Genomic DNA, 121,103 nt, shown 5'->3' on the forward strand with positions numbered 1-121,103 from the left:
TGAATGGAGGATAGGGTGTGTATGTGTGTGCATGGTGATGGTGGTGTTGAGGTGAAGCCAAAACAAAGATAGAAGGAGTGATCTGGGAGATAGAGAGAGATGACAAAGGGAAAAGATAGTGAGGAGGGTTTGTCTCATTTGCACTGGAGTCCTCCCCTCATCATGCAGCCAGCTGACAGGGGATATTTTTATCAGCCTGGCGCACAGTGCACAAAAGGAACAAATTCATTTGTAAAATCGCAGTCCCAGTCAAGGACAAGATCTCAGTGGGATACAATATAGCTGTCTTTCTGCGCTATCAGAACAGAAATCATTCATTCTTATTCATGCTCCTGTCTCAGCACCATCATGCAAAGGTGGCGTACAAGGCCTTGCCAGCTCTTTGTACAATGAAGCAAAAAGAAACAAAAATAAGTGTTCCCTCATGTCTGAACCCTTCCTGTGGTTTCTAAAGTTCAGGAGCTTCCTTTTGTAGACCTGCAAATAATGTATTCTTTGCATCTCGTTTTGTTGTTCTTTGTCTGACCATGTCTGTCTGTGTCTTTGTAGGGATTTCCCAGTAGTTTATCTAACTGTTGTTTACATAAGGTTGAGATATATAAATGTAAACAAGCACTGGACTGATGGGAGATACATCTGTTGATCTATAAGCCAAATTAGAGGTCAGTTGGATGACACAGCAGAGTGTGTGTGAGAGTGAGTGAGTGAGAAAGAGAGAAAGAAGGAGCATGAATAAACCATGGCCAAAAGTGGTGTCACTGGGCTGCTGTGTTGGCATGTCGGCATTGCTCAGGAAAAACATGGCTGTCTCTGGGGCTTTGTCTGTAATCCAGCATGTAAGAGCTGCTACTTGTCTCCTTTATGTGCGCAGTCCCAGAGTCTCAGACGCCATCTGATATTCATACAGTGGAGGAATAAATTATTATACAGCTGTATTTTTTTGTTTTAAGATGATTATGAATATTGTTCGAGCATGCTTATTTATTCTTACAAAGGGCTCATGGTTCCAATAAGCTTAAATGATGATACTTTTTTTCAAGGATGAGTGTTGAATGCACCTGACGTTTAAGCAGCAAATATAATTGTCTTTATCCTCAAATGCCCTGCTAATCCCGCATTTTGAACAGTTTTGTTTGCCATCTTGAAAGGATAGTCATGTCCAGAAAATACAGTTTTATTTTCTCAAAACAGCATGGTTTCGTCTCATTGTGACACAAATACCACAGTGTGCCAAGCTGACAGACAGACAGATGATCCATTGCAGACGTTGTAATTGAAAACACTGAGACGGGGTGTACAATTAATCTCTCTTTCTTCCCCTGCTTCATATTTCCATGGAGAAATAGCTCAAAATGCAGATAATAGATAAGAGTGTTATTGATTAAATGGGGTGGGAGGAGACGCTGGGAGGTGCAGAGGTTCTCCATCACTAATCTCTCAGGCTGTGACTGCATCTAAATAACCTGCAGAGAGGGATAAACAGGCGCATCCATCATGGGACGGCTGGTGCAGACAGTGATGGATGCCTCTGCCCTCCGCCACCCTCAGCTGCGCCTCTTCCTCCTGGTCAGGGATAGGAAGCGACACTCGCACTCATGAAAAATACCTGGGTTTAACTGGGCAGGAAAAAGCTGTCTTTAGCATTGCCGTGATGGAAAGATTCAGGGCAGGCTTTGTGTGTGCGTTGGTGTGAGTTTGTAGAATCGTCCCCGGTCCCCGGTCCTCTTGTCTCTTTAAGTTAGAAGGATTATCCATCTTGATAGATCCTGTTTGTTTTGTCAAAGAGGAAATTGGTTTTGTGGATTTGTGTGAGACTGCATTTGTGTGTGTGGTGTGTGTGTGTCCTTGTGTGTGTGTGTAAGAACTAACTCATCTATATGCCGCATGTGTTTGTATATAAATTGAATTATGTACATTCTCCATCTGCATGCACTGTAAGCCAAATCCCATGTGCTGCCTGGACCTACTGAGCAGTCGTGCCCATGCCAGCTCTCCCCAGAGGTGCCAGCCTGATAGATATGGTGTGTGTGCGCCAGGCTATGCCTTCCTTCCCCACCAGAGCGGCATTAAGATTGATCCCTCGTTCCCTCCCATTTCTTTCTCTCTAACTCCTCTGTGTGCCTCTGCCTTTATGAGACTGTGAATAGGTGAAGCTCACAAGCTCCAACAGATGGCCAGAGCTGCCCTGTCTCTCTCTCTCTCTCTCTCTCTCTCTCTCTCTCTCTCTCTCTCTCTCACTCTCACTCTCACTCTCACTCTCACTCTCTCTCTCCCACTCCCTCTCCCATTCCCTCACACACAAACACAAATTCAACTGCCACATGAATGTGAGCCTGTAGAGACAGAGAGGAGGAGGCACAGTTGCATTTGACAAGGAGAAAGAGAAGAAACAGGAAGCATCACAGGAGAAGAAACACAAGAACTTCAAGAAACAGTGAGGAGATGGTACTGTACATTTATGGAGGAAGATGGAAAAGGAGAGAGGAAGGTAACAGATGTAAAGAATATGCTCAGAGAAAAGAGTAGTGAGTGAGAGCGACGCTGCTGAAAAAGAGAGTGAGGACAAAATTGAATTGTAGATTGAAGGAGCCTCTCTCCTCCCTTTTACCCTCCCTCTTTTATTTATCTCATGTGAAACCACGCCTCCCTCCTTTCACTTGTCAGTGCATCTATAACAGTGAGCTGTCTGCACTTGGCTGCGTGGGGGGTGAGACAAGCTCCTCACTCAGCCAACACAGGGGGACCGTATCTGAACAGACCGGACGGGACTGGATGGTACTGGACTGCCCAAAACAGGTGTGTGAATATATGTTTATGCATGTGTGTGTGTGTGTGTATGTTATAGATGACAGAGAGAAGGATGCGTATCCCTCAGTGTGTGATCGCTTGTTCCTCCACAGGACTTGCTTGAGTAGCAAATCTAGAAGGTACAGTGCTGGAGATTTGCCCTAGTTTACACTTGAATGCTCTGATCTGTTCTGTTTGCCTCTGAGATTTATGCATGGAGTCGCTAACAGCGCTGCTCATCAGGGCAAGAAAGATAAAACCTCTGGTTCTTCGGGCGCACTGGACTCTTCAGAGTATAGCTTTGAATCAGAACAATGTGAAAACGAGCTGCTGTTTTTGTCTGGAGGAACAAGTTGGGAGTTATTGGAGCTGGACACTCTCAACATGTGCTTCTCAATTAGCTGTTTTCTAAGTGTCAGTCTGTAAAGTAATACAAAGCTGCTCTAGAATACTATCATTAAGTAGGAGGATTCCAATACAATTGTCTTCTTTGTGAAGTGACTTTATTGTGTGAAACAAGCCACTTAAGCTTTCATAATTCTTTGGTCTGTCTTGGTGTTTAGACCGATTTTTGTTTCTTTATTTTTCTGAATCACGGTTGATGGTGGTTTGAAAACAAACAAAAAAACCACGGTGTCTCAGCATCTCTTTGTGTTTCTCAGCCAGATGTAATCTTGACTCTTTCTGTTGGGGTTTACAATTCGAAAAAAAATATCCTAACCACAACAGGGAAATCATAGATTTTTTTGAAAGGTAGAACCAGCCTTAGTTTTATTTTTTTAATTACCTTTTCGGGAGATATGAAGCATGCAGCATTCATTTAAGAGTCGCCATTTCAGCAGATGCTTTCCGCTCCTATAGAAGACGCCTGCACAGCTTACGTCTTTGAGGCTGGTCCCAGTGAATGTACTCACTATCACTGTTTTGTCAATAGCTTTATGGGTCAAAAGGCTGTGTCATCACCAAGTGGTGGCAGTTAAGCGCAGCGGAGTGGAGGGGATGGGGGGGGCACTGACCTAGAGGCTGAAATATTTATGACAGAGACAGCTGAACGCCCTGTGCTGTTTGTAGCGATATGGGTGGACGGATGAATGGAAGGATGGAGGGGTTGAGGGAAAGTAAAGAAGCTTCAAAGATCTGTTCTTTTAAGCATTTATTATTTATCGCATCGCACTCTGCCATGGAAGCTCTAACCCCCACATCAACTGGCCTCTTTTCTCGCTGAGACGCCAGTGGACTGAAGGAGGATGCTTCTACTAAGTCTACCTGTCAGCCAGTCCCCTGGCATGTTAGGACTGCAGCCACATGCCACAGACTCTGCTCACACACACACACACATGCATACCCATGTAAACACAACATTGACTTTTGTTTTATATTTACACACTTTACACACTCCCAAATGTAAATAGGTTGTGTATAAGTAACACTCATATGCATGACATGTACCAAACATACAATAAGTCCACTCACACTTCACACATTTGTCCTCATGCTTATACAACACACACAGACACACGTCCACACATATATGCCCCCTTAACCATTTCATTCTTCTCAAGTCTTTCTCCTATTTCTGATGAGCTCACACAACTCTTTCTAAGTCTCATGAAAAACAGAAACAGACAAAGACATGCACACAATCAGTGGGAGTGACGACCTTGAGACCTGTTGATGTTGTTTGCTGCGACTGTGCAGTGAATACATAAGAGGCCATGTGGGACTCCTGGCTAAAAATGGGGCGCTTGACATGCCGTTTGTAAAAATGAGTGGAAAATGTGCAGGAGGGCTGGCGAAGCAGTTGAAGGGAGACTACGGCATGAATATGTATTGTATGCTAATGCTGCACTGAGACTCTTGACTCAAGCTGTTGATGAAAGCAGAGGACATATTCCCCCCATCCTCACTAAAGAGGCAGCGCCATCGACAAACCCATTGTCCACACAGCCACGTCTCTGGCCACAGGGGCGGCATGGTGACAGGTGGCAGAAATCAGTGACAGCAGCCAAGGTGACACTGCTTGACTGTCTCTGTGGGCCTGCGGGCGGCCTGGGCAGCACCAGTGTCTGCTCATTTTACCCGCACCTTAACCTTTTGTGGTTAGACACAGCAAGGTTACAAAACAATGGCCTTAAGCTAATGTCCCCAATTAGCTTTATTGGCTCATCCCAGGGGTACAGCATCCTCCTGCTGCTGTCTACCATTAATTATCACACCATGTTTCTATCTATCTGCTTTGCTCATTTAGTTTAATTTGCCCAATAGCCTAATTGATGGAATAAATTATAACTCAAATGTCAAAAGAGAAACAGCCTTAAAAGCTGAGTAGTGGGGGAAATGGCACACAGAAAAACAGATAAAATCAAATTGAATCAGGCTTTATCAACACATACACGTCAATGAATCTTTGTCTACTGTAGATAAGGAATCCTTTGTACCTCACACACCGCTACTAAAAGTCTCAAAACACAAAAAAGGATGAGTGATTCAGGGTGTACATGACTTAAACACTACTGGTTTATTAAGTGCCCTTTAAGATGAGAAGCTGCAATAAAAAATGTGATGACATATAAGACTATCAATACATCAACCCATCCATTATCTTTACTGCTTTTCCTCGTCAGGGTTCGCGGGGGGCCGCAGCCGCTCCCAGCTATATATCCCAACTATATCCGACTAACCAGTGCTCAATTAATTACTGAATCTTGCTGCTTGACTGGATATATTCCGACACCAGGTATATAGAAATATATTTCCTCTAAGTTTATGGACACAGTAACTAGCTTTTTATTTTGCTTAAGTTTACCTGAAAACTCTGAAACATAGCATATGTTACATTACTTTTCACCCACACACAAGGCTGCTTTGGAATACATTAAAAAAGTATCCTGGCAGTAAGAAGCACTCTCGTGTTTCCTCTCTGAGTCCCGGTTCATCTCTATGTATGAGCTGCTGTTAACAGGTCCTGAGACGAACCAGCATCGGGAGATCAGTGTGTAAAAACTCTGCGCTGCTGCTCGTCTCGGCTCTAATGATGGAGAGGCACGGAGGCGCTTTGACGATGATGCTCAAACGCTCCTTTCTCAACAGCAGCAGTCTGCGGCTGAGAGGAGCACATCAGGAGAAGCACATTGCATTGAGTTTATGAGTGCACGTGATGGTGTATATGTTTTTATATGTCATGTCGCTGTGTTTGTTTCTTGTGCCTTATCAGCTCAGTATGCACATGGTGTAAAACGTCTGATTCCTAGTGTTCACGTTTGAACAACTGTTATGTGCAAGTGCAATACGATTTCAATCTGATCCCTCTATGCTGCTGAGCTTGTGCAGTGGAGGTGCCCTACGGAGAAATGTAATTATATCCTACTGGCCACAGAGTACAGGCTTCACTGCCCTATCTGTCTCAGGAGAGACAGCGGCAATAGAGGCCCCTTCTCACTTGCAATATCCAGCGGCTGAGATACTATATCTCCAAAATTTGTACTAAATCCTTCCTCCAATCTCCTCCTCAAATCAGCATTCAGATCCTGGGGTTATCAGCGGCCTTATGCTACAGTTTTGTTACGGCCATGAATTATTTATGACCAAATTAACTGCGGTTGCTAAGAGCAGTGATTGGGAGATTTTGGATCATAGCCAAAATCTGACTCAGTTCAAAGCCAGCTTTCTCAAACACTTTTCTGTCTGATAAGCAAACTCTCATCACCCTGGATGTAATTAACACCGTAATTAATTTTGCCTATTAACAACCACCTGATTCTAAAGAGTTTTTACTGATCAGTCCGCTTCTTACGTCCTGCATCTCATCTATGTTTCTTTCTTTTCTGACCACACCTTCTACACTAACGCCTTTGGTTGTGCTCTCACTGAGGTGTGTGCTCGGATGGTGTCCATTAGTACATGAAAACAAACAGACACACACTACTCTCGTGGATTTAGGAAAACAATCAATGAGAGCACTCACATAACAGCAGTCTAAGTGGCCCATTGATGTTGTGATTAAATGAATACAGGATGCAGTGGTGATGACTTGACACTCAACCCCAACCATATAAAACACATCATTTTATATTTTGGAAATCTGTTTTTAAAATGAAAAATAAAACAAAACCTTCTCCCCAGGATAAACAGAACTATAACACAATTCAACACATCATGAAATAATGTAGCTTCCCACATGATAGTACATGATCGTATGATGGTAAACTATGAAAAATGCAGCCAGAACCCTTAATGCTACGTTGATCTTTGTTTCTGTGATTTTTAGCCCTTCTCTGTTCCTTCAGCCATGTTACAACTTCAGTTACCCACCTCCCTCTTGCTTCTCCCTCAGGGTGTAGCAGCCTTTGTGGAGCCTAATAAGGTTTATGGAATTACAGACATCTGAAATTGATTTTTTTTTTTTTATACTCCACCAAAGCAGTGGGATTACAGGTTTAAGAAATGGTGCAACACTGACCTGTTACTGAACTGCTTTTTTCCCACTGCACACTCAAGGAGGGCAGATCAGGAGACGGATGTGCCAACAGCTCTGTAGATAGACTGAGAGACAGGCAGATTACTTGTATCTGTGTATGTACCTGGCAATTAACTGAATATTGAGTCAGAGAGCTGTTTTGGCTGTTAAGTCTGGATCCCTCTCATGCCGACCACTCTCACACACTCCTCCTCCATCTGTCCTCACAACTTTTCACTGTGTTTGATCTAATTCTAATCTAATGAATCTTTTGATCTTCCTTGCCTGACACCCAGACACATTCTACGTTTCTACAGCCAGAGAAGCTCAATTAGTTCTAATCCTTAAAATCTGGCTGCTGGTGAGGCAAGTGATTCTCAGTGGTGTATAGAGATTTAGACTGTCTACCCCATGCTGATGTTTAATGAACTGTGAGATTCCTTCACTAACCTTGATCCCCCAGCCCCCCCAAAAAGCTACCATATCACAAATCCAGACTGATTCAACCCTTATTGTTCAGGTGTGACTGAGCATTAACTACGGCTCGATTGGAGGAGTAGCAGACGAAAGTGAGAAATGAGGTGAGAAAGCACTGGAGACAGGCAGAGCAGTGAATGCAACATTGAGATGTTGGAGGGAAGGGAGTATTCATTAGTAGTGGTCCATAGTGGCGACTTTGTTGAACTCTTAATTGGGGGAAGAGACAGGCCTGGGGATAGGGGATCAATAGGACCAGAGCCAGGTTCCAACCCACTGAAATCAATCAGCCTCAAGCCTCTCAAGGAGGGTGTTGCAAGTCAAAATAAATAAATAAATAAATCACACCTCCTCAGACTCCTGCTCATTTACCCTCTCGATCACACTTCATCAAGATCAACAGACAGACAGCTCATTCCTGCTCATCTCAGTCAGAGCAGGAGGGAGTGTCCTGACTGTTTTTATTTGTTAAAGGATCATTTGATCTTGCAGCTTGCATGCTTTGAAATGTCACAGTTTTAATGTGACTGAGAACAAGAGACCATTGTAGCTAATAAAACATGATTCATTAACACAGGAGAGCTTTATGGAAAAGAATATTAAATGAACCTCTTGCATATTTTTACACCACTTCTAAAAATAGTCACTTTCTCCTCTTCTTCCTCTTCCTCTTCTCTTGGGTAATAGCCATCTTTCTGCCCTGTCACTTTTTGATGCATCATCCTCGTATTCACATCAAGGACAAGGCCAGGTGTCGCATTTTCTCTAAGTTGCCGTGGCTTGTCTCACTGCCTTGTCACCCACAGCCTGTTCCGATCTCCTCCCTCTTCCTCCCCCTCTCTGCTTATTCATATTAAATCCGTCACCCCTTTATTTTAGCAAGACAAAAGGAAAGTATATCACTTTTGCCATTCGCAGCCTGTGGTGTTTGTTGAATGCTGCAAGTATGTGTGTATGTCATCTTTGGCTAAAGAAAAACCTGTCAAATGAAATGATATATATTCTGTTTAGTATTGTTGTCTCACAGCTGAAATTCCTCCTCCTCGTGTCCTTGGCTTCAAATATCTTTGTCAGTTTTGTGTTAGGCTATCCAGGAATATGCTTCACAATGCAGAGCAGCTTTGACTGAGTTATCAAACAGATTTGTACCGCTCCAGATGGACTAAGAGACGAACAGACAGACGGACAGACAGACAGACACAGGTGTACAGCTCCCACTCTCTTTGATGCCCATGAGTGGAGAGCAGCTGGGGTCAGAGACGTGCCTTGGCGGGGAGACACATGGGCTTATAAGGATCTCCAGTTTATTCTTAGCCTTGCTGCCCATAATTCCGTGCATGTGTTTGTGTTTATTCATCACCACATTGTTTGGTGCAAAGCATTTCACCAAAGTCTCAAATGAAATGTTAGTGGCTCCATCAGCTGGGAGAGATTAGGACAAAGATTTAACGGTTATGTGGTTATGGAGATGTCAGTAATGCTCATCTCAGCATGCTTGACACTGACACTTGACCAGTCAGAACAATAGATCAGACAGCTTGACTCCTTTCAACATGTCGAACAAGGCCTTGCTTGTGAAATCATAACTACAGGCTGCTGAAGATGGTGGGGGAAAATTAAGAAAAGAGCTCATTTACAAAAAAACAGTATTGTTTCTGTACCTCAGCTGCTAGTTTTAGTAGGGAAACGATATACTCCCCTTCCCTAATTGTTCTTGAACAATGCGTATAAAGCATTACAAACAGAAACTAATTATCATCGCAATCACTCAAAAAGGCCTTAAGGGTTGGAAGTAATTATGTTGGAAATTAGACCATTTTCACAGTATTACATCCAGTACAGGTAACTAATGGACCTCCTGAACCATTGCCTGCTCCCCAGGCATCACTGCAGGATTTTATCTTGTGTGATTTCATGAGGAGCAACTTAGCCAATAAGGTTGTTTATCTCCTAATCCTACAGCTTTTTGCAGTGTTTTCTTTAGAAGAGGATGTGTCACCATCCTTAGGGAATGTGTGTATGTGAGGGAGTAGTCGTGATATCACCTGGCTTCTGTTCTTGGCTTATGATGCATGTTAGAGAGGATAGAGCCTGTGAGGGGAGCAACAAGCAAGGATGACCCATAATGTGAACACGTCTCAAAAAGGACTTTTTAAAAAAAAAAAACATGCTAGATGATGCAAGGTAGTCTTTTGAGATCAAAAGTAAAAGTTGCATGTATGTTCCAAGGATTCATCCACTGTGGACTTTGTGTTTACCCACAGAACTTGACAGTGAGAGGCTGATTCCTGTGGGAGAGGAGAACATCAGAGACAGCTTGTTTAGAGAGGAAGGTAAGGCTGCTCACCTCTTACACAGTGCAAATAAAATCTCCTTCTGCTCTCTCTTCTCTCCTTCACACACAAATAAAGAAAGTTAAACTGTGTGTGTGGTTGCAGCGTATGTTTTGTCGCTATGTTTTCTGTAGGTGTCTGAATTTTATTTTGCTTTTTTTTTACACAGGTGTTTTGCTTAAGAGCAAGGCTGTGTATGTTTGTCATCTCGGAGTTGCCTATATATCTTTCACCTATCACTCCTCCACCACAGACACAGTCAGATGCTGATTATTTGTGTTACTGTTTCCATGGATTCTGCAGACCTTGGAGGAAACAAATTGTCAACACTCAGTTTACTGGAGTGGGTAGATTCATAACCTCCAGAGGCAACTCATGCATCACACAGATTCAGTCAGTATCAAAATCACATCATCTCATTTGATCTGCCTGCCAGTCATCAGCATTTCATCCGGCACCAATAGGAATAAGGAAGGAGGAGGGTTATTGTTGGCCCCACTGAGATGGTTTGATGATCAAAGAAATCTGGGGTTGTTGCAGTTGTGTTGTGGCCACAGCAGGCACCCTTTGTGACTGTCGGTCCAACTAGGTTATAATCAAGAGAAGAAAAATGAGAGTGAATTGAGAGATGAGGATAGCTGAGGTGAAGCTGAGGGGAAATAGTCCTGAGACCTCATTAGCTAGCTACACTGATCTGAATGATCAAATCAGTTACTGAGAAATCGCCTTTACCCCCTGTGGCCTTCAGCTGTAAACTAGCCTGTTTGAGGCACTGACTTAAAAATAATAATAATCAAAATGTTTTTGTGCAAATCCTGTTTACAAAGGCAATACATCTGCATGAGTTAGACACATCATCGCTAGTGTAACTGCTGTCACCGGTAACATCCTTGTGCTGCTGCTGTGATCACAGTCATCCTGTGCGAACAGTTGGCGAGCAGCAGAGGAAGCAGCTCTCAGCACATGTGGCCACATTATGTACACAGCTGTGCACAGCTGACTCATTATCACTTGCAAAAACATCAGTACGTGACTGAAATCAGCTCTCCTTTCAGATTAACAAACAACTCCCTACAAATGGCTCGTAATGTAGACATGGAAGTCAGGTAAAAAACATGCCTGGCTACATGACTTTTCAACTTTGATATTCTTCTTGTGTCTGTGAAACCACCAACAGCAGGCAGGTGAATGGTGTGCCTTTGGTAAGCTATTCTGTTTGAGGACTGATCTCCACTTCAAAACCCCAGCGTGAGGGCAGCATTCGTCTCTCTCTTTGTTCCTCCTCTTTCTTCAGCAGAGCTGGATAAAAACATAAAGCTCTCAAGAAAAACTCTTCAAAGTTGCAGTTCATATGCAGGGTGAAGACCTCATCAGTGTATTTCTCTTAAACCACTGTCCCTTCCATCCAGCTCGGCTTGTTTATGAACAGAGTTATGTGATATTTCCCCTGCTGTCTTTGCAGCTGGTTGCGTAAGGTGCCTTTGATATCTTATGAGAGACAAACGGATATTTTTCTCTTAACACTGTAGGATTAGCCTGTTGTTTGTGACAATTTCTCCTCAGTCTGCTTCCTCAAATCCTCCCTAGGATATGCAGTGCACATTGTGGGACTCTCTGAGTGTTTTCCTGACCCTCATTTTCCACATCAGCAACAAGGGACTGCCAGCTTGCTTCCATGCCCCAGCCTTCCTTCAGCCCAATGATTAAAAGTCAAATATTAAAGTGCTCTGTTGTGAGCTCGGCCTAATTGATTCTTTCCGCCGGGTGCACACAGAATGGGCTGACAGCAGGCGATACCAGGCTTTGTCAACATCGGGCATGCTGCCTGATGCTCAGGACTGCACCCCAATAAAGCCCCGTGTGAGTGTGCCAACCTGCGGCGCCACACACAGAGAGGCCACTCTGCACTCGAGCCAAACTTTATAGTAACAACACAGAAGCAGCTCATTCTTTTGCTGTGTGTCAGCTCACATCGGCGGGCTGGGAAGTCGTTTTTTCTCTGTGTAAGAAAGTGGCTGGCTGTGAAGACAGTGTGTGTTATGTGTGAATGTGTGAGTGCATCCACACTTGGAAAAAAAATCTCTTCTGCCCACTTGCGTAACCACTCAGCTAACTTAAGCTATATGGGGCGACGGTGCTGAAAGGAGGTTTCATCTGAATTCCACAAAAGACTCTCTTCTCCTCCTCCGATCCTCGGCTCTCCTGCCGTTAAGATAATTGCTTTAATAGCTTTTAATCTCAGCTGTGTTTAACAAGGAGCTTACCAAGCACAGAAAGACACCAAGTATGTCATCAGTGTTCACCCTGTAAAAAAGCAGGACATCTGGTGCACATCTTTCGATGAGATTGTTTTACCCTCCCTTAACTGCGATGTGGGGATGATTAATTGAATCTCTTCTGTAGTAAAAGCAGTCTCTCTATCCAGAGACAGATGCAGTGTACCCTGTCCCCTTCTTGTCTGCTTACACCATGAATTTACTAGTAAATTTATGAGTGTCCTAAATGGGCTGCACTCTCTATTTATTTTTAATGGGTTCCTACTTTACTGTTTGGAGAGTGCAATAGGGTTCTTGGTGCTACACAATGCTCATTAAGCGCAGACATTCTTCCACAACGCTTTTCTCATGAATCTGATTGACCTTTCTGGTCCTTGTGATCTACGGTAAAAAGGTTATTGGGGCCTATTTATCCTCCCCTGGTTGAAAAGCTTGGTATATGTCCTGTCCACTTTATGTCCCATCTGAGCTGATACGAAGGTTTGAAGGTGTGTGGGGGTGAGATGAGGTCAGAGAAATGGCTGATAGTGCAGTAATTACTCTTTAAGTGAAATGGGGCGATGATCTGGGCTCTGACACAGAACTAATTACAACACAAGGGTGATGAACTTGATCGAGGATGCTGCTAATTCATGTTGAACCGAAGAGAGAGGGAGAAAACTGAGAAGGAATAAGATGAAGAGGGTGAGAAAGTTAGCAAGTGGAAACATATTGTTAAAATATCTATTCACAACATGTCCCTTTTTCCAACCGTACACATCCTCTACATTCAGCACTTGAGTAATTCACATCACATTTCAGTATAACTGATCAGCAGCAAAGTAAGGGAATGACCTCCCAGCTGCTACAGTTGTAAAGGTCACAAAAAAGTAATCATAATGTCCTCACAAGAATCTAGTGGGGTTTAATGTCTACCTTTATCCTGTTATATCCATGCTGTAGATCCCAGGGGGGTCCAAAGACTGGTGAGGGTCATGATCGCAGCCACAGGAGGGCTGACAGCTGGCTGCCTGTCTGACAGGAGCCTTATCGAGGGCTGATAGGGAAGAGTAGGGGTGTGAACTCTCTTACTAGACAAAGATCTGATTTGATTCTCTAGAGCTTTGATCCAATACAGGAACCATTCATTAAAATACAGAATGATTCAGTGCAATTTGATTTAGTATGCTTTGATATGAACCCATTCAAATTGATAATTGTATCCGCAGTAAAAAAAGTATAGAATAAAATATAGCCTGTGTGTCATTTAAAATAACATGTTCTTATATTTATTACTTTCCCATGAAGAAAATAGGCCTACAAATATTCTGACATGAATAATGTAAAGTCTTTATCACACACACCTGCACAGGTGTCTCACTTTGACAGGTAGTTGGGGCAAGAAATACTTTTTATTTCTATTTACTTGTGTAAATCTCACTTTGTGGGCTTTATAAAGCCCGGCTTACACTTATCACAAAGTACTGCCTCTGATAACCAACATAAAGGAAAAAAAATGTCATCTTTTTGTTTGTCTGGCTTAGTGTGTCAGCTAAGTATGCATAGGTGTGTGCAAGCGTCAACATTTTTTTAAATATTGTTTTGATTTTTCTACAAATGTTTATTTTCCCAACTTTAGTTTTTTTTAATAGTGTTTTATATTTCAGCAGTTGTCTACGGAAAAAATGCTTTAAATATTAAAATTAAAATTCTCTTTTGGGAAATAATTAGTAAGATTACAGCAATTCTATTGTTTCAATAATTCATACAGCGGTAATTTCTTAACTGTCCAGTTGTTGCACACAGAGTCCAACACCATAGAGTAGACTTTCATGAAGCTTTAATGTGAGTCACAACTATCTGAAGTGTACTTTGTATATGCGATCATATTTGTGTGTTCGCATGTCTGACCATGTACTGTGGGCACAACTGTGTTTGTGTCCCTCCTCAGTCAGTGATACAGATCAAAGGGAGGTCATGTCTGCAGGGACAGCCAATGAGCATCGGCCACAGTAAAGGGAGAGCCACTACGCCTGATCAATCTGAGCTCTCATTAAAAGGCTGCCAAGCCCTTTGCAACCTGATACAATATCAATACTGTATCACCACAGGGAGAGATCGGGGGCTGTTAGGCAAGCTGCTGGCATGCTTAACTGTCATTACCGGGCGGGCAGCATGCCAGAGACCCCCTTCGTGTGCCACTTAGGCTCCCCCCATGGTCCCAAACACAGGTCAACGCAGACAGATGGGCCGTCTGGGCAGCTGTCCCGAGGACGAGCAGAGCGAGAGAGATGGATACTGAAATGTAGAAGAGGAGACAGCCTGAGCTCTCTCACAATAAGAACTGATGATGTGGGTTGTGTGTGTTGACTGCATCAGTTACACAAACACATTGCACTTACACTTGTGGTTTCACCTGAGGCTTGTTTGTTCATTTTTTTCAGCGTTGGTCTTTTTCAGCAGATGATATAAGGTCCATCCCACATGTTTGTGTTTAAAGTCTCCAAACTTTGTAAATATTTTTAGAAATTCAAAAAATTATACACTCCTGGTTTTTGAACAAAAAAAAAACAAAGATTCCTGCTGGGAACCACAGGCTCTGATTAGTGCTCTGTGGTCATTTCTGAGCAGAGCAAATGGGGGGAATTTAAGTGGACATACATAGAAGGCGCTGTAATTCATGTCATTGTGTGGAGGTCTCCCCTCTGTGCTCCAGTCTTAACCCCCTGTGTGGTTTTGATAGGGGAGGGAGGGATCAGGGTGTGCGTCTCTAAACCCCTAGTAATCCGTCAACAATAAGGCCAGGATGAAGCCAGAAAGGTGGAGAGGTGGTGGTGGTGGTGGTTGGGGGGAGGAGGGGGCGGGATGGAAGGACAAAGAATGGAGGGAGTGAAGAAGTAAAGACCTAGCTGTTGCCTCTCCAGCCCCCAAGGGTGTGCTTAACATCAGGGATGATGGTCCTCACTCTGCACCCACAGTCGTCAGTCTCTGGGTGTAGCATGAAGGCTATCAAGAGCCTCTTTCAGTATTCAAGAACCATTGTTTATCAGCTGAGTGAAAGAACTCCACTCCACAGAAGTGATCTTTCTACAGCAGCTGAACTGTAACTTCCAGAAAGCATATTGATTTATTCAGCGGCCAAACAACAGTTGTTGACTGAAAGTTGAAACCAATATTGTCTAAAATCATCATTAAGTCAGGCCATTAGAGGCAGTCCCTATTGCAGGTGCTAATTTGATGATGAGAGAAATGGCATGTAATTAAAACACAGCAAATTAATGTTTAAAACCTCTGAGTCCTCTGGAAGAAGATCGAATTTCACCAACATGAGTGCAGCTTATACACCAGAGACAGACAGCTTGCTAAGTGTGTGTAATTGCCTTATCCCGAGCACATAAATATCCATGTCCATCCATATAATGTTCCTCTCATCAAGATTCTTTTATGAAAGGCAGTTTTTAGCAGATCATATTTTCAGTGACTTTTGATTTCTCCTTTGTGCTGCAGTAATGTCATGCAGAAGTCAGTTGGCTGCACTGAGGTCTCAGTGAGGTGGTTAGGTTGGTGGAACAATTGGCCCCGACTGATTTGTCTGTAATCCATTTAGCTGAGATGTGCCACACTGTAGGGGGGCTTTGCCCCTGGTCAATAAGTGCCAATAAGAAACAGCCATCACTCAGCGGGCTGCCCTGTCCACCAGCTTGCTCACTTGTTTCAGCTGTCAACCCCTGTCTCAAAGGAGCTGGCAATTGTGTGGCTCTTTCTGACGCACCACAAATGGCTTTCTTATTCAAACCTCAATAAGACAGGAAAGGCAAGGACACCGGTAGACTGCAAAGCAGGCTCATTTCCCTCTGCCATCTGAAGAAACCCATCTGTAGTGAAAACAGCTACGTATTTACAAAACACCATTGACAGTTGCTCATTCTCTCAGTTTTAAACCCCTGGAGGTGGAGCTGTGGGGGTTGAACCCAAGTCAGGGACAATCGGGGCTCTGTTTGTGTTTTCTCTAACACCTCTGTTCTCTTTGGGCTCTCTTGGAGCGCACCAAAGGCTGCAGAGGAGGCGGGGGAAATGCCTTGACCCTACTGTGGACCCTGACTGAAGCTCCCCAAAAAACCTGCAGACCACCACGCTAGCCCAACATGCCATACGGTTGCTGCTGGAAACAGAGAGCAAGAGCAGAGTAGATGGAAGTGGATAAAAGGGAAACCTGCTTCTTAAGACATGAAGACTGACTTTAGTTACAAAATCATTCTTCTGCAGCTTGTTTGATGTTGTTATTTGTTGTGTCGCTGAAATGCAAGCTCGTTATGTGGAATATCTTCACGGAGTTAGTTTGTTAGACCTGGAGGAGACAAAAAGGCAGACTGTGTGATGTCCTGGTGCAGCTGGGACGAAACAGTTTGAGAACAATAGAAAAAGACGTTGCCATTGATTTCTTCCAGATTCAGGGATAATTAGCTTTACCGTTGTTTTCTTCTTTTATGTCTTCTTGTTGGTGAGAGGTTTGAAGTCTGAAACGCAGAGTGTGGGGGTGTTTGTGAGTCTGTCTGTCGCTATGCCTGCACGTATGTTTGCCGGTTTCTATGTGGTGTACATTAAAAGTCAAAAGAACAGACGCAAAGAGTCTGTCAGAAGTCTTTGTTATTCAGCAAACACACTTCATGGCTGGGCCTTTTGTCTGAACTGACACCACCCTGCAGTCTCTCTCTCTCTTTTTCTTCCTGTCTTTCTCTGTTCCTCGCCCCGTCATTTTTCCACCAAACTATTCATCCGGCATCCCATCACTCTCTCTCCTGATGAAACCTTTTTAGAGATAATGTGCCCTGTGAATTATGGAGTTTGAAAGATGGAGATATTCTTCCCCCCTCTGGTTGGGTGTGACCCAAGTTCTTACTTTGTGACTTCCAGAGTATGGCATGACTACCAGAGGATGACTTCAGAGGAGAGTGTGTGTTTGCATTCATAATGTAGTAAAAACATTTTATAACCCATTTAAATCCTTAAATACACCATGCATTATCTATGTGCACTAAATCCCAAACTTAAAAGAGTTTGTGTCATAGCAACAACCAAAAAGTTTGTGAACACTTCGATATTATAAATGAAAATGCTTGTCTGTGAAGGATTTACATAAGATTTAGCAGGAATGTGCTTCTGATCAGAGATGAACAAAAGCAGTGAGATCAGACATTGATGTTGGTTGATAAGCCAGCCTGAATGAACTTGGTTAAAATACATTTAAATAAAATCCACTCTTTCTGTTTTAAAATGAAATCTGTATAAATGGAATCTACAGTAAAAGATAAGTTGCATTGTGTGTGTGCGTATGCATGCATATGGCTGTCAGTTTGTGAGAGGTTTCCCAGCCAGCACACATCACAGTTTCACCCTTCTTTCCAGGGCAGCAGACTCGCTGCAGGATTAATGAAGTGTTAAGTGCTAAAATTACACTCATTCATATTTCACTCTCTGGGCAGCACATTCCACGTGTGATTAAAGGTTAGGGTAGAATCTAAACAAGAAAAGAAATACATCAAAGTAGAGGACAACAGTTAAAGGGTAACTGCAGACATAAATATTTTACACTCGGGTCTCCTCATCGGAGAAGGAATCTCATTTCCTCACTTCTGAAGTCTAACCGCTGCTCTTTGTGTCTGTGTATTCAAACAGAAAATTGCTGTGCAGGTTCTGACTGTCATCTTAAAATGTCTGCAGAGTGCTGAGCTTATCTAAACCTCAGGGAAATCTAAATTAAATCTTCCCGGTGAATGGGATCAGCCCACGCATTATCTCTTGTCATCCTCAACTATTAAAGTTGGTTATTAGGAAGTAAAGGCACATTTGTCAAAAGAATGTGAAAGCTCGGTTCTCAACCAAAAGGGCGCTGTGCAGACATTGAATATGGTTCAGGGTTATCATGTAGACACTTGACAGTTTGAGTTGACCATGACTACCTGTCAAAGGAGCCATCGTTTTAGATGTGATGAAATCATCAAGAATGATGACTATTAGTTCAGAGGTCACAGTGATTACAGCCTGCCTGCTTTGAGTTGTGAGAAGATTTCAGTCTCAAGAGGAAGGACAGAATATGTTGCTAGTTTAAACTGCATAAAATGTACTAATATTATCGCTAATATTATAGCTATAGTTATTATTCATACCAAAGGCAGGAATGTTTGCAAAGCACAGATGAGTATGGGGCTAGAAGTCAAGAGGTACAGGTGCAGAGATCATTTAGAACAGATGATTCCATGATGGCAGTCTTTACCTTAGCTTATTAAGTGCCATGAGGTCATTTTAATATTTTCAAACCTAAGCATTACTAAAGAACTTATTATTGATAACTTGTATGCCACAAAATAAGCTGCAACGGCTGCAGTCTTCTCCTTAGTGACAATATGCACAGATCGAAGTACATCCACTTAAAGGATGATTGTTGCCACCAAGGTTATCCATAGTGGAATTTTAATTTTCTAGGACATCAGAATCCTATTAGATTTAAGGTGCAATTTTTCCATGGGTGGGATTTGTTTCTCAGGTTAGACAACAGGTGATGATTCTAGAGATGGTTGGGGCCCTATAAGCAAAAATCCAAAGGTTACGGCCTATAGCGGCTCAACCAGATTGAGTGCTGTCAGAGTGGGCCCACTTAAGGACTTTTCCTACTGTCATTGCAAACTTTGCACATTTCGAGCCACTGCTGTGGTTTAGAGGTTGTATCCATACTGGCCAGGGGCCCCAAACAGTTGGCTGTTGTGGCCTGTTCACAAGAAATGCATTTGACAACAGGGATCTTTCTCTTGAACAAAAATGTTGTTTTCCCCTCCCAAGATGTTGTCATACATTCTTATAACACTCAAAGGTTGTCAATAGCAAACACACATACTCAGGAGGACACACTTTAATCAGGCAGAGTTATTTGCAGGAATTAATTTAAGCCAGTTTTGCAGCTAATGGCTGAATAAATCTTAATCTTAAAATCTCAATCCAATAGTTTATTTGTCATGAACAAAAAATCTTGTTACTAACTATGTAGCCATATTTGCCTAAACTTGATGTGGCTCTAATCAATATTTTTACAATTTGAACTTAGAATGATCAACAATGCCAACAATAATGTACTTTGTGATTTTATAGTGTAAGCTCATTGTTTTGGATATCTACCCATAAATGGTCTGTTTCTTTGTTCATTCTCACTCCCATCAGTGTGTTGTTTTCAGCTGCAGCTGTTTTCAGAAAAAGCTCTTTAAAAAAAAAAACTTGGTTCATTACCTGCTCAGCATCAAAAAGAAGACAGACACATACTGTAGCAACAAGCGAGTGAACACAGGGGAGAATTGAATAGCTAAAGAGCCAGGTATTACCCATTAGAGTTGATAAAGACCATACAATAAAGCTGAAAGAGAGGGATACTGGACTCCCAGTCACAGAAATACAACTCCAAATGAAAAATGATGTCGCTCTTTGAGCAACTGTTTATTTTAACAGCTTCTCTGTATAAACTTAAATGTGAAAATGTAAACTTAACAATTACGCAATATCACAAGAGCCTGAGGGATGTTGTACTGAAAAACAGCAAACTGTGATTCAGAGGCAGCAGACAGAGTGCCAGAGATAATCACACCATGCTGCTATCTTCAACAACAACTTGACCTCAAAGTGTGTTACTGCCTTTATTCAACACACAAGATGTACAAGCAACATATTATAGTCGTTCCTCTGATACTGTCTGAATACTTACATACCTTATAGGATCAAATGATGGCTCATATAGGGAATCACTGTAGAAGATCCATTCTCGTATTTAAGCTTTGATATTGATGAGCCTCATGTGGTTTTCTAGATTCTGATGATGGAGTGAAGATTTGCAACCCTTAAAATGAATAGATTAAGGTTAGCACCTATGGCCTCATATTATCATGAAAAAAGCATTCCATACTATATTGTGGATTTTACACCCCACCTTCCTTCAACACATACTCGCGCACATACACATGGACAAGGACAAACTTCCCTTAGAGAAAGTTGCTCTCACATAGATGCATGCCTTTGCACAATTTGCATCTGAATGTAAACTTTTGTTGGTAAATTCAAGGGTCCTTGGAGATTTTGCACATTCTGTTCAGAGGGAGGCAGGCCAATGGGAACAAAGTCACACATTAGCGAAGCCCTGCCAGCCTCAATTATGACCAAAGGGATTGGCTTGATAGTGTTGCAGCGAGCCACATTCAGAGCTGGATGTGTCTATTTAAACTTTCCTGGCCACTTACTTTGTGTTTTTCAGCACAGGAATACAGATGACGGCAAATTCCTGCATGGGGATTGATGCAGAAAGGAGGTTCTCTACTACCACATTCTGTTTTATTCTCATCTGTTCTATATGCCAGGCATGGTCTGTGAATCTAGTTTCCATGATTGGGAAAAAAAAAAATCCATCTGCAATGGAAGTGCTCGGGCTTTGTTCTCTCCACACTCTTGTGCCTAGAGGTTCTTTTCCTCTCTCACACTTTCTCTATCGTTCTTTCCTCTATCTCGCTCCGTCTCAGAACATCGGTGATGCAGAATCCAGAGGTCTAGCTTCAAGATTGTGTGCTCTCGCCTCCATATTTCACAGGCATTACGAGACACAGTTTGATTAAATTGCGAGTGTATGCCATGACTCGTCCTCCTTCAATATGTAATAAATGTCTTATTTTTCCCCTGCTTTTCTCATATTCTGTCTGTGTGTCGTGCCTTCTCTGGGCTCCAGATTGGATGAATCAGAGTTTATGCCTGTTTTAAAGTCCAAGGTGTTTTATTAATAGAGAAAAAAACACATTAATGCCTCTACAAAGTCTTTGTAAGATTTAGCAAGCACTTTCCCTTCTCTGCCTCACTCCAGCTGTAATACTTGAGGTACAGATGTGCTGTAGAGCAGTGTAACACATCTGTCTGTTTGTTCTGGTGTGTGTTTTCATCCCTGCACTCTTGCCACCGTCTTAACCATCCTGCCCATGCTGTGACATGGCTAGCTCTGTTGTCACTGCATTTATAATTCAGTCATATCAATAAAAGATGGACGACATTAAGTTTTTATCCGATGATGCAGTGCTGCTGTCTCTTGGAGCCTCTTTACAAGCGAATGAATGATGAGCAAAACTTTCCTTCTCTGTTCTGACTTCCAGGCATCACTTGGCATTAGAATAACCCGAGATGATCCTTGTTTCTCCAACATGCTTTTAGAATCTTATTCCCTATGATCTCATATTCTGCTAGCCTGCTCGCTAGCTCTTCCTCTCTAAGCCCCGAGCCTTTAATGAGTTTTGCTGAGAGTTATATTTACTCATGTTGTCTAGCGCTTCTGTCTAAATGGCAAAAAATTCTCTTTCATTCTGTGTTGTCAGGCTGACTCAGCAATGTCGTTTCACATCACACTTAGTGGAAAAATGCTGATGTTGGCAGAGCTCTGTCAGGAAAACAAGCTTTAAATCATCCCAGGTTACTGAAACAACATGGCATGCCTTATTTTATTGATGCATACAAACCATCACATTGGTCATGTTGTTCAGGCTGAGAATAATTTGGCTAAGAACTGTTGTTTTTTTCCACGGTTGTCTATCCCTGTTTATTCACACATTTTGAAAGAATAATGGCTTCTGTCTGTTTGGACGTTATGGTTTCCTGTGCCTTTTTTCTTTGCGGTTTCATGTAGCATCTGCCGCCCGGAAAGATAAACAATACGTGTAGATAAAAGAGAGCGGGAGGCAACAAACTGAAAAGAAAGGACTGTATGTGTCAGTTAGAGCTGATAAAAGCCTGAAAATCCAATTAGTCCTCAGCATCAGGAGAAAGGGGGAGGCCTCATGGGGGTTATGTCAGAAAATATCCACAGCAGCATGTCAATAACACAACATTTACATACTTGGCTATTGATATATCAGTGTGTAAAACTGAGCTGGCTTTTTTCCCGTTAATCAGGACTATATTTGGTACTCCTCCCTGACGGGTTTGCCTGCTTAAGCTACTCGAACAGATAAACAACTTTCGAAAAGGAAGAACTGTTCCTCCTTCCACACAAAACACTACTCTAAAACGCAGCCAATGGTGGAGGACCATCTTAATTTGAGCACATTGAGTCTATTCTTTAGACATCTACTTAATTCAAAGTAGATGTCCCAGAATCCATTTTAGTGACAGGCTATTCACTGCCGGTTGCAGACAGAGCAGTGTAAATGTGTCCTTCTTTCATCAGGTTTTTTTTTTTTTTATTTCTTGTGGATTTCCACATTGCTGATGTCTTTTTTACATCCCGTGCCATAAATGACGGCGGGATGCAGGCTGTGAAAGAGGACCAGGAGGCACAAAGACAATTTGAAATAACACAGTGCCCAGGGTCAGAGCTTATGTGCTCCTCATGGGAGAACCACACAACCCAGAGAGTACAACACCAGAGCAAACACAGCTGCTGCTTACTTCATTCCAGGCACTTCTATACAGGGATAAAGATGTAATCATCTCTTTCCTCAAACATTTGACATTTTTGCTTCTGTAACAACATATTGTCTGTGATTTGTGTTTGTCGTTGTGTAAGTTTGCATCCGGGCAAAGTTATGTGTGTGTGCCATCTGTTCATTTGTTCCTGCTTATTCCCATGTCAAGCAGTATTCCAGTCAGCATTGTTGTTAAGGAGCAGTTGCCGTCCCAGGAGTGAGAGAGAGGGTGCTGATGTGTTGTTGTTATTGTCTTCATCTTCAAATGGGGATTGCTCTGGCCACCTATACTCCTTATGCTGCACTGATGCTGCTGCTTGGAAACTATGTTAATGACTTTGATCACTGGTCTGTGCTGCTACTCTGATTATGTGTCTTTATGAAATAGGCAATAAAGTCCAGCTCTTTCCTTTGAGCCTCTGTTATCAGAATCTCAATAACAAAAAGGATGAGGAAGAAATCAAATATAATGTCATTGTTGAGTCCATCTCAAAATTGAAGAGTGAGTTTAACAATACATATCTAATATTTGAAATACATATTTCTAGAATAACACTCTCTCAGACTAATATTTTATTGTTGGGTTCAAATTTTATCTGCTGAGATTTCATATTTAGCAAACATGGATGAATAGTGTATCCTAATGACTAACAATGCTCTTAACTCTAATAGATGGATGACTGGGTATTGAACAATCACTACAGATAGTCAGGCACTGCAGTTAAATGTCTAATAAGATTTTAGTGCAATGTCGGCAAACAGCATGTTCAGATTAATTAAGAAAAAGCTTTGGTCACACACACTTGACCCTAATTGTGAAGTTTACCTTACATGATGACAGCAGAATGTGTTATTTTCTGCACATTTAGAGGCAGTTATCTTACTATTCATATCTCCTGCATTTATTTTTTACTGTGTTTTTAATCTGTTGCAAAGTGTGTGTTTACTGAGTGTAATTTGAAGTCAGTGTTTGATAATCTTAAAAAATGGAGTCTAGCTTCCTCTTAATGTTGCTACTTGCTTAGTGACCCCTGTTTTAATCCCCCCCTTATCTCTCTCTTCCTCTTTTCTTCTCTGTCTCCTTCACCTCTGGCCCTAAAACCACCCCCACCCCACATCCCTCATATTCACCCTAACCCTCTCAGGGGGTGGTGAGACCTGAGCTGGCCCTGAGCCCAGGCCCATTAGCCCCAGCCTGGCAGCCATGTGCTCATCACCAGAGATCATTACACCCAGCAATGACACCACTCTAATGCATCATTAATGATTGATTAACGAGCTGAGCTCAGCCCAAACGGGTGCATTTGTATGGAAGAGCCCCCTGTAATGGCTGAGCAAGGCTTACATATGCTATTTTTTACCGTGTTGTGTGTGCTTGTGTGTGTACTTTTTTCGCATCAGTCTCCCTCTGTGTCCCTTCTCTAAGGTTGAGTGAGAGAGCTGCAGACGCCAGTGTGTGTAACGAAGGACTGAAGGGGTGACCACAGGGTAGTGTGATGGCGGGGAAGGGGCTTTCCGCCCCTCTCCATCTTCTTCCTCTCCTACTCATCTTGGTGGGAATCCTTCCTGTGGCCCAGGGCTCTGGCTACCTTTCTGGATATCGCCAGAGGTCTCGTCTGCAGAGGGACCGCCACGCCCGCAACATCCGACCCAACATCATTCTCATCCTCACAGATGATCAGGACATAGAACTGGGTGAGACTTTCCTCCATTCATCCTTTCCTGTGTGTGTGTGTTTACTGTTTGTTTGTGCATCTGTCTCTCTCTGTTTGCTTTGTATCCATATCCCATGGGTATGGGTATTCACTCTGTGTTCATCCAACAGCATCAGCAAGGGAAAGTCAGCCTAATGCTTCCTCCTGGCACCATTACAACTGGCCCACTCGAAGTCATGTGCCCCCCTTGCCAACCTCTCCATTGCTGGCATGAAATGAGGGCGGCCTATGGCTTCCATTGTCTGAGTGCCAAACCCTGGCCATCTCCCTTCCAGCTTAAGTCCTTTAGCGGCGTATTGGACTGGAGTGGCTGCATAATGGCCTCTGTGACACCCTTTGTCCTCCTGTGATCGCTAGTGAGAGGACTCCCATTGAAAAGCAGGAATTTATGGTCAAGCATCTGTTTCCCCAAACAATCACCATCAGCCTGAAAAGCTTGGAGTACACAGGAAACCGAATGAGTCACACTTTACCAACAAGATTTGTTCCCTCGTTTATTTTTCCTTTTTCTTTTTATCCTCCATGTCTACAAGGGTTTCTACTCGTCCCCATCAAACCCTTATTTACATTTTCGCCCTACTAGTTACCTCAATATCACAATTCTTTTTTTTTCTTTTCCAACTGTTTCATGTCCATCTGTGGCCTTTTCATTTGCACTCTGTCCTTGGCCTTTGAATCTCCTCTAACCCCCCTAACCCTCTCTCACCCCTCTCTGCTCTGTTTTATCCCAGGCTCAATGCAGGCCATGAACAAAACCCGGCAAATCCTGGAGAAAGGCGGCACACATTTCTCCAATGCCTTCTCAACTACTCCCATGTGCTGCCCCTCCCGCTCCTCCATCCTGACAGGAAAATATGTGCACAACCACCACACCTACACCAACAACGAGAACTGCTCCTCACCCTCATGGCAGGCCCACCATGAGCCGCACACCTTTGCTGTACATCTCAACAATTCTGGCTACAGGACAGGTGAGCATTGCAAGTGCGATGTTCAAATGGGTTAACCGGCGCATTGATCTCTTGGACCAGAATTAACATACTGCGCCCCTGTCCTCTCTTCAGCCTTCTTTGGAAAGTATCTGAACGAGTACAACGGCTCCTATGTGCCCCCTGGCTGGAAGGAATGGGTAGCACTGGTTAAGAACTCTCGCTTCTACAACTACACCCTCTGCAGGAATGGAGTACGAGAGAAGCACAGCAGTGACTACGCAAAGGTATTTTTCACTCCATTAGAGAGGTGTCACATCTGCTTCCCCTGAATGACGGCCTGCATGGAAGTGAAACGGGATGTATAAAAAATTCAAAGAGTAATTTTATGTGATGAGAGGTCAATAGTTTGAATGCTCAGCTAATGTAAGCATCTTGTTACCTTCCAGTGATAATTGTTTTTTTTATCCTGTCTTAAATGCAACTTAAGTGTATTTTAGAACTTCTCAAGGTTCAAGGTAGTTAAACTGTCATACTCAGGAATATTTCGCATCTCCATCCAAGTCAGTCATGGCCCCTCAACCAGTAAAGTACTGACAGCTTTGACATCTGCTCTTTTGCTATGTCGCTCACTGAGCACCTGATGGACAATGTCTGCTGGCTCCACAGGACTACCTGACAGACATCATAACCAACGACAGCATCAACTACTTCCGTATGTCAAAGAAGATGTACCCTCACCGTCCTGTCATGATGGTCCTGAGCCATGTTGCTCCGCACGGTCCCGAGGACTCCGCCCCGCAGTACAGCTCTGCCTTCCCCAACGCATCACAGCACATGTAAGACTATGAGTGATTTCAGAGGCTTTGTGGTGACTCGTACAAGGAGCAGTCAGATTGTTACTGATTTTAGAATATTCTATGACAGCAGAGAGCTTGAACTGGGGTTTCCTTCCCCAATTAAAATAAACAGATTTAGTTCAAATGTTTCACAGCAGAGAGACACATGGGTTGAATTTATGCACTCTTATATCCACCTTTTTTTGCTCACTTATGAGTCATCAACACATTCACACTCCTTTTCATTCGACCCAGAATGACAAAAATTCTATAATCTTAGCTCGATCTTATCTTCCACAGCCTGCAGTGTGCTCTTGGCAGCTGAGCACTCTTGCGCACAGCCAGTGTTTCGCTCCAGTTTGTTTGGCTCATGTGTTGTTCACATTAGTGTTACCACTGTAATGAGTCATGCTCATTTGTACCGATTTGTCAGTCACGATCAAAGAGAGGCATAAATCACCTTTGTTTAATGCATAGGTAAAGATAAAGTATAGACAACTTCTCAGCCTTTGTCTTCCTATCCGCCATGCTCCTCACTGGCTAGAGCTGCTGGCTTATAGTAGACCTGCTATTGGCCTCAAGAGAATGATCCAAGGAAAGTAATGAGACTGCAGTTACTGACCCTCCCTCCAACCCCGTCACACCCTCCTCCTGCTCCATCGAATCCCCCCAGCATCATTAACCTGTGCCACGCAGACTTTATACATCAAATATTCTGAAAATTCAGCCCCAGTGTCTTTGTACAAACTTTTAATTGCTCTTTCTCCATATATTTGCTCTCCCTGAGGTGACGTTTTCTGAGAGCGCTTTTCTGGCTATTTTTCTCACTTCATCTCCCTCTGCCCTTATCAACCACATAAAGAGAGAGGGGCTGTAAAAGTCTTGCACTTCTATGGTGTTAAAACATCTTTTCACCTTGGCACCTTGCAGACACATCTTCACACTGCATTAGAGTTACCACAGGCTGTGAGACATAAACATTTTTTTAAAGTCAAATCGATTAGCTCTAAATGTTGTATATATTTTCTTCTTTGTTCCTATTAGCTGTGTAGCAGTGTTTATTCTCTAATAATTAAAGTTCCACATGCCTGGCAGTTAATTATTGATCACAATGTGCTCACTGCGTACAGGCCTATCGATTGCATTGCTTTGCATTTTCCAAGGTTTATTTAACCTCTAGTTTAGCAAAGTTTAAACACTTCTCTGGCTTTTTTTGCCAGTAAAGATGAATAGATATTAGCACACACAGGCAGAGAATGTACGATGTAACTGTTCACACATTGGCAATTTGCCATAACCCCTCTTATAGCTATAGAATATGAAAATGTAATAACTACAGATGGATAAAGCAGCTGGATAAAAACGTGACATATACTTGAATAAAATAAGCAGCAAAACAATAATTTACATTTCTCGTCCTCTTCTGTTTTCAGAACTCCCAGCTACAACTATGCCCCTAACCAAGACAAACACTGGATCCTACGCTACACAGGAGCTATGAAGCCCGTCCACATGCAGTTCACTAACGTGCTGCAGCGCCGGAGGATGCAGACCCTGCTGTCTGTGGATGACAGTGTGGAAAAGGTAGGCTGGTGGACATGTGCTTAAACAAAAAAAACTCACAAAATACACACACACACACACACACACACACACACACACACTTTTCATCTGACAGTCTCAAGTCCTGAGAGATCTGTGCTTGTTCTGACTGGGACTCCATAATGTATTCACTGACACACTTGGTGAATTGTTCAATTGCTTTTCCCTGAAACTGGCACAGGAGACTTGAGTTATCACACATAAAGTATAACTTTTATGCTGCGTGAGTGCTTAATGATTATATCCTCCTCTGTAGGTGTACAATATGTTGATGGAGACAGGGGAGCTAGACAACACCTACCTCATTTACACCTCAGACCATGGATACCACATCGGCCAGTTTGGTCTGGTCAAGGGCAAATCAATGCCTTATGAGTTTGATATTCGGGTTCCTTTCTATGTTAGAGGACCTAATGTGGAACAAGGTGTTACGTGAGTGACAATAATATGTTTCTGTCTTTTAAAAGACGCTGTGTTTTAGTATTATATGCTTTATGTGAGGTCACTATATCTAATTCTTTCTTTCTTCCCTGCAGTAATCCTCACATAGTGTTAAACGTAGACTTGGCACCAACTCTGCTGGACATGGCCGGTGTTGATATCCCTGCTGAAATGGATGGCAAGTCTATCCTTAAGCTGCTGGACACAGACAGGCCAGTCAATAGGTGAACACACATTTAAATTATTTTGCTCAGTGTCCTGTCATTCAACGGACGCTTCAAGAATCCGACTTTGAATGTTGTTATATTAGTGGCTACAGTATAACCCATAAAATATTTTTTATAGGACTTTATCATGCTATCATAAATTTATTTTCTTGGTGTCCTGGACATAATGAAACCTCAAGCCAAATACATCCCTAACATCCTTTTCTTCTTCATACAAAGATGACATTTAAAAGCAGGTACATGTTTGTTCAGTGTTTATATCACAGTGTAGTCTGATCGGCATTTTGTTTTTCTCATCTTCCAGGTTTCAGCTGACTAGGAAGACTAAGACTTGGAGAGATTCTTTTTTGTTAGAGAGAGGGTACGTTTTATTGATTGACCTTTTCCAGGAAATGTTCTCATTCCGCACATTTTCTTCTGGTGACATCCATCTCCTTGTCTTTGATTGGTTGAAAAAAAAATGCAATATGTTTTGGTGTTCTTTCAGGAAGCCTCTGCACAAGAGAGCTGATGGGAAGGAAATGGCCCAAGAGGAGAACTTCCTGCCAAAATACCAGCGAGTGAAGGACCTGTGCCAGAAAGCAGAGTACCAGACCTCATGCCAGCAGCCAGGACAGGTACCTGACCTGCAGGAGCCAAGAAAGATAGTCGTATAAGAATTCAAGATACCCACATGGAGTGAAGCCAAGCGAGTTGATAATTTAGTTTACGGTTGACGATTTACTTAGTATTGTACAATGTAATTGTACTCTTAGGGATCCTTTTGACGCCAGAATCTCTTTTTAAAACCATCTTAATGAAGCACTAATTGTGTAAAAAAAGGTTATCTGATTGATAAGACAATATGGATTACACATTTGTTTTGAATTATGTTTTGCAGTGTAAGGGTTCTCTACAGAGATATCTTCTGTGAAGCATTACTATATTTTATGTTTATCAAAATGATGTTATACAGTAGTAAATGAAAAAGATCCAGCATCATGAAATGTCCCTGTGCCTTGTTTCAGAAGTGGCAGTGTGTGGAGGACCCGACTGGCAAGCTGAGGCTGTATAAGTGCAAGGGCATGGCTAGTCTCTATGCCCCGCGTATGCAGGCTCTGATGGCCAGAGGTGCCTCTAATCTGGCTCCCACTTTGAACTCGGAAACCTGTAACTGCGCGGATGTGGGCTTCAAAACATCAGTGATGAAAAGGAAGAAGCTTCTCACAAAGAAGAGTGAGTTTCTTTTGTCACTCACACTTATCATTTTGTCACTCACACTTATCATTGTCTGCTAGTTATTAATAGAGCTGATTTTGTTCTGAAAGACACTTGGAAATGTCCTTGCAGTAGCCTACAAAGCCGTGAAAAACAGGGTCATTAATCTCAAACTAAAATAACCAGCTTTTGAAGAATTCATGAGATGTGGAGTATGTGTTTGTGCTGCCATCAAGTGGTGTATTAGGGTTAGCCAAGTGAACATTTCATTATAGAGCATTGAAAGAAAAAAATACAAATAATGATTAAATTATTCACAGAATATGACCAAATCATCAGACCTGGCAGAATAACATCACATTGTACCACTTTGATATACAATATCTTCACTTACAACTTACATACTTGAAAATAATACAGTAAGCAGACTTTTAATCAACGATCTGAGCATCTACCAGTTGAGGAAATCACAACATCTATAGAGCACAAAAAACATACAGGGGAGGTTTTCATTGATCTTAAAAAAAGCTTTAGACACAATTTATCTTAACATACTTATATATAAACTGGAATGGTATGGCATCAGGGGGGTGGTTTTAAAATCGGTACAATGCTATATAACTAAAAGGCAACAGTTTGTGAAGCTGGGAAATTCCTGTTCTTAATTTCTGGGCATTGCTTGTGGAATCCCCCAGGGGTCAGTGTTGGGGCCTAAACTGTTTATATTATATATTAATGATCTGTAAAGTGTCAAATGTTTTGAAATTGGTAATGTTTGCTGATGATACCAACGTTTTTTGTTCTGGAGAGAACTTATATAAATAATTGATGGAAATCACTTCAGAAATTAGTAAATTAAAGATCTGGTTTGATAGAAACGCATTATTATTACATTGAAACAAAACTAAAATTATGTTATTTGGTAACTGAAAAACTAATACTCAGGTTCAAATACAGATAGATGGGGTAAACATTGAAAGAGTTCAGGAAAATAAATATCATTTTAATAGATGAAAAAAATAATTGGAAATCACACATACAACATACAAGCCAAACTGTCTCAGAGCATTTCAGATTTGGGGGCCGCACATACCTATGTTCACTACATCCACTTTTCACACTTCAAAAAAGAGCTATAAGGATAATTTTCAATGTCAGATTTTGGGATCACACACACTCATTATTCATACAGTCAAAACTATTAAAGTTTGAAGAGCTTATAGAATTCAAAACAGCACAAATAATGTACAAAAGAAAATGTGCTATCACAAAACATTCAGACATTGTTCTATGATCGAGAAGGGGGAAACAATTTAAGGGATAAACTTATCTTAACCCTCCTACAACCCTAGGATTTGTGTTACACCTTTTGCCCTACGACGCAAAAAAAATGCTCCAATAAAGACTGCCATAGAAAAATGTTCTGTTAATGTATAATTCCATTTTTTTTAATGGTTACTATTATTAACTTCAGTCCTCACCATACATAGCAAATATTCATTGTGTTTCAATCATCCAATCCACTTAAATACACCAAACAAGAGTCAACAGCAGAATATGCTTTTTGGCATTGGCAGAGAAGATTTGTCACGTTTTTCATGGCCGCAAACCACATACTCAGCTCTGCTGCTCATCCCACAAATACATGTTCCTTACAAATGTGGCACCATTTAAAAGGGAAATAAACAGGCTTTCCAAGGGTATAAGATTGATTGCCAAGAAGCATTGTTACAACAAAGAAATAATCTACCAAACACAAATTTCCTTACATTTTGTGTAGTGTTTATAATAACCTTTGGCCCTGTTTCCCTGCAATATCACCTGTGTAAACAAAGACATACTAACAGGCTTTTGTTTTGGTTACCATGTCGGTAAAACAGTAAAAACTAAAATTCCAGTCCCTCACTATCATGGATCCATGAAAAAAAAAAAAAAAAAAATCATACCACAATGGCAGTGTATTTTTTAATTTTAATTTTTTTTTAACATAGTGTATTAAAGAGTTGAGAAATACATTTTCATGAAATTTTAAAATTCAACCCAAAATACACACCTGTGGCATAATTTATGCATCAACACAGCCAAAATTATCCACATTTATCTTTAAACGTCAAAAAATGCACTAGGACTACAGGAGGGTTAAAAACACTCAGTGTACGTACAACTTTAAAAGTTTTTGTGGAGTGAAGCTGTGGAACAGTCTAAATGTGGAACTCAAGCAATGTCCAGACATGAAACAGTTAAAAAAAATGGGTTATAAAAATATTATTTTCACGAGGTACAGGGATGAAGAAGGGCTTTGAAAATGTCTAATTTAATATTTAGGTTTCTTTTGTCTTTTTCCTTCTGTCTGCTTGCCTTTTTTTCCTTTTGCTTCTCTAATGAGAATGTGTTCACATATATATTTCTAGTTGTTTAAGGGTATGTGAGTGTTTTCACACATGCACGTGTGTGTATGTGTGTAGTTTCTTGTATGTGTATGTGTATGTATTTGTATAATTATACTGTATAGGAATTAGGTACAACCATATATTATACACTATATGTTTTATACATAAAAATATACATTTTTTATACTTAGATGAATATAAAATGTTTGAATGAATGGAGTGGGATTTAAATAAGTGTATGCTTCTTCCCACTCCTTTTCCAACGTGTATATTGATATAGAAAGTATTTGAGCTTCTTTTGTATGATGTCGTTCATTGCTTGTATATGTTACTTGTTTTTCACTTTTTTTCTGTCTCCTTTTTTAAAAAAGTTTTCTTCCCTCTTTTTGATTTTTCTTTTTTTTTACAAGTCCATGATAAACTTAACTAAACAGCACTCCATCTGAACACTGGTTCTTATTAAGATGTTTTAATTGCCACGTGTTGGTCTTCATTTCTCATCATTATAATAGACCTTCAGTATCAAAAATATATTACATTTTTCATCTCAGGTTCTTCTCTCTCTCTCGTTTTATCCAGAGATTAAATCCAGTAAGACTGTCTCTAGGAAGCGCTGGGCCCGCTCTGTGTCCTTTGAGCTGGACGGAGATCTGTATGCAGTAGACTTAGAGGAGGGCTACCGGCCTCTGGGCTCCACGAACAGCAGTTGGGCTAGGGACATGACTGGAACAGAGGGAAATGAGGAGGACAATGAAGAGTTCAGTGGCATGGGAGTCACAGCCAAACCCACAACCAGCAATAAACTCACAACACCTGCTGCGCTGAAAGTCACCTACAGGTGCTGCTCTGTTCATCTGTCTACTTTAATGTGCAGTGATTTTGTGATAAAAATACATTAATAAAAGGTCTGTTATTAATTTAAGACATATTACATATTTCAGATTTAATTTAATATATTATTATGTTAATATCCTACAGGTGTTCTATTCTCATGAATGACACAGTTAAATGTGACGGAGGCCTCTACAAGTCACTTCAAGCGTGGAAAGACCACAAACTGCACATTGAGCATGAGGTACGACATTCTCTTCCTTTTAAAAACAAACCATTAAACCCATTTCACAGGTTTGTAGTCACTTTTAAAGTATAATGAGTTATAGGGGACTTTATGGCTGTTTCCTCTATGCTTAGATCGAAACCTTGCAGACCAAAATCAAGAACCTGCGGGAAGTCAAAGGTCATCTGAAAAAGGTGCGGCCCGAGGAATGTCAGTGTGACACCCCCAGGTGAGAATGTGTTCTGACCACACTGTCACTGGCAGAAACATTACCAGTCAAAAGTTTGGACACACAACAGTACCAGTATTATCAATAATACAGTATACTATATTATTATAATATAGCTACGGTAAGCTGTATCAAGGACTAACCTACTAATAGAAGGGTTTTTCTACCTTTTTACTATTTTCTACATTTTAGTATAATACTAGATATTAAAACAATAAAAATAAAACATTATATTTTTGTTTTGGAAGAAATGCAGACATACGTAGGCATCGCCTTTAGATCAAAATGTCTTTAAGATAATAACATGCATTTCAATCAGGTGTGTCCAAACATTTGACTGGTAGTGTAGATGTCATGTGACAATTGTTTTTGTCTTAATAGTTATCTGTTGGAGAATAAGGACGATCTCAGGCTCAACACAGGGCGTGTACATTCACACAGGTAAACATTGAAATTGTTACTGAAAGAATTATAACATTTTTTTCACTCTTACAGTCTCATTGCATTGTTTGTAATATATTCTTATTAGAATGCCATCAAAGCAGAAGAGTCAGTGGTTGCAGAAGGAGCAGAAGCGCCGGAAAAAGTTACGTAAATTCCTCAAGAGGCTCCAGAACAATGACACCTGCAGCATGCCTGGCCTCACATGCTTCACCCATGACAACCACCACTGGCAGACACCCCCCTTCTGGACAAGTGAGGAATAACATGTTGCTTTATTTAGGGATTGGAAAAATATTATTAACTTTAAAACATTTTCCAAAGCAGGAAGGGTAAAAACACATTTTTGGATCAGAGTTGTGATATCCTTTGTTTTCCACTCTCACCCCTCCCTGCCTCACCCACTCCCATCCACAGTGGGACCATTCTGTGCATGCACCAGTGCCAACAATAACACTTATTGGTGCCTGAGGACCATCAATGACACACACAACTTCCTGTTCTGTGAATTTGCTACCGGTTTCCTGGAGTATTTTGACCTCAACACTGACCCATACCAGGTACTTCAAATGCACACACACATTGTACCACACAGCATAAATAACTCAGATAATACAGAAAATATAACCATACAATGATTCAGAGTACCTTCCTGTGAGCACAGGGTATACAGATTTTCAAATATTTTCCAGACTTTTTAAAGTATTCCTAGACTTTGCTAACATGTTGTTCTAATTGTTCCATAGCTGATAAATGCTGTCAGCACACTGGACCGCAATGCTCTGAATTCAATGCATCAACAACTCATGGACTTAAGGGGCTGCAAAGGACACAAGCAATGTAACCCAGAGAAGGGTCAGTAAAGGGTCTCTAAGGCAAACATGATTAATGAGAGTATATCCATCAATGCGACTAATGTTACCTCTACTTCCTTTCAGGAGGAAAAGAACGAAACTACTTCAGTGAATACAGGTATTTTCTTCTTCCCTTTACAGCACAGCTGATTACTTTTACAAACTCTACAGATGGAATTTGTGTTAGAGTTTGAACTCTGGGAGGTTACAGCCTCCCAAGGGTGTCTTTGGCTATGTTTCTTCTGACTGCAAGACATCTTGGGAGTCTAGAAAATAAAATACTGAGATGTTGTGATGAAATTGAACTACATCAAACAGTCTTGGTTCCCAAATCCTTACTGTTGTGCTCAAAGTCTTCTCATTATGGAGAAGCAGAAGCCAAAGAGGGCCAAACCACAAGCCTGCTTTAAAGCTTCTGTTCCCCTTTGTAATAAAGCCTAATAGCTTGTCTCTGCTGTGTCTGTGTGTGTGTGTGTGTGTGCGCCCATGTATGTGTGTGTTCTGTGTGGATGTATGTATGTTCTGTGTGTGTGTGTCTATATACCTGTTTGTCTCCATGCACGTGCATTTGCCCTGCACGTGTATACGTGCTGTGCATGCTTCAGGCCAGTTCACCGTCGAAAGAGGCCAAAAGTGAAGAAGCCTTCCTCCAAATCGCTGTGAGTTTGTCATAACCCATCTGTTCCCTTGTAGTCAGCCAAGCTCTTCTCCTTTCTCCATCCAGACTTTTTTAAGCTTGGTCAGATGACCAAGCAGCATGCTGCCTCTCTTCCATTTACTGTAACACTCTACCCTATTCTTACAGTAACTATCACTTACCTGCATTGCAAAGCTGCACCATGTTCCTTCTTATTCACTCTTGAGTCAATAAAGTCAATAAAGCAATGCAGGTGGAACATTGTCTCCACATGTTGTGTTTCATTCTTGTTACTGTCATTTCTTACTCTTCCTAGTAGGAACAGGCCCTAACTGGAGCCATGGTTTCCAGTGAATGCCTCAAGTGACACATTGAACTCTAATAAACTGTTTGTTTTCTTTACACAGAGGGCAGATATGGGAAGGGTGGGTAGGTTAACTACCTGCATCCCACAACCCACAACATTTGCCTCCTCCAGCAAAGAAAGGAGAAGGGGAAGTGAACACGTATGTGAGGACCTTGACCCCACTTGGATGGACCATAACATTACCTGGACATTACCTTACTGTAAACTAGGTTTTTTATTCCTGAGATCGCTGCTCTGTAACTCTGGTCCATATGGAGGTGATGCTAGGACTGAGAGGAAGCATCTCGTCTTCCATCAAGACTCTGTAGTTGTCACTTCAACCTTCAGACATATTTCCTCCTCATTAAAAACCTTTGTAACCAGAATCTGCCAGGACCATTAACACAAACAGGATGCTGTGAGTCAAAGGGGCCGTCTGGTGTCCACATGCCACTGTTTAACAATTTGCTTGTACATAGTATACATACCTGTTTTAATAAGATTTCTGTCATATCACATTGGACTTGGTGGAGACACGATCTGTTACAAGTCACCTCTGCTGCTACATAAAGACGTCATGGCCTAAAGATGTCTCTTTGGCACAAGCTGATTAGAATAACACAAGGCATTTTTTATTTCTCTGCACCATCGTGTCTGCACATGGAAGTGGTATGGACTTTAAAAAGCCAATGGTAACAAGCTCTTCACCATACTATTTTTTATTATAGTTGGTTTTAACGCTGATGAATGTCCTTCATGACGCATCATCTCCCTGAAAGCTGTGAGGTGTAAGTTGACCAGAGACTGCCTGCCTTGATCCAGTCCCCTCCACTGTCAGTCACACTTGCAAAGGACTACACTAACCATTATCTCAAAAACGATACAGTCGAAAACCTCCGGAATATTTGACCACCGTCAGAATGCGTCATCAGTGAATGCCATTTTACTCCTTTGTATTGTCGGTACCACTCTGTAGAATGATCAAATAGTTTGTTCAGCTTCCTATACATGGTGCTACAGGATAACAATACAGAAGTAAACTTTTGCTGTACAGTACAGTATGTATCTGAATGTATGTTGTGCAATTAATATAAATGTTTACAATATTTTTTATAATAGAGGACAGGAAGACCTCATTGTATGAAATGAGTTGAAAGAATGGATTTATAAGGAGACATGTAGCTTGAGAACTTGTATTGCCCGCAATTATACGTTTGTTCTTTACATCAGAAAAGCACTTAAAGGTTTCACTGTGAACATATGCGCCAAATTGAATGGATATATCGTTTACTCTGTGCCAGATGAACATCACAGCTGTGTAATGCTTAGGCCTATCAGTGTGAATTACAGCTACCTGCCTTTGTAAGCTTCTTTGATTTATTTTAGCAAGTATTTCCGTAGACTTGAGTGCTGATTGTAATTGTGAATAAAGTGTCGTTTGAACATGAATGTTGCCTGATGTTTATTCTGAATGTCCGTGGTTGTTTGTGTTCATGTCCAGCAGGGGTCTCTGTCTGCTTGTCCACAGGCTAACAGAGCTACATGTTCTTCTTTAGAGCCAACAGCAATACAAAGTGGACATGTAGCCCTTTGTCTTTATCACAGACATGGATGAGGTCTTAAATGCTCGCTGATTGGCTGAGTTAATTGGAAATGAGTTGAACTTAAAACGTTCCTAACATGGTATTCAGAAACCTCTCATCAAAAAGTAGTCTATTCTAAATGTATTTTACTAAGCAACCGCAGGGGTTTACTTTACTTTTCAAGATGTCAAGGGCTACATTTTCAAGCCAAAATAATAGCCAATATGTCTGACGTATTTAGACGCAAAAACCAGATATATGCATTTGTGTTATTGAAAACAAAAGTTCAAAGTAAGTTTATAATGTTGTTTATTTTGGTGTCTTTGAATGTAACTATATTTCTCAAACTAGCCTAGAGGAAAAGTTTGGCAAAACATTTAATTTCTAGGCTATGTGGTAGTCTATACTACATATTAGGCTACTATATATTTACTGAGCCCAGAAATGTTTTGGTTATGGTTTACTCTTTCCTGCCATCTATTTGAGCGGATCATGTGTGTGTGTGTGTGTGTGTGTGTGTGTGTGTGTGTGTGTGTGTGTGTGTGTGTGTGTGTGTGCGTGTGTGTGTGTGTGTGTGTTGTGGGGGGGGGGGGGGGGGGGGGGGGGGGTCAGACTGGGCGACCCTCTTCCCAACCTATGACTCACGTGCAGAGGCGGGGACTCCATATCGGATTCACCGCCGGAGGAGGACCGTCCCATACTCACTCTCCAAAGACCGCCGTGTCTGCTACGAACATTTACCTTTATACCGATACCAGTTAAATATCGTTTTGCTTTACTCCAAGCCTCCTTTACAATGTGAAGAAAATGGCCGGGACAAGGTAAGTGAACTTTACGTTGACTTTTTAAAGCCATGGAAACTGAAATGGGAAAAGTTTCGAGGCTGAACTCAAGTGCCAACTCCCTATCAGCTTTCTGTGTGCTGCCCACAGTTTACAACACCACGCTTCATAGTGGAAAGTTAGCCCAGCTCGTCTGAATGTTTCAGTTTTTATTTGTGGTTTTACAACTTAACTCAAAGTTAAACCTTTGTGAAAATACACGACGGGACTGAGACTGTACGGCAGTGTAAAGAGAGTATGTTAAAAGGTGTACTAAAAGGGTAATGCAGTTTGCTAGTAAGGTCACTGTTGCTATCTTATTTACAGCACGATATTTAAAAGATATTTAAAACTTCTGGACGCTATGAGAAGTTTAAAATTAGAGTTAACTGGGAGTAGTTACACACATTAAGATGCTTTCTCATAGTCCACTGCACAGCTCCTACATTGCACCTTTTGTACCTTTTGTGTTTTTTATCTTTATATCTTTACATTTTTAAATTCTATTTTATATATTGTAATATCTTCTTATATTGTATTATTTAAGTTGTTGCTAGTTCTGCTTTATTTCCTTGTTAATTGTTTAGCACCAACACACCAAGTCAAATCCTTGTATGTGTAAATGTACTTGGCAATAAACCCTGATTCTGATCTGAAATAGTGGGGGTGACAGAGCAAACTGTCTTCGTTTATCTATGATGACCAGCCCTACATTTGATTTTCCTTAGTCCGTAAATTGTCTGAGCTAATTTGTCTGAAGTCTTTTGGTGTGGTGAGGAAAGCAATAACCTAAACGGAAGGCAAATGTTCCAAAGCCCATTTGTTGCTGCACTTTTTACTGGGTTGTTGTAACTGGGGCTCTGAGGTTCAGCTATACTGGTTTGATCTCCCCCATAGATCTCCACATGTTGAATTTATTTAGCATCTGCTTCTAGTGCAGATGTGTGTTAAAATGTTGTTTCGTCGTTTCCTTGAGACAGATGGTTTGCTTTAGTATTCAGTCTAAAGCTACTGAGATCCAGTTATAGGATAAGTTATTTTGGTTCCCGTGAAATTATTCTTCAACTGTCTTGGCATGATAGCCTTTTATTCCCTCGCATGCTTTTTAGTGTCCTACTTTGACTTTATGAAGTACACACTTGATAGCTTTTAATGCCTAAAGAAGAAAGTTATGAGGACTTTTGATGCCTTGATATTTCACCTCCCTCTCCTATTTGTACCTCCTTTTGAATACTATGCCATGGATTCAGTTTGACAACCATGCTAACCAGTCAGATGTGATTTATACAGCCTGAAGCTGTTTGTTTTGTCACGCAATGCCAACCTGACTTCCTTGGTGTAGCAGTTTCACCACCTGCCAGCTGGTGCTCATCCATGACTGTTGGGTTTGTTTTTTTGGTGGACGTGTTAACCTCTCTATATGTCCTGGGCTATATCTTTACCTGTCAAGCAATACATGACAAATGGAGCGGGCGTCGTGGTGCAACAATTGGTGTTTCCTGCAGAAACTATAGTCAACTGGTCATAGGCTTATCAATGTGAAGGGGCACAAATGACAATGGGATGTTTGTCTTACTGTTGGTCCTCTCAACAATAACCACACACAAGGAAGCATAGAGTGTGTCCCTGTGACAAGATTAATCAAAATATTGGTCTTTTGCTAAGGACAAGGCAGGATATACAGAGGATTTGCCATTGGATTGGACAAATATGTTTGCCTGTTGAGAAAAGGTGATTTTTAAGCTTGTGCTCCTGTGATCACTGCTTGTTATGACATGCTAATAATATGATCACTGTGGATGATTTTTCTTTTTCAACATAAAGCATCAACTCATATTTTCCAGCTTTCACTCCTCACTTTCATGCTTTCTGTACTGTAATCCTATGCCAAACAGGTGTTTTATCAGACTTTAATTCTCAGTAGCCTGCCACAGTAACTCCATAATGAGGTTAAGGTGATTTGCCCAAACACATTTATCTGTACCTGTTCACCCTCCGCCATCTCTAGCCTTTCCTCTGTAAGGATTACAAACTGGGTTAAACTCCTGGCTCACACTAGATTGAACTTGATGCTAAGAGTGCTGATCATCACTCTCTAGCATTACATGGGATAATAACTTGTTGAACGATCATATGCTCAGATGGGCAGTAAGTAAGAACAAGTCTTCTGCTTTGAAGAGTTGAACAAGTCAGTATAATCATAGTAAGCTTTGGGAGTGAAGAGCTCCATACAGGAAGTATACAAGAACATAAAAAACAATCATAGCACACATGCCGAAAGTTTAGCAAAAACAAAATGTGTTGGCTGCTTAAATGCAGGATCACAGTTATATCCCTCAACAACAACAACCTCAAAAGCAGTTCTTATTATTAAGTATCTGTGCATTCTGTGCATCTCTAGACGTGACGGCCTCTTAAATCATAATCCACACAAATGTCCCTCTGGCCCAGACTGAACCAGCTTTAACATCTTCACCAGACTGCCCTGCTTTTGGAAGCCTGGAGGGCCTGTAGTCTGCACCTTCACTTCCTCTAGAGGACAATCAGGAGGTCTCTTTCCTGTGTGGTTCCTTGGCTAGCCACTGACCCCCCACTCACCCTAGCTCTGCCCTGGGATTAGACTCTGGCCTCGTTTGTCCTGTCAGCAGGGGAGGATTCAGAGGGACTGCTATGGTCCAGCTCAAATGAATTTACAAAGTGGGCAAACATGTCAGAATGCCGAATGTTTTTGGCAACACAAAGATTGCACAGTTTGAATATTTTCACTTGTATGAACCCCAATGACCTGAAAAGATAAAGTTTGAGCAATTTATTTGTTGGGTTATTAAGCACATTACATATCTAATAAGTTAATTCATTTCTCTTGTTTGGATAAGTGACCCCATTGTTCAATCTCCGACAGCTGGTGTACTGGACAGAAAGGCCGGCTTGTAAGTGGTAAACACCCTGATCCTGCCTCAGCCTCTCCTGCACATGTTCACTCTCGTCCAGAGTCTTATCTGACCTGAAAACCCCCCATGTGGTCTTCAACTAAGGAAAGGGGTGGATTTTGGGGAGGACAAGGACCTCTGTTTGGTCAGGCTTGCCCCTATAAAAGGCAGTTTATTGACCCTGTGGACGAGTAGTGTCTCAGACAAATAGTGACTGTTCAGCAAGGCGGTAAGGGGGCCGGAAGTTCCCAGCTTTTCTGCTGAAAGCTGCAGTATTTGTGGGAGAAGAGAGGATGGCAGACAAGACAATACTCTCCATACAGAAACAACAGAGCAGCGCTTCTCTGGAGTTCCTTTGTAGGCGGATTACAGCGAGTATATCTGAAGTTACATTGAAGAAGGCCAACACAAAAATGTTCTGCTGGATCTGGCTGCGAGGTAGGCACTATTATCTGAAATCTCATGAAGAATCAGTTTGTTGCAGTGAACAGGGAATTAATTCACTAAGACCATGTAAAATCGCAGATTGGAAAGCAGCATGGGAAAGACAGGCCTTGCTTAAAGTTGCTGAACGATCTTATGAGATCCAGTCTAATCTGGTGCCAATGGAAAGGGGAAACTGTCTCTGGTTCTGGATTAGGGCAGCTGTTGAAGGAGGTCACCCCAGACCTCGTATACATGTCCCAGGCTCCTCCCTGCCATGGCTCTGATTGGCTGGGCCCCCTGTGTAGAGGGAACAGAGTGGGCTCTCGTTGAATGAAGTCTGCCTGTTGATTTGACAATAGTCTGCATTGTCTGTACCATCACAGGCAGCAGAACCGGGCGCATTTCGCAGGCTTTGTAATGCATATGGCAGTGAGTCATCACAGGACATTCTTGACAACTAGGTAACCATTTTTTCTATTCACGGAGGGCCCAGAGACAGAAAATTAGCAAGAATCTTCATGTTTACTGCACCATTAAGGAAAAGGCTGTATTTATGCCTTTTTCTTAACCAGAACAGTGTTTTCATGTGTCTTTCACTGACAAAAATTCAACAAAGTCTTGAATTTATTTGGGTTGATGACATAGTAGAGATGATGAATATTTTTAAAGACCTCATGTCTAACAGTGGCACAAAACATTTAAGCCGAGCTTAGAGCATTTTGAAACTGAACCATCTGGTTCTTGCTGTTTTAACATGTGCAATCACCCTTTTGATCCAGAACTGCCAATCACACTGTTCTCAAACAACACAAATATCCACAAGTAAAAGGCGTATAGTAGTTATTATTTTTATCACTGACTTTGGCGGCTGAAACAAGTGCGTTTTTCCCCTGTGATGGACCAGCATAGCATATCTTCTACTGCAGCCAGAAACAAACTTTAATATCTTGTGCATTAAGAGACTGCACAGTAACCTTAGTATTTTTTTTAGATCAGAACTTGTCAAAGACAAGTGTTGCCTCTGTATTGACAGCTTGTTAGTGCCTTATCCGTGCAGGTCTTCTGGAGGTGTTTCAGGTGACTCAGGTGAGTCGGGTAATCTCCACCTCTGTTCATCTCTATCCTCACATCTTAGCCTTGTTGTCTCTGCCAGATATGTGGATGCCGAGCTGTTTGGTATCAAAGTTCGCTACCTCTCCTTGGAAACCTGCCTCCCTGGTTCCCACATGAGGCCAGCTCAATCATGCCTGACGTGTCTTTCAGTGAAAGACGACCCCCAAACTTGTTTGCCAATGTCAGCACACGATGAGTGAGGAATGGACACTGACAACTGTTTCTGAGGGGTGTAAGCTGAAGGGGAAGAAGGGAGGAGGGGTGAAGTAGGTAGTCGGTCGTCTCTCAACTGGAACGTCGGGGGTTTGCTCCCATGCTCCTGCAACATGTCCTTGGGGAGGACACTAAACCCCAAATTTCTCCTGCTGATATGTCAGTGGCGTCTGAATGTGAATGAATGGATTAGTTAATACTGATGGACACTTTACAAAGCGGCCTCTTTCATCATTTTGTCAATGTAGTTTGAATGGGTTAGTGGGACCTGCAGTGTAAAAAGCGCTTTGAGTAGTCAGAAGACTAGAAAAGTGATTGTTAGCTCAAGCCCATTTAGAAAACATTAAACTCTTTTTGAGGTCATATCCATGTTGTTATTGTGGTTCTGTTTTCAAACTCAACTGAAGCACTGGAAGAGAAGGGCTCCTGTAATCTGTTTCCACTCTTTCATGATAACTTGCTTTGTTTCAACCAATCCATCAAACAAGGTTTGTGTTGTTGTGCAGTTGTGTCTATTTAACCATTTCCTATTTTATTTCAGATTGTTTGACTACACAGAAAGAGAGCACTGTTGTGTTTTGCCGACTGAAAAACATACTGAAATTGTCAGTAAAGATAGTGGCGAGACACAGTCATTTAGATTCCTGCAAAGCTGGATCTTTTCAATCATTTCTGTAAACAGTGGCAAGACCACAACTATCTACAAACAAAAGGCTATTTCTCAAATAAAGTAAACTATTTCAAAGTTATTTAAAAACTTTTGTTGTGGAATAGGTGACATTGGTGTGGGATTTGAGAATGCAATTAGTTGGTTATGTGAGCCTTTGGTCATCCATACAAGGTCTCATTGTAATCCCAATTTCCAGTGCATGCAATAATCTAAATATTTTGCATCATTTGAATTCTTGGTGGCTGTACGTAAATTGAATATGCCTAACCCTTGGCTACAAGACAGAGAAACCCTGTTGTACAAATACACAGAAAAATATATAACAATGAGCAAGGTATTTTAGATGCTCTTTTGTAAAGTGTCTTGGGATAACATTTGTTATAAATTGGCACTATACAAATAGAGATTGATTAAAGATTGATTGATTTGATGAAAGAAGTTACCTGCAGAAGAAAACATTGAACATTGGCGTAACTGATTCAAGAGAATGAGCCAGTACAATTTCTGACATGGGACTAACAGAATGCTATCCATGTGGATCTGGTGTACAAAGATCACTGTTAAAGTCAGTGTACAAGACTAAATATTCAGCATCCTAACCAAAAATATAAAATCTTTTATGAGCGTTTCTGTGGGGGTTGAATGCAAAGCTGCCTCAGATGTCCCTTGCCCTTCCACAGACTCAGCAGTCTTTACAAGTATTTGATTATTAGTACATTGGAACACACACACAAACAGAGGCTCGATTGTGTCATGAGATCTACCGACCTCTAACCCTGGTGACAGGGCAGGAACGGGAGGTGTTAAACAAAAGGGCCAAAGAATGTGTGTATGACAGGTGCAGGGCTTTTTCTGTCATCTGAAACATGTGCACTCTCCCTCTGATGTTTAGGGACAGATGGGGGGAGTGCAACGAACAATACACATACATCTCTTCCCATATCTGTTTTAAGTGGAAACATTGGGTTTAATAAAGACTTCCAGAAAAGAAACAGAGGCCTGTGACAAGCTTGCAGTTGCATGTAATCTACAGTATATCCACATGAAGATACAAGCACACATACACACACTTAAACAGGTTTTGCCAAATTACCATTCACCTCTTATCCGATCTTCGTTAGACACAGCGGCTTTCTGTAGTCAGTGTGTGTCCCTGCTCCTGTTTTACAGTATTTAGATAATCAGGTTACCTAGCAGCCATGCTGAATAGACTTTGGACATTAATACCAAATCAAACAGACGTCTGCTTCTGGTTGATCACTCCCTCTATTATATTGAGTTACAAGCCTCTACTTGCTCTGTGTGTGCAATTTCTTATTGTTGCTACATTTTTACCTAGAGGGCTAAGTATGTTCTCCCTTCTCTCTACTTAGCAATGACTTATTTAAAATCAGGTATCTAAGATGTAAGAATGTTTTTGTCTCTTAATAATTTCCTGTAAATAAACAGGCCAGGGTGGACCTTGGTGCGTGTTGTGCTTGCTGAACTGAGTGCTAAGGTTTCCAGATGAATGGAGGAGATGTGGTAGAATTCAGCCTGCACAAGGACAGTCACAAAAAAAGCAGCTCAGAATAGTCTGTTTTTTGGATATGTTACAGGTTACCTTACAAAAGTCCTGAAATGTTAGCCGGCTCACTGGGTTTGTCTTGATTTTCTCAGCTAAACAAGTTAATTGATAAATGAATGTAGTTAAGTAGGGCCGAACAGACATGGTTTTTGGGGGGGCAGATACCAATACCGATTTGGGGAGGAAAAAAAATCTGAGACCGATATATCGGTCCATATCTTTCTTAGATCTATCTTCCATCTGTAGAGTTAGATAGTACACATTTATTGCATTGATTGATCAATCCAGTTATGGAACACTTGTGGAAAAGATAATGATGACAAGATGGTCACTCAACTGGAAAGTAACTGTACGTACTGGGCACGTACATGCATCACTGCTTGGCACTCTGGGGAGTGATAATACATGTTGTTATCCATATAGCACACTGCTGGTGAAAAAGAACTGCTAGTTTAATACAATGAAACTTCAAATAAATTGCTATTTCAATGGTAAATAAATCTTGTAAAATCGGCACATATATGCGATAAAATTAGCTAATAAGGATGTGTCACTTGATATGCTAATATCGGCCGGTATTATCGGCTGGCCGATTAATCGGTCAGTAGAATGTAGTTATACAGCCGATTGTTTCAGTTTCTGGCGGTATTTTGTCTGTCCATCAGAAATGACACAATGGAAGTGAATCATAAAGCTGCATTTCAGCCATTGTTATCTGATGAAACTGTGCTGCCTCTGTTTAGGCAAAACTTTATGCTACACAGAGAAAACAATCTTTTTCTCTCTGTGTCCTTTATCTTTTTGACAACATCCACAGCCACATTGGTATTCAAGTTTGTTTGAAATGCAAAGCAGGACAATTACACAGGGCTGCTTGTTGCCCTATTTATAGTGAATGTATTGTCCGGTCCTCTGTGTTTACTGCTGCTGGGAAAAGTGCCATTTACACTTTGGTGTTGGCTTGAAACAATGGGGCAGATTCCATGAGCTATATTCCGTGTTTCCCTGACTCTGGGAAACAGCTCTCAGTTCTAGTTATTTTTGGAGATGACTTTAAATTGTGGCTGATGGATGGAGCATTTCTTTTACAGAAGGAAACCTCTGGCACATTGGGACTGGAAGAATCAGGAGGTGTGCTCATGTGCATGTCTTTGAGAGGGGTCATATGTCAGATCTGGCCTCTTGGTCCAAGAGGCAGGCTCTGTTTGTAAATTATTTTATTTTTTTACAAATTCACAAACATATTTTTAGTTGATGTGGAATAACCGTAGGCTGCTAAAGTGTCTCAAGTGAGAGAAAAGGGATCTTGAGTACAATCGTAGAGCAGAGGGTTAGATTTTATACACGCATTTAAACGCTATCAGTCCTTTCAAAGGTGTCGGTATTTTTTTAGACGTAGAGTTGTGTAATATCAGTAGGCAAATGATTAACCCACTGATACATAGAATTATCTCAAATGAAGATTACTGTTGGGAAAGAAGAAAGGTTCCTTAAAAAATAAGATTACATTAAGAGTCTTGTGACTACTAACAGTTACTATTTTTATATTTCTGAAAGAATCTGTCAAATCCAACCACTCCTCAGCCTTCTATGTTTTCATGTGTTTACTGAGAGGTGTCAGGGCTGGTTAAGGACCACACAAACCTCTAACACGGCTCCCTAGTCATACAAGTCTGCTTTAATTAGATTGAGTTTCCTCTGATGTAAGTCAGGTGCTGTGTCCTTCAGTCACAGGACCATGTGTGTAAGTTAATTTTAGTTCAATATAAAACATTTTGGTTGGAGTTAAACTTCGCTGGGCCGCTGCAGACTGCATTCCAAACCATTTATGAACATTTGCAGCATGAGGCAGACTGCCTGGTTGTTAAGAGCCATGCTCTGCACTTTTATGTTGGCTTCTGTAGTAAGGAAATCTGGTCTGAGGTTAATTGTCATGGTGTTATATGTAGTTAAGTTTACCAGATATGCACAGCATCTAGGTTGTTGCGCTATCAAATTAAGTACGTCAAGTTTGAGCAGTGGAATCACTTTTTTATTTAATTAGAACTAGGGATATGTTTTTAATATAGAACGACAATCAATTTTCAATTTAAATGTGGATAAATCAAAGTGTGTTCACCCCAATCCTGGTAACTCCAGCTGAGAACATGTCCCTTTGTGGCAGAGCATCCCATGTAATGCACTAAACTCATGTTGCTTGACTACTCCCAAAAGTGATGTTCCAGGAATTTCCGAACCTGAACACTGGTCTGTCTTCCTGCTTATCTGGTTGTGTCAGCAGAGCCCCGCAGACTTGCTCTCAACTCTACTGCTGTTTATTTACCCAGAGGGAACAGTCCTTACACAACCACTACACCCCATGCTGCCACAGTTGACCCTCAAATCTGGGTTTCTGTTACGGGTTGTTCACAATCAAATTCTCTTTCAAACATTTAAAGGGAAAAAGAAAACAAGGGGGGAATTTTTTTTTTTTTTTTTTTTAAACAATAGCTGATCAGATAGTAGTTAGCTGATCAATGTCCAATACATTTATGGTAGAGTTATTTAGTGTATGAATTGCAACCAGGTCTTGTAAGATCATGTACCTGCATACAGTAGACAGATTTGTGCTTGCATGCATATAAATCTTAATTTATATTTAGTTCACATACACATCTGCAAATATCCATGCTTAAAGGGAAATTACTAACACTCTTAATACCTTAAAATTATTTAACCAGAGTATCATTAAAGGTGTCAGAAGTTGTGTTCCTCTCAGTTGTGTTTCAGTTTTGACTGCCATGCAAATCTGGGGTGCAGATATGCACAGAGAGAAACACGCAGCCTTGACTTGTTTTTGCCCGACTTCATAAGGGACTGATTTATTTTGATTCAGACACAAACACTGCACACAGAGTTTGATGACAAACACAGGGCTTAATAACAAGGAATGCGGCATGGAGAGATCAGTTTCTCAGTGTGGGAAGGCCTCTTTTGGAGGCTGGGTGCAGTAAAAGGATGAAGGCTCTGGTATGTGTGGGGTGGTGTTGACTGTTTGGCCTCAGCTTTGAATGCCCCATTATTTGCAAGGCTGCCCGTCCATGAAGTGTTGCAGATCTAATTAGTCTGAAAGTCATCATCTGATAGCTGGGACTTCTCTCTTTGTAACAAGTCGGTATGTCACACTACACTGAAGAAATGAACCCAAACCAGTTTTGATTTTTTTTTTTAGTCCTTGCTCCGTCTTTTTCTTGTAAATTCCGATGGGTTAAAAATATTCACAAAAAACACCTTTGTTGAGTCCAATATAGTTGGGACTCTTTGACTGGTGTGAGGGACCAGATGGCTTCCCAGCAAAGAGCATTGGACACATATGTGGACATTATGTAGACGGTTCCTATATTCTCTCCATATAGCCTTTCAATGATATCGAGCCATAAGAGCACATAAGAGATGTTGATACTTTAGTTTTCAGGAAGAGGTACGTCAAATACGGTACCCCAAGGCTTTGCGGTAAAAAAGAACAACAGCTGTTGTAGTCAACAGCGTGACATTGTAACCCAGGCAGATCTAGCGTGTACCAAACTGCTCTGTGTCTATTTCTGTGATCAGGGGTGCACACAGGGTGGACTTGGCAGGTACATGAGCAATGCTTGTGGGTATCTTATCCGGTCTGAGCTTTGTGCCCCTTCTGATCATCACAGGTAGCTTGAACAGCAGAAAAGTAACACAAACAACCGTGACAGCTGGGAAAAGATCCAATTTTGCGACTCAGAATCCTACCCATTGGCACCTTTCACTTAGAGACACTAGGCCAGAGTTGGATGGGATGCTGAAGAAGAGAAATGACCCAGGCTTGCCAGGACCCTGAAGTGGTCATTAAGAGACTCTAAAAAGGAGAGTTGTTTTTCCTCTGGCTCTGATGTACAGATCTAATGTGTCTGAGACTTGGGAAAGGAGTCTTACTGCCTGTTTGCATTGCTCCTGTTCCCACATGGATTTCCTGGAACAGTTAAGGCCTGCATTAGGGAACTAGATCAAAGGAGACATAACAGAGCCCACTAAAGGGTAGCATGACCTGGATATACACCAGCAATCGGCCGCCATTGCTTATTTCTCAGACATTAATTGTCCCTGATTTCATGTAGGTGGCTACAGTGTTATAGGGTGATATAATGCAGTTGTAACATGCAGCACACTCTTTTCAACACAGATGGAGTGTCCTATAAGTTCTCTGAAATTCAGTTCATGCTCTAATTGCATGTAATTAGTAGCCTCTCTTATCCATGCCTTGTGAGCGTATACTTTTCTGCAAACTGGGTTGTCTTGTACTCTGTTTCTCTTTCTGCTGTTATCTCTTTTTTTTGCACCTCCCCTCTCCACTGTCCCTTTTTGTTGCCTGTGTGTATTGTGCTGAGCTTGCTGTTGCAACTCTGTGATTGTAGTTAAGCTCATTGGTTTTTGCCATAGTAGCACTGAGAGCGTATGGTTCTGTTTGGGCCCTGCTGACTCAATGCCTGGTGTCTCGCTGAGTGTGTCCACCTGTCCCCTTATTCAGGAAACACACATGCACACCATCACCCCTGCTGCTCCATTTCTTACCAATGAGATGATATCATTGCGTACACACACACAAACAGATGGAAACATGTAGGACACACAAACAAGGACAGTCTTCCCATATGGCCAAATGGGCATTTTTTTGCCTCATAGTCTGTCAAACAGTGTGAGTTGTTTACTGGCTTGTTGAGTTGATTAGTACTCAGGCGTGACCATGGCCTCTAATGCTTCATCTTGTCCTGTTTGAGAATAATCTGTTGCTATTTTCAGCTAACACTATGACTTGTCTCTTCTTTTTCAGCTCTGATTGGGTAGAGATCCTGGAGCCACGCTCCCGTGAGCGCATGTATGTTAACCTGACCACTGGCGAGTGCGGCTGGGATCCCCCTCCAGGCGTTCCTGTGCGGCAATCAGACGGTAACCAGTGGTGGGAGCTGTTTGATCACCACAGTGGCCGCTTTTACTACTACAACTCTACTGGGCGACGCACAGTCTGGCATCGACCCCAAGGAGCAGATATTGTACCCCTGTCCCAGCTCCAGGCCATGAGGCGATGCAGTGAGGCCAAGCGGGCTGGAGGAGGTGTGGACAGGCAACACCATGGAACGACTGGAAGTATCAGCAGTGTAGGGAGCCAAGGGCCCTGCACTCCTCAGCCTGAGCAGGACGGAGACAGCCCTGTCCCCAGACCTCTGGAGACCAATGAAGAGGCTGCTAATGTCAAGCTGGACCCCTCAGTGGACAGCAGAGTGCAGGGAGATGGAAGCAGTAGCGAATACAGCTCAGAAGGCAGTAAAAACCCTCAGAGGTAAGCATGACCAAACCTTCCGTAGCTTGTGTACAATAAGTCTGGAAAGGGATTTGTGCTTAATCATTAGTGGATCATTTTACCTGGAGAGAAGTGGGGAAATGTGATAGTCATCGCAGCATGTGGCATAGTGAGTCATAATGACTTTCAAATGCTCCAGCTATGAGAACTTGCAGAATTATTTTGACTTTTGACCACTGAGACTGAGCTCAAACTCCTTTTTTATTTTCATTCTCACTTATCTGAACATTCCATATGGTCCATGTTTCCATACTTTTGCCTGTGAAGCATGCTCAGCCATTTCAGCAAATTGCTACCAAATGGGGAGAACGGTCAGTTATACTAGAGAGCAGGGCACCCCCCTCACGCTAGGGTTAGTGGTGCAGAACGGCCTTTAACAGTAAGTCATTCAGATCCCCATCACATGCTCTGCGTTGTGGCCTTGTCCAAACCACCGTCTCTTCCCTCAAAGCTAGATTCCAAACATGCCACTTCTGTTTCCCCTGGCACAGGGCCACTGAGGCCATCTCAGTGTCCTTCTGTGTGCACACCAGCACCACCCTGCTCCAATGTTCATTACATTTTCCTAAAACAAATCTAGGCCCCAGGCCTTCAAAGACTGTAATGCCTCTTATGGTTGAGAGCTTAAATGTGCATGCATGAGAGGCATGTGAGAGAGTGTTGTCTGTGGTTAATAACAAGCAGAACCGCTACATTCCAGCTGCCTATAAACAAGGCGGGCCCTGCTGGTTTTCAGAGGCTCTGCTGTGGCGACTCTCGCTCTCTGGTTCCTCCTGACCCTTCTTGTACCTAACCTTGGCCATTAGAAGGTGTCTCCTTTGACCTTCAGTTCCTTTGAGATTACTAAAATGTTGAGGGGAACCAATTGGTCAGACATAGCTGGGGGCCATGTTGTATTACCTCTGGTGGGTGCAGAGAGTGTTAAGAGTACCTTGAGGGGTAACGTAGTGGTTAGTGCAAACGCCACATGCATGGAGGCCGAGGTCTCCAAGCAGCTCTGGTTCCAATCCGACCTGTGGCTCCTATCCCCTTGTCATCCCCCACTCTCTCTCTCTTAGATTTCTGACTCTATCCACTGTCCTATCTCTAAAAAAAGTCCAACAATAAACCTTTAAAAAAAAATAACTGACCAGTGATTCAACCATAACTGTCTCTCTTCGAAACAATGGCCAGCTGTGTTCTTCAGAGGAAGCGGTGGACTCTCTGCTACACAGTCTTGATACCCTACTTAGCCATATGGTCCCTCACATGCTCACCAGCCTCCATCTCTAAGCATGTAATTAGAAACCACAAAATGCACAGAGGGGGTGGAATGTGACAGCTCAAAATGGATGAAAACAAACGGAGTCATGCTTGTCTTCAGTTAGAGGCCCACCTTATTGATTATGACAAGGATCAATGGTAAGGAGGAAGGGAGAAAGTTTAAATGGAGAGTTAGAAAGGTCATAGATGTTTGAGGGTTAGCAAATTGTTCTGTCCAATGCAAAGCAGTGGAGTTTTAGGGACTTTCATGAGAGCATAGTCTTCTTTCTTTTTTTACATGCATCTTTTGGTCTTAACTATTTTAGTTCCATACAGTAATGGGGTATTTCATAGTTCCTCAAACATCTGCATTAATATCATTATATATCTATTTTAGAAATGTCTTCACATATTTTCCCTTCCCCTTTCTCTCAGCAGAGATCAAATGTTATTAGCTTATGACCTTTTGAAAACAATGCTGTTCTTTGCGGAGATGGGACAATCACAGTTCTTCCAACACCAGTTTCCTTTTGTTTTGGGCTATTAATAAATCTCTTCAGTAGATAGAAGAGTTTCCAAATACCACACAACACACCCTTTGTGTTATTCTAAGCCCTGGTTGTTGGATACGGCTTCCTTTCGCTGTCTGTCTGGCCCTCTGTTTTTTAAAGCTCATATCTTTGTATTTTTCTATTCTTATAGGAAATGAAGGCTTTTGAGTGCGTCTGTCTTCATGCCAAATCTGTTACTCATTGGCCAAGTCTTATCACATGTCCTGGGAATTTCATGGTACTTTGAGCCTGTGGAGCTCATCAGGGAAGTACTGTAGTCTCCAAGGGTAAACATGTCAGTCACATGTGGTTGAGATGAGAACAGAAAAGCAAAGGGAACTGATCTCTTTCCCTGATGGAGGACCTAAAGGTGTAACAGATCAACTATCTTAGATCACCTGTATTGAGTTTTACCCCCCCCCCCCCCCCCCCCCCCCCCCCCCCCTTCAATACGTGTGTCTGTGCTGTTGTAGTGGATTTCACTTTATATTATGTGTGATCTGTGTGTATGCCCGTCATCACTGTGTGTGGGCTTCTTTCCTTTGAGCTTTCAGGTTACAGGAGACCTGCTGAGGTTGAGTAGATGTAAAAAGTCTGCTGAGGACACATGGCATCATGGTGTAACATAACCCAGAAGCGTCCAAAGGTGGTTCACATCAGGGTCACAGCACTGCTTTTGTCTTCTGGGTTAGCCTGAGGCATATAATGGACCACTAAAAGGAACAAAGGATCTCACTTAGACCCAGTTGTCCCTCAGGGTCAACTGATAGCTTTCTTCTAAGCAAGAAGTCTTAGTATGCTCATGCTGAATGAAGAAGAACAACTATATGTCCTTTTCACACTCCTTCCATTCGGCTGTAGAAACAGGGTCATGAACTGTAAGAAGGCTTGTTTTAAGAAAAGTTGTGTCCCTTCTGCATTGGTGGCACTTTATGAACTAGCTCAGTAACAACGATACAAAGATCCAGCCTCAACATTCATCCAACCACCCACCCATACCCTATATATTCTCTGTTTGTTATGCTGTTATATGCAATAGGCTGTGCCTCTCATTTAGCCCTGTAATGATATTGTTGCTAACTTACATTTCCTGATTAAGGATTCACTTTAGATTACTTCTCAGAAAGCTTTAACAGAGGTTGGTGTATATACATACCAAAATAAATATCTGTCAGAGTTGTTTCTATGTTAAACAAAGAAGCCCTTCCTCAAAAAAGTGGAGAGAAGGTAGCTGAATTTAATTAACTGCCCAACAAGTTTCCCAATTAATTTTCCTTTCCAGTATGATATATAGTAGAATTATTAAAGCATTCATGTAGAAAATTCTCCAAACGTGTTTGACGACACTGCCCATAACATTTTTTTTTTTAAAAAGGAAACATTTACTTTCTATTTCAGTTTCTTTTTGGGGGGATTTTTTTGGGGTAAATTATGTCATTAAAAAACGAAAGTATGTAAAAGCAAAACACAACAAGTTACCCTCACGTGCTTGTACTGTCTGGTTGTGATTCATGCTGGATAAATCACTAGTATGTTTTTATTTTAGGAGATGAAGGGGCTTAACATAGAGTAGATAACGTTCTAATGAGTCACACATTGTCTGGCTGTTAACTGGGAGAGCACAAACCTCTCGTTTCATCTCCTGCCACTCAGAGGGTTAGCCACAGCACTGGAAAGAGTTGTTTTATCTCTACACTGCTAGTGTGGTAAGTTTCCCATTCAGATGTTTTTATATAATGCCTGTAATAGCAAAGTAGTAATTTTTTGTTCAAGATTCAAAAACAACTTTGTCTATCACATAGTGACTGAAAATCACCTTTGGTAAGAGGCTTAAACAACATAAAACACCCAGAGGCCTCTGTGGCAGTGTGTGTTTCTTATGTGAAAACATTGTACTCTGAACTTTTAGTCTGGGTATATGCAAAATTGTTTGCTGAGACACTATCCTATTTTATTTCTTATTCCTGCCCTTTTTTCCACGCCCCACATTTCACTGGCTTTCTCATAAACTCAAAGTTTATGGCTTTCTCGAACTTGATTACAGAGACAATTAACGTGTCTCACTGAGGCCGTGTGTCAAAAGATATTATTGGGTTGTTTTTTTTTTTTTTAGATATCACTAAACACTGGTTGTAGTTGAATTGGCCATGGCACCACATGTGAACTGGCCTCAGGCATGATACTGTCACTGCCTCAGCTGACTTGCAGCATGCATACATGATATTTAGGGTTCCAAATATATTTCGAATGGGACGTAGTTATTTGTTACACTGTTTTTTATTTTTCTACCCTGTCTGTATATTCAATCATCTCTCTGAGGCTTGGGACTGATGGGAACAGTTTTTTGTGTCTGAAGAGGATTTTTAGTTGATCATGGGATCTGCCCTCACAAGAAGAGTTACAGATACACTTAAAGAGGCGGGTCTCTCTGGAATCCAGTTGGGTTTGGCCTCATCCTGTATCTTCAAAATGATCCTAGTGGCTGTTTTCTTGCCCAGCCCAGCACTACTCACAGGGTCAGGCTATGGGAGCCACAGACATGCACAACTGGTAGACATCTTGTCTCAGATGAGGGAGGTGTGTCCGTTCAGCTGTCATAGGACAGCTGTCTCTCTGGAGGTGTCTGACAGGAACTAGGGGTCTACCAACCTTGTGTGCCCAAATTGTCCTTTTATGCTTTTTCTTAAAGAGCCCATATTGTGCCCTTTTTGGGGTTCATATATTTAATCTATGAACCTACTTTTGTACGTTCACAATAGCTAAAGCCCGAAAAAAAGTGTCTGTTTTCATGTACTGCTCCTCCTTGCTCCCTCTACGCTCTGAGTCCGTCAGCTACACTCTGCTGAGCCCACACTGTTAGACCCCACGTGGGCCAAGTCTGCTCTGATTGGTCTGCCGATCCGCTCTGTCGTTATTGGTCAGTTGCTCAGCACGCGTCTCGGAAATTTCAACATGAGCTGCAGGGCTTGCCACAACGAGCCAATGGGCTTAGATCAGTGATCTCACACTGACAATGACGCACTGACAAATTTTTATCGAGGGGGGCTAGAACCGAGCCTAAACATGCACAGGACACATGGAAAACACACTAAAGGGCATATAAAATCAGAAAAAGCAGAATATTGGACCTTTAACATTTTTATAACAGATTGTTCAAATGGAAAAAAAGCATCCAGTGTTGGTGAGGTGGATACAACTCTTTGTCTTTTTAGCTTCCTTCCTCTATGTGGATCACAGTGATCAGATTGGTTTGTGCTCTGAGGTGTTTGCTTAGCAGAAGCTTGGCCTATGCGACCTCATTTCCTTTTCCTGTCCATGCAATGTTAATAATAACTCGTGTTTTTCAGACCCCACTACTCCCAGGGGGTATATTTAAGAACTTCCAAATCCATATCCCCATCCGCCAAAATGACTCAGCTGATGACTTTTCCAACAACAGTTATTCCAGGCAGGAAAGAAAGGAGAGACTCAACATCTGTTGACAGCAGAGTCTCCATCTTATATTTAGCTGGTTATTGAGACAACCTGACAACAGCAATATCCAGAACAGCAAGGACACCAGAGCCACTGAGACTAATTGAAATTTGCTGACCTTTAAGTTGATTTGATGCCCTGAGGGCCAATCAGATTACCCCGATGGTTTCCAAGAGGCCTCTAACTTCATTTTGTCTTACATTTCTCCATATTACTAAGGGTCCCTCAAGCTAGCTCCTGGCTCTGAATAAAGGGTTTGTGAGCGCATAAGTTGCCGTAGCCTGTTTGTGGGTTTCTAGTCATGTGCTTAAAAAATAATTATTAGAGATTATCTCTTTGGAAACAGTTGGACTTTAAAAAAAGTGATACTTTTCATGTGTCTCTAAAACTCTGTGATAAATAGCTGTACATAATCCCTACCTTAAACTACCATTCAATAAACACCTGACAGGCGGAGAACCAGCACGCAACACACCCTTTCTAAACAACCTTCAAAACGATAAGAATAAAGGTTTGGCCTGTTCAGTGTTATGTAAGAGCCTGTCTATTTCCCTGACTGTCCCTGGAGGGGAAAGATGGCTCATTCAGGTTCAGCAGTCCCCCCCACTCCCACCCCCCTGCTCCATTGCAGTCGTTTAGGGAGGCGTCTCCGTGACGATGGCACAGCCATGCATTGTGTGAAGCTCCACACACTGCCACAGAGGCCCCTGAAAGAGCCCTGAGGAATGCCATCCTTCCCGCTCATTCCCTTGCTGCACTCTCCCACGACTAATCCCCACTCCTTCTCATTTACACATGCTCACAGCCTCTCTCTTGTCTCTCCAGCTCTGTTCTTTTTCATCTTCCCTGCCTCTCCCATCACCAATCATCTCCCCATTCTAGCACTGTTTTTTATTTTCTCACCATTGTATCTTCATTGTCCCTCTTATGGTTCAGGGTTTGTAATTATACTTTATTTGGTTGACCTGGGGTTAACTGATATGCGAGTGTTGTTCTAGCTGTGTAATGGGATTACAGGCTTTGGATAGAGATCGAAGACACTGCAGAGTCTTACTGTTGGAGTTGGCTACTGGCCCCCATGTGACGGTGATGATCATCACACCAAACGCCCCACTGACATCCAGCATAATGTGCCAGAGATGGAAGGGGTGAACATGCTAGACCTTTTGCTAAGCCTGACTAGGACAATGGTGGGCAGACAACAGAGACAAAACCTGACTAAATCCCTCTCTGTCTAAATTCTGTGAGATGGCCTTAGCAGGATTCCCCTCACAGACTAGTAATTGTGTTTAATTTCAGTCCTTGAAAAATATTACAACACAACTGCATATTTCTCAGTAAACCTTTATTGATGTTGACGTTTAGGTAAGGCTCAAAGGGGCCTATGTTGATTCCCTGATATAAATTTCCCATGAATTAAGTTAAACATTTTAAAGCTATGTCTAAGCTCCCTATAATTGAGATTTAGCCCATACTTCTGCCATGGCCACAGTGTGTGAACAGTACATTAGGCATTTCCTGTTTGTGTTACATGTAGGGAAGTCCTCTCTCCAACCTTCCAGAGGACCTCCCCAGACAGGAAGTAGTGGCCACTACTATCTCAGGGTCACTGCTATAAAGTACGTCATCCACCCACCAACAGCATATTGGACAGATTCCTAGTTTTTACAGTGAGCCATCACATGAACCCTCAGAGATTATTTTATGTAGGTTTCATTTGTTTGTGCGTAATGAAAGTGGGATTTGATTATTGTGGTTTTATGTGTGAGGTCCGCTGTGTTCTGTTACCATCTCTAATTATTTAAAAAAGCCTTGTTGATTCATGTGTGAGCTTTTCCTGCCTTAGCAAACCGGTGCTAAACGATCAGCTGCTGATGTGGGAATGATTTTATAGCACTTGTATCACCTCCTCCTGCTTGACAAGACCAGAGTGAGAAAACATACACTGTTTCAAAGAGTACAAACAGTGGCTTCTCATGTTTACAGCTGTCACCTATCAACCCCCCTTTCCAACCTGTATAACCATACACACTCACACTTGCTTGTAACAACTAAACAGTGGCGGTTTGGGGTGAATCCAATCCCTCAGAGTTTCTTGTCTTCACACGTGCCTGTCTCTCTGTGTGTATTAAGTGTTGTCTAGGCTGTAAACTTCCCTGATTGGTCTCAGTGAGGTGGGAGCCTTGGAGCAATCCCAGCAATGGTGGTTGTGGCAGGCTGTCCTGCTGCTGTGCCAGGTGGCTGTGATCCAGCTGTTTATAGGCGCTCCCTGGATGGTGAATCTGTAAAACCGTTTGAAGATGAGAGACTGTTTACGTTCAAACTTCTGAGTTGGTGTGACTCACTGTATAGACGATGGGGGGTGGAGGCACCAGGTCCTGAAAGAGAGAGAAGGCTGAGCTGTAGCTAGGAGGACTAAAGGAAGTTTGCCGTTGGCCTGAGACCTCAGGGGAATTGTTTCAGCATTGTTCCAGAGAGATGTGGGGAGGAGAGGGGGGGTCACTCCGCCTCTTTCCCTCCTCCCTCTGCGTCCTCTTTACCACTGTTACAGCCTAATTCTCAACTGAGAGCATTTGGGAAAAGGAAGCATTTAAAGACTTGCTCAAACTCTACGCTGATCTGTGTTTATGTTTGGATTAACAAGAACAGAAGGTGATTGGCTTTAATCTAATTAATTATCTCACTGTATGTTCAGTAGAGATTGGAGTGAGGGAAGGTAAGTGTCCTTTTTTTGCTGTCAGAGTTACTTACCTGTATGACCTTAATCTAGACAGCAAGTCTATAGAGCTTGTGTATTCTGTACTGCGTCACATAAAACTTACTCAGGCCAGCAGCATCTTTGTTCGTGGATGTGCCGTAATGCCTGCATTAGACACACACTTTTGTTTAAGAGGGCAAGTTTTTGATCAGTTAAGGAACTTAAAGTCCTGATGGCTGGGGTAGATTATGAGGTGACAGCAGAGTCAAGGGCAGTAGACCAGAGCAGCATGACCAGATTGATAGCAGATTGTTTAACATTACTGGGATTAGAAGTGAGCCGCTGCGTTTGAAGAAAGCCCGGCCACTTAACCAAAAGGAGAAGAATTAACCTTTGTACCCAAGTGCAGATGTTCTCAGCTGTGAAATACTGCAGTTCTTCAACATATTTAAATGGGTTCTGCTTGTTTGCCATCCAAATGTTGATTAAATGTTTCAGATAACTTTTAATAATGACACTTACAATAGCTACTTAATAGAAATACAACCACCAATGTGTATTTCATACATTAAAGCGTTACTTTGAACCATTCTCCAGACATCTGCGTCCCAAGTTGAGGATTGATTTCTGTGAGATGTGTTGTGTTCAGTCACTCTTTATCTTTAGGAACTTGGTTTGCACTACACACTGGAGTTATTGTCTCATGGGTTTGACGAGGCTATTATGACTGCCAGTCTAAAAATGGAGTGAAGTCTTTGGAGGTCAGCAAAATGTTTAGAAGAATTTGATGATTTTCCCAGCCCTGTCATCTGTGGCTTTCTTGGAATGTTTAAAATATAGCAAATTGCTTCATGCCTGTGTACTATTGTATATAATGATGCTTTTATTTGACCATCTATAGACTTTTGGGGGGTTATATGAACTACAAATACAAAGTTGCCTTGAGCAAGAGCAAGTCTCATTCTTCTTATGCTTTCTCTTCTTCAGGGACACTTCTCAAAGATGGCAGCCTGCACCAGGATCTAAAGCAGCCATGTTGGTGAAGGTGAACAGCATGAGCCGTAACCAGCCAGGCCCAACCTTGCCACAGCAGCAGCACCTCCAGCACAGTGCACAAAGCAAAGCTAACACCATCACCCTGCACCCCTCTGGAAACAAGTCTCAAGGAGGACATATAAGCTCTACTCAGGGATATAAAACAGCACCTTCTGGCAAAATGGCAGCCGATACCCGTCAGGCCCATCACCTGAGAAAAGCCAGCAATGGCAGCTTCTGTTTGGTGACATCAGACAGTAGCCATCCCAGTCCACTCCTTCACAGGTCACAGACCAGCACACCTCGCCCAATCTCTCCGCAGTATGGTTGCACTGCCCCAATCTATGACGAGCCAGTTTCAGAGTGTCCCATATATGATGAACCCCCAATAGACATGGAGGTGGAGGGGGCACACCTGTACAACGGACAGCCTCTGTCTCGCCTGACACCTACTCATAGCCTCCAAAAGCCCAGACACCTCCAGCACCCTGGTCCTGCTCATCCAGGGTCCAGACATAGAAGAAACCCCTCAGCCTCTGACTATAGTCCAGCTGGTCTGGAGTGCATTAGGCACATGGTCAACGTGGATCCCAAACAGGGGCCCCCAACAGGATCTCCAGTGCCCACACGTGCCCCTTCCCCTACCTCCAGGCAGGATCCTATCTTGACCCAGCCTCAGCCACATCCACATCCACAGCATCAGGCACACTCTTTGCCCCAGACTCGAGGTCAGATTAGGGACAGAGAGCAAGGGCCACCCGGCCCAAGTACACTGGACAAGAAGCAAACCTGGAGGGTTCTTGAGGCCACTGTCCAGCGTGCCATGGAGGCCCGACACAGCAGGCAGAGCAGCCAGGCCTCACAAGACTTCCCCTCCTCGACCCCCCAGGCTACAGCAAACTACCAAGACTCTGGTTACTCAACTGGCCCCTCCCCAAGTCTGAGAAGGAAGAGCAGGAGAAGGGTTGGAGCTGGTAGCGGTGCAGGGGGCAGGCCAGGGTCAGTAGGCAGCAGCGGGGAGCTGTGTGCCCTAAATGAGAGACTGATGGCAGAGATGAGGGAGGTGGTTAGTCGCTCCAACACCATGAGGGAGGTAAGAGCAGGGCTGGACCCAGAGATGGGGGAGAGGGTTGCCGTACCAGGGACACGTTCCCCTGTGGACTCACTTAGGTGGTATGGAGGAGGGGGAGGTGGGTCAGCAGGCAGGTGTGCATCACGAGAGGACATCAGCGGGGCTTCCCGATCACTGAGTAGGGCCGGTACCCATGGCAACCCGGTGCTGACTCCTCTTGAGATACCTGGCAGACAGAAAAGGACCTATGAAAAGGTGGACACCTTGGAAATGAGTGTGAATAGCCAGGCCAGCCTGTCCTCACCAGAGACCCCAGGACCACCCTCACAGGTAACCCCAACCTTGATTATTGTGTTGGTGAATGTTTATGTTACTAAAACAGTTATAACATGATACTTTACTGTCCAGGGATGTAACGGTACCTCAAAAACGGATGAAATTCGTTACATGTAGGGAAGAAAGTTTCAAATCCATGCAATGAATCATGATTCAACTTTGTAAACAGTGAAGAAACGTCAATAAGCTCTCATATCTAAAGCTTGATACCGGTTTTCTAACACTCTAACAAAAATTGTGAAAAAAAATCCTATCATGAACCCCGCATTGCAAGTAGTATCATATTTGTTTGGTATGGACTCATCATAATACTTATTTCTCTCCAGATTCAATATCACACTAACTACTGGGGCTTTGGGTATGCTTTATGGTGTCTAGTTTAAAATCTAAATGTGGAAGAATGGATGGATTGTTTCAGTAAAAATATTCCTCTTGGCTATTAAGCAAAGAGCAGATTTTTAACCCTAGACATCACAAAATGCAACAAATGTTGTCACAAAAAGATGCACATGATCCAAGATGAAAAAACTATTTGACACTCCTGAAAAAAGTTACATAATAAGCAACATGCGGAGCCTTTTTCAATAACTACTTTTTCCACTCTCCCTCACACAGCAGAAGTTCTGCCTAGACCTCTATAAATTGAAGTGTTGTTTTCAGAAGAAGAATGTATATCTGCAAATTCATAACAAATGACTGATTTAAGAGGGAGCTCTGAGATGAAAACAGTGAGGCTAATCTATTACTTTGAAAGTAGAATTTGTGAGTATTGCCTCTCACATTCACTTTTTGAGTGCTTAAATGTCCCTAGGACGGTAAGCAGTGGGCAAGCTGGTCTCCACTGACTGTTATGGAAATGATCCAGCATTACCTGTCATCTTATTACCCACATCCATCTGCCAGGCACTGCAGGTTCTGTATACTCATATGCCAGCTCTGTGTTTGGGCATCTGGGGCCCATGCCAGACCAGAGAGATTCAGGACATGGCTTCCCCTGGTCAGGAAGGAAGACCACTGCAGGCCATATGGTATTTGGCAGAGAGAGGAGGAGGGAAAGGAGGAGGAAGCAAAGGCAAGCTGGTACCAAGGCTTATTGGTACCACTGTAGCTTTAGCATGTTAGACAACAGCCAAGAAGCACTGAGTGGGCCCCCTAAGTCTGTCCTGGAATGTTTTTCAGGCCTGCTGTTATATCACACACACGCGCACAGATACACACAGATTATGGCTTACTATGAGCAGCTCCACATTTCCACATTTGAGCTTTCTGCTCTGGTCAAAAGATCTTTGAACTAACTTATTCAAAGCATGTACTGAAGCTGACCATTTCTTTAAACTAAATTGATTATATTCTTTGAAGTGGTATGTTCTTTCCACTATTGTAATGTTGTGTCTACACCCATAGCATGACTAAATTACAGTTCTGTGTCCATGCATCTCTACATGTTCTGTACAACAGTATAATTATGTTAAAGCATACGTTTTACAGCATATGTCTCGATCCCTTGTTAAACATGTACATCTAAAGCAGAACTGAACCTCAAATCTTCTCTTTTCAATTTAGAAACCAAAATCTAAAGTCCAGCTTTTCTGGCACCCATCACCTCCGTATTGTCCATTCTTCCACATGTCAGAGTTTTATTTTCCATTTGTAAATTTAAGTTCTGATTCTGGTCGAGGTTTTGTGTTGTCCCTGGCTCTTTCTCAGTATTTATGTGGTTTGCTGATTGAGGGTAGGCCCTCATTTCAATCATAAACATAACCGTTGGGATCATTGGGGGGTCTTGTGTATAACATTGGTCTAGTCATGTAGAGTACAGATGGGTCTGGTGCAATAAAGGTGGCAGGGTATTTGGGCTGTTATGGAACTATCTGGTAACCTGCTCTTCAGATTAGGAGATTTATTTCCCGGTACAATTATTTTCTAGCATTTGGACTGCAAGCACTCCCCCTCAAGCACTAGCTCTGCAGAGCACAGTAGGCGGAGGGCAGCCCAGCTGCTAGTATGACACAGTGAGGTCTCTGCAGCTGCATACACACAGTTTGTAACTCTTTTGCCTCACCCCTCTGACCCCTTTTCACCTCCCTCCTCCTCTTCGATATAACTCGTTTTTAACTATCTAATGTTCCTCTTTTGTCCACCTGCAGACGGGCACCCTAGAGCTGCAGGTTCAGCTAGAAAGCAGGAAGAAAGGCATGGTGGATGGTCGGACTGCTTCCCTGGGCCCCCATCGTTCCGCCAGTCATGACAACAGTGAGGGAGGTGATGGGGCAGGAGACAGAGCACAAGGATCCTCCTACCAGCTCTCCTACGCCACTCTGCGGCAGCCCCCGCCTCCAGCAATGGGTATGGAGGACTGGGCCAGCAAGCACCTTAACATGCACACTCAAGGCCTGTTCCGTCGCCGCGTCTCCATTGCAAACATGCTGTCTTGGAACCGTGGATCCATCAAAAAGCCCATGCTGGTCACCAGCAACCGTGCTGTTAGGAAAGAGGCCTGCGAGATGTTCAAGCTGGTGCAGGCCTACATGGGAGACAGGCCTTCACGTCTGGACCGCCGTCACTCCGCCCTGCTCATTGTCACCAAGTGCTGGGACATGCCGGGGCTGCGGGACGAGCTGTACATACAGTTGGTAAGACAAACCACAGGCAACGCCAGCCCAAGAAGCTTGGCAGCAGGATGGGAGCTGATGGCTGTCAGCTTGGCCTTTTTTGCCCCCTCGCCTAAGTTCCGCTGCTACCTAGAGGGCTACATCCAGAGACACACGGAGCCTACCAGCGACAAGAAATGTGAGTCTCAGACTGAGCAACAGGGTGGGTCATCTTTCTTTCTTCTGCACCTCCCTTGTTGTCTGAATTGTGCTTCGTTTATGTTGGCCAGAGAGATTTTTAGTTGTTTCGAAATATTTACATTTTATTTTTTCCCTTTCCATTTGCCTGTTGAATCTGTGATTCAGTCCAGTCAGTTTGACTATGACAGAAAGCCCCAGACTGAGTTTGAGGGCCTGGTTATTGGCCTAATGTTTTTCAATCAACCATCAGAAATTTGACCTCAGCTATCTTTTGTTTCATAGTGAGTGAATTCATATTGGATCAGCAGGAACTAAAGCTGAAGAAGAATTCAAAGTCCAGAAAGAAACGGAAACAAAACACAGACGAGGAAGAAGGTAAATCTCTTTTTCATTTATTGCTCATTAGTCCAATATATTGCTCTCAGAACTCTGGATCCTCAGTATTTCCCATTTGTACTAGCTAATCTGTTTAACAGAGCACAGTAGGTCAGGGAGCAAGTTCTCAAGATGTTTTTCTACTTACTTCAAAACTCCATGTCTAGAGTTTCTAACCAACACAAGCCAGTAAAAATCTATCATATTGCTCCTTGAAGAGTGACTGTTCTGAGTGGGAAGGAAAGTTCAGAGTTGTGTTTTCCAGATGAGTGAACGCTGATGTCCTTACAGACATGATGAATGGGATTCACAGAAAGTTGAGCCGAAAAAAACATGTAGGTTGAGAATATCAGAATGTTCTGTTCAGGTACAATGGACCACACTGTGAATCATTATATGGTCTCCCACCACTTCCCATGTCACACAGACATTTTGGGGGACACTCACTGGCACGTGACCTCATTAGAGCAGCCCACACTGCCAGCTCAGATGATGATGTCACTGAAGAGTAACCCAAACATCTGACAGCAGACAACACAGCAGTGGCCTCACATTGTAGTTGAGTGACTCAGTTCTGTATGCTGTAAAACCTCTGACTAAGAGGCCATTGAGAGAGTCTATTGTAAATATCTGACTAACTCTAAAGGTCTTATGTGATTGGAATCTTGGTCAAAGCAATTAAGAAAGAAGTCTCACATGTACATAGATGGCATAAAGAGAGCTGCTGTTTGCTTTGATGGTTGGAAGAGCATGAACATGCATGGCACTTGCGTGACCAGAGCAATGAGCAGCAATAGGAGTCACATGGGGCAACTGGAGGCCTCTCGTCAGCCTATACCTGCCTGATCTGTGCTTGGAAATAGACTTCTTTAAGCATAAGTGATCACCTGCTTTAAACAGCACTTGGACTGTCACATAAACAATGACGAAGACGAGACTGAGGTAGTCTCCTTAACCTGCTTTGACGCGTCTGTGTTTTTGATGTCAAATTTAGCCTCAGCCTGTATGCAGACAGGTGTCATTATGTTCTCAGCCTGGTACAGTATAGTCAAGCTGCGGATGAGCTCAGATTTCTCCAGGGGTTTAGTTGCCTGGTTGTTTTTGTTTTCCTGCCAACTATCTTGATGTAAATATAGACCACCAGTCGTGTTAAAGCCCCTCTCCGTGCAGCACAGGGGCTCGGCACTCTTGCTTTAGTGCATAGTCGCAGTGTTGGGAGACTTGGGAAAAATAAACTGTCATTGCAACGATCAAAGGCAAATTATTGGTATGATCTCTCTAATTAGATATAATTATAGTCAAACTTGGTCGGATTAGCAGTTGTGTGAGCATCTATGAGAGTCACCTGTTTGCCATAAATCTGGGATCTTTGACTGTAGGAAATACACTGCAAAGTGTTTGTTGTTTTTCAATATCCCATGGTGGGTTTTACCATCTGGCAGTGGTTTGGGTAGCTGATAAAGTGGAGGATTCTGGGAACGGGAATAGACGAGAGGGGTGTGTTTGGAGTCAAGCCGTGTTACCACAGCATTTAAAGAAAGGGGTGATTTTCAGTTAGGATCAAGCATGAGGACCAAACACTTAAAGGTCGTTGATGGCCCCTTTATTTTTTTGAAGACCAAGAGGTGGACATAATTCTTCATCTTTAAGGGACAGAGGGATTGAGTTAACTTGTAAAATACATCTGAGCCCTACAATAACTAGTTAGAGCAGGTAGAAGACAGGAAGCCTCTTTGTTTTTCATTCCAGCCCTTCATGTCTGTGTACACGGATGAATCACCTGAAGTTTGGATGTGTAGGCTGAATCCTGTCTCTTAAGCTTTTGTTCAACAGCAGTAAATCTTCCCTCAGCCTGACAGTTGAGCTGGGCCTGCTCTAATCCCCATATGCCAAATTCACACCATCAACATGTCTCTCCAGTTACCACAGCCTGCTTTGCTTTACGCTATTTGACATCTGTGGGAAAAACAGCTCTTTTTTTTCTTACTTCACGGGAAGAAGAATTTAAATAATTTATCATTTGAGTGTTCAATGCTGGCTGATGCTTGAGGGTTTTTTCTAAGTTTGATAACAAGGATGTGATTTTGTCTCTTTTGGAGTTTGTTTTAATTGAACTAAGCTTACCTCTTCTGTTCACCCTCAGGTCTGCCTATAAGCACATATGCAAAGTTCTGCCATCGGAAACTGCTGAAGGTGGCGATCACAGGGGGCAAAAAGGTAAGCTGGAAGAGTGAAAGAACACAACACGAGTTGAGCTCTGTTGCATTCACTTGAAATCAAAAATATGTTGTTCTCACAGGATAAAAATGGGGCAGTTTGAAAGTCCCGATTCGCATTTGAGTCATCCTAGAGAGACATAATTACAGGCACATACACAGTCATAGTATCACAGCTGCAGACACAACTATGATTAGAATCATGACGTACCCAGGTTGTAAATCTTCCTCCTTTCCTTACCCCCCACCCCTGCAGGGTCTACGTAAGCCCACCTTGGAGGAGATCGACCACAGTAGGCGGGCCATCATCACCCCCTCCCTGTTTGGCAGTTCACTGGAAGAGGTGATGGAGAGGCAGAGTGAGCTGTTCCCAGACAGAAAACTGCCTTGGGTGCAGGTTCAACTTTCCCAGTATGTTCTTGCTCTGGGCGGGGCTCAGACAGAGGGCATCTTCAGGTAAGATAGTCTTCACTATACCACTTACATGCCACGACTTGAGCAGTGTGAGAGAGGTGGAGGGTAGGAAAATATAAGGGGATCTTATGTACTGTATGTGTGTGTATGCTTTATTGTATGAAGAGTGTGTATAAACAGATGTGTGTGGTCTCCTGTATCCCTGTATCCAACGCAGGCTTTCCCTGTGTTCAATACACACAACAGACAGCAGAACAAACACAGCCCTGCTTTACTCCTGAGACCAGCACTGTTTAATTTGGTGCTTCATAATATGTGTTTACATTACTGCTTAAGCTTACAAGCATGAGGGAGCTCATCAACTGTGTGTTTGGGTTGGGTTTTTGTCTTGAAACTTTAATTCTGTAGCATCTAGGTTTATTTAGAGAAGTGTCCTCTTGGTCAAGATTACTTTGTACGAAGCTCACTGAAAATTTCAGCTGTACTTGTGGACCTTCCTGAAGACAATCTTATAATAATCTTTTTGTTTTCATCCAAAGAGCATGGTACTTTCAGCCAACAGGCCACATTCAAAGTCAATAGGGTGTGCAGGAGTAATTAAAATGCCACAGGACATGGATAATATGTAATAGTAGAGTTAGGGTTCCATCTTGTGGCTACTGAGTGTAACTGAAGTGATTTCTTTTATTTCAGAGTGCCAGGAGACATCGATGAAGTGAACGCGTTGAAGCTCCAGGTAGACCAGTGGAGGATCCCAGAGAATCTCTCTGACCCCAACGTTCCTGGTGAGTAAAGAACTGTTTAATCCAAATAATCAGCTCTTTGTTTCTGTGTCTGCATGTATATGATGGGTGTGAATATTTAAATTAAGGCCGTGTCTTTTTCTTGTTCAGCATCTCTGATGAAGCTCTGGTATCGAGAGCTTGAGGAACCTCTTATACCAATGAACTTCTACAAGCAGTGCGTTAATAACTGTGATGACCCAGTGGCAGCAATCGCCGTGGTTCAGTCTCTGCCTGATCTTAACAGGCTGGTGCTTTGCTACTTCATCCACTTCCTGCAGGTAAACAACATTTCCAAATCATCACAAACACAGTGTTATAAAGTCACCCAAACCAGGCTGCCAATTTCAACACCACCATGGCTATCTGTCCAAATGTAAAACCTTTTTTTTTTTTTAGCAGCTCTGAAAATTTGACATTTTTATTAAGAATACTGATTATGTCAGTATTGTTTTCTATTGATCCAAATAGCTCCATTGATATACATATAACTAACACAAACATAGCAAAAATAATTACTCAAAACAAATCCACAATTTAAAATACCAATTTATTTGAGCTCTTACATAACTGAATATGACTCGTACATTACTCACTGAAGGTAAAAAGTTAGTCTGTACACTCGGCTTTGCTCATTGCTTTCTGTTCTTTTCCATCCCTGATTATCTCTAGGTATTCGCTCAGCCATCTAACGTGGCTATAACCAAGATGGATGTGAACAACCTGGCCATGGTGATGGCGCCCAACTGCCTTCGATGCCAGTCCGATGATCCACGTGTCATCTTTGAGAACACACGCAAGGAGATGTCCTTCCTGAGAATGCTCATTGTTCACCTGGACACCAGTTTCATCGAAGGGGTTGTGTAGACACTGTAGACCATAGAGCCCCCCTCTCGGTGCTGAATCAGGACACAAGCTTCTCCAGTTACACATTTACAATCATGCATAAACACTGTTTCTGTTCAGACCACACTGGAAACTCATGAGGCGATATATAACACCTCTTACAACACAAAGAGTGAGAACACAGCTTGGACTTTGGTCCCTTCTTCTTACTTACTTTCAGAATGAAAGACACAATAGATTAGGTTTCACTGTGTTTTTTAGATGAAAATACAGTGGTAACTGCTGCATGTGAAAACAGAGTTACTTTTTCATGTCTTACCAAATGGGTATTACTATGGTTTAATTGGACAACAAGCTGAGTAAACTGAGAGTGCAGATTTACTTAATAAATATTTACTTGCACATTAAAGAAAAAAAAAACAATATTGTTTGAAGCTCAGCTTTTTCAAATCTTTGGTTTCATTCAGGAGTGTGTGTTGTGTGGGTATATGATTGTTAAGTGTGAACGAAAAGACAGCATTTATCTATCATGTACAGAACATTTGAAAATATTCAAAGTAAAGAAGTTTGAGACTATGTTTGAGACTAAATGCAAACTTTTGTATTTGTCTCGTTAATAAACTTGCCTGTGCTGTTTTGATTAGTTGAACTGATACTGGTCAGTTTACGACACAAGAAGCCGCACAACCACAGTCGTGTTGATACAGAGCCGTCATTTCAAAGCACAAGCTGATAGGAAGTTCAGAAAAGCTCTTAGTAATGGATGGAAGCATTCAAAGACATAGAGTTAAAAAAAAATAAACACTCAAGTGGAACAAGACAAGAGTGTTATGTGGGTGTCAGTTATTCAACTGATAAGACTGTGTCCCATTATTATCAACAAGTCATCAATGGAATTGTGTTCTCTTCTTTTTTTGGTCTGTATTTTCTCTAGCTCAGGTCTGATTAAAAACACGTGTTTTGGTTGTTATAATGTCCATGACCTCCCTCACAGAAAAACATTATAAATCTGACACAAACACCTGAACTGAGTTTTTAAATGCCAAGCACTATATGAGAATTTTTGTGCATCTATTTAGTCCTGTCTCAGGCTTCTCCCTTGTAAATAAATTATAAGTGTAAATAGTATTAAGTCTCCTTGAATATATTCTAATGGCCTGTGTTGAGAGTGAAGTTAAATGTTGCTGTAAATAACAATAAAAGGTGTTTTTGTAATTAACTGTTATTTCTCTGCTGTAATCGCCTCCCTTTTGAATACAGGACTGATACAAACCACTTTACATGTGTGTGTATGTGTGTTTGCATACCTTCTTGTTGTAATATTGAATGGCTGTCCATAAATAAAGATTTGTTTGATTGTAGACTGGATGTCTGTGTTGTGTTTGGAGCAGCATTGCCTTCTTTTGACAGAGTATTGAAGAAAGGAGACAGGAAGTTAAGGACAGTATGCAACCAAGACTGCATGCACGGAAAGTGAAAAAATGCACTTCATAAATCAATTGAACACTTAATATTATTTAAGCATAATGTGCTCAATAGACATGGCATGCAGGGCACCATTATCAGAAAGCTAAAAGGGTCACTGGTTTGAGTCCTGGTGCGGTCCCGGTCTGGAAGTTGGTCTGGTTGCTGGAGAGGTGACAGTCCACTTCCAGAGTACTGCCCTACTACTACTGAGTAAGGTACCAAACCCCCAACAGCTCTGTTGCGCCCCCTGTGTAGCAGCCCCACTATGACATCTCTCCACTAATGCATGTCAACAGGCCCTGTTTGTGTATTTTGGACCTTTGGAAGCATTATCTCTCAACAACAGTGTCAAACTAGAATTTCTCAGATGTATGTAAAAAAATATATATATATTTGTATTTTTAACTCACATTTTTACATGTTGGCAACAATGCATAACCTTTTAATTTTTTTTAGGAATAAATATATAGTATAAAGTGTAAATGTGGGTTCAAACTCCTTACAAAAATATATTTTTTTTACCATATATATTTTAAAATGTATTAGTAAATTGCATGATTTATTATCTCTAATATAAATTTAAATTAATAAATAGAAATAAAAATAAAAAACATTTATTGTCCCAGTATCTTGAATGAAGATGAATCTTTATTAGGTCCAAATAGATTAATAAATGTGTTATGGTGCAGTAATCTTAAAATAATAAGATCATTGCTGCCTTGTGGCCTGTATTTATAAACATAATATATATTTTTGGTTTTGAATGAGCAATGTAAATCAAATGTTTGCTTAATGGCAAAAATCAGTTAGAATGTCTCAATCCCCCATGTATAACTCAAAACATGCAATTGCAAAGTGTCCAGAGAGACAAAAATCTTATTCCTTTGGAACTAAGCAGGTGGAAGGATTGGCCAACAGAGCTCCCCCTGCTGTTACAGCATCAAAGATATCAGCATATACACTGGACTGGACAACGGCCACTTGTTAAATTCCACTTTGTAACAATCATGTACCTATGTCTATGGTCTGCTTCTGGTGAAAGGCTAGCCAGAAACTGTAACCATGACAGCAGACCTCTGCCTGCAGGGAAAACAAATTACAGAAGAAGAGGAGAAACAAACAAATGACAGCCTCCCCTCCCTTAAAAATCCCATTCAATGACCGAAGGCATGGAAATAGTCGTTTTCATTTTCAATCAGTATAACCACAAAACCACCAGGCATTTATTCAGAGAGTGCTGAAATAGGCCTGTCTGTTTTTCCTGTACAAAACCACTGTAGTAGGGTATAGCGTCTTACAGTAAGGTAAAGGGATTTTTAGTGTAGCTACATATAGTCAATTTGTATATTTATATTGTGTTCCATTTCTTAATTTCGAGTTTTTATCCTCCAATATCAGCTGTAGCATGTGATTATCCCATTATAATCATGCTCGTGTGAAACACAAGAGAACAGCAGAAGAGAACTTACACTTGTAAATGAGTGGTTTTACATGTTGGGAAGTTTAATGGTGCTTTGTTCATGAAATAAAAGGAAGTCAATTAGGCCTAACTTGTTAAAATTGGAGTGAATAGAGATAAAGAGATACACAGGCCATAAAGTATGGGGACCTAAGGGTATGTATTGGTCTTTAAATGTATCACAATAAGTAAGGTAGTCATACCAGTCTTAAATTGCAGAAAAACTTAAATAACAAGTAGGCCTACATGCTAACTGAATTTAGCTATGTCATCTTCATAAACAACAGTAGACCTAGTTGTTTTGGATGAACAGAGGGTGGAGCTATAATCCCAGTGATCTCTGGATGGGTGTTCTCAATGACTTGTAACTTGGTCAGGGCTCTTATTAAGGCCAATGGATCCAAATGTAAAGATAGGCTATTCAAAATCAAGTAATAATAGGCTAATTTTGGTCGTTATTAAATATGACAAGGGAGACACTAGTTTGTGTGTTCAAGGTGCTTATACAGGTTTTTATAAAACACATATAAATTGCTTTGGCACACAAATGTATTTGCTACAAATGCATAAACGTGACAAATAGCAACACAATTTAAAAATGCAGCTGGTAAATAATAATTACTTGAAGCCGTTGTCCGCGCATGCGTAGTGCAGCGCCACACTGCCCGCGCCGGTGGTGAATGCAACTAGGAGAAATTCAACTGCGTGATCTGGAGTACACAGAATAGGCGGACGCGGCGGTACCTACAATTTAAAGGGATTACGTCGCATAATTGTTTACAAACCGGACCAAGAGTGATTGGAGAACAGGTAGGAAGCCTAAGTGTATCTCCAGCCTCCCTTAAGAGTTAATATTTTTTTGTAACATTGCGAATTAGGTGGTGTATGCATCAACAGCGTATATGGCATGGTGCCGCATGTCGGCTTTTGAGTTCAAAACAAATGTGACGAATAGAGAAATAATATATCATGTCTTCACACCTCTGTTTCTGTGATTACCGGTTTGTTTTTGCTGTGACGTAGGCTTTTCAACTAGTTACGTAACAAACGCGTGTTGTCTTTGTCAGCTGAAGAAGTTTAATGCTTTGCATTTCCACGCCGCTCGTCCGCAGCAGAAAAACTATAAAGTAGGCCTAGCGCGAGGCCCCGGACAGCTATGTGACTGACAGCTGGACGGCCAATCAGATGCGAGAATCCCACTGAACCAGGATACTCCAACCAGTCATATGGGCCCATTGTAATGACGTAGATGATGGTTTCACTCGCGCTACGCACACTGGTTATAAAACACCGGACAATAGAGCGTTATTTTTCGCAGAAGTTATTTAAAATGCATCATAAACTTACTACACAACTTGCTGTCGTTGTAATTTCAGTACTGAATGTGTGGTTGATTAAAAAAAAAAATCATAAGGATGGCGGAAGCTGTTCAATAAATATTGAAGTAAATTATTCTGTATAACAACAATAAGTGATATCAAATCATGTTTCCTTTAACATGGAATTTATTCTGATAATAACTGCGCATTATTTCGCTCCTTTTTTTTGCATCACCAACTCTGGGTCTGTCTGCGCCCTGCCTGTCTCACTATCGTGGTCCGTCACTCTATTAGTGGAACTAAAAGGTCTAATTTTCTTTAAAATGTAGTTATTTGTTGAACGGGATAACGTTCGTGAGTCGGTACCGAAATGAGTATCTAAAAGCAGAAAAAGATAGGGTGAAATGTCTGTGCCATTGTCTCCTATTGTGTCTGTACGTGGGATCGGCTGACAAGAAAACACGTGGGCCGAGTTGTGTAGAGATATCCGGTTTTGTAGGTTGCACTCTGCAACCCTACAACTCTAGACCGTCTTCGCGATGGTAAACCGATTCAGCTGAAATCTGGACAAAAGTAAGACGCTTTGGCCTTTAATGCAATCGTGTATTTTGTAATAGCATGCGCGGATTTCATCGGTTTTCTTGATTCTGTACGCTCGACTAACGAGGCGCTGTTAGCGGGTGGGAATTTTCTGTGTAGCACAAAAGATTATCCTCCTCCACCAAGCCCTAAAGCCAGGGGACTGAAGCAGTGGACCACGCGTCTGTGATTGATGGGACTGCATGAAGAAACCGCCAATTTAAGCGAACATGTACACAGTAAATCCGTCAACTATTAGGGTTGGTGCATGATTGCATAATCTTCCACGGTACTGGTGGGGCTTAAAGCAGGAAGCTATGGACAAGCCCTGTTAGTTTTCTACCGTATGCTTTTGTACTCTGTTTGATTGGGAACGAATGGTACTGCTATTTAATAAAGCAACATGTAATAATTATCCTCATATTAATCAATGCTAGGTCATTATAAGCATGGTTTGAACGCCCGATCATTGAACTTGTTGTGTTAGTTAAATCTCCTTTTTGGAGTCAAAGCTGAGTTGTCGGTCCATTTTTGCTGCTTCATACTGTGTTGCGCTATATTTCACAGTGTAATCTGGAGCTTGCAACTGTTTTCACTGGCAACACATCTCCTCTGTATGAGCAAAAAATGTGGTTCCAATGCTAGAAAACTGTGGAAGTGGCAGGCTTACTCCTTAACACCAAAATTGCTGCTCAATTGTGAAAAGTGTTTGTTTTTCTCCCACAAATCTCCTGGTTAAATAAGGGTTGGTGATGACCTGAAAAAAAAAAAGAGAGGACCATATGCATAATCGTGTGCCAAGACCTTGATAGTCACATGTGTTCTCAGATAGACACAATACATGTTTCTCAGTCTTCTACACAAGGCCATGACTATACGTTTCGTTGCAGTGTGTTATTGACAGATATTTTTCGGTTTGCTGTGCGTGTGTTCACAGGAGAGAGCCTTGATGTGGGCAGTATGAGTAAGACGCCCCCTACCAGAAGAGGGATTTCATTTGAGGTTGGAGCTCAGCTTGAGGCCAGAGACAGCCTCAAAAACTGGTGAGTCATGGCCTCGCTTATTCCTCTCCATCCCAGTGACCATTCACTGCCGTCAGCCCCACAGTTCTCTCCTCTTTGAACCTGGGTCAGTTTCTCTATAGTCTAGAGACTGAGGCAAGGGTGAGGAAAGCCACTTAAACCTTTAAATGTATCACTGTTCATTTGCAAAGAAATAGATTGTAATGGGTGTGTGGTCCTAAGCAGCCTTTCACCAGATATGATAGAAAGTATTAAAGCTAATCTGTGCAGTTTGATTATATTATGCATTTTTGTAATGGTTATGATAAACCAAAGAAAGAAAACAGAAGTGTCATTGTTACTCAATGAAAGATGACTAAAAACACCATGTGACATTTGCACCACAAGCACAACAGTGTGAGCAGCCTTTGAGAAAGGACTATGGAATTCCTCTTATTTGTCACCTTGCAACAAATAAGCTCAGCTCCTAAAATGTAGGAAGTAAAGGCATTACTGGTAATGTAATCGATAAAAGTAAAAACAATACAGAACCATGTTAATACCAAGGAGTGCCCCCAGCTTACCATCTGAAGTTCAAAGTGTTGTTGATTGATTGTATTTATGTTTGGCATTCTCAAGATACATTTCTACAGTTTTCCACCATAATTATGTTTAAGATAAAAATATAAAGACCTTTAACTTCTCACTCCCCAAACACACATATTGTATTTCATATATCTTGTAGGTATGCTGCCAACATAGAAAAGATTGACTACGAAGGTGAAAAAGTACTTATCCATTACCGACAGTGGAGCCACCGTTACGACGAGTGGTTTGACTGGACAAGTCCATACCTGAGACCCGTTGAGAGAGTTCAGCTGAGGCGGCAAGGCTTGCAAGACGACGCTCCCATACCTGTAAGCATTTTGCATAAAGAAGATGGGAATGCCATCCCACTTCTGGATTATTCTGTGCCCCATTATCCTTTATTCCACAGTGTATTTCTTAAAAGCAAAAGGGTTACATATCAGTCCATCTGAAAGAGAAAACAGTTAAACCATGACACTTGAGTTTTATGTAAACGAGTGTAGACTGCTTTTACCTGATAGAAAAACCTGATTCTTGTCATTCATTGTCAAATGTAATAACAATGATAGTTCTGTTAGCATTTAACAGCTTAACCTCCCCTGAGATTTGAATAATGATCTACTTTACTTGATTTGATTGAATATCTGTGTCCTTTCTCCAGGGCTTTCATGTAAATGACAAGGTCCTTGCCAGTTGGTCCGACTGCCGTTTCTACCCCGCTAAAGTCATTTCTGTTAATAAAGATGGTGGGTATCAATGAACTCAGATGTTTTGCATTGGTATAGCGTGTCTAACTGTAACTTGGGAATATCTCGTGAAAAGAATGTGAGAACAATGAAGCAAATAGATCCCAAAATGGACTATTGTCCTAAAGCAGATCAGAAGCTTGCACTTGTTTCAACATTTTGGCTTATTTAAGACCAAATTAATGTTATTATCACTTGGTGTTTCGGGATTTTGTCTCTATTACAATTTTGTCAATATGGTATTTCGACATGTTTTCATTGAGTTCTCCTTTATTCTCCTCAGCATCCTACACTGTGAAGTTCTACGATGGCGTTATCCAAACAGTAAAGGGGATACACGTGAAGCCTTTTATTAAAGAGGTATATGACATCAACTATCTTGTATCTTGTATACATACTGTCTGGCATTGTCTCTATTTATTCTAAACCCTCCATCGATCATGTCTGGAGGACCATTTTCTTATTTTGCTTCCCAATTGTCCTTTCTTTGTCCTGCTGACAGAGAGGTGGTGTTTGTGGAGGGAAATCCCGATCTTCTGAAAGGAACATGGTCAGGAGGGCCCCAAACCGCAGAGACAGGAGGCTCCAGGAGACTGGAGGTCCAAAGAACAAGCGAGCAAGACGTAGCACCTCCGACCAGGAGGAGGAGAGCAACAGTGAGGACGAGGAGCGAGAAGAAAGAGTAGTTAACGAGAAGAAAGAGAAAATAAATGGTGAGCTGGAGGCTTCAACTAATATAAAACAAGAAGAAGAAATGCCAGAGCAGGCAGACCAGAACAAACCCAGGGATCCTCAAAAGGAGACAGAACTTACTAACGGGGTGAAGGTTGAAGAAGACCCTGAGAACGACAAGGAAAGGTGCCATGTAAATGGAGAGGTGAAGAAGGAGGAGATGGAAACAGATGGGAGTGAAACAAAGCCATATATAGACTTGCCCAAGCCATACAAAGATTCGCATTCTCAGTTGTCGGCACAGTCAGAGCAGGTGTCTGTCTCTATGACAACCAACGAATCCAGTGGAAGTGTGGAGCAGAAGCCAACTGTCCAATCGGAGAGCTCACAGGCTTCAGCAGATGTACCACCTCCCCAACCTGTGAAACGTAAGTGTTAAGGAATTAATTAGCAGGCTTCTTTGTGATCTGCAGTGTCGTGAAAACATGTGACATAGTGTGGTTGATTTCACATATAATCTTTGAATATGTCCATGACTGGAATACATTAATGTCTTTCTTCTCTCTCTGATAGCGGTAAGGAAACAGGGTTTCCACAACCCCAACAGATTCAGCAGAGAACCATGTGAGTACAATTTCAATCTTGAAGAGATGTCGTCATCACTTGTGTTCTTTGATGTACTTCCTGTTCAGAAATCAAATATATTCTTCTTTGTTTCAGTGTACCGTGTGATCAAAAATCAACCTCCCCCCGTCCTGTCCATCAACCTGGACCACAACCCGTTTAAGTGCAGCGCTCCTGGCTGCCCAAAGTCATTCCGTAAGGCCAAGCTGCTGCACTATCATATGAAATACTATCATGGTGAGGAGCAGCCTCTAGAGGGGGAGCGTAGCCCAACCAGGAATGTCCAGACCAGGGCCTCTGACAAACAGGTTACTGGTATGGATGGCCCTAAGAGAAGGCGGACCATCTCTGCTTCTATGCGTGAGTACCCCTCTTGACTCATTCAAGGAAAAGAGTTTGATTTGAAATTAGATCATGTGCTACTTCTACAATGCTAAAACCAAGTGCATGGTATGCTACAACAAAATGAAGGAATCCTCATCATTATGTTCATTAATTTGAGATCACATACATGTTATAAATCAAGGCAGTGATGTGGATGTCAAACTTTCCATCACCTCAGTATCAGAACTTTCAGTTTATATTCGCCCTGTTCTGTGATCTTTGTAAGACTCTGTTGGAGCTCCTGGTGCTCCCCGCGGTGAAGTGAAGACCGCTGGCAGACGCACATCAGCCCCGCCTCTCGTCAACACTCTGGGCCATCAGCAGAGGGCACTGCTGAGGGAGAAGAGCAAGGAGAACCAACTGGACAGGAATGGATGCCATCAGCTGTATAAGGACTCAGAGAGGGGCGGCTTTGACATTGGTCAGTATTAAGCCTGTATGTAGGTTATGATGTTATTTCACACATGAATGCTCGATAATTTCAGGACACTTAGACCCTGATTTTTTTCAGGAACTTGCCTTTCGCCTTCAGCCTTCAGCGCGTCTGAAAAAACAGACGAGCTGAAGGCCGCTATCACAGCGACCTGGGCTTCCAACACCTCTGTTCCACAGTGCTGATTGCCTCCATGCCACGCCACATTGATACAGTAATGTGTGCAAAAGGCACCCCAACCAGGTGTTCAGTAAATAAATGAACATACTTTCAGAACATATTTATTTTTTATTGGTCTTGTGTAATATTTTGAGATCCCGGTTTTGGGGATTTTCACGAGCTGTAAGTCATAATCAATATGATATAAACAAAAAAAGGTTTGACATATTTCACTTTGTCTAATGAACCTTGAATATATCAAAGTTTCAATTTTTGAATTAAATTACAGGGAAACAATTCAGTACATAATTAAAATACCCTGGCCAGTCACTCTAAGTGAATGTTCCAGGCTATAACCTGCTCAGTTCACACATCAGCTCACTGTGAATTAATGAGGATATTTGACCAACAGGAGAAAGTCCACATTAAGTCGGATTGACCAGCATGTTCTGTTCTGGTGCGTTCACATATCCACCCCAGCCGCACAATGATGGGACATTTTCAGAAGATTAAGATTAACTTTATTGATCCCCGCAAGGGGAAATTTCAGTTTTTACACTCTGTAGTCATGCAACACACACATGCACACAAACAGGATCCTATGGACATGCACTAAGGGAGGGATGTCAGGGTGACGGGGCGGCCCACGGTGGGCGCTCCTGGGCTGGTGGTGGGGAGGGGGTTTGGTGCCTTGCTCAAGGGCACCTTGGCAGTGCTCGGGAGGTGATCTGGCACCTCTCCAGCTACCAGACCAACTTCAATGCTTGGGCCGCACCGGGACTTCTCCGGCGACCCTCCGGTTCCCAACCCAAGTCCCTACAGACTGAGCTACTGCCGCCCTCCGCCCTCCAGAAGTGCAGTGAATGTGTGAAAGCAGCTATAGAGCCGTTAGGGTTCACGGTCTTCTTCTAGCTGCTCCATTAGCATGTTGAATAGTTACTTATCTGCCATCTTAGCCCTTCATAGACAAGATTTAACTCTTGGCACTTTTTTTGTTTCCAGGCTCATTAAAAGAGAAACTGAAAGAGAAACCGAAACAGAAGGACTTCCTCCGCATCAAGCTAAAGAACAAGAAGAAGAAAAAGAAGGCCAAGTCTGGTAAGAAGGGGTCCCTGGCATCAGGCCCCCTCACGTGTCTGCCGCTCTGCATGTGCACTTACTCTGACATTGTGAAAACGACTATCCTGCAAAGCATAAAGTACTCCATTCACTCCTCTTGGTGTGGTGGCTGAGCCTTTGTGTGTGGGAGAAGTGTCACATCTGTCGCTGGTCTTTGTCACTCTATTATGCCAATCAAAAAAGCTCCGGCTCATCTTCGTACTTCATGGCTTGCTTTTGCTCTCATACAGGACAAGTCAGGCAGAGCTGGTGACCCAAAGCTAGGATTTATTTCCGGCTCTGATGTTGATAAATCCAAACACAAATCCTATTTCTTAATCCTAATTCATAGTTGGCATTTAGATTTATGTTTAGTATGCACACAGATATTTCAGTTACCCTTCCACGTTGGTTTACATAAAGAAGCCTAGAACACGGGCCAGTATGAATTGATCAAATTCATTTTTCCAGCCTGTTCAAGAGTCTATTATATGTCAAAGTATGATGTGCCACAGTTTTTAACCTCCTGATGGGCTTTTGTTTAGCATTTTCAAAGTTGACATTTTGTTTTACATCTGCTTCCCCCCCTTCCATGTATTAACAGACTACACAGGTAGTGAGGAGAATATTGACATCTCAGTATTGGGTCTTCAGTCCAAATTGAATTTGCCTTTCAAATCCCCCCTCTCACACAATCACAAGCCCGAGGCCTACACCAGCAGGCCTGGATACAGCTACTCAGAGCAGATTCATGTGGATGGTGGGTATATATGTGCCTCTGTGTGGGTGTGTGCGTAGTAGCTTAGGTGTGTGACTGTACATGGCTTCCTCTCCCCTCCATCTTTCTTCTCTTTCGGGATTCAATCCATCATGCTGTTTGTTTAGTTTGAGCTGCATCATACCTTGGCCCTGTACTACAAAGCAAGGTATGGGGGTTAGCTGGTTTTACTTTAAATCTGGTTTGTATATTTATTCCTTTTTTGCCATTGAGGTTTTTCTTTTTAGATTAGCTTGGGTTACGACTGAAAGAATAAGCCCTAAGCTGTCTCACCATATAAATAGATCTAAAATGATGTAGTTAAATAAATCTAATTGTGGGGGAGCTGTAATGTTTTAAGCCCATAAAACATCAGACTTAAACAGTTGGGGATTTGTCTTTTGCCAGCTTTCTGTTGAGCATTTTTCATTTTTTCTAGTTTGCTCTTTGTTTGTAAAAAATACAGCTCTGCTGCCAGTAGCCTTGTCAGTGTTCATAGTTAGTCATATTATTTTATGTGTACAAGCTCATGTCTAGAAGGACAAACTCTTGTTCACTTAACTACGTTGATCTCAGTCATGGGACAGCCTAGGGCAGGGGTGTCCAAAGTGCGGCCCTTGAGGGGATTTTTTGCAGCCCGTGACTTCAAATGAAGAATCAGAAGATTTTGGTCCAAGGCCTTGATTAAGATTGGCACATTATCTTCTTTTTCTTTTTCATGTTAACAAGGGCTGAACAATATTCCTAAAATAGAAAATGTTCAGTAACATGTATGTTGTTGTTTTTTGAAATCTACAGCTTTTACTATTTTCCACATGAAAAAAAACTTATGCAGAGTTTTTGCAAACAAGCAGACTGTTGTTTAACCATTTAATGACCTGAGCTAAATGCAGAAAGCTTTTCCAAAAAAATGAACCACGTTACAGGCTTGATTCTGAGAAAAAAACAAACAAAGTAGAACGAAGACATCAAAATATTTGATTTCCTTTTATTAAAGGGTTTATTGAACAAGCCTTTTTATTCTGATCTACAAAGACTTACTATTTTTTCAACTATATTTTAAAAAACAAAACCTGTGGCCCGCGAGCGATTCTAACGCGACAATTTTGGCCCGCAAGAAAAAAAGTTTGGACACCACTGGCCTAGGGAGATCTGTGTTAACCTTGCTTTGCAGTACATCACAATAACTGACAGAATTAAAAAGAGTTCTGTTTTGGGTAAGAGCTGGTTTTAAGCATTGGTTGATTGGATCCTTGGCCTTTCTTTGCTTCTATGGCTTGCTTCATTATTTACTCCATAATATTCATTAAAACTCACATAGTGCGACACATGTAGCTTTAAAGAATGTTAATAGAGCTAGAGCTATATTCAGTCTCCTCTTCGTCTGAATATTCCTAGGAAAAGCTCAATCCTGACAAAATTTTGGCCTTCACATGAAAAAACCATAGTTCTGTTTATCCCTGTTATGGTAGATGAGGATAGCATCAGTGACTGGTCCACTGACAGCTGTGGGTGGAGCGATGATGACTTTGGGGTTGATTTGGACGTCACCACGCCTCCCCTTAGTATCGACTCAGGTGCTGTGGACACCAATGACCAAGAGATTGTTCGCTGTATCTGCGAGGTGGAGGAAGAAAATGACTTCATGATTCAGGTGAGCAGGTTTTTATGATAGTGCAAGCCTTTTTGTTAATCTGCCAGATTGCAATAGTGTTGATATAATATACTCACCTTCACCTCCAGTGTGAAGATTGTTTATGCTGGCAACATGGCACCTGCATGGGCCTTCTGGAAGACAACGTGCCAGACAGATACACCTGCTATATCTGCAGAGACCCACCAGGTAAGTAAGCTGAAAGAAAAAGATGTAGGAGTTACCTGAAGAAATGCAGTCTATAATTCCATTAATCCAAAAGTGTTGCACCTGAGAGAACCAGAAAACCATCAAGCTATTAGACATAGCCCAGCTCTTAAAGCTAGACTCATGATCACCTAAACCTGTAACCTGACAGCTTAAAGGTATGATATGTCAGTTTTTGGCCCGGTAGATGTCGCACCAGTCTCTTTGACTAAAAGAAACTCCTTCAGTGCACCACCTCCCCTCCTCCCCTACCACTCTCTGAATGTTTCTGATATGCTGCCCAAAAGTTGATTAGGTTCTCATTTCTTTAAAGTATTTTAGACCAGACAAAGGAATGTCCTCGGATCAGGAAGTCCACTGTTCCTCCTTCAGTTGTACCAACTATTTCGACAACACTTCCCATTATGCCTCTAGATACAGCGTCCCAGAGCCTGGCTGTCTCTCTTCCCCATAGTGGTGGCAGGGCTAACAATTTGAGAGGGAGGTATTTGTGTGAGCCTCTGAATGTAACATAAACAGAAGCTTAAGGAAGCACCGTCCTGTCGGTGTGAACACTGAGTCCAGAACAACAAACCCAGAGGGAGTTTGATTCAAATCTTTTTTGGGAAACTCATTACTCTGCAATATATTTAGTTAGGATATATAGTACGTATTTGATGACTGATTTATTAAGGTAAATGTTGCATAGTATACCTTTTACCCTGCAAATCCTACTTTAAAGAATATTTCAAAAGGTTAAACATTTGGTAGCATCTTATTGCAAATTGTTCATTTCAGGTCAGAGACAGAGTCTGCGGTACTGGTACGATCGTGAGTGGTTGAGCAATGGACACATGTACGGCCTGTCCTTCTTGGAAGAGAACTACTCTCACCAAAACGCCAAGAAGATCACCACCACCCACCAGCTGCTGGGAGACGTGCACCACGTGGTGGAGATCCTCAATGGACTGCAGCTCAAGATGAGCGTTCTACAGTGAGTACAAAAGAATTGTATCAAGAGACCATGAGACTGTTTTACTGTCAACTTCTGAAGTGAAATAAAAAGGGGATGATGATAGAAATGACTTGTTGTAGAGAAGGGTTTCAACTAAACCATTTCAGCTGCATTTAATTTTTTTCTCTTGTTCTGTAGGAGCAATACTCACCCTGACTTGCAGCTGTGGAGGCAGCCATGGAAACATTTAGAGAGGTCACAGATCAGCTCTGACTCATATCGTAGCAGTGACGCAGTTCCTTCTCCGATGACTCCTGATGAGGACATGAGCCGCGGCGAAATATTAATGTCCAATGCTCTGGAGAAGCTGAGCCGGGCTGCTACGGCAGCCGCTTCCTCTTCGTCCTGTTCTCTGTCCCCGTTCCCATCCTTCCAGGACTCTTACATTACCAGTGAACACTGCTATCAGAAACCACGGGCATATTACCCTGCGGTGGAGCAGAGGCTGGTGGTGGAGACCAGACAGGGCTCAGAGCTGGAGGACAGCATGAGAAGCACAGAGGAACTGTTGGAGCGGGAGCAGCGCTACGGAAGCCTGCTGGAGACAGACAAACCCAAATCAACAGGCACCGGTTACAAGGTGAGGCCTCATCCCACAACAGAATAAGAGGTTTAAAGTTGACATCATAGCACATTTGAACAATAGGGTCTGGATTTCTCCTCTCAACAAAGACAGGCTTTTTTATATGGAATACACAGGGCATGACAATAACTGAAGTTGCAATAGGAAACCCATCTGAGAAAAGGCCTTCACTCCACTGGCCTTCGGGGCAACTGGTTATTCAAAATCACTGGCCTAGGAAGATTACATTTGATTTGGAAAATAGCAGTCAAGAGTTGACTCTCTATCTGAAGAAAATAAACCGATCTGATGCAAAAGTAATTTATTTAAAAAGCTTTTCTAATTCATTGAGTTCTTTCTGCTGCTTTCTGGCTATAGAACAACCACTGGAAATATTCAGAGCCACATATGCATAACTACCTAGATTAAACAGTAAACAGAGATCCTCGGTTAGGTCATTACTTACTATTCATCGGTCAGACCTCAAAAGTTAAAGTGACCGAGCCTTTTCTGTTCAGTAGAATACTAGTTAAGTTGTAGAATTACCCGATCAGGGAATCTAACACACTTTCATCTCTTAAGTCACCTTTTTTGTTTTAGAATATTTGAACAACTGTTGATTATTGGCCTTTTAATTGTATTTAAAGGGCTTTTTAACTTGCTTAAATATAATATAATAAATAAAGGTATTATTATGATTCATGTAGGTAAGTTTATATATGCATTATGCTTTGTTCTTTATTTTATTGTTTGTATAACTACTTTAATCTGATCACCTTTTCCTTTCCATCCATTCACACACAGCTGCACTTTTCTCTAAATACAGCAGTTTGATCAGCTTCATCTCTTTTAACAGACGCAGTATGTTTTATAACGTCTTTTAACCCCTCTCATGTTTTCAAATGTTTCATTCAGGGATGCAGATGGCCTAAAAGTTAGGTTGTGCCCCATGTAGGCTATAGTCCTCCAAGCGGACGGCCCAGGTTCAAGTCAGCTTGTGGCTCCTTTTCGGCATGTTATACCCCAATTCTCTTTTCCCTGCTTCCTTCCACTTTCCTATCAATTAAAGGCATAAAGCCCCAAAATAAATGTTAAAAAAAAATATTCTCATAACGGCTAGTCCGTGAGGTTCGTTTGAGGTGCATCGTTACACAATGATCAAAGTGCAGAGAAACATGGACATAACTATTAAAAGAACACATCACAAGGAGGTACATCTTCGCAGCTCAATCAGGGAACATACAAGAGGAAATTACACTCCCTAGGAGCTGTGGAGCAGGCGTCAACCCTGACTCACACTCGTAAGTGAGGGGGGCAGAGCATGGTGTGTCGATTGTGATTGCAGGGCTTTCCAAAGGTACATGGAGTAATCAGTCAGTCGCAAAAAGTAGCCAGTCAGGAAGATGCATCGGCATGCCTCACCCCAGAGTAAAAAATGTGTATTATATCATATACACTATTTTTTGTGAGTTTGCTTACCCAATTCTCAACAGTTAGGGAATAATTGTAAAGGAGAATCAGACCTCTTAAAAATGTAGGTGTGCTGTGTTGTTAGCCCTGCCAAAACAATACAGTGTTCATTTAAACATAGTGAGACACATGTAATAAGAATTTTACCCCAGGACGTTTTGAGCAACAAACACTTAATTCTTTGTGATGGAAATTCAAATTTCAAAGAAAAACACCACATTATTAGATCATTATTAACATAAACATTAATGTAAAGCATTACTTAGACTGGCACTGCTTTAACATTAGAATGAAATAAAGACTCTGTAAAGAGCTAACATAACAGCCAAACAAGAAATAACTATCATTTCTGAAGATCACAACAAGTTTATGAGAGAAAAGCTGTGGTACGACCCATGACCCGGTGTACGACCCATGTCCCAGTGTACAATCCGAGTGTATTGAGCTACTCAATGGAGTGATGACAGTGAAGCTGTTGGCCGTTACTGCCCTTCAACTTTAATGTGTTTTTTTAAGGCAGTTTTAACTGGTCCTAGCAGGCCAGTAGAACATGCAATCGGCTGGGCCTGAACTCGTCACACTGCTGTTATAAGTCTGTGTTGAGCAAAGCCCATCTCCTCTGCTCCTAATTTAAGTGACACAGGAAACACAATTAAGTTTGTTTTAGTTTTTTTTTAAATGTTGTTTGAGGCTTGCCTTTTTTTACAGATGCTGATCACACCTTTTATGATGCAACTATATGCATCTATTTTAGTTGTTAGACTCTAGAGAACTTGAATAATGTGCATTTTCTTTTTAGACTGAGGTCAAAACCTGGTTGAAAAGAAACTCTTGTCTGAAAATGTCACCTGAATGTCTCTAGGCTTCCTTGGCTGGCTCTTGGTCCCAGGCTGACACAAGAGAAGAGGATGGAAGAGATCCTGGAGAGTCGGCAGATATCAGCAAGCAGCATCAGCAGAGGCAGATCAACCTGCTGGATCACATAGATGCAGTCCAGGACGAGGTCTCACACAGGATGGACTTCATTGAGAGGGAGCTGGATGGTAAGACCGGTTCTGGCCTTGACTTAATTAAAGTTGAAGGTTTCTTGCACCATTCATTTAAAAATGGTCACGATGTCTGCTTATATCTGTGGTTCATCAGCATAAATACTGCATAAGCACTGCTTCACCTCAGAAATGATTCTAATTCTAAAGAGGAGAAACTGAGGAGAGTGAGTGGGGAATGACACGTGGGAAAAGAGCCACAGGCCAGACTGTAACCCGGGCCTCCAAAACAAGCTAATGCCTGATTACCTTAATTAAATGTACTGAGACATGTGCATGTAAAACAAAAACGCAATTTATTATTTTGGACAGTAAAAAATATTCTTGGCCGATGAGTTTTTAAATCTTCCCTCTCATAATAGTATTTATTATAACGCAATAATATCCACTATAATCGCACAATTTCACCAAATCGAGCAGCACTAACTAAGAGCTTGGTTAAACACAGGTCTTCTGTGTGAAATTATAGTGCCACTCACTGTTGAGCTCTAAATGTAAACACATTTGACCTAACTCCCCAGATGATGTGTATTTGAGAAATCTAGAAGCTCACCTCTGGTTCTTCTTCTTCTTGTCCCCCTCAGTGCTGGAGAGCTGGCTGGATTACACTGGGGAGCTGGAGCCTCCTGAGCCCCTGGCTCGTCTGCCTCAGCTCAAACACCGCATGAAGCAGCTACTGACACAGCTGGGCAAGGTGCAGCAGATTGCCCTGTACAGCTCCACATGAGGGCGCCAGAGAACAGCCGCAGCTTTAGTCCAATGCAGCTGCAGAAAGAGTGCAGCTTAAGAAGCACACCGGACACTGGCTGCAATGAAACAAACCTAATGCAAGTGCAAGACTCTGATTGTTCAGCAAGTTCCTTCTGACCTGACATCTGCTGCTGTTTCTTCTTTTAAAACATTGTGTTTGATGAAATACAATGCTGCAGTCAGAAAGATTCATATATAATAATTATATGAACATTTATGGGACGGCAGCATCTTAAATCAGGATAAAACACAAGAAGTAACCTCGTAATCGCAGGAGAAAATCCTTAGGACCAGATAACACTTCTATGGTTCCCATGCAACTTTATTCTAATGAATACCTTCTGTATGAAGCTAGCGCTAAAGGTTGCTTTACATGCAGAAGCTTTATATCCGATATAGCTATTGAGTTCCAAAACATACACAGCCTCTTTGCAACATTTTCATAGAGTTGCTGTTTCTGTGTTAAAATGTCCCAAACTTAAGTTTATTGTAACTTGTCATGCCATACTGCATAAAAACTCTCACTTTTAGGTGTGGTCAGACAGTAACTTGAAGATTTCTTGTATGTAACGTGACTGTCCAACAGTCTGTTTAAATAAATGCGTCTTTTTTTGATCTACTCAAGAGTTTGTTTTATACTACACTGTGAAGTTATTTTTGTCTGGAATCAAAGGCATCTTATTTTCAGTTTCAGACGGTGTCAAGTGTGACTTCTGTTTTGTCTTAAGCGTATTGCTTCTTTTCTATGAATCCTCATCATTGTACTGGTTTTATCAGTTAATCTATATATGTCAGGACTGTTTCCCCTTCTACAATTTACTCTTTGCATTGTTGTTCTAGCACTTGACTTATTTTTTGCTGAAAACTGTAATGTGGACTTGTCTTTCTTTAACCTAGTTTCTTTTACTTTGTTACAAATAATACCTAAAAGACGTGTCAATTAGTTTTTCTCTGTCTCTGTTTCAGTTTTTCTTTTACACTATTTTGGTTGTCAATATGTTAATCAAATATTCTCCAAATTCAGATATTGTATGCTTCAGTACTGTAAGTGTCTGGCTTAGATGCAGGGAAATGTAAAAACAATGCAAACATTTGCTGGTACATAAATAAAGTCATTGTTAATACTCACTGTGGACATAATCTTGGCTATTTTCTCATTCTGTCTCTGACATGCTTGTATTTAGAAAAATGGTTTTAACGGTCTTTTTATCCAGACGATCGATAGCATCCTTTTGAGGTGATTTGAGGCATTACACAGTTAGATGGAAATTGGGGACAGCATTAGACTGAATGTTTAAGGAATGACCTTGTGACTGAGTTTTTACAGACATTTAGAAAGCTAATTGATGTCTTGCTGAGGTGTCCCTGAACAAGGCACCCAACCTGATGTTTTCAAAAGGATCTGTTCATGGACTGCTCTATTGTAAAACAGGATGGACAAAACTATGCCAGCAGTATCACCTGCAATTTGAAAACCTGTGGCCAAGCGGGACTTTTCTGGGTGAAAAAGGAAAAGAAAACTGAGATTCGCGTATACTTTGATGTGATATAATTTCATCATTGGATAGCAGATTTGTGGGGTTACATAATCAGACTGAAATAGAAACTTGATGGAAATTCAAATCAGTTAATCTCCGAATTTTGAGCCTGTACCACAGAACAGAGCAAAATTAGTTTATTCCCTTGTACATCTATTGATTTTAATAGCGCAAAACTGGGTTATGACCAAACATTGACTAGGCCCATTATTTGAAAACAAAAATGTGAATATAAAAACTGATACCTTCTAAAGAACGAAATTTTCTAACCTCCCCCTCTTTAGAGTGGGCGTTTATTATACGTAATGCTCTGTACCGTACCTCGTTTTATTTTTTTCCGCGACACCTAGACAGCTCGGCCATAATGGCTGTCAGAGAAAAACGCTATGCTATGCTTTTTATTTAAATACACTTTACAATTCCACGGCAAAGACGGTAAGAATCTCGTTTCCCCGTTTTTGATTAACACAGTCTCGTTCTCATTTTGTGGAGCAGAGTGAGACCTCTTGCCTTCCTCTCTTCTCTGTTGAGTACCGCCTCCTCTCATTGGCTCCTCACGGTGTCTGCGACGCAGCGTGTAGTTCCGCCCATAGTCACATCGAAATACTAGTTGAGGCAGAGGAAGCGGCAGACAGGAGACGTGTGTACTGTGTACTTCTACGTTCATTTCACCGTTGATATTAAACACAATACCCGGATAAGAGTTGCCTGGACCCACCGGACACTTATTTTACCGAAAAGGTAAGTGTTCCATCCGTGTTTTCGTGTTATCATTCACCATTTACCATTTGCAGATGTTCCCCATGCCACAGGAGGATTATCATAGCTCGTCGGATTTCCCAACCTGTTCACGGTGCCGACTGTACCGTCTGTATGTCATCGTTCTTGTCTGATATCACCGTAAGAAACGACAAATGACCACATTGTGTCAATTAAAAAATGTTAAAACACCTGGGGAGTAAACACTCCTACTTCATTGAGCGGCTCAGTAGAAAAGCTGCAGCTCCATTGAATTGACTTCATCGCTGCTCGTCTCAACAGTGATGCGACATAAAGGCTACTTCACACACTGTGCGTTCATTTTGGTAGTGCAGCAGGTTTTCGTTAGTAGGCTGTTTTCTGTTCCAACTAAGTAGGCTTCCTGCTAAATAAGAACTTTGACTGTGTGTTTTTATGATAAAATTGGTGCTATTGCTATTCTTTACTTCATAAATCACCTCGCTAATCCAACTAAAGAAGTGTTAGCCGAATAGCTAATAGCTTGATGAAATTTGTAAGTGGTTCAACAGCATTTTACAACTAAAATCCTCGAAAGAGTAGCTTTTTAAGCCTGAATACTGGCGATAAAGGGTTTGACTTAGAAAGCTGTTGTTGAATATCAAAAAAAAATCAACTAGTAGTCATTGATTTCTTGGAGAAAAGTAATACTGACAATAACTATTATTGTCAAGACAAAATTAAATCTGCACTGACAATATTGTCAGTAGAGATTTAATTTTGTCTGGAGTTTGAAGACCTGGAAGAAAATGAAAACCTGTAACACTAGTTAATAAAACAAAGCCTGGTGTTGAGTGTGTCAGTCCTCCATGATGTCATTGTAGATATTTCTAAATTATGCTGCATATTTTGACAATGTTGAGGTCTGGGCCAGGCAGATCCACCTTTATAAATCAGATGAATCCCAATGCCTGACTATTGGAAAGTGTTGAAATATTCAGACACATTGTGGTGACAGATGACAATGTCACCAAAGACCACGCGAAGGTCACACAGGTGGAAAGTGTATGAGACTGGTCTTCAGGTGTTCCCCCACTCTAAAAATAACCATGTTCTTGTTGGGGTGTATTTTAAAAGAACAACGTGTTCTACTTTGTTCTGTTACTCTGGACATGTCAGGAACAGTTGACATTTTAAAAAGTGATCGTTTTCATGGGAGATGAAAAAAATGAGGTGTAAAAAGACATAACCTTTCTATTAATAACCACATTTAAAATATACAGTACTATGCATAGTTTAACAGTATTTCAGGCATCTAATGCATTTCTTTTTTTAATTTGCTCCAGTTTAATGGTGGTGGGATTAAATTCAGGTGTTCTATCTCCCACAATGCCCTCAACAGTGTCACGTGGTCAGTAAGGCATGACTAGAGCTTACACAACAAGCAACAACCAGGCACTTGTTGTCACTCACAACATTGTCACTGAAGACTCTTATTTGGATTGGCGCAGCCGAAGATAACAAACCATTCACAGAAAACGTCTCTTTGTGGATGTTGTTTTGAGAAGGCAAACAAAAGCAGGAGCTTTGTGGGGTTTATTGCCACACCTGGTTGATTATTACAGGAGATATATACTGCCTAACTAATGGGAGTGTCCAGAGTTGTTTATTAAGCCACACTGCTGCTCTCTCCATGCTCCTTCTTTATCACCTACCAAACTCTAGAAGCATTTAAAAATAGGTGTATGTGCTTTATCACAACGCTTTGTTATGATGTCGCCAGGGTTTCTGCTTGTTGTTTTTAACCTGAGCAGTCAGAAGGAAAACAGACGGGGTGTTAGGCAGCTGTACTGTACTTTATACTACATTTATACTGTTAGTAAGTGTGCAATAAGTCAGATTCAAAAATGACACCATAAAATGCCTTTCAGCGTGGATTACAACATAAACATAATTTATCACAGGGATTACAGAGTGTATAAAAAGTGAGTCTAGCTCTTGTGTAGAAGAGGATTTGTAACAGGAAAAGAAGGGATGAATGTCAGGGAATAATGCTCACTAGAGAGCTGTAGACAGTAATTAAGCCACTGTGCTGACATTCAGTGTGCCTCGTGTTCTCTCTCACCTCAGCATTACTGTGTCTGTTTATGTAGATCTGGAGGGCAATAAACCTGGGACTTGCTGGGGCATTTTCTCTCCATTGGTAATACCTGAGTCGTCAGTAGCACACCTGTGCCAAATTTTTCTTTTTCTTTTCAACTGGGTACAGAGACAGTGTTTAAAAAAAAAAAAAATGTTTTGCCACCGCAGTTATTTGGGTACCATATTGTGCCTCTGACTCTCAGCCTGACCCTCTTGGGGCTCTGCTGCTGTGTTTTTGTAACTGAACTGCATCTGTAATTTAAGCTGTACCAGGCCTAGAGTTACAGCAAGACCTCTGCACAGCTGATGCATACACACCTCTGTTCCAGGTTAACTTCTTAAAATGCCCTTGTTTCCTTCTGGACGGCATTTGCAGAAAGCTATGTGTCTCCTCCGTATCAGTCCTTACTGCAGGGTCTTAATGTAGGATAATCATATTTATATAGCCAACAAAATGAAAGACAAGACTGGATGACATTTCTAGCGGTCATGTGGCAAAGTGCCCCCATATTTCCAGACACTCTCATCTGCTGGATTTATCACCCTGATCATACACACGCTGGAGGGTGGGCTCTGTTTGTTTCTATTTTCTTTATCAGCATCAGCAAGGCCATCAGCAGGTGGTAAGCTTGTTGATCCAAAGTGTTGGAAACGAGCCAAACTGGACCTCTGGATGTCCTGGCCTGTCCTTCAGCCATGCTGCTCATTTAGGGTCACGTAGTTTATTTGAAAAACCTTCAGATTTATTTTTCACTTACTACACAGTCTGAATCATAGCAACTCAAGTTTCTTCACTTCTTTCAGTATCTTTGAGGGTTGCCATTTCATTTCAGCTAATTTACAGTGTTTCTTCACTTTGAAGTAAGAAAAACGATTACTACTGAATCTCATTAAATATGTTCACTTCACACTGCGCTTATGTGTGTGAGAGAGAGATATGGTTGGCAAAGACTAGGATGTTCCAGCTCTCCGCTAAGACAAATTCCTTTTTGTCATAGATACAAATGAAGGACACACTTACACACACTCATAGACATGTAGAAAGGCTGTGCACAGCATGAATCATTTCACACTCAGCTAGCTGCGATGGTCTAGGGAACTACCAAGAAAGTTAAATGCTTAAGTGGTTGTTAATGTGAAGGAGCAAATGGCAGATACAGTTAGCCCAAGTGGTTTGAATATCCTCCCCCCCAAGGCTGTGTTCCTGCTAAGCAGTTCAACTCCGACAGAGGAGATGGGTAAAGCCCCAATCACCAAAAGCTGGAATTTCACTTAAAAGATTGTGTCAGAGTGTTTGTGTGCGTGTAGCTCAGTGTGAGTCGTGACTTGTAGGTGTTACACATGAACTGCTGATGCATGAGATGGGAGAGAGAATTATCTGTGCTTTTTTTATGACTCATGTGATGCTAAATGCTGCATTAAAAGTAAATGACACTATCTTAAGTAAACGCTGGATGGTGGAGAATGTCCCCTTAGTTTGTTTTATGTGATGAGAAGAGAATGATTTGATGTAAATTGCGGTGAAAAGGTCATTTGATTTCAGCCGCACCACCAGCTGAGCTGACGGCTCAGGGGGAGGTCTCCTGTGGTTACCAAGGACACCGCCAACCTCTACGCCTGTGACTCACGAGGGAAGGCACTACAGGAGCCACCTCTGTGTTTCTGTGGGAGATTGAGTTGTCAGTAATCAGTCATTGTGACAAGCAAGCTGACCACATGGATAACTCTATTAGCAGAGTCTTCGTTCCTGTGAGGCAACAGGCTTCAGTGCACTGATTCATATACTGCAACACGCTGACACACATTTTGCTTCAGAGGCTTCGGTTATTCACAGGCAGACATCTTTACTATCTCAGCCTTTAGAGCTATCATGTCTCAGTGCTGTGTTAATGTTTCATGGAGGCGGGTTCTCGTTTGCACCTAGTCAGCCTGTTGAAATGATGCTGGGTGTGTTTGTGTGCATGTCTACAAGTGTTCAGGCTATACAGAGGGTCTTACTGCTGCCCTTCGGGCCTGTCTGACCATGGTCTGCAGATCTTGCTGAGCCTCCAGCAGGACCCCGCTGGTCAATAAAATTTGCCTGCTCACATCAGCCAGCTGGGACACCCACTAACACACAAACACACACACACACACACACACACACACACACACACAGCATTCCACTTTCTTTGTTCTGTCGGCTCAAGAGAGCATGGCAGAGGAAATCCCCACCAACAGAGCAGCAGCTAGTGTAGCGTGGCAGAGTATGGGGCAGGAACTCTGTTAGCAGCACTAGGTGCAGGGATGACAAGCCTGGCCATTCGCTCTAATTTATAGCCAGATATCTGGAGGAGCCGAGCCGGGAGAGCCAGGCTCACACCTCTCTCTGACCTATCACAGCAGATTTATCAGGATTCATTTGCCTCTTGTTGACCCCATTAATATTGAGGGTTTTTTTTTTTCTCTCTTTCACCCCATCTTCCCTCCTTGCCGTCCTTTGTGTAAGAAGTGTCTATACTTGTGAAAATTGATTTATTGATGATTGTCTCGTGTAGCGACAGCAATTCAAAGTGCTGTCTGTGTTGCTATTCTGTTATCAGTCTGTTTCTGTTTATCATAGCTTGAGAGGATCAGCTGCAGCGCTGCCTTGCTGGTTATTCAAAGGAAAGATGAAATACATCATTCATGAGTGTGAGTGTGGCAAGCATAAAAGGAATTTACTAGCATATAGCCATGCCATTGTTTAAACCTACAAGAACGTTTGATTTTTGATTTTTTTTTTTTTTGTCTTTTTCTCTGCTTGATGGAGTAACCAAAAAACAACAGTGATACATCACAACATATAATACTTTAAAAGGGATAAAGGTGGATGAACCAATATCTTTATTTAAGACTACTTTCTCCTGATAACTCCAAGTTTCATGAAATGAAGTATAGACCGGGGGAGTGGTGCTTCACAATGCCTGATGTTCCTGATGCATACTTTCAATGAAACGTGCACTACTATCCTGCAGTACCAAATCCCTCCGGTTAAACATTTCTATATAGTTATTACTTTTAGTCGATATTCTTAATCAAAAACTTCACATTGAAATGTTGAAGACTCACCCTGTATTCTGGAGCTTGTTCCAATTTCTAGCCAATGAAACTCTCTGTCATATATTATTTTTATTTATTTATTTATGACAATAAAAATATTATTACACTTTGATATGTGAGTGTTCCTGATATGTTTTTTGAAAAACACAGATTTATCTGTTTGACACCTATTAAGCTGGGTCTGAAGTCAATTTTTTTTCTCACCTTCCACTGTGCCAAGTCACAGTTTTTTTTTAACTTCTCAATATTTTTGTCTGCTGCTCTTGAAATCTGTGTTAAAGGCTCTTACAGACATAGAGAGACAATGACACCACAAACAATTATATCCAATGATTGCATGTGTCTGAATGTTCTTCAGAATGGCATACATTGAGTCAGTCAGTGTTACTCAACAGAACAAATAAAGAGTGTGTCTTAAATTCTGAATCCCCTTTTCACCTTACTTTAAGAATGATGTCATTAATCTCAGAAGAACCATGGTGGATAAAATCATGCTGGATGGAGGTTTTATCCACCATAGTTCCATCCAACATGATCATAAAAATATTTAAAACGATGTTGCAGTACTGTGTACATTATTGTTTGGTAACATAGAAACCTGGTAAGAGTAAAAACTGAGTCACATTACATTCTTAAAATTAAGAAATTATGGGTGCTTAGTGCAGGGCTCCCTTTTTTCATCAAACCAAAACAGAATCACGAGCTACCCTGTGAGACACTAGTACAATGCTCTGAGCAGTGACGGACTTAGGAGATGACTAACACCCAATCTAGACACACACTTAAATACTTAGATTTCATAGTTTCATACACGTACAAAATTCATAAAAGCTATGTTCATGTTGGTGTCTGACTAAGGCCTGACGGATAAATTTAGTTTCCAGTTTGCTGGACTGAGCATTACTTCACCAGTGGAAAATATTGCTGTTAGTCTTCGGGTTTTGTAACAGTGCAGTGCATTTAGGGTGCGTCTGGAAGTTATGATGAATAACTGCATGGGCCACAGCGCTAAATATAGAAAGCCAGTTAGCCATCATTTGAGACTGCCTTCTGGCTTTGTGCGTTTTCAAGTGAGAAGTGACCCATGCTGATGATGTCAATAGATGTGTGGTTATAAATCAATACAGCCAGATGCTGCTCTCCAATCTCATAAGACCATTAGCAGATAAAGTGGGTCCACTAGGAATAATGCAATCTTTTAAAAGCCCTGAGAGAGTAATGAAAGAGGTCCTGCTCACAGTGGACCTGCAGCAGGATCAAAGATTTCAACGAGTGTTCAGACAGTAGGTGTTATCTTAAAGATGTCTGAAGCTGGGTGTGTGCTTGTTTATATGCATGGATGTGTAATTATGAGTAACAGAGGCTGTCCCAGATTCTGCGTGAGTATAGAGGTCAGGGCTGCTGTGAGTGTAGAGGGGGGCTCCCTTTTTGGCAGGCAGATTAGCACCGTGGCTGCTATGTGCCAATGAGCATCTTTGCTGATGAACCAGGCTTTTCCTCTCTTAAAAGAAAACACACTCACTCATACACACAGAATAATGCAAGTGAAGGACTACCAGCTCAGGGTATCCTCTTTAAAAATATGCAGTTTGATGGTTCCTTTAAACATTTTAAAGAGACGTGCACACTATGAATGAAAATAACGACCTACAACACAAGGTCATGAGTCTCCTCCCTCGCACAAATGTGTGTGTGTCTTATACCTTAAGAGCACCTGCAGTATTGTGTGCGTGTGTTTGTTATATCCCATGTCCCATCCAAGTACAGCCTCTACAACATTTTTATCACTTGCATTTGAGTTATGGCTGGCCGAGGCTCAGGATATTAAATGTAATAGTGACTGAGTGAGGCTGCCTTCAGATGTGGTTTTCCTAAGAGGGGATGAGTCAATTATAGTAATGCAGTATTTAGCATTTATTAGACCTTTTTAATTCGGGAAGGATCAAACAAGGATATCGGTATTTGAGGAGGAAGATTTGTTTCTCATAATAGCTGTCCTAAAATAGCCTGTCTGACAGATTGAGTTTCTTTTCTACAGTAAAACTCCTTTCATCTTTGCAGCCAGTGAAATAGTTTTTTTTTGCTTTGTCGACTATTCAGTCATGGTCTGCATGTATCTGTGTGTTTTATGTTATCTTACACCCAAGCAGGATCATGTCTTAGAGCTTGTGTAACCAGTTTTTGGTTTAAAACAACAGAGGTGGGTTTTGTTCCTTATTTGATAAGACCAGACCGTTTTGATGGAATCCTGACAGAAAGAAGTCAAAGACATGTCTTTTCATTGTTAGGTTATATTGTCAAAAGAATAAAAGAAAAGATCTGTCGGCTTGTGCTAGAAGAATCATTTGAGCTGTGAGGAGGTTGATGGGTCCTCCGGGGAGCAGGCTCTCATTTAATTAATGACATGAAGCAGGGGGAGCAGTAAGCATGTGAATGTGGGTCCATGTGCTCGTGTGTGTTTGCTGGCCGAATCAGCAGGTAATGTTTTGTGCTATAGGTCAACAAACTCCAGATCAGGTTTCTTTTCTAGTCATTATAATTCAACTAGCCTTCCTGTCAGCAGCCCAACAAATGAACTTCCTCCTTCTAATTCTCTTACCAAACGGCTCAGGTAAACGTAATAATCTGGAACGTTGGCTTCTCACAGTCCATTAGCTTTACTTCGGCAGGATTGCTTCCACAGACTGGGAACTGGAAACACAGGATTGGCTTGGCTATGAAAAGTTTAAAAATAAATTTCTAGTGCCTTTCCCAGTGGTGACTGTGTAGGGATAAACTGTTTCCATCTTTTTGCAGCCCTTTAACAGCACAACAGTCTTGCACATGAAGAAGAGCTTGGTTGTTGGTTGATCTCTGGAATTTGTGCTGGCCTATTTTCTATTGTGGAGTGATGCCTGGTGAAGTGCACACTAAGGCTGGGGCTCTAGTCGAGCTTGATAGACACGCTTATGAAAATTTGTTTCCCAGAGAAGCTGACAGCCAGGTGACACCCTTTCCTTTTGCTTGGAATAAATTGGTAATAAACTGTTTCCCTAAAGAAGGGATTGGATTGAGATTGGGGCCGTTTCCAAATAGCCACAGTTCAGAAGGCAGTACGTACTATTCAGTATGGAGTTTCAGTATACTGAACTTTCGTGGTCATTCAGTATGCATTTTTTGTTCCACCTCAGTATACTGAACATTTCAGTATAGATACTAACTTCCGGGTTTCATGCAGTATGGATCGGATGCGTGCTTTCAGGAAATGAATTGTATTTTACCACCCACAATGCTGTGCGAAATTAAACGTAAATCGTCACTTCACGTCCGCCTCCAAATCAAAACAAACGAGCGTGGATTAATTGAATCAATTTTTAATCTAGAGTTAAAGTCCCGACTGAAATCACTACTTTTAATTAACAACAGAAAATATAACAAATGTCTGCATTATTATAAAACCTTTCCCCCTTTATTTAAATAATGATTTCACTATTTAAATGTGTCTTTATTGGTTTATTTTATTTTATATTCTGTATATTACTGTCTTTCATTTGTACATTCCTTTATGTACTGTATGTTATTTAGTTATTTAATCTGCCTTTTACTTGATTTACATTGTGATATTGTTTTTTTGTTTACCTGACTGTATATGCGCATTACTCTTCTTGAATAAAGCTAAACAAAAAAAACGGGTGGATGCGGCCGGTTCGGGTAATGTAAATGACGTCACTTCCATACTGAATGAATCAGACGAAGTAGGAACAAATATCTGCCTACTGTGCGCGCCTACTGAATAGTAGGTACTAAACAGTATACAGCACTGATAGTACGTACTGTCTACTGCCTACTGACAGATTGAGTAGGTACTTGGCAATTCGGATACAGCGCGGGATTGTCATGGCAGTCTTTGTTTAAAAGCAAACTGTTACACATTGTCCACCACAACCTCAACATCTTTGCTGCAAACCTTTCTGACAGCCGAGGGTATCAATATGTGGCTAGTTTAGGGTTTCTGCTTTATATCACCGTGCTTTGGCTCAGTGGTATCTGTCGTCTCTCTAGGTGTTTTGATCCCCAGTTTTTGTAGATACATGTTTCGATGTCCTCGTTTTTGGGCGAGACACTTAACCACTAATTGTTCCTGCTGCAGTGTCAGTGTGTGAATGTTTATGAATGGATTTAGTTAATATTGATGGACACTTTACATAGCCAACAGTGTGTGAATGTGTTAATGTGGTGTGACTGGGTAGGTGTGACCTGCATTGTTGTAAAAAGCAGTGTGAGTAGTCATAAGAAAAGAAAAGCGCTACACATATACGAGCTCAAATCCATTCACTGTTTACCATGGAAATACAACCGAAGGCTGAGTCAGGCTCTCCAAAGACACCCAGAGGTGTCAGGTCAACACAGTGACATTCACTTCAGTCAGCCTAAAGCCAAAGAGGTCACACCCTGAGGAAGGCCATGATATGTATGATGATGACATCGAGTTAACCTGAAGTTTCCTTTGCCATGGCAATATTGATGAAAGAGGCCTAAATTAAAGGGGTTAGAGGGAGGGTCAACATCACGGCTGGGATCCCAGTCGTCCATCATCCAGCCTGGCATGCTTAGACTTCCTGACGGCCCACGGTGCGATGGAGATTGATAGACGAAGACATGGAGAGAGTGTGCATTGACTGGAGGAGGAGGACGAAGCTGTGGGAGGAGGCGGTGGGGATGTGTTCATCGATCAGTACGCGTCGTCTGCTGACATGGCAGCTACAGGACTCCTTTATGTTGGCAGCGACACCATATTTCAACAGTAGGTGTTTTAGCACCATAATGCAATCCAGCCCCTGCAGCTTAGTGTTAAGGTAAAGGAGTGTCCTCCCTCTACTTCGAGATCGAGTGATCTGTGTGAGGTTTCAGCAGTGTTTGCCAACAGAGAAGAGAAACAGAGTTATCCATTTATTAAACTGACAGACTTCAACAAGTTTTTGTTGGTCTTTTATAAAGTGTGTCAGAATTGAAATCTCCCTAGTTTCCCAGAGACAGCACTGACACTAAGCTATAGTGAAGGCTGACCTTTGTTGCCCAGATAAGGCCTCATGTGGTTTTTCCTCTGACACAATTTGTTTCTGCTGTCATTTGTTTCGCCCAGCACAGCCCCCTCGTCCCTCGCTGCATGACATGATATTTAGTGCTGAGATGAGGCTCGGTTGGCGGCTACACGCCCCACAGAGAAATGGACCTGGAGAATAGATGAGGGAAATCATGTGCGAGCCAGCATGTTACGCTTGTGTTACTCATCTGGAAGCGAGAGAGCTAAGTAAAACAGATTCTGTTATCGGAGACCATTTGGGAGAGCATTCATGTTCAACTGACACTCCTGCTGTGGAGGATAGAGGAACATGTTATCATCAGCTCCGTCAATCCATCCCCCATCCTCATCCACATGGATGACGTGGTGTGAATATGGGATCAAGCCCGCAGTCTACACAGACTGCAAATGGAATTTTCCTCCTGTCATCTGGGTCTACTTTTCCTGATTTTCTATTACAATTACACAAGGCTTTGCTGTCAAACATATAGCCAGCATTTCTCGTTTCACTCCCAATGATTGTCTGGGGAAATGCTGCTGAAGTGTTCTCGTTTCTACCACTGTCTTTTCCCCTTGTCTCCTTGCCTCACATCTGTCCCTTGGGGATAGCCTAGTTTAGAATAAACACCAGCAACCAGCTTTGTCTCTATGGCAACAGCTGCTCATGCTGAATGATAGAGCAGGTATTGCGTAGGTAGGAAATGGTAGGGATGGTAGTAGATGTTGCTACAAGGGAGCTGGTGCTCTTACAGGGGATTAGATAGAAGGTTATGGGCATCTAAGATCTACGTCAGCCCTTAGGGGACAAATCTTACTCTAAGGTGGAACCCAAAGGAAGAAGCACAGGGAGATAAAGGGAGAAGAATGGTAGTTAGATGAATAGGTTAGATTACCCAGTAAAAGGGGTCAATGGGGTTGGGCTATGAAAGGCCCCTCGTCAGTCTGTCAGTTGGTTTAAGCTCAACCTGACCCCGTCTACTTTAACACCTTGATTACCCGGCTAGCCGACTACAATTAATGCGGCTTTTGCCTCCTTCTCTCTTTCTGTGACAGCCTGAGGAAGTGTTGGATTGATCCGGCCAATACGGTCAAGCATGCAGAGTATTTGTTTTCTTTTTTCCCTCCTTGTTCACTTGTCTAAATATTATTCAGTTCCAGCACTGAGCCGGATTTGTCAGCAGGGATTTTGCCGGGCATGTTTTCACTCCCCATGCTGATGGCTTAGTACTTTCAACACTTGATGTTTTTGCATTTTTTTTCCTGACTGTTTTATGTAATTTAAGGATTGAGCTCAGTTGTTCCCATCTGCTTCCCTGCCTGTTTGCGAGCAAGATGCAATCCCTTGCCAAAGTAGGACGACCTTTGACCTTGTTCATGCGTCATTAGACAGCTGTCTGTGAGAACCTATGTCAGGCCATCAGAGGATGAAACTGGGGCGTAGATGGCCTAGCAGTTAGATTGCACCCAATGTTTGGAGGCTATTGTCCTCCAAGAAGACAGACCAGGTTCAAATCTGACCTGTGGCGCCTTTCCAGCATATCTTTCCCCGCTCTATTTCCTGATTTCCTACTCTGTCCACTGTCCTATCAAATAAAGGCATACAAGGCCAAACATATATCCTAACAACCTTCCTTGAAGGTTGTCTGATGTCACAATCTCAAGGTCGTTGCAAGGGGGATTGATTTTACTTTGAAAGTAGATGGTGGTGTTTTGACCAACTGCTTTTGTCCTTGTCTCTTGTTTTTTTTTAGCATTCGGTGCATCTGTTAGTGACTTAATGCTATCTTTACGCTTGTGATGCGGTGCAGGCAGGTTTGGCTTTGTCTTCCAGTTGTAAGCATTGACCTAGAAGGGGCAGAGGCTCCATCTGCTGTTATGTGCAACATGAGCCACTCTCGTTGGCAGAGCCAGGTAATTCAATACCACTTCCTGTCCTCACCTTGTGCAAACAGGCAAGGCCTGAGATGTACCATCTCAAGAAAAGAGTGGGGAGGGGAGGCATTTAGTTCAGTAATTATGTAAAGGGTTGGAGGGGTTGTTTGAAGGAGAAAACAAATAAGGTGGGCTCTACAAGGCCTTGTTAAACCTGTCCGGATTCCTTTTTGTTTGAGTGTACATGTTTGCACACCATCTGTGTGGACTAGAAGGTCACCTTTCACTGAGAAATGACAGAGAATATGACCTCTGCGCCCTTGCCCTTAGCTAGGTGGCCCTTGTATCGTCACATGCATCCAAATGTGAAGTCAAGAAGACAAGTTCCTTTAGGGGGAGGTGTTTTTGTGTGTGTGTGTGTGTGTGTGTGTGTGTGTGGGGGGGGGGGGGGGGGTGTGCTAATCCAATTTATCCAATTTCTAACTTAAATAACCATAGAAAGAGCACCATAATTCATAGTATGTTCTTCTTCTTCTTCTTCATGGAATAAGCACAGTTCTCTTTTTTGCCAATGGTTTTGTTCATGCAATCCTCTTAAAAGGTACTGTTTTTCTTTTTTACCTGCTGATGTATCTGTAAGCATTATGTTTTCCGTTTTTCTTCTCAGACAAAGTGGTTTACAGTGAAGAGACAGAAAGATGGATGAGCTGCAGGATGTACAGCTGACTGAGATCAAGCCGTTGCTGACTAATAAGGTAAGTTTAGAGAGGGACAGGACAATGACAAGCTGCCGGGACACAACTATACTGGGAACAACATAAAGAACCACTATAAAGCAAACATATTGTGCTCTCTTAACATGAACAAACAAGCACCCCATACGATCTCACCAGGCAATATATACGCTAATACACAAGGCATGCAGACTCTGCAGTCCCGTTCATCAAAGTGAATTATTCATATCTGCTTGACTGTAGAGAGGAAAAAGAAAAGAGCAAGTCAAGGAAAAAGATTGTAGGTTGTAGACGGAATGAGGCAAGAGAGAAGAAGAAATGCTGGGTTCATAGCTTTAAAAAATCCAGAGTCAGAAAAAAGAGTCAAGCAAGAACAAGAAGAGATCAAAGGAGATGCCGGAAGAAACTCATCTCTTTATTTTTTTTAAGAGCTTGAAAGAATCTGGCAAGTGAGAGACAGCAAAAGCAGAACAAAGTGTAGAGTTGGAAAAAAAATCCAGGGGCAGATCAAAGCTCCTCTGCGTCTTCTGGCCTCCTCCTTCTACTCCTCTTCCTCTGCCCCACGCAGTCTCAAAAGCTGATTAGATGATTATTATGACCATGTTCTGTGGATACACAAGAGTATTTGTTCCCCTTTAAAGGCAACTCTCAGAGAGTCAGTGCCTCAAACAAAGAGTGAGTAATGATGTATCAGCTCTGAGGGGGGTTGTGTCACCTCAAAAGTGGGTCGGAAGAATGAGAAAGAGCATACTATTCATTGCTGTGTTATATTGATAATTTGTACGAGGTGACAGGGTAAGGAATATATTTCTTAAAATCATTGGATGCTGGAACTGACCTCTCATGCCACCTAGTGGCCAGCTCATTAAAAAGACAAACCTGGAGTCTTGAATCACCGGGAGATAATGATAATCTGAACAGTGATGGAGATCATGGACAGTGATGACAGAGATCCTCATTTTGACTCTAATCATATTTGGAATAATAAAAGCATTTAATGATATCCATACAGACAATACATTTATTAAAAGGGCTTCCAAAAGCATGGAAGAACAATACAAAACAAAAGTAGCAAGGAAACCTTAAGAACATGCTTAATGGCTGACAACCAAAGTTCTCAACACATGGGATTATGTTGGACTTTAATTCTGAACATATATCAAAAGAAAAAGGGTCGAATTAAGTCTAGTTAATATAAGATCAACAACAAAACACAGCATACATTTTGCCGATAGAAAACCTTCCAAAAAAGAACTACATGTGTATTAAACTGTAATAAAGCTATAAATTCTTGAAGTGTGTCAGCTGGATTAGAACTATATTATTAAATATTCATCAAAGGAATAGCGTAGGCTTCAGAGAGAAACATGCTTTCCCTTTGATTTGTGCTGCACAGTCTTTTGAGCATTAGAAGAATAGGAGAACAGTATAGGCACCATCTGTCTCTACCCCCATATGCACCCTACTCGTCTGGCCTACAACTAAATCCCAGATGAATTTTTTTCTGTTGTTGCTGCCCACCCCCCATTTCACTGCCTGCATGTCCTGAAGCTTCCTGCTGTCGGAAAAAAAGAGAAAACACAAACTGGGAAAAAAATGTACTGCAAAAAATCTGCACCTATAATGACTGATGTTATATCAGACATAAATAAATGTTGTTTTTAAATATTGAGAAGCACTTCATATACTATATTTTCTGTAGCATTGAGTGATTAGGGTTATACATTTCATTTCATTATCATTGTTATCACAATATGAACATGCCCAAGAAGTAGGTCACACGCTGCACATGCTGCTTTAATCACCATGAACAAGAAAACCATCTGTATGTACATATACCATACATCATCCTCAGAATGCAGTTGACCAGTCAGATTGAGCCCTACACACATGGGCCATCCGATTACAACATTTGGCCAATAAACTGAAATCCCAGCTTGCCTTTAGCTAATCTCGGATTATTTAATGTTATTTTAGTGTTGGCTGTGAGGTTAGCTAGCCAATGGTCAGAGGATAAAAAGGTGAGGAAAATGTGGTCGACAAAGTTCTTTTGGTGATTACAAAAACAGGTACTGTCTGAAACATACACAACAGTACATGAGAACTAGCTATTATTCTTTATTCTTTGAGTATTGCACGTTGTGTCATGAATGAAATAGTAAACTATATTATCACTTATCATAGATTATCCTCAAATTGTGCAGACCTAGTGTTAATGATGTTTTTACATTAAGGACTCAGTTTGTTTCCTAAGAAGTACGGTTTTTGTGTCATAACTAGCTATAATTAAAGAATAGACCAAACGTTAAATAAGAAGAACACATTTTGTGGTTTACTAATATCTGCTGGAAAAGTTTTTAGTAATCAAACTGAACAGACACAGCCATTGCTCTTTGTATAATATAAATTCTAATTAACATTTCCAATTAAATGTACGAGTAAAACTGACCTGGTGAGGAGCATTTAGAAAACTTGACACAACAAGATTTGATCTTTTCCTTCACACAGGTATACTGGTGAGTAGGGATGCACCGATTGTGAAAACTAGGGCCAATATCGATACACATGTTTAATATAACAATTTATCTGATTGCAGATACAGATGTTTGCTTCATTTGGTGTAAGACTCCCACTATGCCGACATTTTCTCTCATGTTTGACAATGGAAACATTTTGTCCAGCAGTTGATTCATCTGCCCAATAAAAAACCTCTTCTCTGAACCAGTAGTTAGGTGTTCTAGATGCCAGCATTGAATTAAAACGTCATAACAGACAAACATCGGCTACTAACAACAGATCATGCCACATCGGCTGATACTGATGTTAAACCGATGCATGGTTACATCCCTACTTGTGAGCAATATGTACTAAATGTGGAATAATAATAATAAAACCAACACGTTTTGCAGCACATGCCTTTCCATCCATCTTTAAGTATACAACTACATAAGAACTATATTTGGCCTCAAATGCATTATATGGCCCAATTCAGCGTTTTGTATATTTAAACTTTTCTTCTTTTTTTTTACAGAATGCTAGAAACTTCCAAGATTTCGACTGCCAGGTGAGTTCTACTCTGCTACACTTAACACTGTGGTGCCATGGTCAGAGTATTGTATGTTAGAGTAGAAGCAGACTGGGGTACTGGGACATGGCCTCATTCTCACATCCCTACAACTAAACCCATTAATTTGTTTGCCCTATATCAAAGGCAACATCCACAAACCACATTTTAATTAATGTAGGATTTATTGTAGGTAAATCAATAAGGCCAATTGCTACACACATACTTAATTTTCTGGGGGACAGCCTTTGAATGTGTTTGGCATACACAGTCTTTTTCAGGCCAGCTTTTTCTCCAAGTTTGTCCTTTGCAGTGTGTCTGTAGAAGGAAGAGCCAAGGTCTGTTTAAAACTGTCTAAGATGAAAATGTTGAATTGTTTTTTGCTCAGGTCATTGTACTTGTGAGTGGGTGAATGATTGAGCGACTGACTGACTGAGCTTGTAGCACTACACCATTTGATCATACGACAGTACAGCGCTGAGGAGTGTGAGTTGAGAGGGGTTACACATTTGTTAGAAACACGTACTGTCTTCTTTGTTTTGTTACGGTTAACTAGCAGCTTAATTACTATTGATTACTTCATCGCTTCTCTATGGATACTGTACTATGGATAATTTGCAGGTATAGGAACAGCTATTTATGTGTGCTAATGGCCACGTAGTGATGGAACAGTTCTCGCCCAAGCCTGAAGTCATACATTTAACTGCAGACTTCTCCCTTTGTCTCTCTTCTACTGCCAACCCTTTCCCTTTGACTACCACCTGCTTCCCCAGGTTCTATCAGGTGTTTTTGATACAGGTGTGTATTTAAATTGTGGTTTGTTTTGAGGTTTTTCTTTATTCACTGTGATGAATTTAGTCTTCCCACAGTAAAATTGTGTTTGAGTGCTTGCTTTGCCACGGGAAGATTCAGCATCATAGTCGGGTCATTTTGTGTGATAATTTAATAATAATAATCATTAAAGAATAAAGGGCTATTGTGCTTGAGCGGGCGCTGTTCCAGATTTCAGTCTTTGATGGTGTCTGCCCTCTGCAGCTGTGCTGTGCAATTAGTATTTTCTTGCAAGGATCTTTCTCACTTGAGAACGGGCTTCCTACAGACGAGCACTCTGCTGAGTTTCATGAGCCCCATTGCTGCAAAGGGTTAAACATTTCATCCCTCTCTCACTTTCTGCAGTCACGCCTGCTCCCAACATCCCACCCGAGCTAAATATAGCTGCTGCAGGCAGGGGAGGAGAGTAAAGCATGTTAGCTTGGGCAAGCATGCTACATGCTCCCAAGCATCCTTTCCAGCCTGCATCTTGTTGCATTAATACATTAACATTTCTAAACCTGTATGCATTTAGTTCATATTTTCATTTACCTTTTTTCCACTCATCCTCTAGGGATTTGAGAACTTCTTGTGGTTGTTCTTTGAAAAGATGTTTTTTTTTGCCAATCTTAGTGGTATTGAAGCTGATTTGAACGGATTTGACCTTATTTAATGGCAGCCATTTTGACCTTACAGTCTAACTCTTTGAACTGTATTTGGATGTTTTCCATAAAACCAGTGCCCTTCAACAATAAAGTGAGAAATTTCAATCTATTTTGAGCACATCAAAGCAGGAAAAGAACCAACTGACAGTAGAAATGTAATGTCATTCTGAATTCCCCTGCTGCCCCTTGGATTCAGTGTCCTTGTGATGTAAATGCTGTTTCAGTGTTGTGCTCTAAAGCTCTGCTGAGACTCCTGAATATAACCGCAGTAGTTCATATTTTGTAAGTGTAACTGTCTTGTGTAAAATTAGCCAAGAATGTGGTGATGTTTTTCCTGAATTTATGCTCTTGGGTTCGTAGAAAATAAATGTTTTGTGTGTTTTTGTTTAACAAGCCATTTGGGCAGAAATGTGAGTAAGTTAGCTTCTCAAGTAGCTCCTAGGCACATTGTGATAGTAAGCTATTGTGGCACAAATAGGCTTTACATTGAAGTGTGAACTGGTGTCTTCTGCAGATTTTTCCACTGTGGGGAATGAATATAAAATAGCGGCCATTTGTTGCTTATTCATTCTTTTTGTTTGTGAAGGACACCACGCTTGTTGAAATGAGATTCATACTTTCATTGCACCATATACTGCTGTTAGATAGTTTGATACTGCACTACAAATGGAGACCACATTGCAGCACAAGCCGGCATTAGCAGCAGACTTCCTATGAATACAGTCTGTGAGTGGGGGAGGGGTCCTCACTGCTGCACCATCACTCTGAGCAGCCAATGTGACATTCCGGCAGCTGGAGGACAAATCCAGCTGCTCTCCTTCTTATTTCCCTGCTACCAAAGCTCCCACTGCAGGCGGTACAGAGGTACTGCAGCAGTCACGTCATGCACCTGCACCAGCAGAGCGGTGTGGATGGTGGTCCTGAGGCCGGGTGGGGAGAAGAAAACCGAGATAGAGTGGTGGTGCATTCGTGTTTTCCTTATGATGGCCTACTTATACCTCTGTGGAGCTAGGATAGGAGGAAGGCGTGAGTCAGCCTCCTCCACCCATGAGACCTGCTGTGCATACTTAAGAACACTGAGTTACTTTATGGGCATGGAAAGAGCTGACTATACACTTTAAAAATAGAACATCTTAGTGTTGGTAGCTTTTGCTGTAGAGAGCAGAAGAAAAATATTGTATCCATGTAGGTCAGCTGCACGAGATGTTTGCTGTATTTTTTTGTGCGCTTATTGTTTCTGTTATTGAATTATTATTTTTTTAATAGTTTTTATACAGTTTTCTCAATATTCTCTGTTCATCTTTACTTAAAAGGTTTAACATCACATTGGTAATTTGCAGTTTTGATACAATATTCTCTCTGACCTTGTTCCATGGTTAGCAAAAGGCGAGTAAAACCTGTCTTATCTATACTTCAGATACATTGCTGGCAGTCATGTCTTTGGCTATTTAAATCCTCACTTTCTCATTAAGTACAGCAGAGGGCGCCATACGCCTGTTTAATGTGTGGCTGAGGGGCGATGTTTTCTGTGATGTGTTTTAGCGCACTGTGCTTTCCTTGTCATTGATTATCTGTTCTGAATGTCACAAAAAGTGTCTTCAGTGTCACACAGTGTTTTGAAGATTTTGCTTGTAATCAATATCATCTCAGAAAGGGGGGAGAAAAAAAACATGTCATGTAGTTTATTTTAAAATTTAATACAAAATGTTATCTTGGGCTGTACATTTTTAACAACTTTAGACATGTAAAATCAAACCTTGGGTTGTGTCTGTGTTATTGCAGGCTTTTCATTTGACTTAGCGGAGCAATAAGAAATTCACTGTGTTCCCGTATGAATCCTCAGACTGCAGAATGCTGCTGAGGTACACAATGACTCAGTGTATGGCTCACAGAGACACCTGCTCTATTGAAAATGATGTGTTCAGTCACGATACAAATAATGTCCACTATAACCTAGCATGAGTGACTGAACATTAGTGTGTACCATACTATTAGTCCTGTTCTCACCACAAGTTGGCTTAAATTGAATTTTTTTAACTCTCTTGTTGCACCATACCGTACAGATTATATGCTATGTCTGCATTATGTTTTTTTAATATCTCTATACAATGTGCACACACTACATGTGTGTCAGTGGTAGAGAAGAAACAGCAGTTATCAACCAAACATGCTGCCACATTGACTAACCAATGAAGTAACCCTTCTCTTTTTAATCCCCCTCTCTGTACTGTTTGCACCAATTCCATTGGCTGCAAAGAGCAGCTTTCTCTATAGGCGTGTCACTTTACACTGGTATGACTGAGGAGAGTAGAAAGGAGAAATCAATAAACTTCATGGATCATATAACTCAAAAGCACATTTAGAGGAAATGGATCTTCTCGTGTATGGTTGTGAATGGGGACTCAAAATAGCAGATAGTTGTGGGTTCATTGAACAGAGTCAGGGCTATCAGGGTTAGAAACATCAGTGATGAAATGAATGCTTGAAAGCAGATTTCTATTTTTAAGTGATATTGCAGTATGAATGAGTTGTTAATGTGTTAACCATTAAAGCTAGTCCGGATGTTTGACTCAGTCTTCAACTGGATGGCTTTAAGAAAGTCTTTTTGTATATATTCAAGAGGAGACAATGCTTATTTGGATGCTGAATTGGATCACATTCTGAAGTGAATAAGGGGAGATTGTTGTTAAATATCAGTGATAAGCAGCCATTTTGCTGATGCAGAACACAGAGCTGTTAAAGTCAGTCTCCTCAGCTCTCCTCTCCTCTAACTTTATCAGTATCACCGTGTGACGTCAGCAGCCTGCCATTTTTCCAGGTCTGCCTCAGCATCCTTTGCACCCCATCACCCCTCTTTCACACAACCCATCCCTTCCTCACTCCCACTACCCCCCTCCTTTTCCCTCTTCCTCTGCAAGCCCCACCCTCTGCTTCTACCCACCTGACCCTCTGCGATCCAATTAGAGCAGCGGTGACTGGATGTATGGACGCGCTGTGACTACCAAGCACAAACTGCAGTCTCACTCTCCTCCCCCTCTGTCTCTTATCCTGCTCTATTTCCCACCTCTTGTCTCTTGTCTCTCTCTTATTCTCTCTGCATTTTATCCACCCCTCCTCCTCTGCTTTCATTCAGATAATTTTTCCCATCTCCTGCTCACTCCCTCTGCTGTGTCTTTCTCCTCCCTCTCCTCTTCTCCGTTGTTGCTGCTGCTCTAGCTGCCTCACCCTACATCCCTCCCTTCCTACCAACGCTCCCCCCTCCTCCTCCGTTTGGAGATCTTCAAATCCGACCAGCACACACTTGCTCATAGCATAACACACTCCTCTCCTGCGTGGGAAAAACATGTCAGCTATTCTGGACCTGGACCAGATTGCATGCTCTGGGAATGGAGTGGTGAGTGACAAATGTGTGTTGCCTGCCTTGACACACCTTGCTGGGTCCTTGCAGCAGGGGGTTCTGGTTCAGATTAGGGGGGAGGTTGCTGTGCGGTTCCCCAAAGACAGGGCGACAGCAGCTGGCTCTAGGAAGGGTAAAGCTGGTGGGGGTTTGTTCCTGGATAGCATGTCACCACCTTTAGCAAACGACTGAGAGACTCTGGCTTTTTTTTCTCTCTGCAGCTGCTGGTTTGGAGTGGACATTTGTTCAGTGTGTGTGTGTGTGTGTGTGTTTGTGTGTGTTTGTGTGTGTGTGTGTGTGTGTGTGTGTGTGTGTGTGTGTGTGTGTGTGTTTGTGTGTGTGTGGCTACAGGTCATGCAGTGCCTATGTGCAGTTCGCACAGCCTTCTCATGCTCAGGGTTCCGTTGTCCGTAAAATGTTGTGATGTGAAAAATGCATTTGTATTTTGTATTGTGTTATGTTCCTGTCAGTATGTGTGTGTCCATAAGTAGGATGATTGGTGTTTGTGTGTTTCGGGTTGCATGTTTCTGCATCTCTCAGTGAGTATTTCTGTGTCAACCCATAACTGCAGCAATGCGTGTGTTCCTAGTGAACTGCTCTATCTCTAACTGGTGCATAGTGCATTGTGTTAATTACAATTCAGTTCATAGTCAGGGAGGTCACTCACCCCCACACACTCTAGCAACACCACACCAAATCTACTGTAGCGGCTCCTTCCCTCCCCTGCAGAGACCTTGAGTTTGTATTTTGAGCCCCTTGCTTTGATGACACACATGCACTGTGCTGCAGGTGGGGAGGGCTGTGTTTGTGTGAAAAAAGGGCAGGGTGGCATGTACCTGAGATGATACCACTGAACACATGGATGTGTGTATGAGTACTATGTATGCATATGTTTAACTGTGTACACTGAAGTCGTTTAGAGAAGGCTTGGTGTTTCTGCCCCGTAATGCTGCTCTGAGAAATGATTGATGCCGTTCCTGGCAGGGCGGGGAAACACAGAGGGGAGGGGGGAGGGATTGATAAGAGAGTAATTGCAGGAATATGAACAGCATGACTTACTGCTCACCCATGCCTCCTGAAGCACCTCTCCTCAAAACACAAACTCCATCTCAGTATTCCTGTCCCACACACACCCGCAACACATAATCTTTGTCCATCCACTAGCCCCCAGGAATATATTAGATAGAGAAAAGGGCTGCTGCCATTGCAGTGTTCCCCTTCTGCTCCCCATAGAGATGTTCTGGCTTGCAGCCCCAGCCCATGTCTGTTTTCCCAAGAAAACTGACATTCACACATACATATGGTGTATATATATATACATATATGCTCAATTTATACTCATTCGTGTGTGAAAGAAAACTGCAAGAGGCGGAGCTCCAAGATCAATATAGTTTTAAACCTTGCCAAGAGCCAAATGGATAGATGAAAGGTCCTCTCCTTCACTGCCTTTCCACAGCCATTTTCTCCATTATGTTCCATCCGTGTCTGTACCAGGACATGGCTGGAAAGACATGATAAATTTAGGCGCTGCACCCCCTTCTGTTTTAAGGCACAGCCTTCTGTTAGTCATACAGGACTCCCCTGGTCATTGCTATCTTTTCTCCTGTCTCCTTCACTCTGTTCTTGTTGTTTTCACGCTCTATTTCATCCCATCCACTTCCAGACTCTTTTTGTCTATCTCATCTTCATTCTGTTTTCCCATTATGTTCCCATTGCCATTTCATTTGTGTATATATCATATATATATACACACACACACACACACACATATATATATGCTCCATGGGCATTGCACCCACATGACGGACGTGAACAAGTGTGTTTCCTAGTTCTTTGAGCAAAGTATTTCCTACACCGAGTGTCCTTGACTCTGTCCTTGTCGAAAAACGAATATTATGCAGCAATACAGCCATGAAGAGTTTCCTGTTTGTCCATAACAGGTTGTTCTGCCGCCCAGCACCAGGCGAAGGTTGCAGGATCATTATCTGTCAGGCATGTGATGAGTGCAGGGCTTCTTGTCAGCAGGAGACTTTCTTCAAGGTTTATTCCATCTCAGGAAAGGAGGTTATAGTTACTATCAGTATCTTGTAGCACACGGTCATTCAGGGTGGTGTTGTGTTGCTTTGTTTGCGACAGGCTCATCTTTGTACCCACTCCAACACGAAACAAAGTTATCTCATTCCATTTTCTGACACATTTCTTGTGCAGCTGTGTCCATTACTGATTTTAGATGAAAATAGCTGCAGCGTTGTCCTTGAGAATTAACCTTCATCTCCTCTACAAAGATTGTGAAACGTTTCCATCAGCCACATGCCTGCAGTGGGAACTCAGGAGGGGAAACAGCAGCATGAGCAGTCGGAGTCCCACTACCTCCGTGTGTGTCAGCCATAACCTGTGTGTCTCGTACGCCTAGGCTCAGTCTTTTTATTATTGATGACCAGTGGGCCTTGAGACCTGGCAAGTGCTGTGCCCCGCCCGCTGCTCCTGCTCAGTGCAGTCCACACACATACACATACTAATACACACTAATACACGCACACACATGTAGCTTTGTCATGAACACCCTTGCATGATGCACCATGTCATGCTGACCTTGAGAGGTGGGTGTGTTGTGTTTGTTTTTGTATACTAATCAAAAGGATGTTCTGATTCTGAGAAAAGTCTAGAAATGATATTTGTCACTTCCTGTATATTTTATTACTCTCAGTTATGTCACTTTCTACACTTTTCCAAATCACATTTTTCCCATTTGTGACTTGATTGTTTTGCTGTTTTAAAGCGGACACAGTTAAGTCAAGAGGGGACATCTGAAATGTCCCAGTAAGCTATTCAGCGTTTTTCATATAGAAGCAGTTTGAACTACTATTGTAGGGTATCGTCATAGCAATAGAGAAAGATTTTCATAAGAGAGCCTCAGAACGAATGAGGCTTGTGTGAGTGCTTAGAATTTAAATGGGCCTTTCTGCGATACATTCTGTTTTGCCGAGTCATACTTGTGAATTTGCTGTGAGATCCAGACTGTTAGATTAAAAGACAATGGTCCTGATTGAAAAGCCTGTTTCTAAGACAGCCCATTCATTGCTTTGTATGTGAGAGGGGTCAGTGATCTTTATCTTTATGATCTTTATGCCTCGCATCCTTAATCTAGGATAGACACCGCAAATGTTATGTTAGGTAAATGGTTGTTAACCTTCAGTTTATTTGTTAATACTTGTACCCGTATACTTTAAAAAATTTTTTTTACCTATTTTGCTGCTAGTTCTCATCTTTATTTCAGCTTAAATTTGGAGTATATTTCATTGACACTTTATTTTGTCTGTATTCACTTAGTCTCTCAGTATACACAAATTGCACCATTTAGCTGAAACAGTTACAAGTTTCTAGCTGTTTTGGGAAACACATGGATAATCTCCTGCTTTGTGCTTAGTCCACTTATGTTTAATCAAAGAGGAAAAGGCCACACGTAATACATTTTCCCCTGCTTAATTTCGCACAGCTTGAGATTTATTGTCAAAATATTTAGTAAATGAAACAATGCTAATATCTTTGTACCCACAGCTTGATGCTCTGTAGCTTACGCCTCTGCATTGATGTCGAAAATGTTTCCAAGTACTTGAAAGAGCCTCACCATTACTTTTGATAACATTAAGTTTGTTGAAGTTAAGTTGAACATAATTGAAGTTTTATAGTGTGAAACAGCAACTGCACATTGATGGACGTTACTGAGTGTGCTCAAGGATGCAAGTCCCTGGTTTTATGTCTTTGCTAGTTCAACCAGATTAAAGTAACAAATGACAATGATAACTTTTGTGGCAATTAAGAAATGTGTCACCCATATGCCACACTGTATGGCTCCTCCATGGTTTTTCTGTGTGTTTGGCCCAATCACAATCTCACAAAATAGGAGGCTTGCCCCCCTTTGATGTGCTTGAGGGCTCAGGGCTGTCCCAGTTTCAAATCATGAAGTACATAAGGGCCCTAAAGCGGCCTTTTTAATGCAAAGTCATGCCCTTGCTATGAAATGCCAATAGTTTAACTTTAAAGGGGAATTGCTGACCTATTAAATATACTTGTCCTGCCCAACACTTACTGACCAAGAACCAAATTTAGACCATGTTGGGAAGAAAGTTAAGTTAAAGATAAGTTGTAAGTAAGAACATCTACGTAGTCCAGTTTTTTCATATTATCATAATTTTCTTGGCTTCTAGTAGTTAATCTAAAATATATAACCGCTGTAATAATATCACAACCACAACCACACTCTGTAACCACAAATACAGGACAGTGGTGTTGCTTTCTTTGTTTTTTTCCTATTGGTGATGCATTATTTACGGACACTTGTGATGTCATGTTTGTGAGATTCATGCTTCCCCCATTAACACACAAACATTAAGCACTACAGGCCTTTTGTGAATTTATACCATAAAGGTTTAGTGTTAGGCCTTTGGGTGTAGACTGGGGTTTGGCCTATGCGAGTGTTTTTTAATGATATTGGTGTTATCAGGATCAGAAACGTTGCCATTATTATCATTGGAATGTGACAGTATGAGCCATGCCACACAAACAAATCCAATGTGACATAAAAAATAGATATACTGTATAATGACTTTTGTTCAACCCTTTCTCTTCCATGACTCTTGTATTTTTACATCACTTTTAAACGTTACTTTTTTTCTCTGTTGCTGCAGGAGCATGACATTGAGACCCCCCATGGCGTCCTCCATGTCACTATGCGAGGTGTTCCCAAGGGCAACAGGCCTGTCATCCTCACCTATCATGACATCGGACTCAACCGTGAGTCAGCTAAAAATAAATATTCACAGTATTCCTGCGCCTAACATTTACACTCTGTAAAGCTGTCAGTCCTGAACCTTCATATTATTGCTGTATCCTCTGTTTTTACCTTTCTAGACAAGTCGTGCTTCAACACCCTGTTCAACTATGAGGACATGCAGGAGATTACGCAGCACTTTGCCGTAGTCCATGTGGACGCGCCTGGCCAGCAGGAGGGTGCACCTCCATTTCCCAGCAGGTGAGTGTTATACTGGTTTTACACATAGTGATAAATGAAAACACATTTTATTCATTGCTGATGGAGGAGCTACGTTAAATTATTTTATCTTGACTGAAGTACACTGTTAGTTAATTGTCTAATGAGACTACATTCATTCTGAGCAACAAGGACAGGTGGTGGTTCTATCCCAGCTCCTGCAGTTCATGTGTCGAAGTGTCCTTGTACAAGACACTAAACTAAATGGACCTGTATTACGCACATAGACTTGAATGTGTTTTTTTTTATCTTCCTCCAGTTATCGCTACCCAACCATGGATGAGTTAGCTGAAATGCTGCCCTCTGTGATGACTCAGCTCAAGTGAGTCACTCTCCGGTCAATAGCTGATCAATGACACTACGCATACATTGACTGTTCATCTCCAGTCTTACAGTAACTGATGGTTTCTCTGCAGGGTCAACAGCGTGATCGGCATAGGCGTTGGAGCCGGAGCATACATCCTCAGCCGCTTTGCAGTGAGTATTAATCATCCACACTGTCTATATTTTTAACTCCAATTGGTAATGTTAAGCTTGCCTTTGTTCTCCTCTGTCTCGACTGTCATGATTGCAGATTTTCAGACCTCACAGCTTGTTACACTGACCATTAAAACCTCTCACCAAGCCCACACAGGGCCAGGGCACACATTTCTATACAGTCTGCTGGGTATAAACTGCCATACCCCAGAAGATGAATCATCTCACTGGTTCTCTTCTTTTCAGTAGCTTTTTGTCTTGTTTAAAGACACTTAACATCGCAGAGCTAAAATAAGATCTGTGTACAGTAGAGCAGAAAAAGCCAGAAGTGACAGAGAGCGAGGGAGCACAGAAATATGAATAATGAAAAGAGAGGAAGGTGGTCATGGTAAAAAAAAAAAAAAAGAATGTGGGGGGTTTATAAATTGTAATGCAGGGCTCGCTACGGAGTGTCTGCACCTGTTTAGAATTAGGCAAGAAAATTGATTCAGAAATGCATTTGCTTAACTGGGCTGGGGGTAAATTGTGTTTACCCTTGATAGATTTATAGCAGCTGTTGCTGCATTGCATTTGCATCATGGTGAAGGCAGCATCCGCAATGCTCCAATAGTATCAGGCGAGATGGATCTTAGATTTCCCCAGAGAGCCTCTCTCTGTCTTTAGGCAATTCCAAAACCGCACATCCCAATTTAGACGCCCAGAATTCCACCTTCTTTGTGTCATGTCTTCCCTCAGACATTTAGATATGCTTCACTATTTTTGATGTTGTACAAAACTGCTGTGCGGTTGTACTGTGTCTGTTTTTGTTGAGAGGATACACATATATTAATGCATGCCTTTAGTTTTACCATTGTAGAGATGAAGCGAAGTATATTTTTAAGATTCCTTTAGCTAACTGGATGAATGGACCCTTACAAGACTAAAACAAACTGGCTAGCAAAACCTGGACTTTCTGCAAGCTGCAGCATAAATAATGCAGGATTGCTCGCATGTATCACTACCTTGTTCGTCAAAAGTCACATTTTTTAATTTGGCACTGACATGCTTCCCTCTTTTCCCAGCTGAACAACCCCACCCTGGTGGAGGGACTGGTTCTGATCAATGTGGACCCATGTGCTGAAGGCTGGATCGACTGGGCAGCTTCTAAGGTCAGTATTATTAATGAACTATAAACCTCAATTCACTCTTCAATACACAAACTAATTGAAATTATACTTCAATGATATACCAGCTAATTTACTTCAGTTCCAAGCCTTTTTTAATGTTCCTGAATGCAGTTTAACCTCCTTCCTTTTTGTCATCTATCCTAGCCATACTCTGTTTAGCTCAGTTTTTCATATACTTTATCTCCAGACTTACATTTGTCTGTTTTATATCATGCATAATAATGTTGGATTGCCTACTATTTATTACTCGAATATATTCAAATGATTCATCATCTGGCTAGAAGTGACTCAAGTCATAGATAGTTAAACCTACTAATAAATGCAATACCTGTTAATCCATACACTTCATGTAGAAGTAGACATACTAGCTTTATGAAGAATAACCATGAGGTTTCTAAGTAGATAAAAGTCAGCTCTTGTCTCTGATCTGTCTCCTCGTCTTGTGTGCAGCTCTCTGGATGGACCAGTGATTTGGTGGATATCGTAATGTCCCACCACTTCAGCACTGTGAGTTCCTCTTGCAGTAAATTTCCACTCTGGGCTTCTCTAAGTGTTGTAAAGCTTTTTCATTGAGAGTCTGAAACAGTTACTGAATCTCAGAAGGCTTTTCTTGATTTCCCTAGACAACGTCAGTCCATTTTGCTCTTCTAGCAGACTTTAACTAATTAATCTCTTCCTGTCCTCCTGGATGCCGAGACTTACAGGCAATGCTGAAGCTTATCATACTATCTATAATCCTGTCTGGAAGATTGTGTACATTTCATGTGTGCTACTTACAGACCCTTTGTCTGCTGTATTTCTTCTTTTTGTTTTACTCTGCTCTGTTCAACAGGATGAGCTATCAGACAACCTGGAGCTGATCCAAACTTATCGCCTCCACATTGCACAAGACATCAACCAGGACAACCTTGCTCTCTTCTGTGGCTCCTACCAATAGTATGATGCAGCACATTAGTACACCCTGTCTATCTTAATTTTAGTAAGCCAGATGACTTTACTAATAAAATAGTTCTATCTGACAAATAATGGTTTGTTTTCTGGTACCAGCCGTCGGGATCTGGAGATCGAGAGGCCAATCGTGGGTCTCAATGAGGACACGGTCAACACACTAACGTATGTTCTGAGAGTAAGATATCATAAAATTCTGTGTGTGATGTTCTGTAGATATTTACTTCTCGTCTTTACAGGTGCCCCGCTCTGCTGGTGGTTGGTGACACAGCACCTGCTGTCGAGGCAGTGGTGAGTTACACTCCATTATCAAAGTAATCTGAAAAGCTTTGGGAAGTAGAGCCTGTTATTCCTCTTGTCTGAGTGCAGAAATGAACTGGCAGTGATGTTTCAGGTGGAGTGCAATTCCAGGTTAAATCCAACCAAGACTACACTTTTAAAGGTAGAGCTTTTGATAATAGTTTGGGGATATATGATTTTTTTTTTTTATTACATTTTTTTCACTGTACACAAATGTCTTAACAAGACTGATGATTGTCTTTCAGATGGCTGATTGTGGAGGCCTGCCCCAAGTTGTGCAGGTTGGTCTTTAGGTTGTTGAAACATAGATATCCATGTCTTCTTAAGATTGTTTTACTTATTATCTTCTTACATGTACCCTTCATCTGTTCACAGCCTGGAAAACTTGCTGAGGCCTTCAAGTACTTTGTTCAGGGAATGGGCTACAGTAAGTAAACATGCTCATTTATTTTTGCTACTTATGATTACATGGAAAAAAACCTAGATAAAATGATACTGGTTCAAACTAGCCTGTCATGTGAAAAGCTACACTAACACTTTCAGGGTTGACGTGTTTGTGGTCAAGGTTTTTGTTCTTCTCTGAATTTCCTGTTGACGTGAGTGCAATGACAAAGGTTACTTTAAAAAAGGATTGTTTTTCATGGTTGTTCGTAAAAACCCTGGTGATAGGGTTTGGACTGCGGCCAACAGTGCACAAACCGACACCGTTTTTTGTCCGCTTGGTCCTGGTGAGGCAGCCTGAGCAGCTCAGTAATGCTAACACATTTTTCTCTCTGCTCTTTGCAGTTTGTGGTCCCCAAAACCCTCAGTAGGTGAGGTGTTAGTGCTTCTAGCATGACCAAAATGACCATGGCACTGAACAGATATTCACTGTTCAGTTTCAGAGTGGGCTTAAAAGAATACCCTGTTTTTCTTTTTGCCTGGTGTGCTTTTCTTTTCAATCCAGAACTGTTTAAAATGCAGTCTCTTTCAAGAGAGACTCAAAGTGCATACTTAAACAGGCCTTCAGGTTTTCCACAGTCATTCATCTACGAAAAAAGAAGAAAAGATATCAAATATTTCGATCAGATCCCGCTGAATTACTCTGCATCAACCACACTCTACTCACTTGATGGATGATGCCATTATTATAGGTTTGATGCCCTGGCCAAACAAATGATGGCTTTCTGTGTGTTTTTGTAATGTTGTTTCCCTTCTGCTCCCTCCTGATCCCAAACTCTGCACCACGGGAGGCTCTCCCGGGTGCAGCTAGTGTGTCGGTGCTTCAGTGTTGCCTTAAAGGCCAGCGAGTCCCCCTGTTGAGTAAATGCCACTGCAGGATTAGAACAGATTAAAAAGAGTGCTTTCATGCAGAGAAAGTGTTGAAAATAAATCTTAACACCTCAGCATGTTTCTGAAAGCTGCTTTTCCCTCATTAACACATCTCCACTGTGAGAATTGCAATTGAGAAAGAGCCAAAAAAGTACATGAAGTAAAGATTTTAGTTTGCACACTTGCAATGATTTCTTACCTGTTGTTGAAAAGCAAAAAGCAGTTTGTCTTCGCTGACCAGCAAGTTGCAACACAGCCTCACTTTAAAGCAGAATTACTCTAAGGTGGGATGACGCAACAAACGAGCTCCCTCTACATAACGTCTCCCTTTTTCCACTTTCTTTCCTTCTTTAATCATTGCTCACAGTTCCCTACGTTCTTCTCAGTCACCTGAGCAACGAATCAGGTACCAGGTTCTTGAGCAGCTGCCAGGCTAGATGGCTATAAACCCATTGGCCTTTTAGCACTTGAATGTCAATGTATGCAGAAATTCTCCAGTCGTTGTTCCAGAATTGTATTCAACAGACGCTCAGTGTAGTTGATAGTCACACACAGTGAGATTCTGCATACTTTGACACATTCATCTTCATGAAGGAGTTGAGTTTATCCTGTTAGCATGGATTCTGTCCTCAGTTTCCTATTATTTTGCATGACCCTCTGCTGTTACTTTCTGTCTGTAGAATTGCAAATGCTGTATCCTCCTTTTGTATTAGCTCTTATATTTGCTTGTTTGTTTGGTTTCTTCACATGAAGCAATTTTCTGTTACACATTTCCTTTTTATTTGATTTGAATCCACATTTGAGAATTGCTTGCATGGTAAGCGTTTTTGTTGTTGTATCTGAGTGTTCCCACACTGCACTGGCTCTCTGTTCTGTGTGAGTGGAATATTAATGCCTTTCTCTTTTCAGTGCCGACAGCAGGAATGACTCGTCTGGCTCGCTCCCGCACCACCTCCTCCTCCAGCATCACCTCCATGGACAGCAGTCGCAGCCGCAACAACCTCAACAGCTATCTGGAGGGTAGCGCAACTGGGGCCCTGGACAGCCAGACCGGACCCCAGACCATGGAGGTCTCCTGCTAAACCACATCCCCACCCCACAACTGTATGCACACTCCCATAGTAACTTGTGAACCCTATTACCCAATGTTTCTCTCTTTCTCTCTCTCTCTCTCTGTATCTCTCTCTCTCTGTATCTCTCTCTCTCTCTCTCTCTCTCTCTCACTCCCTGCCTCCCTCTCTCGCTTTCTCTCCCTCTCCCCCCTTTCTCTCTCTCTCTCTCTCATCCTGCTCCTAAGCAATTCAATGATAGGAGGATCTGTATGAACTATGTGATTAGAAAAGAGGATGTTATAAATATATTAACAGATGCATATTATTGAATATAAAATATTGAATACACTGTCAAAGTCACATTCCTACCAGGGACTACATTCAGATGTGCTGTATATTCAGATGGTCATGCTATAAGATTGACTCAGCCGTTCCACCTCACCACCCTTGTATTTATTTTTTCCAAATTGTCTTTGTTTTAAATGTTCTCACAAACTGTAATGTCTCCCAAGTGTTCTAAATAACCCTTTTTCATTGCACTGTTCATCACAATTGCTTCTTTTTTTTAACTTATACCTCCTCTAGTGTTGATTGTGAGTCACTGTATCTTTGTGTTTAATCTCCAACTTGCTGCAATGTGAGGCTGAATTAGTCACAAAGTATACAGAGGGTTCACTGAATCTACTGTAGCAGCAGAAATCAAGGTAAAGTGATGTGGCTGATAGACAATGGAAGAACCATTGCAGACTGTAGCAAACTGCCACTAAAACTAGATCAAAGCTGCGGGAACATTGAATTAAGAAACATTCATTGTGAATGTAAAGTCATCTACTAAGTGTGTCAGCCCTATCATTCTATTTTTGATTATTATTGTATCTGAACTCATATCAGTTTCCTTGTTAGTTTTGCTGTTTTTGTCCAGTTGAATTTATTCATTTATGTTTGAACAACTTTTAACAAGGGGGATCTGATGTAAGAAGTAGGAGACCCCTCACTGAGGGGCCCTCTAATGCTTCTCACAGTCTGCTGATTCAATTCATTTATATTACTACTTAATAAAGCTTCAACATGACAACATGCCTGATGTATTCAATCACTTCAACATTATACACAATTTTGCCTAAAATTTTTGCACGTAAATAACAGGTGTGGTGCAGTCATTTGAATGAAATAAAGAGAAAGAACTGAATGTCTGCAGTGCTAAGAGTGCTTGTACTTTTCCTCTTCTGTCAGTGGAAAAGTGCGGTGACTGAGGTGAGTTAGTTTCCAACCACACTTGTTCTTATTTTTAACAATTCAGTTGTCACAGATAAGCCAGTCTTTATTCAGCACACAACTGAAAAAACAAGTATCAGCTGCAGTGCAAATGAGATGAGATGACTGACTTCAGATTCATAGTTTTATTGCATAGTTTAATGCAACATTTGATCTGATTTTTATATCACTCACTGACACTTCTTCAACTATGCTGGATTCTCTATAGTGCTGCTCGACAATTTACTAAAGTTGATGACAGAAAAGAATCTCTCACAAATTA

General features: G+C 41.7%; 4 protein-coding genes across 13 annotated transcripts; all 4 read left to right on the forward strand.

Annotated features, from left to right (window-relative positions):
* Positions 1–2,329: 2,329 nt before the first annotated feature.
* On the forward strand, positions 2,330–37,136 carry sulf2a (sulfatase 2a). 3 transcript variants are annotated; one of them, XM_061042427.1, is made up of 22 exons: positions 2,330–2,796; positions 9,985–10,053; positions 24,210–24,478; positions 25,230–25,469; positions 25,563–25,714; positions 26,097–26,266; positions 27,700–27,850; positions 28,125–28,300; positions 28,405–28,533; positions 28,841–28,897; positions 29,024–29,153; positions 29,544–29,751; positions 32,703–32,961; positions 33,102–33,198; positions 33,315–33,409; positions 33,791–33,850; positions 33,939–34,105; positions 34,268–34,410; positions 34,597–34,705; positions 34,789–34,822; positions 35,310–35,363; positions 35,749–37,136. In XM_061042427.1, the coding sequence occupies exons 3-22, from the start codon at positions 24,280–24,282 to the stop codon at positions 35,777–35,779; spliced, it is 2,661 nt and encodes an 886-aa protein (XP_060898410.1). In that variant the 5' UTR covers positions 2,330–2,796; positions 9,985–10,053; positions 24,210–24,279; the 3' UTR covers positions 35,780–37,136. The 3 variants fall into 3 exon arrangements, with proteins under 3 accessions (XP_060898410.1, XP_060898412.1, XP_060898411.1); XM_061042429.1 differs by lacking the exon at positions 35,310–35,363; XM_061042428.1 differs by lacking the exon at positions 9,985–10,053.
* A 791-nt stretch (positions 37,137–37,927) lies between these two features.
* On the forward strand, positions 37,928–69,572 carry arhgap46a (Rho GTPase activating protein 46a). 3 transcript variants are annotated; one of them, XM_061042431.1, is made up of 10 exons: positions 37,928–38,091; positions 49,851–50,357; positions 59,331–60,780; positions 62,934–63,600; positions 63,861–63,953; positions 66,097–66,170; positions 66,426–66,625; positions 67,277–67,368; positions 67,477–67,646; positions 68,038–69,572. In XM_061042431.1, the coding sequence occupies exons 1-10, from the start codon at positions 38,078–38,080 to the stop codon at positions 68,230–68,232; spliced, it is 3,462 nt and encodes a 1,153-aa protein (XP_060898414.1). In that variant the 5' UTR covers positions 37,928–38,077; the 3' UTR covers positions 68,233–69,572. The 3 variants fall into 3 exon arrangements, with proteins under 3 accessions (XP_060898414.1, XP_060898415.1, XP_060898416.1); XM_061042432.1 differs by having other exon boundaries at positions 62,934–63,576; XM_061042433.1 differs by lacking the exons at positions 37,928–38,091; positions 49,851–50,357 and adding an exon at positions 58,209–58,361.
* A 2,223-nt stretch (positions 69,573–71,795) lies between these two features.
* phf20a (PHD finger protein 20, a) lies at positions 71,796–87,308 on the forward strand. 3 transcript variants are annotated; one of them, XM_061042434.1, is made up of 17 exons: positions 71,796–71,947; positions 73,973–74,078; positions 74,782–74,953; positions 75,286–75,370; positions 75,654–75,730; positions 75,873–76,470; positions 76,616–76,666; positions 76,763–77,026; positions 77,277–77,471; positions 78,645–78,740; positions 79,345–79,500; positions 80,970–81,151; positions 81,241–81,340; positions 82,136–82,331; positions 82,491–82,932; positions 85,247–85,427; positions 86,015–87,308. In XM_061042434.1, the coding sequence occupies exons 2-17, from the start codon at positions 73,996–73,998 to the stop codon at positions 86,155–86,157; spliced, it is 3,021 nt and encodes a 1,006-aa protein (XP_060898417.1). In that variant the 5' UTR covers positions 71,796–71,947; positions 73,973–73,995; the 3' UTR covers positions 86,158–87,308. The 3 variants fall into 3 exon arrangements, with proteins under 3 accessions (XP_060898417.1, XP_060898419.1, XP_060898418.1); XM_061042435.1 differs by lacking the exon at positions 71,796–71,947 and adding an exon at positions 72,883–73,029; XM_061042436.1 differs by lacking the exon at positions 79,345–79,500.
* A 990-nt stretch (positions 87,309–88,298) lies between these two features.
* On the forward strand, positions 88,299–120,641 carry ndrg3a (ndrg family member 3a). Of its 4 annotated transcripts, XM_061042437.1 has the most exons (17): positions 88,299–88,459; positions 101,260–101,347; positions 104,358–104,390; positions 113,951–114,056; positions 114,174–114,294; positions 114,572–114,634; positions 114,729–114,789; positions 115,851–115,937; positions 116,406–116,462; positions 116,788–116,891; positions 117,003–117,068; positions 117,143–117,194; positions 117,298–117,345; positions 117,449–117,484; positions 117,579–117,630; positions 118,882–118,920; positions 119,424–120,641. In XM_061042437.1, exons 2-17 carry the CDS (start codon positions 101,291–101,293, stop codon positions 119,594–119,596), a joined length of 1,155 nt encoding a protein of 384 aa, XP_060898420.1. In that variant the 5' UTR covers positions 88,299–88,459; positions 101,260–101,290; the 3' UTR covers positions 119,597–120,641. The 4 variants fall into 4 exon arrangements, with proteins under 4 accessions (XP_060898420.1, XP_060898421.1, XP_060898423.1 ...); XM_061042438.1 differs by lacking the exon at positions 118,882–118,920; XM_061042440.1 differs by lacking the exons at positions 118,882–118,920; positions 119,424–120,641 and adding an exon at positions 117,990–118,030.
* Positions 120,642–121,103: the final 462 nt, after the last annotated feature.

The sequence above is a fragment of the Labrus mixtus genome, chromosome 7 (assembly GCF_963584025.1).
Source record: "Labrus mixtus chromosome 7, fLabMix1.1, whole genome shotgun sequence".
NCBI classification, from domain to species: Eukaryota; Metazoa; Chordata; class Actinopteri; order Labriformes; family Labridae; genus Labrus; species Labrus mixtus.

Excerpts from the sequence above, each read along its gene's own strand:
- ndrg3a (XM_061042437.1), top strand. The coding sequence starts at position 101,291 with ATGGATGAGCTGCAGGATGTACAGCTGACTGAGATCAAGCCGTTGCTG. Across the intron at positions 114,295-114,571 it reads GCACCTCCATTTCCCAGCAG|TTATCGCTACCCAACCATGG; the intron begins GTGAGTGTTATA and ends ATCTTCCTCCAG. Across the intron at positions 117,631-118,881 it reads TGTTCAGGGAATGGGCTACA|TTCCCTACGTTCTTCTCAGT; the intron begins GTAAGTAAACAT and ends CATTGCTCACAG.
- arhgap46a (XM_061042431.1), top strand. Across the intron at positions 63,601-63,860 it reads GTCTCAGACTGAGCAACAGG|TGAGTGAATTCATATTGGAT; the intron begins GTGGGTCATCTT and ends TTTGTTTCATAG. Across the intron at positions 63,954-66,096 it reads AAACACAGACGAGGAAGAAG|GTCTGCCTATAAGCACATAT; the intron begins GTAAATCTCTTT and ends GTTCACCCTCAG.
- phf20a (XM_061042434.1), top strand. The coding sequence starts at position 73,996 with ATGAGTAAGACGCCCCCTACCAGAAGAGGGATTTCATTTGAGGTTGGA. Across the intron at positions 77,027-77,276 it reads GACCATCTCTGCTTCTATGC|ACTCTGTTGGAGCTCCTGGT; the intron begins GTGAGTACCCCT and ends GATCTTTGTAAG. Across the intron at positions 78,741-79,344 it reads GAAAAAGAAGGCCAAGTCTG|ACTACACAGGTAGTGAGGAG; the intron begins GTAAGAAGGGGT and ends ATGTATTAACAG.
- sulf2a (XM_061042427.1), top strand. The coding sequence starts at position 24,280 with ATGGCGGGGAAGGGGCTTTCCGCCCCTCTCCATCTTCTTCCTCTCCTA. Across the intron at positions 26,267-27,699 it reads CCCAACGCATCACAGCACAT|AACTCCCAGCTACAACTATG; the intron begins GTAAGACTATGA and ends TTCTGTTTTCAG. Across the intron at positions 34,823-35,309 it reads AACTACTTCAGTGAATACAG|GCCAGTTCACCGTCGAAAGA; the intron begins GTATTTTCTTCT and ends TGCATGCTTCAG.